The sequence below is a fragment of the Vombatus ursinus genome, unplaced genomic scaffold, assembly GCF_900497805.2.
Source record: "Vombatus ursinus unplaced genomic scaffold, bare-nosed wombat genome assembly UNPS02014775.1, whole genome shotgun sequence".
Taxonomy (NCBI): Eukaryota; Metazoa; Chordata; class Mammalia; order Diprotodontia; family Vombatidae; genus Vombatus; species Vombatus ursinus.
Genome location: NW_020954553.1, coordinates 11,617,238 through 11,761,416, shown reverse-complemented (window position 1 = coordinate 11,761,416; position 144,179 = coordinate 11,617,238). Strand labels below are relative to the sequence as shown.

Sequence of the window (144,179 nt, the reverse complement as noted above, 5' to 3'; positions counted from 1 at the left end):
GCCCATATAACTTCTGGGGATCCTTATTTCAACTCCTACTCTCACAGATGATACAGGTCCCCAGAACTTGACTACATTTGTTTCCTGGGTTTCCATGGCCAATAATTTCAACACCAAATGACCAACCTATTAGTGACAAGGCAGCAATCTCCGAATTTTCACAGGACTAGATTTCCGAACTTAGTAGAATAGAAAAGAGATTGAACTCCACTGGCATTAACTTGAAGGAGCTGAGATTGGAGAAGGGGGGTGGTTTGGGATGCTACTAGATACACAGAGGCACCCCAAGATTGCGGGGGGAAAAGCCCAAATCATGGCGCGGATCTGCCTGAATGAATTCAACTCAGATCTTCTTCCAGCCAGAGAAAAGTTTATTAATAAGCATATAGGCTAGACTCCAAAGGAACCCAAACATCAGTGATCTAAATAGGGTTCAAGGTGGTCAGGTGACACTCACAAGGACAAGCAGCGTGAGGCAGTCTAGAAAGCTCAGCGGCTGAGTGGGGCCTAGGGCTAGGGTGGTCAGGCCAGGTGATGCCCGTTATGGGTGGGCATGGGGTCTCATCCTCTAGGGGCATGAGAAATTCCCAGCGTCTGAGTGAGGGAAAGATGAGTCTTTAGTACAGCCTGATTGGGGAGGGGCCAAGCAGCTTGGAGTGACGGGAGGAGGGGTCCAAGGAGTGGCCAAGCAGTTTGGGGTGAGGAGAGGAGGGGTCTAGGGAGATCTAGATGGGGGTGGCCAGCGAGCTGGGGCGAACGGAACACTGACGCCTAGCTAGGATTAAGGGTGGGAATGGCCAGGAAGGCAAAAGTCAGTAGATGGGGGAAGTGGATCCTTTGGAAAAGTGTCCAGGTGAGAACTTCCGTTTGGAATGTCTGAGTGATTTGAACAGACAATGAGAATAGATAATGAAGGGAGCTGAAAGGGGAAGTTTGCTTTCAAAGGGCTTTTAAAGGGAAATAAGGCAGTTTCTAAAACTTTAAGGGTTTCCTGGGACCGGTAAAAAAAACTGAAGCCAGGTTCTTTTTGGGGGCCAGGGAGGCAAGATGTCAAAGAGAGAGAAGTGAGTAAAAGTTTTAAGGTTTTTCTGGAAATTGTAGGTAAACCTCCTCAAGATCACTTCCATACCATGATGAGGTGTCAGAGGGATGCTTTTGGGAAGAAGAAGAATTGGTGCTACTATCAAGTAAAGTTCATGAAACTGATCCTGGCATTCAAAGTCCACCACAAACTGACTTTTTTCCTACTTGTCCATCTTTCTCTCATATTAATGCCCTTCACACCAAGCAGCTCACCCACTTATGCAACAGAATGTCCCCAGGGGCAGTTTGAGGGAAAATGTAAGTAAATGTAAAATATAAACTCCTTGAGAATCAGGCCTGATTTTGTCTTTTGCCTGTGCCTAGCATGGTAGAGGCTCTCAGTAAATGATTGTTGATAGATGATGAGAGGTTTTCGGTTCTCACACTTCTAAAATTGGGAAAGGGGTGTCTTAACTCCAATAGGAAGAATTCTTGATCAAATGGGGTTTTCTTTTTCTCCCAATGTGGCCGTCCTCCCTTTTAATCTCCCTGGCTGCCCCAGGGGTCTAGGCCAGAGCCAAAGAAGAATGTGTTTGTCCTTATCTACTCTGTTGGCTTCTGCTTTATATTAGACGTTCTTCGCTTCTGAAATCTCCCTTGTTGGGCTTCATTTTCACACTCTGTCTCCATGTCCCACCAGCAGTTCTTTGGATTTCTCCATCATGCCCCAGAACCCAGTACCTTCCCCCTCCCCCTTTGCCTCCCCAGCTTTTCAGCTTCCTTTTGTGTGTGATTGTAAGTAGATTGCAAGCTCTGTAAGAGCCAGGACTGCCTTTCTTTTTATTTGTGTTTGCTTAACACAATGTCAGGGACAGCTAGGTGGCTCAGTGGAGACAGCACTGGGCCTGGAATCAGGAAGATTCATTTTCCTGAGTTCAAATCCAGCCTCAGACACTTGTTACTGGGTGACCCTGGACAAGGAACTTAACCTTATATGCCTCAGTTTCTACATCTGTAAAATGAACTGGAGTAGGAAATGGCAAACCATTCCAGTATCTTTGCCAAGAAAACCTTGGGTGATGAAGAGTTAGATACAGCTAAACAACAACAACAGTACAATATCTGGCATATAATAGGCACTTTATAAATGTTTATTGGTGGACTGACTGACAGTGCCCTGAGAGGAATGTTTGCTACTGACAACCCAAACAATTCTCAGGACTATAGAGAAAATCACTTCATAACAATCTTTTCCCATTGATGCTATATGATTGAAAATCATAGAACTCAAGAGTGTCCATAGAATAAAAATCAAGGGTAAGCCAAAGGTCACTGAGGAAATATTTGACAAGTGTACATTGGTGGCAGCATATTTTCAATTGTTACACCAACAGGAAGTAATGTAAAAGACTTTAGTCATAGGACTTAAAGCTGGGAGAAATTGTGCGTGTGTGTGTATCATATATATGTATGTATGTAGATAATCACTCTCTCATTTTACAGGTGAGAGAAACTGAGGTTCAGGAAAGGGAAGTTGCTAGAACTTATGGATTTCACCTAAACGGCATCTGTTGCCTTCATGTCCTTCCCTTATCAAATAAGATAATACTTGTAAAACACTTTGTACTTATACTTGTTATATTACTTAATATAAGCACTCAATTACACTCATATTTGCTATGTTACTTAATTAGAACACAGTGTCTGGCACATAGTAGGTACTTAAAAATGCGTATTCTCTCTCCCAATCCCCTCCCTCCATACACCTGGATCAAGATCACCTTTCCTTTGAACAACTATCTCCTGAATGAGTTCCTGGCTGCTATCTTCCCCCTGTCCAATCCATCCCCCACATAGATGCACTTACTAGAATACAAACCTGCCTTTGTTACACACATTTCTGCTCCATAACCTCTGATGCCTTCCTATTGCTTCTAGGATGAAAATATGAATTTATCTTAGCATTTCAAGCCCATCACCATTTCTGTGGGCAGGGTGTTTGCAGTGTTAAGGGAAGATTCGTACTTCTAGTGTGAGGGCTTGCCAAGCCCTTTTCAGTGCTGCTTTCCACCTTTGACGTCTATCTGCCCTCCAATTCTCACCTGTGGCTCCAAGAAGCTGTAGGAGGCACAGCAGCCACACCTTAGTAAACTGTTTCAGCAGACTGGCTAAATCAGGTTGAAGGTAACCAATAGGTTACACATGGGTGAATTAGGGGGTGTCTGTAAGCATGTAAAGCATGTAAAGACTTCCCAAGAAAAATAGTCAGATGTAAACAAATTATTACAATAATCATGAAGGTAGCTGAAGCAGGCGCGGTGGAGAGCTTCAGACTTGGTTAGACATTGAAGGCACCAAGGTCATTCACTGCATCTCAAGCCATTGATGGTTGTCTTGACTTTTGTCTTACCATTTGAACTCTGATGACTTTGGAAGAAAGTGTGAGGCTGATGACTTCTGGCAACTCTGCCTCACTTAAATCCAATTTATATTCAAATCAAAAGACATTATCCTTACCATTCTACCATCCTTACCTACCTCAACATTCTGTGGCGACAGGCAAGTGACAAAGCAGAAGGTGTAGGTGCACCGGGAGCTATAGTCACAACCCTGCACATAGGCAATATAGGGCATAAGGTCATCTTCTCACTGGACCGAAGCAGCAGCGGGATTCAGCAGACCTCTGGGTGTCTGAGCAGACTTTTTTAAGAATCACAATGCCCACCACCTGGCTTGAAGAAGGGGTTAAAAAAAATGCTCTAAAAATTGTCTGCTTCCCCTAATCTAATATTAGTCTGCTTATCGTGCTGACCCTGAGGACAAAACAAACAAAAACTGTTTAGAGGGGCAGCTAGATGGCACAGTGGATAGGGCACTGGCCCTGAAGTCAGGAGGACCTGAGTTCAAATACAGCCTCAGACCAAACACTTGACACTTACTAGCTGTGTGACCCTGGGCAAGTCACTTAACCCCAATTGCCTAAAAAAAAAACCAAACTGTTTAGAGACATCTCCATTCCAAATATTCATATGCACTATTTGTGCCCAACCTGTGGTAGAGCCTTCTGAGGTCTCCTTGGTCATATCAGCCACATTGAGACACACTGTACATTGACCCTGACATAGTGATGCCATTTTGGTCATCTTCCAGCTCCAAGGACAACAACCAATCTCTATGACTTTATTTCATATAATTCCACTTCAGGTACACCATGTTACAATCAAAACAATCTATTTGCTGTTTCTCAAATGCAACTACTGCTTTCCACTTTGTTCCTTTGCACAGACTGCCCCCTCCCATGAATTGAATGAGGTCCTTCCCCAACCAACCTTTTATAATCTTCAGATTCTTTCAAGGTGCAATTTATGGGCCACCACTCAAAGCTTTTAATAATCTCCCTTATTGTTTGTATTTTCTCTCTCCACATATTACCCTGAATTTATCTGCTTACAGGTTTTATCTCCTCATTTATCTCCTTGAAGGCAGACACTAGGTGGGTATCCATTAAATATTAAAAGATCACGTTAGGAAGGCCTCCAGAAAGTGGGGTCGATATCCTATAGATTTACAGAAACACCCAGGCAAGAATTACACCGGATGAAGAAGTGTAAACAAGCTGCAATCTGCACTAGGGGAGAAAGTGTCCATGTAGATATTCTTTCCAGGTCACTGTCACTGTTGTCCTCCTTTCTCCCTGTGAGGTAAGCAGGAAATGAATCATAGAATCAGCCCTCTGTCTAGTTAGCGTTATCTACCTGAAAATCTTAATGGTCAGCTAGGAAGCCTGGAGAGAAAAGTATGTATGCATCTCTATGATTAGCAGGTAGGAGGACTGATCCAGGGGTCATAGGACCCAAAAACACAAGCAGGGTCCTAGGCTTCCTTTGTTGTGTGTATTGTGTGTGTTGATGTCCTGAACAGATGTGTCTTGTTGCTGTTCAGTCATTTTCAGTCTTGTCCAACTCTTTGTGACTCTTTGGGGTTTTCTTGGCAGAGATACTGGAGTGGTTTGCCATTTCCTTCTCCAACTCATTTTACAGATAAGGAAGCTGAAGCAAACAGGGTTAAGTGACTTGCCCAGGGTCACACAGCTAGTAAGTGTCTGAGGTTGGATTTGAATTCAGGTCTTGCTGACTACAGGCCCACCACTCTATCCACTGGTACACCTAGCTGCCCTGAACAGACATACCAGATAATCAAATTATATTTATGATGTGTATGTCATGGCAAATTGTATATCAGTTAACTCTGTCTTGCTCTCCTACTTAGCCATGAGTTTCCTGAGGACAGGAAACTCTCTTAGGTAAATTTTGCATCTTCCCCAGCACTGAACAATCCCTTTGCATTACACACAGTAGGTATTTAATGAATGGTTGCTGGATTTATTTAAAACAAAACCCAATAAAAATCTACTCCTGATTAGGGGCAGGAGGCAAGAGAGAAAAGAAGGAAAAAATTCTCAGCTTGGATAGTGCTCTATCTCCTGCCAAAATCTGAAGGACATTTAAAAGAAATAAAGAGGGGGAAATTTTGAAAAACACAAAATGAGTATCTCTAAAGAAAAGCACTGGGATTTGTCCCTTTCACTCAAGGGAGTAGGTTGGGAGAAAGAAAGAAAGAAGCCACTTCTGCCTGGTGTACTCTAATTAACCCCTTCCTCTAGGGGCCCACGAGATCTGTTGCTCTATCTCCAAATTCTCTCATCTTTCCTCATTGCCCTCCACCCACTTCATGCCCTTCCTCCCAGGGCTCCCCCCAACCAAAGCCTCTCCCCACTAAGGTTTTCCCTATTCTACTGACATCTTGTCCCCAGACTTCCCTTTACTCTACATGCCCTCTTCCTCCAGTGCTCTCCAAGCCCTTGCCCCCTTCACCTGATGTTTCCTTACTCTATCCCCCTGCCCCTACTCCCTCTGCCACCAATCCTGTACCTCCTCACCTTACCTTTAATGACCTCTGCCCAGGTTCCTTCTCATGCTACCTTATCTACTAAAGGTTCTCTCTGCCCCACCTTTACTTTCAGTTCCTGCCTATCTCATCTAGTGCTTCCTTAGCTGTCTTCTCCCTATATTCCCTAGGTCTTTGCCCTCTCATGCTTTGCCCACAGGTTAGACTGTCCCAAGCTTTTGGTTGGACCACATGGCTTCCGTTCAGTTGCACTGTAGACCAAGGAATTCAATGAGCAAATGTAATGTCCTGGTACCATCTCCCAGGGGCAAAGGTTTCTCAACTGCTGTAAATTGTGGCCCTATGCCCAAATAAATAGAGAGAAGTCAGTGCAAGTCTATGGGGATAGAGAAATGCAAAGCAGCCCTGAGGTAAATAACCAAGAGCCCCCCAGCCAATCAAAACCATTAGGTTTCATAAGCTATTAGTAGTCATTATTGCTCATGATGCAGAATAAAATTACATTGTAATTTTTTAAATAATGGAACATTTCTTTTGTTCCATTAAAGATACAAAATGGAAGCCTTGGATTATAGACTTCTGCCTTCTTACACCCACCATGCTTTTCCATTAACGTGAGTCACTAGTGATTTGAATTCTCCTGAGATCACCGTGTACAGGATTGAATTGTTTTGAACTTCCAATAATCCATCATCACTTGGAGAATATTAGTGTTAAAAGAAAAAAAAGGGAGGGGAGGATGGGTTTCAATGTTGAGGAAAGGTTAGTGATTACTGAAAGGGCTATGTAATTTCACAAATGTTTTACAGGTATTCTCCTCAATTCAATTCAACAACCACGTTTAAAGTAGCTGCAATGCCCCAGGCACTGTGCTAATTCCAGGGATACAAAAACAAAATTGCAACATTACCTCTCCCTAAGGAGCTCATATTTTACTGAGGGATTCAGCATGCACATCAAGAAGTGGGGGCAGCTAGGTGGTTCAGTAGATAGAGTGTAGAGCTTGAGGTCAGGAAGACCTGAGTTCAAATCCAGCCTCAGATACTTTCTAGATCACTGTGCAACCCTGGGCTTTCTGGACGACTCCACTCTGCAGCTACTGCTCTGCCTTTTTTCAGCTCCACAGAAGGAGATGCCCCTCCCAGGTCAAGCTCCTCACCTCTAATCTCACCATCATGCAGACAACTCAAGCCTTGATTGACACCACCTTCCTAGCCTGAAAGATGGAGTACCAAACTCCTCCCAATGCCATCCTTAATAGAAGACAGAAACTGGACTTTCCCCACTCATTAAACTTTGCATCTGCCGCTCTGCCTGGTTTCAACTACACTGAACAAGATGCCCCCATATAGGTACCGCATGGTCTTCCTCCCTCTTCTTGCCTCCTTTTGTGAGTTATCTCCTCCCATTAGGGTTTTTTTTTTTGGTTTTTTTTGGTGATGCAATCAGGGTTAAGTGACTTGCCCATGGTCACGCAGCTAATTAAGTTTCAAGTGTCAGAGTCTGAATTTGAATTCAGGTCCTTCTGAATCCAGGGCCATTGTGCCACCTAGCTGCCCCCTCCCATTAACTTTTGAGCTCCCTGAAAGCAGGGATTTTCTTTTTATCAGTTGTATTCCCAGTGCTTAGCAAAGTGCCTGACACATAGTAGGCACTTAATAAATGTTTATAAAATTGTACTTAACATCTCTTTGCCTCAATTTCTTGATCTGTAAAATGGGGATAATAATAGCATTTAACTCTCAAGTTTGTTGTGAGAATAAAATGAGATAATATTTGTAAAGCTATGTGCTTGGCACATAGTAGATGTTACATGGATGTTATGATAATTATTTCAAGGTAATTTGATGAGGAAGAGAGGATAAAAACCTAGGAGAAGGGAAAGAATCAGAAAAGTCTTTACAAAGTGAGACCAGACTGGCAATCCACATAGGAAAAACAAGATTATGAAGAATATATCTTGTCTAGATCATAACATGCAGTTGGACAAGTGTTCATTGAGTTAGTCTATCAGTACATTGGGATAGGTATTTTAATTGAGCATTGAGTTGGTCTCTGGGCCATTCTACAGTTCACCAAAGCCAACTCTTCTCAAATTTGATATTCCATCTTCTGTTTTCACACATTTCCACAGACTGTGCACCATTCCTGGAATGCATTCATTTTTAATCTTCACTTTCAAAGTCTTTTACTTTCTTTCAAGTTATGGATGTGAATTTCCCAGCCTGAGAGGCCTGGAAAAGTTTTGATCCCCACATGGGGAAGAAACAGCTACATCACCAGTCCACTGAATTGTCAAAAGGAGTTTGGAAGTTCTTCAAATCTAGGGATTCTAGGGCAACAGCCCCACTTACCCACACATTCATCATGTTGCAGTGAAAAGAGTGTCAGGGATCCTCAGACTCTGACTTGTATTTTATGTCATCAGAAGCTTTGTTCTCCCCAAAGCTGGGATTTCAGCACCACCATTTCTCCAAAGCTCCATGGCTACAGTATCTTCTATAGCTTGTTAGAGTTAGAAGGGAGCTAGGTGGCTCAGTGGACAGAGTGGTGGGTCTGGAGCTCTGAGTTCAAGTCTGGCCTCAGACACTTAGTAGCTCTATGACCCTGGGCAAGTCACTTAATCCTGTTTGCCTCAGTTTCCTTATCAGTAAAAGAAGCTGGAGGAGGAAATGGCAAACCACTCCAGTATCTTTGTCAAGAAAAGCCCAAATGGGGTCACAAAGAGCTGGACACCACTAAACAACAAGATCTAAACCTAATTTTACAGTTGAGAAAGCTGAGGCCCAGGGAAATTAAACCGCTTGCCTAAGGTCCCACAGGTCCAAAAACATAATAATACATAAAAAATAAAAACATAAACATAAAAAAAATAAGTATCAGAACCAGAATTTGAATCCAGGGTATCCAACTCCAAACCAAGAGTGTGGATGTGTGAAACTTGGCTCTGACACTTATTACCTGTTCTTGGTCAAGTAATTTCCCTAATCTGTAAGATGCAGATGCTTAGACACTCAATAACCTACCTGACAGGAGTAATGTAGTGAATAAAGAGGAGCATGGTGGAATGGACTGGGAGTTGAGCTCCAGGGGAAGCCCTGAGTTCTGCTTAGTGCATACCTGCATTAGAATAGGAAGTTCCCTACATTAAAGAAATCATAGGTCCGTTCCTCTCCCTCCACCGAAAAAAAAATGTGCTAATAATGAGATTAATAGGTCCCTGGGTTTCGGGTTGTTGAAGGGTACTTTTGGACAGAGTTGTGTGCGTGTGCCTCTGTGTAGAAGTCAGTAGATGGATAAAGAGTAAAACAGACACGTGTCCTGTGTGTAACGGGTTACTCCGCACAGGCAGCAAAGCGGTTTGGGGAGGCAAAGAGGGGCCAAGGAGCCCACCTGTGGGATGGGGTTGTGTGAAGAAGCCATAGTGGAGAAGGTAGTTGCTGGAGGCATAGGGGACTGGCTCGGCGAGGCAGGTAAGTGTTAGATGCGGTCAGATCGGGGGTTGGGTATGGTACCATCAGGGATGGGAAGAGCCTATCCTAGAAATAAATGGAGAGGACAACATCCCAGAGCTCTGAGCAACACACGGTTTGGAGTTGGACCTCAAATACCTGATTTGTAGAAGCTGTTTAGGGGATGCTAAAACGATGCTAGTACCAGCCCGGTAGTGCTCCCTGAGGGCGGAGTTATGAGGTACCTGGGTCTCCAGCACTCGAGCGATGGCACGGAGCATAGGGCCATAGTAGAAACCCAGAAGATTGCATCCCTAAAGTCGCAGCTCGGGCCTTTCCATGCAGCACCGGGGCGCGGAGGGGGGCGGGGGGGGAACTTTCGTAGATTTCCAGCTGGTCTTTCCCTCTATCGTGTTGAACCTAAAGAAACAATCTCACAGAATAAATAAAATACGACTTAAATCTAGGAGTCTCGATCCGTGGAGTCCCATAGGGATGGCGGTTGTATTCTGCTTTGACCTCTTTCGGTATTGGGTCTCTCCACCTCCCCCAATCCCACCCCCAAAGCATTGGGCAACATGGTTCAAGCCAGCTGCATTCTCTGTGTTCAGGGCCCGCCTGCACTGCAGGGAGGGTTCGGGAGGAGTCGATTGTGCTATTTTATTTATTTATTTATTTTTAGGTTGGGATCAAAGAGAAGTCGTCTCTGTGGGACGCAGGCCGCAAGTGAGTCGAAGTTGGGTGCGGGCGGCTGATGTCGCTGCCGGGGCCAGGAGGCCCGTTGGGCCATGGCTAAGCAGGGAAGGCCCCCGAGCGCGGCCGGGGGGTAGGCTGGTAGCGGGGCTGAGCCCGAGGGAGGCCTGCAGCCGGCCATGGCCCGGCGGCGGCGCCGCGCTTGCATCGCGCTCTTCCTCGTTCTGCTGTTCGCTTTTGGCACCCTCATGGGGCTGCGCACATTGAAGGCGCCTGATGGGCTCCCAGAGCTCGCCCCGGGACTGGAGCTGGGGCCATTTGAGCGCCGTGCCCCCGTGCCCGCTGGGCCCCCAGCAGCAGAGGCGGAGGCCGCCCGGGCTCCGCAGCCGCCACCCCCAGCGCCGCCTCGCACAGCTGCGGGCCCCAGCCCGGCCCCGGCCCCTGTTCCTGCCCCGGGATCTGGTCCGCCTGTCTACTCAGACCTGCACGTCTTCTACTATTCGTGGTATGGCAGTCCACGGGGTCGGGAGGGCCGCTATGTGCACTGGGACCACGTTATGGTGCCGCATTGGGACCCCAAAGTGTCCGCCAGCTACCCCAAGGGCCGCCATAGCCCCCCGGATGACCTGGGCTCCAGCTTCTACCCTGAGCTGGGACCCTACAGCTCCAGGGATCCCGAAGTCTTGCGGGAGCATATGAACCAGCTCAAAGCTGCTGCCATCGGTAAGGATCTCCTTCCCCAAGGCTTCCTGGGCCCCTGCCCTGCCCCCACCCCATGCAAATACACAAAGGACCTTTCCATGGACCCCAGCTAAGGTAAGGTAAGGGCCCCTCCCCCAGGTAATCTATCACTACCCAAGCCACTACTCCCTCAAAACTCCCTAAACCTTCATTTTACAGATGAAGAAACTGAGGTCTAGAAGAGTCAAATGATTTGCCCAAGGTCATGCAAGTAGTAAGTAGCAGAGCTATGATTCAGCAAATTGTCCTCTGACTTTCAAATCCAGTGCTTTCCACTACATTACGCTACCAAGTAAGCCACTACCCCCCACCCCCTCCACGTACACCTAAACAGGCAGCCATGCTCTCCCTCCCTGATCCCAGATATTGATCTCTGAGCCAGGGACATAGGAGAGGCAGTTAAAGATGTATGCAGGGTCCCAGTCAGGAATTGTCCATTTTGGGAGACCAACAAATTTTTCTTTATTTATTAAGAATAAAAATACAAGGGGGGGGGGCCTCCAAAGCCTTTGGATGGAACGCTGATTGGCAGATCAAATTGGGTTGGGGAAGAGAGTAAATCCATGCTCAATTGAGACTATGCTAATGCAGTCTTCATTTTCTGCCTGAAATCTCAGGCAAGTGGAGGTGACAGGGCCTGCAGGCTCATTTAAGCAGTTGCAGAAGACTTAATAACGAGATGGAGACTTCTTTAAGCTCCCTGAAAGGGTGTTGGTGTTCACAAAGGCAGGGGAGTGGAGGGCCCCAGCAGTCCTGCAGCACTGAATGACCCCCTTTGCTGCTCTCTAATATAGGCACACAATGTGTCTATTTGAGAAAGAACATTACTCTCTGTCTGGAAGGCAAGTCTGGGTCCTGGCCTGCTCTCAGTGGCATTGGCAGACGTGTATTTTGGGGGTCCTTAAAGAAATGAACTTTGGGGAGAAGAAAAATTCTCATGTCTCAAACACTGGAGGTAGTCCTCTAATTACCTCTGATCCCTCTAGTTCCTGCTTTCCCAAGGACCCTTGGCCTTGGGGAGACTATTATTTCAGGATTTATCAGTAGAATATTTCTTGCTTTTCTCACTAAAAAACCAAACAAAAACAAACAAAAAAACCCAGAAAAGTAAAGCTTTCTCTCAAAGAAGAAAAAAAGTCTGTGTTGCTAAACATGAGATTTGCCTCATTTTCTTGTTTACTCATAGATGGTCTTCTGTGTGGTAGGACTGACTGCTCACCTGAGGGACAGCTCTTATTTCCCCCCAAAGCTGGGGTTTCAGCACCACAGCCTCTGGACAGCTCCAAAGCTACAGAATCTTTTAGAACATTATTTTTATGAAGTTCTCCTACATGAAGAGAAGTAGAACATCCTTGGCCTTATTCAGGTTTCTCAGAAACATTCTTCTGAAGTTATGGACTGACTTGTTTGACATTATAATTAAAAATTATATCTCTGTAAGCAGGGCAAGGAAGTTGGGCCTGGAACTGCTCCCCCGAAGTAAGCAATAGATCACTTGTAAATTTTGGATCTTATGCTTATTAGCTGTATAACCCTAGGCAAGTCACTCCCCCTCTCTGAAGTTCATGTTTCTCATTCATTAAATGGGGCTAAAAAAAAAAAAAAACATTTGCACTCATAGGATTGCTGTAAAGAAAATATTTTCTAAAAGTGGGCTGTTTTTACTATTTTGTATCATAGGGGTCCTGGTCCTGTCCTGGTACCCACCAGGCATGGCTGATGACAATGGGGAACCCTCAGATGATCTAGTACCTGCTATTCTTGATACTGCACATCAGTACAGCATCAAGGTAAGTAAACCCAAATGGGGGGACAAGATGGAGAAGCTCTTTTCCTTGCTCCAAGTCCTCTTCTGCGCATTCCAGGCAAGCACTTTCTAGCTTTGTGGTGTGGGTGGGATATGAGGCTCCTTTGTTTGTTGGGATATGATTATTTTCTTGGGCTCCTCCTTTCCCACGTGTTCAGTCACTTTTTCAGGAAGTGGCTCATTCTCAGTAAGAGCCACCCAGGGAGAATTTAAAGATGCTCTGGTGTATTGGGGTCCCAGAAGCTCTTTGTTCATCAGTAAAATGGAACGAATTGAACTAGGTGCTCTCAAAGACAAGATCCCTTCCAGCTTGAAGACTCTATAATAAAGTTTGTAATTAGATTGGCCTCCTTTTCCCAAGACTGAGCTAAGGTGCCATCTCCTGAACCTGAAATTGTAACTTTTCTTTCTCAAATTACCTTGTATTTTTCTTACCAGTTTACATTTTGTAAGTTGCCAGTAGGATGGATGCACCATGCTGGCAAGTACTACTTTTCTTTGCTTTTGTATCCCCTGTGCCTATGACAATGCTTACATACAACAGGTACTTAGTAAATGCTGGTTAGATTGAATTAACATTTAAATAATACTTTTTGGTTTGCAAAGCACTTTACATTTATAACATCATTTGATCCTCACAACAGCCCCTTGTGGCAATTATTACAGAGATTATCATCTGTATTGCACAGATGAGGAAACCTCCAATTGAAGATATTTGAATGACGACTGTGTGTCAGTCGGCAGAAATTTCTTATGGGTTTATCATGTGCCAGGCACTATGCTAAGTACTGCGGATACAAGGAAAAGCAAAACTGGGCTCCTTCCCCAAAGGAGCTCACATTCTTATTGAGGGTGACAGCATGCAAATTACTTACATACAAGATATAGATGGGGTAAATGGAAGGTAATTTCAGAGGGAAGGCACTAGCAGTGGGATTAACAGCCCTGTACAAATATTATTACCTCCATTTAACAGATGAGGAAATTGTTCTGTTCAGGGTGTTTATTAACAGCTAGTGTCTATATAGCACTTGAAGCACATGCTTTGCAAATATTATTTTATCCTCATCTTTCCCAGAGGTAGGTGCTATTATTATCTCCATTTTACAGATGAGGAAACTGAGGCACAGGTTAGGTGATGTATTTGCCCAGGGTCATACAGCTAGTGTCTGAGGCTGGACTTGAATTCTGTTCTTTCTATGTCCAAGTCCAGAACTCTGTCTACTGCAGCACCTAGCTATCTCGATTAAATGTCTATGTGCAAGCTCAGAGAGATGGACTTTCCTAGAATCACGTAGCTATTAAGTGATGAGTCATAAAACCATAGGTTGTAGGGCTGGAATGACCTCAGTCATCAACCTGCCCCTGCACCTAATTTCAGAGCTAGCCAGACAGCCTAAGGACTCGCCCACAGTTACACAAGGTAGGCTAATTGGATTTTTGAAGCCAGGTCTGACTCCAAAGCAAGTGCTTTTTTTTTCCCCCATTACTCCATAGCTTTGTCATCCTTGCCTCTTCTGCTCCAACAAGTGGTCACTATAGCTGCCTGAAGGTTGTGGGTGCCGTGTCAGGACCAACTACTTTAGTAAAGGATAGCTTCCTTCCTGAAAGGGTGTTAATACAGCCTCACTTCCTGTGCTGCTCACCCAAGTGGGGCAGAAGGTAGGACCAGGACATACATTCACAACCCATGACTCATTTCTATTTATGGCAGGTGGCCTTTCACATACAGCCCTACAAGGGTCGGGATGACCAGACGCTACATGACAACGTCAAGTACATCATTGATACGTAAGGCTTTGGTTGTGCTGAGCCCAACATGGGGACTTTCTTGGGCCTGAGCAAAACAATCCCATCCACAGTAATTACCTATGCTGGGCTGGGGGCAGGGGTTTAGGATGTGAGAAGCACAAATGTTCCAATATCAAAGGGAGAAGGCCAGAGCACTGGGCTGTGGCACATTCTTAGATGACTACTCAGAAGGTTCACATGCAAGACCAGACACACATACAACCAACCAGACTTGGTTATAGAACTGGGCTTCTTCACCTTGCTTTGTGTCCTAAACCCCTTAGGCAGTCTTGTAAAGCCTATGGAGCTGTTTTCAGAGTCATGTTTTTAAATACAAAGGAAACCAATTATATGAAAAGTTATAAAAAAAATTTTAAGGCTACAGATGCCAGGTGAAGAAATTCTGCTCTAGAACTCTCCCAAGTCATGATACCACATGCAGGTGGCGGGGTGGGAGGGTCCTGACAGCTCTACCCCATCTCGGGCTCACAAATTGGGCACATGTGCTCCTAACAGGGTTTTCTGTGTTGCCTCCCACCCTTCAGGTATGGATCCCATGGAGCATTTTATCGCTATAAAAACAGCATGGGCAGGAGCCTGCCGCTGTTCTACATCTATGACTCATACCTTACCCCACCTGATGCTTGGGCCCACCTCCTCACCCCCTCTGGATCCCACTCAATCAGAAACACTCCCTACGATGGGGTGTTCATCGCCCTGCTGGTGGAGGAGGCGCACAAGCGTGACATCTTGTCTGCTGGCTTTGATGGCATGTACACATATTTTGCCTCCAATGGATTCTCCTTTGGCTCTTCCCACCAGAACTGGAAAGCAGTCAAGAATTTCTGTGATGCCAACAATCTAATGTTCATCCCAAGTGTGGGGCCAGGCTATATTGACACTAGCATTAGGCCCTGGAACAACCACAATACCCGGAACCGGGTCAATGGCAAGTACTATGAGACAGCCCTGCAGGCGGCCCTCACCGTAAGGCCAGAAATCGTCTCCATCACTTCCTTTAATGAGTGGCACGAAGGGACCCAGATCGAGAAGGCCATCCCCAAGAAGACCCTCACCCGCCTCTACCTGGACTACCTGCCCCACCAGCCTAACTTGTACCTGCAGCTGACTCGGCGCTGGGCTGAGCATTTCATTAAAGAGAAGGAACAATGGTTGATGTGACTGGATCCACAGACTCAAGTACAGGCAGTTGAGGAACGACCCGAGTTCCAGATACAGGGAAAGAAGTCGCACTGTGGCACAACTGGATGAGATCACAGAAACCTGCATCTCTAAGCCAGGAGCGCTGGTGCTCCTGGGTGTTGCCTTGTGTGACTAGGCCAGATGTGGAGAATGAATCAAGCTCCTTAGGTTGGGATAGCGTGGTGGGTTGTCTGCAGCAAAGTCCAATGCACTCAGTAGCAGTTAAGAGCAGGGGAAGGACATAGTCTTACAGGTATCTGGGCCAGTGACCCAGCATCAGGACATTCAGTAAAGCTCCAAAATCTTTTCTAGACTTGAACTTTGCTACAGTAGGTCAGCGTAAAGTGTGGGAGTATTTGTGGTATTTCATAAACAGCTGCTCTGCTCCCAAAACAGTGAGGGCAGGGTTGGGGCTCAGCATGCATCCAATCCCTTTCCCAAGCCCCACCTGATGCCTTGCTCCACTCTCCCCGAGGATAGAAGTGGAAATCATGGTTTGCCTCCTCAAGAAGCTTTCCCTTGAGTATTTTAAAAAGGAAAACCCCATGGAGTATGACTGATGGCCAGAAATCAGTGTGAGAAGAAATCTGAGCAATCAATGGGCCAAGAAGCAAAGCCTTCCTTACAGGTAGGCCAAAGCTGGGGGCTTTCCTTTCCTAAAGGTGGACTATACCGAGTCCTGTGTTTTCTTCCTGTGCCCTGAATCATGAGTCTAAATGGCTCAAAACTCCTCCTCTTCAGCAACAAAACAAAACTCCTTATTCAGGGGATTCATCTGGCTTGCAGAGTCCTACAAGCTGATGGGACAGTAGTGAAGATAGATGGTATGAATGGTTCTTTTGGATGCCTCCACCTCACACATCCCTGTTCACAAAAATTTAAGTAACAAATCCCACCCAGTAGAGTCACTTTTCAGTGCTACTGCGATTTGTATTAATTAAATAAACGTCAAGTGCTCTCTTTTCTAGTCGTAAGTGTTCCTTAAACCACTAGTGTAAAGGACCCTTGTCGATCTATCCAGTTCAACTTCACTTTGCAGGTGGGAAAATATGTCCTGGAAGGAGAATCCACAAGTCCAAGGTAGTAAGTTTAGTGCTGGCAAAGCCGTAACTGAGACCCAGATCTTCCTATTTCCACCAGCTTGGTAGCTGACGGGCATAGGACAGAGAGCACTGGGTCTGGAATCAGGAAAGCTTGAGTTCGAATCCAGCCTCACTCACAGTGTGACTCCAGGCAAGTAACTCCTGTGTGCGTATTTCTTCAACTGTAAAATAGGGATAATAATGGCACCTACCTAAAAGGGGGGGTATGAGGAACAAATGAGATGTTTGTAAAAACCACTTAGCACAGTGCCTGGCACACAGTAGACACTCTATAAATGCTTATTCCTTTCCCCGTTCTTTCCCCCCTCCAAGCCTTTTTACCACTGTAATATCTCATTCTGAATTTGTGATAAGTCTGGGGGCAGGTTGAGTTGAAGCACTTAAACTAGTGATGTTTCAAAAACATTTGCTTTGTAGTCCTCTCCATTCTGCCCTTTGGTAAGGGCACACAGGGAGGAGGATGCAGGAGTCAGGGAAGTGGAAAATCAAAGCCATCTGTCAGGAGCTCCCTCTCTTATTTCACACCTGGAAAATAATCAACAGGATTTCTCTTTCCATCCTTCCCTCCAGACTCTAGGAACTGGCCCTTTTTTTCCTCTCAATTCCACCCCTCCCCAATCTTTCTCTAAGAGCTTGCCCATTAGAGCACTCGCTCCCTCTTGCTCTCATCATCAATCCCTCCTTATCTATAGCTCCTTCTCTTAACACCTAAAACATTCCAACAGCGCTCTTCCACTCTTACAAAAAAAAAATCTTCCCATGACCTCTCATCCCCAGCAAATAAAATTCCCAAATCTTACTACTCAGTCCCAATCTCTCCTGAACTATCAATGACCAAATTCCTGTTGGATACCTTTACCTTTAGTCCCACTGGCATGTTAAATGCAACATGATCAATATCAACCTCATTCCCCCCCAAACCCATCCTTCCTGCAATCATCACAACCAAATTCATCAGGACAGCATCAAGTTAATCAACAAGCATTTATTAAGCACTTACGTGCCAAATACTGTGCTAACCACTAAGGATACAAAAGGGAAAACAAACGAACAAAAAAAAATAGTCCCTGTTCTTAGGGAACTCACGGTCTAACGGTGGAGACATGCACAAATGAGACATACAGGACACCTTGAAGGTAATCTCAGGAGGAAGGCACTAGGATTAAGGGGAACTAGGAAAGGCCTCTTGTAGAAGAAGGTGGGCTTTCAGCTGAGACTTGAAGGAAGTCAAGAGGTAGGGGTGAAGAGGGAGTGAATTCCAGGCATGGGAGAACAGCCAGTGAAAATTCACAAGGCCCGAGATGGAGTGTTGTTGAGGAACAGAAAGGAGGCCAGCTGTCACTGGACTGCAGAGTATGTGGAAAGATTAATGTGTAAGACGACTGAAAAAATTGAGAAGAAACCAGGTTATGATGGGCTTTAAGTGCCAGAAAGAGTCTTCCCAACCTGCCATTCTCACCTCAATTCTCACATCCAATCAGTTGGTCAGCCTTGTCAAACCTAACTCCCCATCCTGTGCCTCTACTTGCCCTGGCTCACACCCTCCTGCTAGCTGGAATATTACAATAGCCTTATAATTGATGTCCCTGCTACTAGTCTCCCAACCTTATCTCCATCCATCCTCCACACATCTCCCAAATGGATATTCCTAAAACAGATCTGACCATCACTCTCCTACCTAAAAAATCTTTCTGTGGCTCCCTACTGTCTCTATGATCAAATCTAGATTATTCAGGTTGGCCTTTAAAGTCCAGTATGACCTAGTTCCAACATAAGTTTTCAGTCTCATTTTGTATCATCCTCCTTTACTTCTTTTCCACGCACACTGGCATCTATCCAGTCCACAACAGTCTGTGCTCTGCCTATGTCTTTCCACGGGCCTTTCCCCACACTTGTAATCAACTCCATTCTCAATTCCAACCTCTTAAAAGTGTTCCCTCCTTCCATGAACACTAGTTCAGTGCTAATGGCACTTCCTGCCCTAGGCCCTTCACAATCCCCACCCCCATATTAGTGTTCCTTCTCTCTTGAAATTGCTTTCAAGATTTTACTTTTTGTTTATCTCCATACACATTGCAAACCTCCCAACAGAAGTTCCTCGAGGAAACAGATTGTTTCTTTTTTTGTTTACCTGAAATCTCCAGTACCTACCAGTGCCTGGCACACAGTAAGTACTTCATAAAAGGCAGTTGAATGTAATGGTTAGGCTACACCGCAAAAACCACAGCCCCAATCATTCACTGAGCCCATAATCAAAGCCTTTCCAGACTGACATTCCCAGATTCCTTTCCCTAATAAAAATTACTTCAAGAGCCCAAGAGAACAATTGCACCATGACTTCAGCAGAGGCTGACAACTACCCTGATTTTTTAAAAATCTAAACCTTATTACTGATTACATCTCAGACTTCATTTCTGATTATTAGCCAAAAAAAGTAAGATTTTGCTCCACCATCTCATCTCACTACAGGATTCCTTGGCATTTACAGTATCACTGATCTCTGCAGATAAGAGGAAGAGGGGGCAGGGAAAAGAACAAGCATTTATATAGCACCTACTACGAGCCAGGCACTTCACTGAGCACTTTATAAATATTATCTCATGGAAACAGGCACTGCCTCGAGAAGTAATACAGAGCATAACTTGTGTCCTTAGAGATTTTATTTCCTCCTAGTTCCAACCTCAGTAGCAAAAAACAAAAAAAAAAAGACTTTGGTCACCTGGTAATAACATTAACAGTCACAAGCTTCTGGCCCATGCTACCAGTCAGGGACCCAAGATGTGAAATCTCTCCAGATCTCAAACTTTTGGAGGAAAGAGAAGCAAGTGCTTAGACCACTTTCCCAAAAGTAAACCACTTATTCCAATGTCAGAAAGAAGCCATCCTCAGGAACTTATAAAACAAACATTGAATGTAATCACGTCTCTTTTTCCATCAAACTATTGGAAAGAGTCAGTTTATATAAGTTCAGATGAGCAGAGTCTAAGGTTCCCTCGGGATCTCCAAGACTTGAAGAGGTTAAGTCTGTAGAAGTGGCCCCAATGACCTCATTAAACAAGGCCACACCAATTAACAGACACACAGTGCCTAGCTCCAGTTCTTGTAATCTCCTCCCTTTTCAAGAGCAGGGCTCTTCTGAGGGGACCAAGCCGTACTTCTTCTGGAGGATGGCTGCAGTCTGTGTCAGTGCACTAGAGGAAGCAACAAAAGACAAAGTCTGTTTTACACCTGCAAACTCTTTCACAACCAGAATTTCCTAAGTCATAAGTTTCACCCTTCTCTTTTACCAGGGGGTAGAAAAAACCAAAAAGTCCACCCCTTTTCTACCCACCCTGAGAAAACATACATACCAGCCCGGTCGGATAATTCTGTACTTTCCAGGCACTGACAAGTCTACCACAGTGGAGCCAAGTCGACATTCAGGACTTTTTATATCTCCAATTGGTCCCCCATCAATGACTAAGGACAAGTGAGGCCAGAGATCCTGGAACTCCTAAAGATAGCACAGATGAGGTTAGGCTGAACACTCACCAGTTTTCTACCACGATACTGCATTGTACACACCTTCTAATAACACAGAGCAAAACCAAAGTTGTCTAACTCCAAAGTGCCAAACCCTTAAAGGGTTTGGTTACTACAACTCTATGATACTCAGGGAGACGTCCAGCTGTTTAGGCCATATCCTGAAGCTGCTGTGCAAAGACGCATACTACCATACGATAATATCTTGCTAAAATGGTTCAGCCCTCAATAGCAGCAACCCAAATCAGTATAAAACCAGAATCATTCCAGTGAGCTCTCCTCTTTCCCCATCTTTGAAGTGCGGGGGAGGGGGGTGTGAGTGAAAGGGAGAAGGCTTAGCCCCTTGTGGGGTCCTGACTGGGGAAAAGCCATAAAAACTTAAGCTCTGTGAAAGGTGGAAACCTGAACATGGTGATCTATTAACAAATCATAATTTAGATACTGAATCATAGTCTAGTACTGAGTCAAAACTTAGAGATACTATGAAAGGCACAAGAATATCGTGACCCATACATGACCAGTACATGATCAGTACACAAACTTATGTTTGGGCATAACACTGGCTTAACACCCAAGTTCATTACTAAGCAGAAAACCAAAAATATCCACCACTCAGTAGTGATGTACTCTCCAGCTCATCTTCTCTTTGTCTAGTTTCTATAATTACCCCAGGGATTTTTGGGGTTCTTTAGCAGGGATCCACTAAACTGTCTGGCTGCTATCTCAGACTGAAGATTGCCCCTGTTTGTAAGTATTCATAATGACTGATTAAACTACTACCTATAGTTAATCTGGAAATACCTGGCCTCTTCCTTTAGTATCAAAAGAATACCCCCGCACCCCCCCACACCTGTATGGGGGAGGCACAGGGTTCCCCAGTCAGGAGAATTCTGGACCTTACACCCCTAATGAGTACAAACGCCATAAAGGTATCAGACTGATGAGATTACAAGATATTACAACATAATGCAAATGACTATTCAGCCTAAATTTTATATTAAATTGCTAAGGAGGGACATAAAAATCTCAGCCTCATAAAGTCTGTGCACCTTTCAGACTGTGGGTGCCAAAAGAGATGTCATAACCTGATGACTTAATGACCAGATAAAAAATGAGAGAGAGTTCCTTCTAGAAACGAAGTGCTACTGTATACTTGCTGCTTATTCTTGCTGTGTTAGAAAAAAGTAAACCTCCTTTGTCAAATGTTTAAAAAAAATTGCTAAGGAGTTACTTTCTAGAACTGGACAAAATTCATCAGGAGGAAGAAAGGGTCTAGAACCTCAAGAGACATAGCAGGGGGAAAAGTAGGAATGAAGGGGACATGGGATGGACCAGATCTCAAACCTGGAAAGAGGAGCAAGTGCTTAGACCACTCACCCAAAAATGAGCCACCTGTTCCAATGCCAGAACAAGACCCCCTTCAGGAACTTCTAAAACAAACACTGAATGTAATTGTGTCTCTTTTTTCATCAAACTAGTGGGAAAATCAGTCTCATAGCACAGGTAAGCACAGCTAGAGATACCCTTGCAATAATACCAGTATTATAAAGGAATAATCTTTGAAACTATCTGGTACTGTATCCTGCTTTTGGTGACTAGCTAAACAAATTTCGAATGTGAATGTAACGTAACAGAAAAAATATAAGAATACTTGCAGAAGTGAAGCAGAGGGAAGACAGCCAAGCCAGGAGAACACACAATGACCACAATAATGTAGATGAAAATTAACATTAAAAAACTTCAGAAAAAGATCAAATTGGATGACCAATCTTCCTTCAGAGGACAGATGATTAAGCCTATTTCCCTCTTCCTCATAGAGGAGGAGTGAGCTTTGGGTACAGAAGGCTGTATAAGCCATTAGAGGTATCACTGTATTTGGTTTTCAAGCTAGGAACTTTTTAATGTTTTTCATTTAAATTTATGGGGGGGCAATGGAAGGGGGAGGAGTAATCCACAGGTGTGTTATTATGGCTCTGTCTCTTAGGAAAGATGAGACAAGGCATGACTTCTTTCCCACTCAACAAGGAATATTCACAGAAGCTTCAAGGTAAAGTAGAAAGAAAGCTGAACTTGGAGTCACAGGACCTGAATTCAAATCCCAGCCTTGTCCTTCACTACCTATATGACCTTGGATGCTTGTTCTTTTTCCATCTATAAAACTGGAGGATTGGACTAGATATCCTCTAAAGTTCTAGATCTATGATTCTAATCAAAGAGGAAAAGCAGTGACATTTCCTGTGGTCACAGAGCCGGAGAAGAGGACCTCATCATCTCAGCCCAGAGCTCTCCCAAGGCTGATACATCTGTAGACTGTGGTGAAATCACGGATAGTGCAGGGAGAGGACGGAGCACATAATGACAAAACTTACCTTAACATTCAATGAACTTGGCTGTGAGCTTATGTTGGCACTGGTGAGGGCAAGGGGTCCTGAGAATGTCTGAGCCAAATCTCTCATGAAGGCATGATCGGGTATTCGAATACCTACAAGCTATATGACAAAGAGAAATGCTTTGGTCAAGAAGCTTAAAGCTGGGAAAAGCCCAAGAACCTATTGAAAGCAACTGTCAGATCCCAAGCCATTAAGGAAATTAAGCAGAAGGAAAATGAGGCAGCAGAGAGCAGTGGGAAGAGCACAAGCCTGAGCGTCTGTGTTCTACTCCCAGCTCTGCTACAAATTCACTGTAAGCTACAACCTGTGGTCCTCAGGTTCCCTATCTATAAAATGGGGTGAGTATAGAGCTGGTCTGAATGAGATGACCTGAGTCCCTTCCACAGATTACACTTCTCAGTCTTGCACTCACTGGGGTGAAAGGATTTAGGTCCTTGTTGAGCTCTCCTGAACGTTCCATCACCAGAGTCACAGGACCAGGCAGCAGGTCCTCCAGGAGCTCTCGGGGGACCCTCACCTGGCAATACCTGGGTACGAAAAAAAGCCAAGTTCAGTGTCTGAGGAGCAGTCATTGCAGGTCAGACCATGATTACCACTACACATCCCTATATCACATGAGGGCTAACTGTGGCCACCCTGCCTCTTCCTAATGATATCCTTCGCTGGCCCCCAACCTTTAGGGTCTAAGCTGCCTCATACTCCAGCCCTTGGCCGGTCACCTCAGGCCCTTTATAACCTGGTGCCACACATTGCCTACCCTCTTCCCCAGTTCTGTACCTTCTATTCATGCCACTGCTTATGTTTGGAGTATCCTCTCTGCTGCTGAAAACCTATCTATCCTTCAAAGTAGAGTTAAAATCTTCATTTTCTTTATAAAGAATTTTTTCTGGGGACCAAATGTGAGTCAATGTTAAACACACTAAGGTGGACTTAGTTTATCTTTCAAATGTTTTAAAAATGCTCTTTATTTTAGCCTTTCACTTGTCTAATATCACAAAATGTTCCAAATAGATACTCAACCTTAATATGAAGTTTCTGTCATAAAAAAAAGAATGGAAGGAAACACAATGTACAATTATGCTAGGTTCACTTAACTAAACCATAATTATCATTATATTCGGCCCCCATAGCCATCGCTGGGGAAGCAACTTCCGAGAAGGGGTCATCCATCACCTTAACTGCCAGCCAACTCCCACTCACAGGGCAAGCAAGCCAACCTAGCCGAAGCAACAAGACATCCTACGGGAGAGACGAGGTAGAATGTGCCAGGCAGATTAGGCCACCACCACCACTTTGATCACAGTCTCCCTTCAGACACCAACACACCCAGCCCAGGACCTAGAACTCCAAGAGCCATGGGAATAGCGTCCCCCAATCACCAGCCCTGCCTCCGGCCCAGATCCTGCAGCCATCATTAAGGGGAGAAATTTTGTGTAGGAGAGGCCTACCTTCCTCATCACCACAGCAACAATGGTTGACCAACTGCCACTAAGAGGCAGACAATAAACACAAGAGGCCTGGCAGTGGCAGCAACAGCCTCGGACCACCAGTTCTACTTAGAGCCCAGGAGAAGGAACTCCTGTGGAGCTGCGGCCAACTATCCCTACCGACTGCCAACCAACTACTATTCATAGGGCAAGCAAGGCAAACTAGCTAAGGCAGCATGACAGAGGTGGAGACAGAAAGCAGCACATTGCAGCCAAGTCAAACCACCACCACCTTGATTACCATTTCCTCCAGATGGAGACAGTTCAGGACCCTGAACCCAACCAAGAGCCTGGGGAATAACTATGTTCTCAGTCCACTGCCCATATCCATCAGCCTAAGAAGCAACGCCTATGGTGAAGCAGCCTTGTAACTGCTCCTGTAGCTGCTCCAGCCATATCTACTCAAGACCTGGAAAGTCCTTGCTACCAAAATCCTTGGCACTGTCAAATAGTTCAGTGTCAAAAACTGATGATTTTAACAGTGAAAACTGAGAAGAGGCATTACCATCTCCTTGCTGCTACACCCTAAGAATCATGGGACCTTTCCATGTGACTTGAAGCTGAATCTTCCAGATATGTGGGCTTCCCCATTAGATTGTGAACTCATTGAGAGCAGGAGCTATCTAACTTTTCTATTTGTATGTCCAGCATTTAGCACTATGCTTTGCACAAAGTAAGCACTTAATTAATGCTTTAATCATTTACCCACAAAACTATCCATTTCAAATACCTAAAAAGTTTTGGTAGAAATTAAATGTGTCTGGGATGTACGATGTTCAATCATGTGAAGGCAGGGGTGTAGTAGCTATAGAGCCAGCCTCATAAGGCAGGACAACTTGGATTCAAACCCAGGCTCTGATACAAAATGGCTGTGACCCTGAGCAAGTTACTTGGCTTCTTAGGGCTCAAGGGCACTCTCAGATGATAAGTTCAGAAAAGGTGCCAACCTGTATCAGTAAAAGTTTCCTCATCTGAAGTGCCCTCTATGAGTGAAATCACAGGTCGAATCCCTATCCCTAAAACAGTAAAGCTGGAGGCTGGAAAAAATAAATCTTTGCAGTATCAAGTCTTCCACAATACCCTTCTCTAAAACTGATCATTCCTTTCTCTGAATCTCTAGCACACTTTGTCTGTAACACTCTCCTAAGCCGATCATACTCTGTCCTGAATTAAGATATTTTTGAGGTGTCAGGACTATAAGCCTTTTGAGTACAGAAACATTATCTTACTGTTTAACGTACAACACAGCAGGGATATAGCACAATAAAGGTTTGATGAAATGAACTTAATTCTCTCACTCCCAAAGCACTTTTGCATACCTAGTTCCCTAGCTGTAAAAGGTCTGACTAGTCCTTGTGCACCTGGCAGTTTATGTTCACAGAATAACAATGATAACGATAAGCTACCATTTATACAGTTTTAAGGTTTGCAAAGTGCTTTACAAATATCATCCCATTTCCTCTAAACAACCACCCTCGGGGGTAGGTGCTATTTTCAGCCCCACTTTACAGCTGAAGAAACTGAGGCAAACAGGTTAAAGGACTCGCCTGAGGGTCACATAGAGGCTGGATTTGAACTCCCTGCAGGCTCCTGAACAGTAACCATTTCAACAGCACCCTTTCAGGTGGGCCTCCACGTTGCTCTGGAGGACTCCTGGGACAGCTCCGATTTTTAAGCAGTTTCCAAGACCCGGCCCCGCCCCTTCCACCCGTGGGCTCCCCGCCCAGGCCCTGGTCCCGGGTGCTCGGGGTCCCAGCCTCACCTGTAGATGTCCGACACGCGGCCCAGGCACACGGCCAGCGGCTTGGTCTGGCAGCGACCCTTGAGGCTGTACACCGCCCCGAGGGCCGCGGAGCAGGAGGCCGAGCAGGCCACGCCGTACAGCGTGTCCGTGGGAACGGCGACCAGCCCGCCTGCGCGGAGCGAGCTCACAGCGGCCGACAGAGCCCCGGACCAGCCTGGGAAAGCAAGCGCAGAGTGCTTGGGAGAGGTGTCGGCCGAGCTGCCCCGCCCACCACGGGCGGCGCATGCGTCCCAGGCCCCCCCACCCCCCCCAAGGTGGTTCATATCACCCATCCGCCTCGGCTCAAGCAACGCATGCGCCGCCCAGGCGCCCCGCACTCCAAGGCAGCTCGGACACCGCTCCCCTAACCCCTCCTCCTCGCAGTTCGGGCAGCGCAAGCGCCCTGCAGCGGTCCGACTCTCACCGGCAGCGTACTGCCCGCCACAGCTCCGCCCCTCACCGTCTTCCTCACCTTCCAGGTCCGCGGCCCGACCGGCACGAGAGTCGGCGACACCCCGAGGCAGCTGCAGGAGCCGGGCCGCAGGTCGAGAGGGCAGGAGACAACCGACGCTGGGGGCCAGGGACCCCTCTCCCAGCCCCATAGCTGCGGCTTCCACGGCCGCCAGCACGGCAGGTGGAGGCGTCCGAACCGGACCCATCGGCGAATATGCACTTCCGGCAGGAAGTGACGTGAGCCCCCGCGGACCCCTGCCTGCGCCGCCTTAAAGGGGCAGCGACGCCTCTAGGAATCAGCGAGCCGCAGGGGCGGGGCAAGGAGGGGGCTGGCAAAAAAGGGGCTGGGCCTTGGGCCTGGGGCGGGGTTAGAAGGCCTTGAAGCTTGGGCGGGTCACTTGGCTCGGAGCGAGGGACAAGAATCTATTAAGCATGTCAGGCACTGTGCTAAGCACTTTACTAATATTATCTCATTTCGTCCTCACAACGACCCTGGGGGACAGATGCTATTAACTATCCCCATTTTGCAGTTGAGGAAACTGAGGCAAACAGAAGTTGGTTGACTTGCCCAGTGACATCTACTGTGCTTACTCTGGATTCTGTCTACACCTCTGTGAAAGGCCTGTGCCAGGGTGTAACCAGGGTAAGGCCAATGAGACACCTGCCAAGGGCGAAAGGTGCCGAACAATTGACAAAATTCACATTCACCACCCTGATTGTGATTGAACAACAGCAACTTCATGTTCTTTTGGCCACACTCCTCTGCTGCTGCCAGGATAGTCCTGGAACCTTGGTGTCTAGGGGCTATATCCATGGTACAGACCCGTCCCTCGGCTGCACGGGCCCCCAGCCTTGCTACAGAAGGCAGAAAAGGTTCTCCAGGTTGTACCAGCTCCTCCCCCAACACTCTGTACCATGCCATAGAAACCTCTTCACCCCTGGACTTCTCACACTGGAAATACCCACCAACCTTGCTGCTTCTCAAACTGGGTGGTTCCTCCCAGAAGCTCCCATTGAAGGAGGCCCTGCAAACAAACCATTCCCTTCTTTCTTCCTCTAGCTGTGTGGTGAGCTCATCTCCATAGGACCTCCAACCAACCCCCCTCCCCCAATTCATCTCCCTTTTATGTGTATTCCTTCATTCAACTGTTAAGTTCTTTGAGGGTCCCATCACTTCTGAACTGTGCTGGGCACTTAATAAATGCATGTTGAATTGATCTGTGTTGCCATGTTTCTTGGGCGATTCTCCTAAACCAGTGTGGTCTCCCAACTTTTTTGAATGAGTGAGCCTATCATTACAAATTTTTTTTCAAGCAAGAACCCAGACAAGGACATTAATTAGGCAGATGGGTGGTGCCCGCCCCACAGATTGCAGGGCCTAGAGTCAGAAAGACCTGAATTTAAATCCAGCCTCAATCTCTTAGCTCTCTAACCTGGGCAAGTCACTTAACCTCCATCTGCCTGTTTTCTCAAACTAGAATGGGGATAACAGCACCAATCTCACAGGACTGTAGTGAAGATCAAGGGATTTGTAGAGTGCCTGGCACATAGTAGACACTACAGAAATGCTAAGTCCCTTCCCAGTATCTGTATATTCACTTATTCACAAACTGCATATATGTGTTTTTCTGGACATGGCCAATATAGGCATTTGTTTTGCTTGAATATATGGGAGAAGGAAAAAATACTTGATAAATGGAAATTTTTTAATTTTAAAAAGCCACCTGGATAAGACTGAAAAAGTATATTGCTGTGCCCCTCTACTAATAGTTATGTACTTTTAAAAACTTACACAAAAATAAATTTTAAAAGGATGGGATGAAAATGAAACACTTGCTCAGTGTTGGTAAGGAGCCACTACAGCACACAGTCTATTTGGTAGCAGCAGCAGCATGGAGGACTGCTTCTGGAAGAGGTGAATCGACGGGAGAAATGAAGGGGGCATGAACTCAGGTAGCAGCTGTGAGAGAAGGGGATGGATATGAGAAGTGGCAGAGTGGGATAAAAGGGAGCAGTCAGAAATGGAGTGACCACAGAGATGGTGATGTCCTCAACAGAAGATGGGTGAATTTTGGGGAAGATGATGTAATGGTTACAGTATAGATGGGGGGGAGGGGATTCTGGCTAAAATAATCTCACTTAAGAGCTGCCATGCTTCCCAGAACAAAGGCTATAACCTAGGTTTTAACTGTTTCATCTCTAGTGCTCCCTCCTCAGAGCTATGTTCTCACCTGCCTCTTTGCCCTTGACCATCCCCCAACCTCCACTCTCCATCTGGAATTCAGGAAGAGTATGACAATCTACAAAAAGGCAGAGGCAGAGGCTGCCCTCCTAGGGGCCTTAACAAAGGAGGGGAGGGTGGGGAGGCCAGTGAAAATTTTCTCAGGGGCACTTCTGCAACTTCTGCCTTAGGTGCCCAGGGATGTAACTGATCTGAAGGTCCAAAGTGTGGCTCTGGACCACGGAGGGAGCTGTTATGGTGAAGGGATGGAGGGCATACGGCCTCACAAAAACAATCTGAGCGACTGGTTTCAACCCACCCTCTCCTGAATGGCTGATCACACATGACTTGGAATCAGGTGGAGTTTCTTCCTCTCTTCCCATCCTCCAGTGAGTTAATCACTTGGGATCAAGCTGCTGCCCTCAACGATCTGAGTCCCTGTATTCACCACCACCCCCAACTGTCCCAGTTCCCCTCATGGTCAGCAGCTGGAGCTGTTCCCATTCCCTTGGGCCCCCGAACTCTCAGTTTTGTGTTGATCGTATGAGCCCCCAGTCTAAGAGATGGGGAGCACTTCAGACCCAAGCTGTTACCCAGCTTCCAACCTCAAACAGCTCTGTGATGATTTAAGTGGTAGAGTGGATGCTACTGATGTCTCCCAGAAAAAGGCAAGGTTTATTTGGCAGAGGCCCGTAAACTTTCATCCAACAGTGTGACTGAGGTTGCAGGATTTGGAAGACAGCATCACTTAAGTGAAAAAATGCCACTGACACTACCAAATTTAAATAAGCATTTAATTAGGATTTCATTAGTATTTAATATTGCTTTTTTCAATTCCAAAAAGTTAAATTTCCACTTCTTAGCAGATTTGTAAAGTACAATATTAACTTTATACAAAATGAGCAATTAAGCAAACACCATTATTTCACATTCTTCAAAAATACAAATTCATATTTACTTGTTTTTTTGGGTTTGGAGGGTTCTTCCTTTGGAAGTACTGAACCTGTAACTAACATCTTCACATTGCTCAGTGGAAGTCAGTTGTTCCCATATTTCATATGTTAATAAGTTCCTTTGATATAGACCTTTACATAATCGGGATTTTAAAAACCATTACCAAAAGCTTGGGCCTATGGTAAGTGTGGCAGAAGTGAAAACAACGGAGAGTCTCAGTGCCTGATTGGATGATCTAGGCTGGAGTCACAGCAGAAGGCCTCCTCTTGGCCTCCTCCCAAACAAGAGCTAGGAGTCTTCCCACAGCCCACCCCACCCCCAAGGAGCCTGCTACTCCCCAGTAATAACACTCTTTCTCCAGAATACTACAACATTGGTTGTGTAGTGAACTCTGAACTCAGGCAGAAAGAGCTGCAGGCACAAGGACAGGAAAGGAAAGAGGCCAAGAGAAGGCTGTGACTTTGTACCACAGTTGGGGTAACAAGGATATTGAGAAAAACTAAAACAAAAAATCATCCACACCTCCTGCCCCCAGCCCTGCCCGATTCTGCTGAAAAGTGTCGTATGAAAAAGTTTCTTGTAACAGAACAGCAGAAGTTGCACTGAGTGTAAAGGGCCCTTTGTGGAAGAAACCCAGCAGACTGCTGGGAACACAACAGGTCAGGCTTAGACATCCGGAGACAAGAACAAGAGCTTAGACTTCATACATTCTGACATCAATATCCAGTTTAATTTGTATTTTCAGTGCAGACAGAATCCAACTGTAGAAGAGGAGATACAGTGAGACAAAATACCAAAAATTAGGATTAGCCCAGCCCACAATCATCACCTTAAAAACTCTGGATCACACTGGGAAAAATTTCCCTCCAAATATGTCAAAGGGAACATTCCAAATGAAGACTTAACCAATCAGAAATATAGGTATCATTTCCTTTTGCTCTCTCCCTCCCTTCCTCAAAAGGAGGAAAGGTCAGCTTCCTAGCTTGCCCATAGTAGAAGTCACTTGGATATTTGCTCTACAGCAAACAGTCCCCGTTTTGGCTGGAATTTTACTTTGAAACCTCTCGTCTGAACTAACTTTCCAATGAGAAGATGAAATCAAGGGATTAAGGGCCGTCCTCCACCTCAGATAAATCAGCTTACAGGGCCGAGGTGAATAGTACAGCCCAGTTTACTGTAGCCAACAAGCACCAAGGGAGTTTCCTTCTGTGAACAAAGAGGAGAAGGGAAGAGGAGAGCTACATACCACAGAGCTGGGAATGGTTCCTTCTTCCTCAATACAAATATTTGTGATTGGAAGTCCAGTAAGACATTTAACGTGCTGCTGCAGTTAAAAAATCCAATGAATTCCCTGACTCTGTAGGAGTCTTTATAACAAGACAATGGCCCTGATTACCAATATAAAAGTCTAGAAGGTGCAAAGTTTCTGCCCCAAGACCAACTTGTCCCTTCCCTTTAGGCTTTTCTCACTGCCCTCCCAGGGCAGGAGAAAGACAATGAACTGCAGCTGAAAAGAGGCTGTCTGCGTAGGGGGCTGATCTCCAAACAGGCCAAGGGAAAAGTGATGAGCAGCTCTTCGGAGGACAGCCCCACTCCTCCTTTCAGCCCAGGGAACAGGGAGAGGGTTTGCATAGATTTCATAGTTAGTTGCTAGGAATGCATAATAGTGTTTCCTTACAGACAGGGCACCATGTTGTGGAACTGAGCAACACCAAGCCTGGGCCAAGGCAGGGTCTGCATGGGGTAACATCCACCAAACTACAAGTATTGCACCAAGGTAAGTGCTTTTCTCTTCACACCTCCATTTTCTCAGAGAAAAAAAATAAAACTTTGTGGAAAATACATATACAAAAGAAATTGCAGCAATCGGGTTAAGGATAACATAACCTAAAGTGCTTTTTAATTTTTATTATTTCTTTAATATACCAGTACAAGGTTCTGCAAACTCATCTCTCTAGAAACATTCAGCATTGTACCAAGTCTCTCCAATGAAACCTTAGCCTCCATTATTCCAAACCAGTCTGTAGGTCCTCATCCTGACCCTCCAAGCCATAGGTACACCCAGAGGTTCCCTCCCTGGGGTCCTCTGACACCTTGAGGATTCTACACTTCATGTCTCCCTCCTTATGTACCATGAACTCCTTCTGGAAAAGGCAGAACTCAATAAATAACCCCAACCCTAGCGACCAAACCAGCGGTTCCCCAAGAGATGAGCAGCTGTGAAGCCACACACAGCCAGCCCCACAGTGAGGGGCTCTCCCCATCATATTCCCTCCCCCTCTTTTTTTGCTTATTCCAGAAGGAGACTCTTCATGGATGGGCACAAGCACACAAGCTTGCATGCATGCACACAATGACACACACACACACACACACACACACACACAAACATACACACAACCTCTGAGGACCGGCAGTGCTGGTTGTCACTGAATCTGGAGCACAGTCCAGTTTGAGAACACAGTTTAAGGCAGCTTGGTGGTGCCCGCCAAGGCTGACTTTCCTTGCCAACCACCTCAGCCTATAAACTCCAATCCACGATATTAAGCAACCATCAAAGAAGCAGTGAGATAAGGCATGTCTCAATTACCCTTCTAGGCCATGAAGCCCACGAGCAATTCCAATCTATAGGTGCAGCCTTTTCTTCTAAAGTCTATAACGCCTCTGAAGTCTCTATGGGGACCCCAGTCTCACAAGTTTAAGAAACCAAACTCCCACCTAAGGGTCTTTCTGGTCCCAGTTCAACTCTGAGCTTGCTCCTCTCTGGGTCCAAGGCACCCTACCCTTGTTAGGGGCCTAGCTTAGAGAGGATGCCCAGCCCAGAGTTCATGTAGACAAGAAGGGAGTTTCTTTTATATCCATAGGAACCTTGAAGAGACTGGAAGAGAAGACTGCCCTCTCAGGTGAAGGACCCTGCCTTACAAGTTTGCTTATCATCACTACCATTTTAAGGGAATTCCTGATTTATCAAAAGCTGAATGGATTTAAGAACTCTGATCACTGTAATCTGGACAACTTCTTGTTGTTTAGTGATTGTGGGGTTTCTGTGATCTGCCTGACCAAATCCTAATGTCATAACCACGTGACAAAACCTGAACTTGTTCAACTGGAAAAGTCTGTTCATCTGAGCCACAGAGCATGGCTTTTCTACAATTCTCCTCCTCCTGTGCTCAGGTGGTCCCCTGCTCAGCATAGGCAGATCTCTGAAAATGACAAGAGTTGGCACCTAGAAAACCATCTATAAAATAATGATGTGACTATCAAAAGGGCCAGTTTTCAATGTTTCTGGGTCCAGGCCTGAATCCAGATTCAGAATGGGGTGGGAGGGTGCAGCCCAGAACTCTGTGGCTCCTCCCCCACCCCTCTAGACCTGAGCAGGATGGTCCCAGTTGTAAAAGGTGTGTGTGTGGAGACAGGGCGAGGGGGAGGAGGGAGGGCGTCTTTGAGCTGTCAATAAAACAGCATGGACAGTTGCAGAGAGAGCGTAGGCTCAGCTGCTCCAAGGAAGCCTCTCCATTGCAATCAAATTATTGAGACTCCTATACACAAAATGATATTACTGAACGTACCGCATTGCAGTAACGGGAAGCCCCCCCACCCTTTTCTGAGAGAAAGACTTCATCTACTCCCCTTTTCAACTACTTTCCAGCCTTTGCTTCATTGCTCCTGGAAAGGCAAATAACTCCCCTGATTAAACCTATCTTTCTCCTCACCACAGTAACAACTTTTCTGGGGTGAGGTAGGGAGAGGGGGAGGGGCATGGAATTTCTGAACATCCTGATGAGGATGTCTGAAGTCAAACTGAGATCAAACTGACTGCCCTGGGCACCTACATGGCTGTCCCTGAATGCTGGCTTGGGAAACGAAAGAGGCAAATATATCTTTGTGGTCATTGGTGGCTAGGGGTCAATGAGGAATTCAAGCCCTTGGAAGAAGAAAGAAGGTAAACTCTTAGTTGTCCTCGGCCTAAATATATGGGGTCTGCAGTATACTCTGGCTCATAGGACATCCTATTCCCTCCACATAGGAAGCAGGAAGGAAAAAGACTACAGAGGACGCAGAAAGCCCAGCCTATTTACTGGGTGGAACTAAATTTCTGAATTCTATGGGTAAAGATGTCACCACTCTTATGACTAAGTCAATAGAGCCCTTTGACATAAAACAACAAAAACTATGAGATATTGTTCTTAAATGAAATGACTTGGAGCCATAGCCAGAGAGAAGTGGATAAAATTCTATAAAGATCAACATTTTTTTGCTTTTTTTTCTTTTTTTATATAATGCAACATAACAAAACATTCCAAATGAAAAAAAAAAAAACCTTATTGCAACACTTCAGGCTTTTTGGTGGAAGGGGGATTTTTTTTTAAAATTTTGCTTTACTTTACCCTGAGTAGGTTAGAAGATCATAGTTTTCATATCAAATTACTAAGCTATGTTGCACATGTCAACAGAGAAATTATACTCGTTTGCATTAGTAAGGATACAGGGCAAAACCAGACAGGAAGCAGCTGATTCGCTGGACCAGGACCCCAAGCAGGGCAGCCTCCCCAGGCTCCATCTGAAGACTTCCTTCAGCTCTCACCTCATCTTGACAAAGTCGGCCCACCTTTGCTCTGCAAAGGTCAAGTGGCCCAAGAGAGGGTAAAAGTCAACAAAGAGACTCTACACCAAACATGGCAGTCGGCTCAAAGGTACAAACAGGGATCCTTTCCCTTCCTGAAAGTCACTACAACCTATAGCTCCCAATAGCCAAGAGAGATCCTGGAAAAGCCAAGGAGATAAAGAAACCATGACCACCTTGCTCATGTCCACCCTGAACACACATGACATCCTAGTGCTGGTCTTCCAGCCAACACAAGTCAGTGCCCTGCCTGGGCCCCACACCAAACATCAGGCTCTCCAGGTCCCTGTATCCTCTGTAGCCACTGGCCTCAGCCTTCCCTGAGGCTCCTTGCCACACACCAAGCACACTTGAGTCCTGCCCAACACACACAGCTTCTTCCTCTACTACCACTCTTTCCCCTCTTTGGGGTCACTGGCCCGCATTTCAGTTTGTGGCTTAGTCTCAAATCTACCCAGGAAAAATAGACACCTGGGAGCTGTAATGAGACTACACTGCCCAAACTGCAAATGCCCCAATACAAGTAATAAACAATCTAAGATTGATGGTAACCACACCCCTTTCAATTTAGAATTTTTATGCATACGAGTAACCTTAATTTCCATGTTCACATGACAATATGCAAAAGTGACATACAGTGCAGCCAAAATAGTTCATTTATAACTTAGCTTTTTCTGTGTTTTTTTTTTTGTTTTTGTTGTTGTTGTTTTTTTTTCCAAAGATCGGTTCCTTAAAATGGACATTCCTGGTATGGGAATAAAGAAATGATGTCTGAGAAGTATGACTTCCCAACAGCAAACCTCTTCATCCTTCAAACTCCTGACCTCCAGAAGGAGGCCATCTGTTCTGTGTAGCTCTGCTCGGCTTTCTTCTCAGAAGCAAGCGAGCGAGCCAAGGGCGCTTCATTTAGCAAAGCTGCTGGTTAAGCCGATATCTTCCTCCCCCTGCAGCAGTGCTTCGATGGGAATCAAGTTGGATGGGGTGTCTGGGCTCTGGAGGGACAGGAACTCGGATACGTCCATGGCACTTAATGACTCAGTCTGAGAGTCTGAAGGGTTCTCTGCCTGTCTGCTCCGGCTGCCAGAAGGGGAGATGGAGGAGGATGACAATGGAGTAGAAGAGGGAAAAGTCTGGGGGGCTAGATGGAGAGATGGGCCATCAGGAACCCGAGGGCTGGGCTCTGGAGGAGGCGGTGAGGAACAGCCCTTCCTCTGGCTGTTGCTGCTGCCGCCACTGCCAGCAGCTCGGTCCTTGGCAGAGTCCCGGCACGCACACTGGCACTGACAGGCCTCCTCCTGTTTGATGATGATCACAGGAACACTGAGGCCAATCTGCTGCACAGAGCTCCCTGGGAAAGAGCAAAGACGAAGAATGGTGGCTGCTCTACTGGGAAAGCATGGAGCAGGGGTTCTTAACCTGGGCTCCAGAAACTTCAATAGACTGTAAACTAAAATGTAACATTCCTCATTCTGAAAAGGGGCCATCACAGACTTCAGCAGGTTAAGAACTTTCTCGGGTGCTGGATTTGGAAATCTGGTTTTAGTTGTAGCTCTGCTGCTACTGCTTGTTTAGGGCGATTTTTTTTTGACCTGCAGTTTCATAGGTATCAGGTGTGGTAAGGAAAGGTAAGGTAAAGTAAGGAAACTGCCTCTACACTGTAAGATAAGCCTTGTCTGTAACTAAAAGGTTAACCACTCCCTCGAATGCCTCTCACATACAAGGACAGGCTGAGTGTCAGGGAAGCAGGTACGGTCACTGTCTTCTACCTGGGAGGCAGCGGGGAAGTGGGAAGAGCCAGTAGGACTAGAAGGCCAGAGACTGAGGTTACAGTTACAAGCTCTATCCCTAACTCTAATGTGACCCTCCACAAAGTACTTCCCTTCTCTAAGCCCCAAGGAATGACATGTGTACTATTCACTTTACACAGCTACTGTAAGGATCAAATGAGATAACAGATAACAGAACATCTCATAACATACACAGCAAAAAAGGCCATCACTTAAGAAAGAATGGTGGTAATTATAGCCAAAGTCTGATGTGTGTACAATCTTTGGCTAGGCTTCATGGGAAAGGGAGGTTTGAGGACCAAAGGGTTAATTCCCAGGGAAACCAGAAGAGAAGCAAAGGAGTTCACACTCATCCTTTCCTCAACAATAAACAGATTCACAACCTTTCTGGCTCTGCCAAAGAAAGAACCTGCTTCCATCATAAAACTCAAAATTACCAGGTTGAAGGCACAAGCACAGAACTTTTCAAGTTTTACCAATGGAAAAAGAAGAGCATTTAGGTTCTAATAAGCAAGCAGGATAGAATGCTGAGTTGAGTGATGCTAGTGAAATATAATAAAGCTGCAAAGCTAGCTAAGTCAACAAGTCAACCACTTACGATAAGGGGTTTACTTTCTCTGGGAAGAAAAAGGCAGTACACTTACCTGCACTGCTAGCGACAGGTACTGCAGTGGTAAAAAACACTTTCTCTACCTTAGAAGCTTGTTGCTGGAAAAAAAAACAAACAAAATAAAATCACATTTATGGTGACCAAAACAGGCTAGATGTACAAAGAAGCCAGTCCTTCCCCCACCAATTCCTGCTGCCCAGAAACCAAGCTATCAGAATCCCCCCAAGTGGAGGCCATGCCCATCTGTGTTTCTGAATGTTCACTGTGTGGGCAACCAGCCTGCCAATAACACTGTGAGGGTCACGGAGGATGGGAAGACCACTTATCAAGGACATGGATTCAGGGAAGGATGGCATTAGATGGTTTCAACAAGCCTCTACAGCAGGAAGATTTTATAAAAACACTTTCAGGAAAGTTCTGAAAGGCCGGGGCAGATGCTGTCCTCTGGGTCCTTGGAGTAGATATAAGAGTCAGTCTTTTCCAGCAGCCTGACTTTGTCTCAGAGAGGAAACATGTTCCATGAGAGTCATTTTCAGGTTGTATGTGAAGGGAATAAACCAAAAGCAGGGGATTCCTTCAAATAACTAGAGCTAAACTTAAAGATGTTGTCTTTGCAACCTTCTAATCCAATGTTCCCTGAGATTTACATCCCCCTATCATAGAAAAACTGAGTAAGAATATGTTCTTGAATAACGCTCTAATGAAAGATTTTGGAGCCCAGTACAAAGATCACTAAATTCAGAGTTGAAAGACCTGGGTTCAAATCTCAGCTCTGATATTTACTACCTGCAATCTAATTTACCCCCTGTGACCTTGTGTAAGTTATTGAAACCTCTCCAAGAGGTCTCATCTATAAAATTTGATTGGACTAGCTGATCAAATAATCAATCAATGAACACTGATTGAAGCACCTTCTATGTGCCAGGCACCATGCTAGACATCAAGAATACAACAAAAAAGGGAACCAGCCCTGATTTCAAGGAGCTTCTTACATAGCTGCTCTGGAAGGTCTCCTTCCCATGAGGATTCAAGGATTCTACTGTTTCAAGTACAAATCCTTCCATTTTCACATAAGTCAGTGTTTGCTACTCACAATTTGCTCTTGGTTTTGGGGAGGGCCAGTTGCACCATTGAGGATCCACTGTAGATTCTGGTCTCCCATCACTATGCTGGACTGCAGAATAGCCGTGCTGGGAGTTGGTGTGATGGTTATGGTGGGATTGCTCGTCAGAACAGGAGTGGCCCCTAGAGGCAGAGTCTGAACCAGAGCTGGCACGGCCTCAGTGGTAGTTGGTGGTGCCGCTGTTACCGGGGGAGCCCCGGCAACGACAGAAAGTCCTGGCACAAGGGTCGGCGGTGGCTGAGGGTGCGGAAGAAACTCTTGGCGATTAGCAGCAAACTGTGTGCTGTGGCCAACTGGCCCTTCTGGAGGCTGCAAAATAGCAGGGTGGGTTCCAAATGCAGGTGGCTGGGAACCAGTTCCTATGGAGGGAGCAGTCAGAAGAGGAGGAGCAGGCGGTGTGGAGGCAGGTAGTGCAGACTGAGAAGGCTCGGAGATGCCAGGCTGCAGTACAAGTGGAAGAGATAAAGATGCTGAATCTCCCGTGGAGGGTGGAACAGCGGTGACTGACTCTGTATCACCATTAAAACTTTCAATCAAGGCAGCTGGCAAGAAAAAGAAATAAGAATGTATGCACTGAGTCTCCCAAGCCTGGCCCTCCCCACCCCAACACACACCGAGCAATCACTGGGGCACCCAAGGCAGTCACAGCCCCTTGAAGCATCCCCGACTACAGACGGCTTCCGCTTTTCACCTCAGGAAAAGGTGCCAAGGCCACAAGCTCCTCTGGCAACCTCCTGAAATCTGAGGCTCTGCCTGAGCAGAAAAATCTCAAGTCCTGAAGCTTTGCTTAGGAACATCCTGGGCTTCCACCCCTTGGCCTGCCCCTCTAGAGCAGGAGCAATAAGCAGACCTGCTGACCCTGGAGAGAAGGCTCTTCAGAGAACTGAGTCCAGGTCAGTAACACTGACGTGTCTGGGGCCCTAATCTGCCTCTGCCTCTTCCTCAAAGATGGATGTGATGGGCCCTGGGCAAGTCCCATTCTTCCTAAAAAAAAAAAAAAAGCCAGCTGGACCTTTCAAGTATAACAGCTCTAAGGAGGAGGATTTCAAAAATCCCTGGCTTTCTGAAAAGGGTTGATGAGGTCAGTGAGCTGACAGACCCCACCTGAGAGAACCAACACCAAGCATGCAATCCACCCCCCTAAACAAACTCATGATCAGTTAAGGAACAAACCTGTCTGCTTGTTTTCCTGGATGATAGTATCATCTGAGTTCTGGAACATTGATTCAAAGATGATTGCTGGTGAAATTGTGCTAAGGTCTTGGCCATGTGTCTAGGAAAGGAAACGTGCTAAAATGTGAAAGGGAATAAAAGGGAATAAAAGGGAATGCTCTCTACTAACACTTGTCAGAGCCCCAAGAAAAGCATGGCCTTTGCAACAAGATGGGACCTTTGAAGAAGGTACGGTGGAAAGAAGGCTGCATTTGGAAATCTGCCTTTCAATTCTAGCTTGGGGCTTCTTCCTTCTCTCTTCTCCCCCCTCCACTCCATATTGCCCCTCCTCTGCCTCTCACCATACCTCTCTCTGTAGCCCTGAGGAGTCACTCCTACTCTGTTGGTCAGTTTCTTCAACTGTAAAATTATCAAGTTGGACTAAATGATCTCTAACATCCTTTCCAATGCTAAACTTACAATCCTAGGACTGTAATCATTACTGGGTAACTTGCCTACAGGTATAAAGGAGGTTAGCAGCAGAGCGGAGACTAAAACCCAGGTCTCCAAATGTCCAGTCCACTGTTCTTTCTATATCCCATGCAGCAAGAGTCACGTCAGCCTGTTCTAGAGCATGAAGCAGGGACCTGGCTTTTCCACCACGTAGCCTATCCAAGGTGTATTTCTGTAACACTCTCGATGTCTTCCAGATACATAGTGGAAATCAATCTCTCTCTTGCCTCTTTGCTAGGGACCTCCAAGCACCAGATTGGCTTCATTGTTCCTATGATCTTCATCAATCAGGAAGGAGCTTATTAGGGTCAAGCAATCTCGCAGGGAGGGGTAGACCTTTTCTATCACTTCATGGGAGTTGTTTTAGAAGAGGGTGTTCACCAGTCCAGTGCCTACTATCTACCCTGCCTGATGGCCTCAGGGCTCCAGAAAACATTCTTCTGTAAGGCAAAGCCATAGTTAGGGCCACTTAAGATGATCTGAGAGATAATAAGAGGATCCTGGAATCCAAGATATTTAGGCACCTCAGCATCGTCTAATCTCCTACCAGTGTTGAATCCCTTTCATCATATCCCTGACCCATGGTCATCTAGACCATCAGTCTACTTGAATATCTTCAGCCATGTTGTTAATGACTATATATTTTGTACCATACCACATATGGCCAAGCCTTCCTCTGACGACTCTTGTGGGGTAGCGGGAATCCTGGGCTCTCCAAGGCTGTGCCGAAAGAACACATGTGCTGGCAGGCCTGCCTGAGCCAAAGATTTGGCAGAGGCTCTTGAGGCCAAGGATAAGCCCAGCAACAGGCAGAGGGCTCATCAAGGGGGAGGTGATTTTTTTTGGCCCATTGCCACTCCACATGACGTCTTCAAATGGGAAAAAAAAAACACCCAAAAAATCAAGTGTTCAAAAGGAAGAGGGACTTTAGTATAATTCTAAGAACTGTATCAAATAAGCACTAACTGAAGATTTGTGAAAACATGTCAAGAATTCATTGGGATGGTGGGAACATTCCTAATCCTAACAGAGCAAATTAGAGCCATCAGACCTGAGGCTAAAAATGCCTCTTTTCTAGAGGAAACGGTGGGTCAAAGCTTTCTTTCAACATAATGTCACAAAAATCAATCACTGAAAAGCACACAATCATGTAAAATACCTACTTAATACATAATAGGCCCTTACAAATGTTTGCTGAATAAAAGTTGTAAATTACTGGGGGGGGAGGGGGGGGGGATGGACACCAAGTCAGAGAAGCCTCTGGTTGGACAGGCAATGCCCTGGGAATCCAAGAGCACAACTGCACAGAAAGGCAAATAGCCAGGATGAAAGAATGGAGGTCAACCACGTCCAGAGGAAGGCCAATACTAGCCTGTTTTTGGTTTTGGTTTTTTTGACACTGCTCTCGGTCCCATACATCTCAATGGATGACAATTCTACTTACTGTATTGGAATTTTCTCGTAGCTCAGAATCCTTGGATTTGAGGCTCAAGTCGCTCAGACAAAGTGAGTGGTTTGTGTCCTGCAGTGTTGGGAAAAAACCCAAATCAGCACTTATAGATGCATTTCTCAGGAGCAAGCATCACTCCAAAGCCACAGGGGCTTCCTTCAGTTAGCAAAAAGAAAGTCACTTAATTATAAACCTGACTAACCCTTTATAAAAATAGGCTTGAGATAGGTTTCCATAGCACAATATGAACAGCTGTGCTTCTGGTCAGCAGTTCTCAGATGTTTGGAGCTGTGAATGACTTCAATACAGCTAATGACCCAGCAGACTCTACCTATGACCACAAAAAGCAATCTCCTGCTTTGGAGGAGAGAGACTTCTAAAAAGTCATGATTTCATCTGGGCGAGGGCTCTCTCCACTGTTGCAGGTCCTAACACTTCCAGCCCTCATAAGGCACTTCCACCCCTCGTAAGACGATGCACTTCATAAATTGCTGTGGTCAGAATGAGTCATTACACGGAGCCAACATTCTGGGACTGAGCTTGATGAAACGCTGATAATGAGTCACAGAATATTAGAATTAGGAGGGACCTCAACATAGGTCCTTCCTACAATAAATGCTCTCCCTGCTCTCCTCCATCTCTGAGACAACTCAGATCAAACACAACCTTTTGCAGAACTTTCTTGGTGCCCCCAGATGCTAGAACCTTCCCCTCTAAGCTTACCTCCCTTCTACTCTATGAATCTAGTTTGTATCTATGCAAATATTGTCTCCTCCATTACATTAGTCAATCAACAAACATTTATTAAGCACCTACTATGTGCTAGGCACTAGGCTAAGCACTGTAGATACAAAGAAAGGCAAAAAAAGTCCCTTCCCTCAGGAAGCTCATAAGCTCTTTGTATGCCCAACACTTAGCCCAATGCCAAGCACATAGTAAATGCTTTAAAAAATGTCTGTTGATTGACAGTCCCCATCCAAACCTGTTTGAAAACCTCCAAAGATGTGGTATTTACTTAACATCTCCTGAAGCAGAACACTTATGAGTGGCTCTCATTTTAAACAGATCTGCCCCTTCAGTTTCCAGCTCCTGGTTCTGCCCTCTTGAGAATGAGCACAACAAATCAGAGTCTTCTGAAGCACTTTATAAACCCTCCCATACTAGAAACATGAACAGAACAAGGGAGAGTCTACAGACAAACTGAAGGACTAACAAGGACCAACAGACACCCCAGGAAGTCAGTGACCTGCTGCCTTCTGTGACACTGAAGGCTGTGTAGTTATAACGGCCAAGCTTGGACCTAAAGAACATACACCTCGCTCCCTTCTTTTCAGAGATAGGGAAACTACGGACATGGCCTCAACATGTACTAGTGGAGGCAGCAAGAGTCCTAGTTAGTGCTGCTGAACTGTTCCCCACCCCCACCCCCTTTCATTCTTACAACCTCCTCTCTGGGGAGGAGAAAAACAGATTTGAAAATATATGTGACACATAAAAATAATAAAAAATATTTTTAAAAGTTAGTGCATTAAAAATCACAGAGTAGCCCCATGAAAGCAGCAAAGAGTCAAGAGCTTCATTTTACAAAGGCCCAGAATGAGCCCCAGTCAACCAGGGAAGGGAAGGAGTAGAGAGAGCAGCAGACATCACACACTGGGATGGGGGGGTCAAGATCTTCCCATTATTATCAAGGCGGAATCAAGGTGAGTCACTTGACATTTATAACATGCTCCTGAACCTATAAAAGAAGATCTTAATCTACTACCTGCCTCACATGGCTATGTGAGGGAGGTACTTTGTAAATCATGAAGTATAATATAAATAGGAGTCCTTGGAAACAGAATCTAGATGAATTTCTGGATTCCTTCCCTCATCAAAAGGCACATCCATCTTGACAGTTTGCTACCCTCTCATCAACAGAAATTTGGTGAAAGAACAAGCTTTAAAACAGGTTTACCCCTTTGACCCAGCAATAGCATTTCTAGGGCTATATCCCACAGAGATCATACAAATGGGAAAAGGACCCACATGCATAGAAATATTTATAGCAGTTCTTTTTGTGGCAGCAAAGAATTGGAAGTTGAGGGGATGCCCATCAATTGGGGTGAACAAGTTGTGGTATATGATTGTAATGGAATACTATTGTGCTATAAGAAATGATGAGCAGGCTGACTTCAGAAAAACCTGGAAAGACTTGTATGGACTGATGCTGAGTAAAGTGAGCAGAACCAAGAGAACGTTGTACACAATAACAGCCACGTTGTGCGATCACTAATATTGATAGACTTAGCCCTTTTCAGCAATACAAGGATCTGAGACATCTCCAAAGGCCTCATGATGGAAAATGCTATCCACAAAGAAGAAAGAACTATGGAGTTTGAATGCAGATTGAAGCATGCTATCTGCTATTTTTTTTTCTTCTGTTGTGTTTTGTTTCCTCTTTCTGGTGGTTCCTCCTGTTGGTTCTAATTCTACTTACAACATCACTAATGTGAAAACATGTTTAATAGGAATGTATACGTATAGCCTATATCAGATTGCGCACCATCTTGGGGAGGTATGGGGAGAAAAATTTAAAACTCAAAAGCTTATGGAAGTGATTGTTGATAATTCAAAATAAACTAATTAAAAAACAAACAAAAAAAATGTTTACCTTGATATTACATAAAGCAGCTAAGCAAGCAGCCTGTATTACAGAGATCAAAGTATTGGAAAGGGAACAAAGAATGTCATACCTCAGACATGCTATTTGGAAGTGCATTATATGAATGTCCTTTGTTATCATGACCTTTCATATGACTTTTGAGACTGTACTGAGTGCTGAATGTCTTCTCACAGCCGTTGCTGGGGCAGAAGAAGGGTCTTTCACCTGAAGGGAGGACAAAGTTATTTGGACCCTAAGTTAGCTTTAGTCCAAGTGGATTTTGCTTGCTCCCCACCCCCACTTCAACTAACTAAAAGAAACCCGATTCTCGTGTGGGCGCTCGGTGTCCGGGCAGGGAGCAACATGGAAAACTTTCTGCCTCAAGTTCTAACTACTTCCCATTGTAAACTCTGAATGGACAAAGTGCTGACCATAGCCTGGCATTCCAATGTTCAAACAGATGAGCAATTCTTCCTGGGTTCTACTTTGTAGGAACTCTTGCATTTCCTCCCCTCTCTTGGGGATATTTATTACTGATGAAAGAACAGGACAGAATACAAACAGTAGGTCCCCAAGGAAGTCAGGACAAGCATAATTCCACTATCGTCAGGCTATGTGTGACCTTGGGTAAGTCCCTTCTCTCCAAACCTCTGTTTCATTCTCTATAAAATGAGGGTATCAAACAAAATGTTCTTCAAGGTCTCTTTCAGTTATAAGTTCTATGATCTTACCTTTGAAAATTACGTCTTCATGGGGGAAGACTAGGCTAGGCCTCTCCCTCTACTGCACAATTACGTAGTCAACCATTAACAACAGAAAGCTTGGCATCAAAAGACCTGGGTTCCAGTTTGAATTCTGCTTCCTTACTAGTTTTGTTACCCTGGGCAAGTCTTTGACCCCAATTTCCTTATCCATCAAATGGAAGAAACAATCTGACACCTAACACACTGGGCTAGCATGAAGAACAAACGAGATAATGTTTCTAAACAACTAAAATCTTACTGTCATTACATTTATAGTTAAAAAAAACAAAAACAAAAACAAAAACAAAAAACTCACCAGTGTGTGTTCGGACGTGTGTTTTAAGGTGGTGGCTTGCTGCAAATGCCTTCCCACAGCCATCATGATCACACCTGAACAAGTCATTTAAACACAAAGAAACAGCAACCATTAGCTAAGGGTGAATTCTACCACCAATGACTTAAGTATGCACCAACACTAATGCTGAGAACACTTCGGAGAAGGTGGTGGAATGAAGCCTCGGTGACCTATCAGGGATAAGAAGGAATTGGGTACAGAGGAGAGAAAAGCTCTATTAGCAGTGGGTGTTGTGAATGCTGTGGACTTTATGACAGGGTGAGACTTTTCGTTTACTACTTTACAGAATGGCATTTTCATCCACACAGCTGCCCAAGTGATTTGCCTCATACTTGGATCTGACCGTATCCCTCCCCTACTCAATAAACTCCAGTGGCTCCCTAGTACCTCTAGGATAAAATATAAACTCTTCTATTTGGCTTTTACAGCCCTGCACAGCTGGGCCTCAACCTTTTTCCAACCTCATTCCATGTTACTCCCCACCTCCACACTACACTCCAGCCAAACTGGCCTTGTTGCTGTTCTTCACACACAGCACACCACATTCTTTCCACAAATCTTTACAACCCTGGCCTAAAATATGCTCCCTCCTCACCTCTGCCTGACAGAACCACATGATTACAGATCATAAGATCACGGATTTAGATCTGGAAACCATCTCAGGTCATCAAGTCCAACCCCCTTCATTTTACAGATGAGGAAACTGAGACACTGAGAGGTTAAATGACTTGCCCAAGATCACACAGGTAGTCACTATCTGAGGCAGGATTTGAACCCAGGTCTCCTTGACTCCAAGTATCTTCTCTAGCACACCACTTCCTTCAAGATCAGGTCAAGCACCACCTTCTATATGAAATCATTACACACACACACACACACACACACACACACACACACACACAGTCCAATCCAAGTCCTGGTCCTCCCCTCCCTGAATTACCTTCATTTTATTTTGTATTATTCATACACACCCCCCAAAAGAATGGAAGCACCTTGATAGCAAGGACTAGTTTCAGTTTTCTCTAATCCCAGTGCCTGGCACATAATAGGCATCTAATGAATATCTGGTGATTGAATGAATTAGAGATGACTACTATAAAATTCACACAAATGAGTGCCCTAAACATGAAATAAAAATAAAACCAGTCAGAATTGGTTAGTTATAACACATTCTTACAAACTGAGTCATCTGACAAAAGAAAAGAGATTAGCACTTTTACCAACACAACAATCCTGGAGTCCAGTCTCTGACCATGAGCATGATGTCCCTTCCCCCCTCTGAGCCTTCAGATTCCCTATGGAATGATGGGGTTGGGGCTCAGGGACCTCTATGGTCTCTTCGAGCTCTGATAATCCTGAAAATCTACCATATAAAAGTTTAATCATGCCAAGCACAAACACCAAGGACATGTTTGTCTGCATGGGCCCTGGAAGATCCAAACCTGATCAAGTCAAGCTGGTTCACCATCTTGACCAAAATAAGCTGAGGGGAATTGTGTGACCCCAGGCTGTAATAACACCTACTTCACAAAGTTCTTGGGAGGATCCACTAGAGGCAATATGTATAAAGTACTTTGTAAAACCTTAAATTATCAAAATATTAACTATTATTAAATCATTTCAGTTTCCTCACGTATCAAATGAACACTATATGACCTACTTCACAGGATTACTGTGATGGTCAAATAAGATAATACAAAGCAATAAATACAAAACTTGAGCTGTTTTCACTACTAGTCTGTTTTTAGGAGCCATCCCCATCCCCCTGACTTCAACAAGTACAAGTGTACCCTCGAGACATTTGTGGCCAGTACTGGAGATGATGTTCCTACTGTGGTGTAGATGGAATACAAGAAGTTTCCCCAATTGAAAAAAGGAGGAAGGTAGCAGAAACCTGGTTTGTGATCAGGAGCTCTGTGGCCTTGAGGTGACAGACTCAGTAACCTACCGAAATGGCTTTTCTCCTGTGTGGGTTCGAATGTGCTTCCTCAGATCACTAAGCGTGGTGAAGTACTTGCTACAGCCTTCTGATTCACAGTTAAAGGTTTTCCCTGTATGCAGCCGCTGGTGTGCTTTCAGCCTGCAAAACAGCCAGGAAAATTCTCTTTACCATAATTTAGTCCCTACCCTTCTGGGCCAGGCCACGATATTTCCAGATTGTTCTCAGAGATGTCAACATATCTCTATGTCTTTAAGATACAGAGCTGGGAAGGGCAACACATGCATAAAGGAGACTGGTTGTTGGCATTAACAGTGAACAAGTAACTAACAGCACCTGCATTATTCCCTGGATTCCCTTTCTTGCAGTTTTTTCAATATTGAACTTGGCCACCTGACATTCCTTCTCTGCATTTGCATTTTTGCTATTACTATGCTCCCTCCCCCTTCCCCTACCCTACTTCTAACAGTAGCTGGTCCCCAACAATCCTAAGCAGGATCAGATTTGGAGAATAGACAAATGTGCAAACTGCTCAAGGGGAGGGATGAGAAGGGGAAACAGCTTTATATTAGTAAGCAGAAGATTCAAAATAAGGGTCAGGATGTCTCACCTCCAGCCCCATCACCATCCCATTCAGAACCAAAGCAGACAGCTCTCAGTGTGGTTGAAAGAAGCTCCCCACGGTAAGGCAAGAAAGAGTTACAAAGCCTCGGTCCCACAGAGCAAGGTCTTGAGCCAAGGGACAAAATGACAGTGCAAGAAGCAAAAACTTCACTCCGTGACACACAAAACTAAATACAGGTATGTCCTTACCTGAAGCAACAGATATATGAAAGTCTGGATTTACAAAAAAGATACTTGAGAAACTGCTAACAGAGTGCATTTAAAATGATGAGTTTATGGCTAACGTTACTACCAAACTGGCAAAATTAAGGGGGTAATCCTCCCTTCCAGCACCAATGGATAACCAGTTTTTCAGGGAAAGTATTCTATGGACTCTGTAAGGTCTATCTGGCTGTTTGTTAAGACGTGTCAACTGTGTCACAGCAAAATGGATCGATTTGTCAAATGATTTCAGTGTATAAAGATTTCATTAGCACACCGTTTTAAAGTTTCATAGATGCCACTTGATTACACTAGTCATTTCCCAGCATCATCTCCCAGGGCCCCCAACCCTCCCTTGAAGCAAAGAAAATCTGTTATCTCACAGAACACACAACCAAGGTGACCACTGTATCCGACATTGTGCACCTGGCTGCCTGCCTCTCCAAGGAGATAGGAAGACACACAATCATTCAGAAACACATCTATCACGCAAAGCTGGGAGGGGGGGACTGACCTGTACAATGTGTTGAACGCCTTCTCACAGCCCTGCACATCACACTCAAATGGCTTCTCCTTCGTGTGTACTCGCACATGGATCTTGAGGCTATAGGAGGTGAGGAAAGCTTTGCCACAGCCCTCTTGGTTGCAGACAAAAGTGTACTCTCCTCGGTGGGTCTTCTGGTGGGTGCGCAGGTTGCCAGCCGTGCTATAGGTGCGAGGGCAGCCCTCAAAGGTGCACTGGTACCGCTTCACCTATCACACAGAGCTTGCCTGGTCAGTGGCATTGAAGGGCTAGTTGTAAACTAACTCCCTCTGAGGTCCCTGTGTCCCATTCCCAGGAGATGCCTTAAAGAAACATATCCTTGCTATAACTTACTTCATCACTTCAAAGACCTGCAATCTCTGTGGTGTGGGTATCCCATCCACTGACATAGTCCCTCTGTGGTTTTCAAGAGACACTAGCCTTCAGCCAATCTGGCAATAAGCCCCCCCAATCACTTAGGGTGGTACTCACCGAACATACATACATCCCACCTAAACTTTAGAGTTTGGTTGGAGGTGCTGCAGCTTAGGATCCATTACCACAGTTTCCAAGAAATCCAAGTTATTCCCTTGCTACTAAATCTGAAAATTTAGTATTATTTCTGGGACATTCCTCCATCAAAGTCCTACTCACTGAGGTGAACCTAAGTTCTAGAAGGCTTCGCCCTTGTAAGGCGCCAGCCCTGGAACAGTTCAGCCCAACTCAGAGAGACCCATTACACCAGACTGGCCACAGTCACTCATTAAGGCCACCGAAGTTACAATGGGATTGCAAATTGCATAGACAAGGGTAAACTCCCACACTGATGAAATCATGGATCCTTGAAATATATCAACAAGCAGGATTTCCTCTTTTATTAAATACATATGTTTTAAAGATAAACATACAGCAATACATCAAGGATCTGTGATATGGGTATAAGAACTACCCACACCAATGCAGTTCATAATCTGTCTATAACTTAGGGTTGGAGTGTTGCCTAGGGCTTAGATAAGCTCAATGATTTGCACATGGTCCTATGGCTAAGTATCAGAGGCAGGATCAGATCTGACGTTTTCCTGAATCTATTCTAATCTAATCTATCTACATCATGATGCATTAAAAAATTATTTTTGTATATCTATTGTTAATCTTGAAAATGAGCAAAGTGGTAAAACTAAACTAAATATTCTCAAGTAAATAAACCAAAACACATACACATTGACTTTAAGGATATGAATCTAGTATATACTGCTTTTACAATATTCTCTTCTACCAAAATTTTGCTTTATATTTTAACATTACCACATAAGACTCTCTTAACACAACTTGTCTTCATCATTACAATGAAGTGAACCCAAAAAGTCACAAGAACGCTGGTTGAGTAATCCAAAAAAATCAGAAGAGCTGGGTTCTAATTCCAGCTTTGATATTCTTTATGTGATTTTAAGCAAGCCCTAACTTCTTTGAGCCTCAGTATGACCATAAATAAAATGAGGGGTCCCTTCCCCAACATTAATATTCTGTGATTCTGAGGGTGGATGGGGATCTAGGAAGCGAGAGAATATGGACCTCAAAGTTTTAAAAACGAATATTAAAAATTGTTTTTACATGCAACTGGGAAATAAGATATTGAGGCAATGGGGTAGAGAAATCTATCCTGCCCTACAGGAAAATAGAAGGGGAAAGGGATGGGGGGGAGTCCACAAACAACCATCGGTTCCTTAATTCTTTGCAATTTGGTTTCCACCTCATTATTAAATTAGTATTCCTTAAAGTCCCCAAAGAGGGCCTCATCGACAAATCGAATTCTATGTCTCAGCCTTTGCTTTTCTTGACAAAATGCTAATCACCACTCTCTTTGACTTACACGTGACAATCCTTACAGCTTTGCTCCTTTAGTCTCCTTAGCTAGGCTCCTCTTCCTCTTCCCACCTACACAGAGGCATACCCCAAACTCTCTTGTCTTACTCTTGAAAAAGAGGGCACTTTCATCCACAGAGATCTTATAATATTTTGTGACTTCACGTATCACTAGTTAGATGTTTTCCAAATCTTCCTCTCTAGCTTTGACTTCTCTCCTAAGCTGCAGCCCCATAGTAATAGATAATAATAACAACAACTAACATTTATATAACCCCAACCATGTTTAAGGCTTTAAGTGCTTTACAAATAGTATCTCAATTGATCCTCACAACAATCCTGGGAGGTAGGCACTATTATTATCCCCATTTCACAGAAGAGGAAACTGAGGCAAACAGAAAGTTCCACTGCTAGTAACAGTGTCTGAGACAAGATTTGAACTCAGATCTCCCTGACTCCTGGCCTGGTGTTCTATCTACTATGTCACTTAGCTCCCAGATAGTTAATTACTTACTGGCCATCTCTACTTGAATGTCCTGGTGTTATCTAAACCTCTCTAGCTTTTCCCAAATTCTCCCACCCAGATTTACCCATTTCAGTCAATGGTATCACTTCCTCAGTCACCCTAGTTGAAATCTCTGGAGTCATCCTTGACATGTCTGTCTGTCTGTCTCTCCCTTTCCCTGTCCTTTCAGTCTTTTTAATTTTTCCTTTATAATTTCTTTTTAATCCCTCTTTTCCTTTCCTACTGCAGTCACTACAGCTCAGACCCTTAACCCCTCATTACTAGACTATTACAGATGAGTCCTCCAGACTGGTATCCCTACCTCTGATGATGTTCAGTCATTGTTTCAATCAGATTTTCAGTCATTTCTGACCCTTTGTGACTCCATTTCGGGGTTTTCTTGGCAAAGTTACTAAAGTAGTTTGCCATTTCCTTCTCCAGTTCATTTTACAGATGAGGAAACTGAGGCAAACAGGATGAAGTGACTTGCCCAGGGTCACACAGCTAGTTAATATCTGAGGCAGGATTTGAACTCTGAAAGATCAGTCTTCCTGATTTCAAGCCCAGTGCTCTACCCACTGTACCACCTAGCTAATTCATCCTAAATACTATTATCAGATTAATCTTTCTAAAATATGTTTTCACATGTGTCACCTTCCAGTGCAAAAACTTTCAATGGCTCCTCACTGTCTTCAATCCAGTCTATACTCTCTAGTTTGGAATTCAAAGCTCTCCACAATCTATGTATCTTCCACTGATTCCCTCCAGCCAAACTAATATGTGCCGCACATTCTTATCTCTTCTTTTCTCAGGCTGTTATTCCAGGTTAAAACATCCTTCTTCTCCTCTACTTGTTTATATACTACCTAACCTCAAAACCCACCTCCTCCATGAAGTCTCAGCCCAGTATTACAGATTTGAGTGACCATTCCTTTCTCTGAACTTGTGTTCTAGCATATGTATTACGACTCATTTGATGGTTAGCACATGATTTTACACACCAATTCCACTTTCTCCCTTCCTTCACCTCTCCTTTCCCTCTCCCCCACATAAATCCTTATGGGACAAGGACTATGACTTATACACTAGGACTTTATGCTTCCAATAGGCAAGGGCACACTAGATAATCTCTGAGATTCCTTCCAACTCAAAGGGTATCTATGTCTCAGTCTGTATCCACAGACCTAGCCTGGGGCTCCCCCCCACACACACACACAGTAGGCACAATAAATATTTCTTGACTCTGATAATATCTGTGTTATCACATAATTTCAGTCCATTATATATCTTTGCTCTGGAGAACCCATGTAGGACTTAGCATGTAGCATCACAGGACCAAGGTGGTCATGAGTTACAGATACATACTAAAGAGACCTAAAGAACAGCTGAATTTTTAAAAGCAAAAGAACTAGGACTTTGTAGAGAACCAAAGCTTCCATGACCCAATGAGAAAGAAGTTTATGACAACAAAGATGAGCATTGTCATACTTCAGACAGTCTCCTCAAAGGTCTCATGATGAATGGGACTATGGATCAATAAAGTATAAGCTCCTCTTATTCTTTCTTTTGCTTGGATCAGTTAAGCACTGAAGTTCAACTGAGGAAGGGAGGGAGTGGCAGGCAAGGTAAGTTGTGGATTTTCCCTGAACTGAAATACTATTTCAAAATGGAAGCTTTCACTCCACCTCACCCAAAAGAAAACAGCTCTTTGCTATGTTTTGTTAGATCCTCAAGTCCTGAAGCAGGAATTTAATACTGACAGCTCACTCAGAACATACAGAATCATATCAGAAATTTTACAACTGAGAGGGATCCTTAGAGAGGATCTATTCAACCCCTTCATTTTATAGAGGAAATTGAGGCTGAGAGAATAGTAATTTTCCAGAGGCCATACAGCCAGTTAGTTGCAAAGATGTCCAATTGTCCGATTCTCAAAGCAACTATGTCACCTTCTGAGCCTACATAACAGGTAATCTTCCTACCTCACTGCTGGTGAGAGAAAAAGATACCACACTCCTGAATTTTCAATGGTACCAAATCTCGAAAGAAGAGAAATCCAAGCAATGTCCAAATGTATCAGAAAAGGAAGAGTGCTAAGAGCCAGGCTGTGTGAAGATAGAATTGTTTTCTATGGTCCATTTTAGTAAAATCAGTCTTATAGTATCGGCTGCTTCGATTATACCAATGAAGATAAACTCTGGGATCTTGGATATTAATGTAATTAAACTAAAGTTAACCTAGGCCAAGAAGGAGAACTTGTCATTATGAGAGAGCTGAAGAGATGGCTTCACTTTCTATCTCGTGGAGTGAGCAGAGCTGGGTCACGTTAAGGATTTAGTATTTAGTGTTGGGTCTGAATTAACATGTAAAAATTCTAGCCAAGAGGCAGGAAACAGATAAACATTCAAGGAACTGATTTTACATTTGATCCTGAGGGTAGTAGGGAGCCACTGGAGTTTACTGAGCAGAGGAGATGATATGATCTGGCTTATGCTTTAGGAAAACCATGCAGACAACTAAGTGGAAAATAGACTAGAGAGAGAAGAGCCTTTAAGCAGGTGAATCAAAAAGAAAATCAGTGTAATAGTCTAGACCAGAAATGATGAGGGGCTGAAATAAGTGGCAAAGTGAATGGAAAGTAGTGGATGAGTAAGAAAGTAGTATGCGACAGGCTGTGAAAGTTTAAAGGTCAAGATTTCGCAATGGACTGGATCTGTGGGATGAGCAAGAGTGGAGATTCCAAGGATAACACTGAGGTTTTGGGCCTGGGTGACTGGAAGGATAATAGTGTCACAGATAGTAATAGGGACATATAGAAGAGGGGAAGTTTTAGAGAAAGATAATGAGTTCTGATTTAGACATGTTGAGATCTGGCCACTGGAGACCCAGCTGAAGAAAGTGGGAATGTTTACTAACTTAGTGGGGGATGGGATATTGGTCCTTAAGGATCAGAAGGGATGTCCACATGGAAACGGGATCCACCTTGCTCTGCCAGGCCCCAGGGAGCAGAACTAGGATCAATGGGGGGACAGAAGGAGAGGTGGAGGGAGAATTAAATGGAAAAAGAAGAAAAAGATTCCCAATAATTAGAACAGTTCAGAAATGGAATGCACTACCCTGGGGGAGACTGGAGATGTTTTAAAGGAAGCTGGATGAACCCTGCTTGGTGGGGATGTTATAGACAGCATGGATGGAAGTCGTACTAGATGCCTTCTAAGGTTCTCTCCAGTTCTAGAATTCCAGGAATTCTCAAACTCTCTTTGCTTAAGAGCACAGTATTCTTTGCCATGAGGAACTGTAGAAACCAAATGTTTAAGTTGGCAACTCTATGGGAGAGTCAAGAGATTAATGCATGCACAGCTTCCCTTCAATAAGGGTGACCATTCTGCTGAGCTCTTTGCAAGTTCGAGATCTGATGTTCTGAGGTAGTACATAGTGTAAGAGTAAATAATTTTGTGAATATTATACTTACCATGTTTATCAAGATGCAGCTACCAACAGCCACAATGCATACCATACTATGCATGCTGAGTCAGCAACATTTTCATTAATCAAAATTATTTGAACTTTCTTTTACCGGCAATAACACTAACAAAATCTGTGGCACTCTAGTATGTCACAGCACACCCTTTGAGAACCACCTTTCTACATGGACAAAATTGAGAGAGCCCTTGACAGAATATAATGCCACCATCTCTAACAGTTCTTTGTGAGTAAGAGCACTATAACCCAGCCAATGCACTGGGACATATTGCTGCATTACAATGGCATCTTTGGGTTCCCTCAACTTTCAAAGTCCCTTTTCTTTGCCAATTTTTTGGGTGTCTGGCAATTAACCATGACATGAGGAGAAAATGGTATGCATTTAACTACAACATACCGTACGTACACCAGCAATGGTCCTGTGAGGTAGGTAGCTATACCATTAATCTTATTTCACAGATGGAGGAACTGAAGCAAGTAGAAGTAAAGTCCGTTGCCAAAGATCACAAAGCTAGTAAGTTGCACAGCTGGAAACTGAACAGTCTCCCGAGTCTGCGCAGTGATCTTACAGGCAAATGAACAGATGGCTCCTTGGGTTGGTAGATAGAGCCCCCTTATCCTTCAGTGTGCTCTGACAAGGTCACAAGTAGGACATGAACTTAAAGGGTGGAAAACACTGAACTAGAACTTCAAACAAATTTACAAAGCATTCAAGGAAGTAACCATCAACTGTACTGGTAGTGGAAAAAAAAGGGAATAACAAAGTTACGATATTAAGATTCTTAGTTAAAGCTACAAGACCAACAAAGAAACAGCAGTAAAAGAAACAGTAAACATCAAAGACAAAGACTCAGCTACCAACAACCACAACACCTCAGCTGAAGACAACGGAGTCGGTCTATTGTGCACTTTCTGCCCCAAAGATAATGCTTACCAGAGAAGACAGCTAGCAGGAACAAACCATGAAGCAGTTCTACAGAGTTCAAGTACCAAGGGATGTGATAGAAGAATGGGGCAACAAGGAAAAATCAGACTGAAATCTCATCACAGATAAGGAATACCCTAGAAAAAGGAGCAAACCAAGCAGTCTTCACTCCAAAATGGAAAAGCACTGAGATAAAAGCCAGCCACAAGCCAAACTTTGCCCAGGCCATCTATCCCCCATGCCTAGAATGCTCTCCCTCCTCAGCTGGTCCTATTGGAACCCTTGGCTCCCTTCAAAGCTCAGCTCAAATGCCACCTGCTATGGAAAGACTCTCCAGATCCCTTCAGCTGTCAGGGCTCTCTCTCTCTCTCTCCTCCTTCTCCTTATAACGCATTTATTTGCTAGGTCGACCAGGTAGAAATGAAACTCCTTCCAGGCAGAAACTACCATTTTCACCTTTGCATCCACAGCACTCGGCACAGCACTGCACAGAGTACAGAGCTACTTAATGAACTGAGAAGTGGACAACAGCATACCCTAAGACCCTGAAACACCCTGAAGCTCAGTCTAGCTACCTGACTGATTGACCAGTGAGCCTGGTCAGAGTCAAAAGATAAGAAGGCTGCTTACGATGAGACCAAGCTATTAGTAAAGGTTACCAGAGTTCTAACCAGAGTTTGACTTTTCTTCTCTCCTAGAAAAGTACAAGTTACTTCAAAAACTCTCAGGCAAAACCCTGCCTGACCTTGTGGTGGTTTCCAGAATAGTGACAGAAATCTCCTCAATAGCCATTATGGAGGATGAACACCATGGGCTGGTTGACTGTAGTTAGAGACACTGAACAACCATACCCCAAACAAAGGCTGATTGATGGATCAATGTCAACCTGGATTTGAAGTCAGAAAACCTTGATTCAAATCCTAGTTCTGCTACTTACTACCTGAGTGGCCTAAGGCAAGTCATTTTCTCTCTTTCTCTCCTCCACCTCGCAGGCCTAACTTCCTTCAGTGGCAAAATACAGAACAGGACTAGGTGACCTCTCAGGGCCTTTCCAGATTTAATCCTGTATGCCCAGGAAAAGAGTTGTTTCCACAGTACTGTCCTTCCCCAGTTTTCTTCAACACTTTTGGGTGAAGATGTGATAGGTTTATCAAAGTCATGGCTGACACAAAGCTAAAGAAGATAGCTAATATGTTGGTAGAATCAAAACTTACAGAATCATACACTTAGAGCTAGAAGGGCCCTTAGAAGTCATCTAGTCCAGGAGTGAAGAACCTGCGGCCTCGAGGCCACATGTGGCCCTCTAGGTCCTCAAGTGCAGCCATTCGATGGAGTCCAAGTTTTACAGACCAAATCTTTATTAAGGGGATTTATTCTGTGAAGTCTGGATTCCATCAAAGGGCTGCACTTGAGGACTTAGAGAGCCACATGTGGCCTTGAGGCCGCAGCTTCCCCACCCTTGATCTAGTCCAATCCAGATGGAATCTTGAACCAAAATTATGATGAAATTTAAAAGAAGTCAAGCCTTGCATTCTGATTTTTTAAACTCAAATGTACAAATATAGGCTGGCAGAAACCTAAGAGGCTTGGTTGGCCCCAACTCTAAGTCTATGACTGATCCTCTTCCTTAGTGAGTTTTTTCAAGGATAATAAATTCTCTAATTCCAACCCCAAATAGCAGGGAAGAAAAAAAAGATTTTGGCATTCTCTACGACTGGTATCTATCTAGTAAGACTTTCCATTTAATCACAGATACTGCTGCTACTACTGACCCATTTTTACTTGACCTACAATCAGTTTCTAGAAAATATACATGACTACCTCTAGTGCATACCCTTTTTGCTTCTAATTAAACTGGAGACTAAAAGTGTTAGCTTTTTTTCTCTTAGAGAGAATTTACATTATCTACTATTTTCTTGAAATTACTGTGAAGAACATCTAGCTTTCAATTGTGAGGCATTAAAATTTTACAAAGATAATAAAGCTTCACTCAGGCTCCCAGAGTCATCCATCTTGAAAACAAGCCACTAACATATATCCCAGGGGAAAACCCTAATGCAGCAACTGTCCCTTTTCTTAGGCTTCTACATATGAAAGACCAATTATTTCAACGTCAAGTCTCTGGAGTTACCAAACAGTCAAGTTTACATTTTAATCCTGACTGGGGAAGACGGGGTGTAATCATTTATTTATGCTTAGAAATTTCAAAGAACTGACACACAAGTCCAAAGAGAGTTTGAGTGTGTGAGTGTGTGTGTATCAGCCAATAACCAAAACAATATACACAAAACAATTTAGAGTGAATATCTGACAAATAAAAACTTAAGTGTAGAAAACCAACCCAGGCCCTTTGCCCTGGGGCCTCTTTTATTTTATTTTTTTAAACCATTCCCCTTGATAACCTCAGAACATCAGATGTCCAAACAAGAGCTGGGTACAGACTTTCCTCTGATACGAAGCCAGGCTCCTAGGACAGGAACTTACTTACTTCTTTGCGCTTCGTTTCTGGGCACTCAGACTGGAGGGTGAGAGTCGCACCTTCAATGTTTCTCGGCATAGGAGTTGAACCAGGATTTATGGTTAAATGGATCTGATCTGGAGAGATGATGTGCTGCACATAACCCTGTGACATTCCTTCATGATCTATTAAGTGATATCCCTCATCAGGACCCCCCACTAAAAAAGGCAGGTGTTCTCCACATTGTCCTTCATCATCATCATCTTCCAGAGTGCCAGGGTCCTGCTCAATAAGAACAGTTGTCCTGTCATAAACTGTTCCAGATGAAGAAGGCATCAGTCCGTTCTTATCCACAAACCTGAGTATTTTATCATGATGTGACAGTTCATCTTCCTCTGCCTCATAACAAATGATATTGTCTTCTGGACTGTTTTCCCCCATGGTTCAATAGAGCTCAGTGAAATTGTGAGATATGGGATGAGGACCAGTCTGTAAAAGAATAAGTTGAAAATTAGAGGTCTACCACATGGAGTGAGGTGCCTTCAGAACCTAGGATTCCTAGTAATATTTCTAGGGCCCTCTTTACCCCTTGCTATTTCCTCTGTAAAGTATTTTTTAAAACCCCAAGAAGACCTAGACTAGACAAATCATAGATACTATGGTCTCTGTGGCATCAGTCAGCCTATTTTGTAAGGCTCAAGTCACTTCTAAAAATATGAAGTACCGCACAAGAATTTCCAAGTGTATTTCTGTTTACCATTTGATGATCCAAAGATTGCCAGAGAAGAAAATGAAAGTAGAGGTGTTAAATATAATTAGGTAACTTAAAGAACGAGACACTCCAGATACTGATATAAGGAAAAACCCTTCATATATCCCCCAAATGAGAATAGGACTCTCCTACTACACACGGGTTCTAGGACTACACCCTCAGGCAGCTCCCAAGGAGGTTGCTTCATCCCATTTCTCCTGGTACACCCAACCACAAGCCACTCTCTATGCAGATTTGCTGATGGGGGAGGGTGGAGCAGGAATCAAACAGGAAGCTTTTCTTCTTTGAAACAGTGAACTGCAATTCCCCCCAAATCTGACACATCAAGTTTTACAAGTGTGGGTGAAGCTAAGCAGAACATATAAGCACAGGGTAATTTAGAAAGTTTCAACATGGTAATTCTTATTTTCTGCCTCAACTTCACACTTTAACTTTCTCTTCCACATTGGTGCTGGACATCCTATCTCAGAATAGGGTAGGAAAGCCAGCTTATCTCTATACGGGGTCTACACAAATTATGGGGCCAAAGAGGCTGGAGGAACCAGATTAGGAAAGAACCTTTCTGACCCCTGACTCGAGCTTCTGCAACTCTCCAGATGGATGCACTTCACTACAGTTGGGAGGAGGAACAGAAAGGTAAGTGTATACTGGGCTCTAGCCAGCTGATATAGACAACCTAGACAGTGAAGTGTGTTGGGGTAGGGGGCAGAGAAGTGGAGCTAGGGGTTGCTTAAAGAAAGGCTGAAACATGGCCCCCGGGGAAAGGGGGAAGAAAGGGGAAAGAGGGGGAGAGAGGGAGTGGGAGGGAGAGAGAGAGAGAATTAGTTTGAGCCCTCATTCTGTTTAGTGGTGGTGTGGTAAATGAACATATTAGTTCAACTGAAGAAGCAGGAGAATGAAGGAGTGGAGGTACATAGAATGTAAATGCCCCTGGTAGAGCTAGAAGGCCAAGAGATAAGATGAGATAGATAGAGGAGGATCCTCCAACTAGGGGGTAGGAGAGAAGGGAAGGACATCTGAAGTGAAGTACACCTGAAGCCGGGGCACGAGGGAATTTGAGAATCTCTAAGAGAGAAGAAAGGGCGCTGGGGTCCCGGTAGGGGGTAGGCTCAAGGTGCCCTTGAAGGGGCTAGGGCTGGAACGCTTCACATTTCCAGGAAGTTTGGGAGCCAGGGTCCCTTATGAGAGGTGGGTGAGAGGGGCTCTGGATCCCACTCACCCCTACACAGGCTGAGCTCCCCCAGTAAGGAGGGGGGAGAGGGACCCGAGCCTCTCGGGGAGGGAAGGGGGTAGGGGAGCGAACTAGGGTCCCTGCCTGGAAGTTGCCCTCGAAGGGCTTGAGTATTCGTCCCCTATCCCTGGGAGGAAAAAGGGAGGAGTGGGGGTCAAGTGAGGGTACCCACTACCTCAGTGGGTGAGAAGGAGCGGGCGGGCGGGCTGGGCCAGGGGTGGGGGTAGCAGGGAGGCCTCAGCCCCAGGCGGAATCCCGGAGGAAGCCGGGTCTCCCCGGGGGAGCAGCGAGGGGCCGGGGCCAGGTCTCCATGGAGATGGGGGGAGGGGGATGGATCCCCGTCCCCATGGAGACAGAGGAGGGGGGTCCCCATGGAGACGGGACCGGGAATCTCTCCCCCAGCTGCCGGAAAACGTTCCTTCGGCCCCCAAGGGCCGCGCTCCCCGACCCTTTCTCCCAGGTAGTCTCCACCCCCAAGTGGACGCCCGGCTCCAGCTCTTACCTTGGCGGCACCCGGCAACGACAGCGGCGGCAGCAGCTCTTCCCCTCCCCAGCGGCACCATGATTGCCCCCCCCACCTTCCCCCCCTTTCCTTCAACGTCACTTCCGCTTCCACTTTCCGGAGGAAGACGAGATAGAGGGAGCAGCCACTGGGTATCTTGCCCGCGGCGCGGGCAGACTCAACCAACCACTCTCTCGAGAGCTCGAGCTCGGGGCGGGGGAGGGAGGAGGGGTGTGAGTGAGGAGCGTCCAATCAACGCGGAGAGGTGTGGGGTTAAGCGGCCCGACTCGCCCGGCTCGGCTGCTGGCTGAGGCTCGGTCACGGTTTCAGTCTCGATCTCTGGCTCACGCTCACGCTCACGGTCTGGGTCTGGGTCTGGGTCTGGGTCTCGGTCTCGGTCTCGGTCTCGGTCTCGGTCTCGGTCTCTCTCCTGCACCTTCTCCTGATCTGTCCCTTGCCAGGAGAGAGCCCTTACTAAGGCCGGGACGCCACCGTCCCCCCTCGGCGGGCGGGCGCGCGCTCTTCTCCCAGCGTTGCAGCTGAAAGGACCGCGGTTATGCACCCGAAAGAACGGCCGGGGCTCTCCACGAGGAGGGCACTGGGAGGGGCCTCGAGGAAGAGCCAGCTGGGGCAGGGGATCCTGGAGCTCCTGCCCTTGGCCCCAGCTGCCCCCCCCCGGGGGGGACTGACCTGACACCCCTGGAGGAGCTGGACACTTCTTAACGTCTGCTAACCGCCGTTCCCCGGCCTCCCCCGCCCCCACTCCAGTGCCGTGGGGGTCGTGGTAGCCCCAGACTGCTGAGCTGGGCATCCATCCCTGGCGGAAAGCCGGGCCAGATTATTAAACAAATGGTTTGTGAGCGCTTAGGAAAGTGGCAATCACTGAGAGCCAGCGTGTGTTCACTACAAACAAGCCCTGCCAGGGTTTTGCCAACTTATTATTTGTTTTTGGACCAGACTTGTGATTTTATTATTAGCAGGGGGAGCTGTAGATGAGGAAATTCCCCCTACCAGTTTGCAAACCTTAAAGAGCTATAGATTTGTGAGCTAATCGGGAGGCATCATGATGGTAGTGTGGTGGATTTCGGGGGGGGGGGGGGGGATGAACCTGGCTTCCATCCTGCCTCAGCCTTCATTGACTAGGCAAACCTTTTACTTGTTTCAAACCTCAGTGTTCTTAAGAATGGGGATGATAGAGCCCACCTCCCCGGGTTGTGGGGATTGCATGGGGTAGGTGGAGCATTTGGCAGACCTTAAAGTTATATAAATGTGAGCTGTTAATTTGACAAGATTACTAGGCTGGTCAATAAGGCAAATTCTTGAGATATTTTCAGATGCCTCACTGAAATTTCGATGTTCACAGTCTCTTAAGTCATCTTTGTGCACAAGATGGAGAAATGGAGGCTGGAGGATAGCACAGATTCAACCAGCTACACATCCATGTAGACTTAAAAAATATCCATAAATGGCTAAAAGCTAATCTGTGTGGAGATTTCTGGGGAGCGGTGCAGTGCGCTATCTTCGCACCCTATCTGTTCCACATCTTTTTTTTTAAACCAGCAATGTTAGATTCATTAGTAGGAGCTTTGCAATTTCCCAGAATTCTCACCAAAACAAGAGCCTATATTTTTAATAGCTGTGTTCTGATGTTTTATGGCTTTGAGTCATGAACCACTAATCTCCAAAAAATTGAAATAATGTATCATTCAGAGGGAAGTGAAGAGACCCATAGTGGGTATAAGTAGGCTGTAACACATAAGGTCTTATGAAAAACTAGAATAAAAGATGTAATCAAAGAAATATATGAAAGAAAAAGATGGGCTGACCACATGCTGCCAAGAATGAAGGATAATCAACATAACCTTTGTACTCCATTGGTATTCTTGACATCTCAAGACACCCAGGAAGGTTACCTTTGACTCATTGGAGTATATGGGCAAGAATTGTACCAGATAAGCTGGCAAGGTTGAATTGCAGGGGACTTTTACATTGATAAGATTACAGACCATTTGAGTGATATACATTAAGACAGATAACGTTCAGTGCTTATCAAACTACCTGTGGTAGAGCCTTCCAAGCCCACGTTGGACTGATGAACCACAAACACACCGTACCTTTGCCCCAACATCGTGATGTCATTGGTCCTCTTCAAGTATGAAGAATAAACAGCAACAACGTGCCAGGTAGTGTGCTAAGCACTGGGGAGACAGAGAAACGTCTCTGGTCTCAGGAAGCTCACAGGAATGTGGAAGACAACATGCAAATAGATATGTACCAACTATCCAAATCAGGAGGCATAGATCAGGAGAGCATTCCAGGCACGAGGGATAGGCAGTGAAAACACCTGCAGTTAGGAGATGTCTTGTTTAAGGAACAGCAAGGAGGTTTGAATCACTGGATCAAAGATTAAATTGGGGGAAGGGGTGTAAGGTATGAGAAGAATGGAAAAGATTAGGTTACGAAAGTCTTTGAGTAACAGAGGATTTTACAGTTGATCCTGGAGGTGATAGGAAGCCATTGGAGTTTAGTGGGTGAGGGGTTGGGGGTAGGGGTAACCTGCACTTCAGGAAGATCAATTTGATAGATGAGTAGTGGTTGGACTAGAGGGAGGAGAAATTTGAGGCAGAAGGAGAATAATCAGAAGTCAACTGATGGTGGACAAGTAGTCCATATGTAATGTGATGAGCCTTTTACCAGGGTGGTGGCAGTGTCAGAGGAGGGAATAGGAGAGATATGCAAGACATATTACAAATGTGAAATTGACAGGACTTTGCAGCAGATGGGAGTGAGGAATTAAGATTGTGGCCATTCATGTCCTTTGTCTTTAAACCATAACTAAAAGCACTCTCCTTTATTTCGTGTGGTTTATTTTTAACTCTAACCCTTGAAAGCATCACATTACCTTTTTGGGGGGGGGGTGAGGCAATTGGGGTTAAGTGACTTGCCCAGGGTCACACAGCTAGTGTCAAGTGTCCAAGGCTGGATTTGAACTCGGGTCCTCCTGTCTCCAAAACCCGAGTTCTATCCACTGTGCCACCTAGCTGCCCCTCACATTATCAAAATACACAAAACTATTCCTTGATTCTTTGGCGTAGCCAATCAGGTCTAAAGACAGTACTCTGGCCACTAAGACAGGCTTTCAGAAAAACTCCCTGGAGTACTCTGGTTAATCTTTTCACTAAAGGACTTCTTCTGGGAAGACTGCCCTGCAGGCCAGACTTCCTAGGCCCCTACATTGTTTGCAGGGGAAAGCAACACCCCCCCCCCCCCACACACACACACACATTGTTTGCTGGGGAAGAATTGGGAAAGGTTAGCCCCAACACTGCCGGGGAAGGTAAGCCCTCCCACTGTTGGGGAAGTAGATGGCCCCAGGAAGTTCCTTTAAGAGAATAGGTTGTAAGAGTGGGAAACCTTTGGCCTTGAGGCTGCATGTGGCCCTTCAGGTTCTCAAGTGCAGCCCTTTGACTGAATCCAAACTTCACATAGCAAATCCCATTAATAAAAGGATTTGTTCTGTAAAACTTGGACTCAGTCAAAAGGCACACCCAAGGACTTAGAAGGCCACACGTGGCCTCAAAGCTGAAGGTTCCCCACACCTGGAACTGTTAGGGTAAGCCTCCTCAATGTAGAAGCCCCTTTAAGAAAATAACCTAGGATAACCTCCGTAGTGTTGGAGATGTTCCCTTGGGGAAATTATGGGATTTGAGAATAGCATCTTGATGGGAAACCCCCAGCATAAATTTCTTGTAGCATGAGACCTGGGAAGAGAGTGGTGCTAAGTTGACACTCCCTTAGGAAATTCTTATGAGCCTGGAAACAGGTGTAGATTCCCATACAGGAGTGGAGGGGGGTGACTAAAAGATAGAACTCTCCAATTATGCTAAAATATATTAAAATCCAAATGGGTCCCAAAATTGACCTGAAGAAGGGACTTTTAATTACTTCAAATTTTGGAAAATTGTGTATAATAATTTTTTCAGTCTTATTATGTCTGTTTTTATGCCTTTGTAAAATGCTCAGAAAAATCTTTTGTGTTGTGTTTAATGTTTGTAGATTCTGCTACCTTGAAAGAGGTCTAAGGGGAAAATGCAACCAGCCACAAATACTATTGTAAAAAGCTGCAGCCAAAGAGTTTAGAACGCTGGGGAAGATTAATGAAGGTTCATAGCTTCATACTCGAAACAGTTCTCCCAACTTTCTGCAATCTGATGCCAAACTCTCTGCTCCTGTAAGCAGGGACTCACTCCCACTTTAGGCTTTCATCAACACATTAAGTTAAAAAAAAAAAAACTTTGCAAGATACTTGCTGTCATTTTAGCCCTGGTCAGAATGAGGTTACAGAGATAAAGTCAGATAATCAAAAAAAGGAAAACTTTTTCCTGCTTTGTAGAAATTTGTGGCATCATAAATGAATTAGAGATTGAATTTGAAATTGATAGGTAATATCTTTACCGTAAATTTCCATATTGTGGTAACCGCTAAAAATCTCAGTAGGTTTTGGAGATTTGAAGATTAAGCATAAGCACCTCTCTCCCCTTTCTGAAGAGAAGGATTTGGAGTTGGGAAAGAGGTGTGAGATGACCAAGAAGAAAGATTAAAGTAGGAACTTTCAAATGTCTTTTGGAAAGATTAAAGTAGGAACTTTCAAAGCTTTATATAACAGAATCAATTGTTTAGGTAAACTAGAGATAAGATCACTGAAGAAAATTAGAAGGAAACCAAGTATTTTTGTAAGTTCTTGGGAACCCAAAAGGGTAATAGTATTACAGTTAATCAGGGTTGTGTAAAATTTTGTGCTAAATTGCAAAGGAGACATTCTATGGAATAAAAATTAGTTATCTTTACGTAATCTGGAATTTGGTTAGGAAATACAGTATTCTGCCCCTGAAGGACTATTTAATCTGGATGCTGTTAAATTATGAATTGAGCTGTTTAAAAGGATGTGATTTTAAAAACTGATATTTGAAAACTATTCAATATTTAATGGGGTATATTTTGTTTAAATATAATAATAATTTACTGTCAGAGGGGTGTTGTACAGACTCTTTAAGATGTCCTTATCTGTGAAGCCCCTTCAGACTTGTATTTAGGCAGGGTCAGAAGTTCTTATCAGCCCTACTGAGCACACTGCAAAATCTAAAGTACTGAAGTTTAAGAACCTAAACAGAGAAAATTGGATCCCCTCTCCCAATACTTGTCAAAGGGGAGTAGGGGAGAATCTACAAGTTTACTATAATGAAGAGTGAGTTTCCTTTCATTTGAAAGTCTTTGGCTATCACTTACCATAGTTATATATAAAATGTATAAAGTGGTTTAAAGATGTAACTTCAGTACATTAATGGGACTTGACTTTCAGGTATTCATTGTATATCCGAACCCTCAGAATGTGGTCGGTATTAATTTATAAAGATAAATGACATGTAACTGTTAGGGAAACATGAGAAAACTAATAATATCCAAGCCCCAAGTTATGGTTAGTGAAACTTTGCCATTGGAGGTAAACTCTCATGGGACCATAGTCTGATATTGTTTTGAGTTTGATTCCAGGAATAGTTCTTTGAAGTATTATAAAGCCAACAGTCCACCAGTCAAGGAGAAAATGGCATGTGCTGCAGTCTGAGAACTGCTGCAGTTCTGTCCTGGGAAAAGTTGAAGGGACAACCTTGGTGTGGCCTAAGATAGGATCCTCTTCGCTCAGTTTCCTCATTGTGCTGTTTCCTTTCTGAAGAGGAAATTTACCCACCTGCTTAATTCTGAGATACTCTGAATAATGTGGAGCTCTGAGACGTGATTAGTTGTCAGATATGACTCATGCCTAGAATCTTATAGAACTAAAGGAGTTTTTCCCTTATTATGGTATGCATCAGGTCAGTCTGTGCCCTTGAGGGGATGGTTCTTGACATTGTTATAACTATGTCTCTCCTTTTCCTTTTATAGCAAATTTCTATAATCAGGGCAGGTGAGCAGTAAAAATTTTCTAAGTACAACACTAAATATTAATAAATTGATACTGGAACTTCTGTGAGTTAATATAATAGGATGCAAGTATGAAAAATCTCACAATTTTAATCTATATTTGTGATCCAGTTATAAATTTAGGGATGATATCCTCCAGGGGGAGAATAGTTGAAGGAACTGAGTTATATATATAGTCGGAAAAATAACTTGAGAAAGGATGTGAACATGATCTTCAAATACCTGAAGGTCTGTCATGGAGAAAGGAACATAACTGGTACAGGTCTCAGGGGCAGGCCTAGGACCAACGGATAGAAGTTTGAGAGAAGCAGATTTTAGCGCAGTATGAAGAAGAACTTTATGACAACTAGAGCTACTCAACAGTGTAATGGGCCATCCTGAGAGGTACTAAGTTCCTCATCATTTAAGAGTGTTACAAGCAGAGATGGGGTCATATGAGGCAGTGCTGGCTGATGGAAAGAGTGCTAAACCTGGAGTCAGCAGAGACAGGGACTTTACCCTTACCAGGAAATCTACCTCTGAAAGTTACCAGCTGTGTGACCCTGGACAAATCACTTTACAACTATAAGCCTCAATTTCTTCACATGTAAAATGGAGATATGCAACTTCCCAGGATTCCTTTATGGATCAGCTCAGAATGTAAAGCAGTTTGTAAACTTTAAATTGCTATCTAAATGTTGGCTGCTATTATTAGAGACTCCTGTGTGAGACAGAAGGTTGGACTGGATTGTCAACTGTAAGAACCTGATTCTAAAGGAGCCTTCTTGGACAGGCAGAGACGCTGAAGCAACAGAACTAGTCTGACCTGTTATTCCCATCTAGCGTCAAGCAGCCGCGAAGTAAAGCAGGGCAGAGCACTTAGGCGTTTAGACCATGACTCCTCCCTCTCCTACCACGAAAGGGGACTAATCACCAAACTGCTGGACAAAATGCTTTTAAAACTAATTTTTAAATCAGAATGCTCAAGGACCCATCTAAAGACTCCCAGAACTGACACGTCTAGGAGTAACAACAAAACATAGCCACACTGACCACTGTTAAAAATACATTTATCATCAAAATATATTACACTCATCAGAGAGGCACAGTATCTACAGTGTGGGAGATGAGCAAGCTGAGAAAAATCCTGTTTGCTTCTGCCTTGCCACTTCATCTGAATCTTCAAGTTCTCATGTTGCTCGCAAAGGTTCTTTGGCCAGGCCCAGGTTGTCCATCCTCTTCCGGGGATGCCCGAGCACAGGTGCTCAAACCAAGCTCTGAAGAAAGCCCTTGTGACTTGGCTAGCACCTGCAGACCTGCTGACTCACACATATGCTCGCTCTCTCAGGACTCTGGGTTGTTTAATGAAATGACATCTGATCACGGTGGCCCCGTCCAAGCTACACAGGTGGTCTTATGAGGAGCTAGGTGAACATAAGAAACTAGCTCATAGTATTTATTGGGTTTTTCAAAACGCTTTTTCCTCTTTTTTTTTTAAAAGGAAATGGTAAGAACTATGCATGTCTATTAAATAAATGATTGAACACTGAATGTCAGTTCTATTGGCTAGTTGTCCTCAGACTGTGATTACTCAACACTCTTTTTAACTCAAAGCTGTGTGTGCTGACAGTGGGGGGGTGGGGCTAGAAATTGAAGCTGTGCTCAGAAATCAGTCAGCTGGCATCCTGGCTCCCAAGTGGACTCACAGGAAGGCAGCCCAAAGGGGTCACTGAGTTGAAACAGCTGGGGATGACTGGTTGCCAGCAGTGAGCAGGGAGGATGGCTGTAAGAAGGCCTCAGGGCGTGCTGAATCCTCACACAAGGAACTGTTGGATGAAGTCCTGAGCCTTCTTCTTCTCTGCCACATCTGGCTTTTGGTGACCGGCTGGAGAACGGAGCAGCAAGCTGCCAAATGTGCTAGCTGTGTAAAAAATACAAAACACAATTGATTCAGCACAAGGAGGCTTTGCCTAATGTTGCATTGTCCTAGGCCCTGGGAAGGACACAAAGGCAACATTTTTCATTGATCGGAGTGCAAACTTATGAATAATGCTTCAGGAATAGTATGTTTTGCCCCAGTTGGACACTGAGTAAATCTTAGAACCTGGACCCCTCCCCTGACCACAAATGAGCCCTTCAGGATGCACAGATACATTGACACTCACCTAAAATCTTCTCATCCAAATGGTTCTTCCCTGAATTGTTCAGTAATTCTTTCAGAAATGCCATCAAATAATTGAAGACATTTTTGTGGCAAGTGGGGAGAGTGGAGATGATCTAGAAGAGGGAGAACTTTGTTAGCTTATTTTTTTTAAGGCAGCAGCACAAAATCCCCACGCTCAACTCTTCCTCCTGCCAATAGTATCAGCACCTGGGTCAAATTCATAGTCTAGAATTTTGGTTTCTGAGATGAACATGGCTTTAACCTCAAAGATGATAACCCAAAAGGTTGGAGATGAACCTAATTAGGAGATAGGTCCTAATTAATTAGTGCAAATAATGAATTCCACAAAGTCGTTGGCAGTATTCAAGTTCACACTGCATGTTTCCATTGGGCTGGAACTAATTACCATATTTTACAAAATTACAACTTCAAAAAGTGCAACTTTGAATACATGTGACCACTTCACTGGATTCACTAATGGCACTAATTAGGAACTGGCTGTTCTAGCTAGACCTGTTTATGTATTTCTTAATCAGAACCTTTGAATCTCAACAAGGGAATCTCTCTATCTAGTCCAGCCCTAAATAGGCACCCCCTCTACAACACCCCTGACAAGTGGGCCGATACTCTTTTTGAAGATCTTAAAGAAAGGGCCCCCTTCAGGGCAGACCATTCCACCTTTGGATAGTTCTTCCCCATGTGGAACCAAAATCTGGTTTCTCATTCTGCCTGCTGGGATTTTAGGTATGATAGTTCTTCCCATGCCTGAAGGTGCTTATGTTAATCTTAAACCTTATTGTCTCTAGATTTAACATCCATTGTTTCTTCAGTGGGTCTGCTTAGGGAATATTTTCAAGTTTCCTCAACCATTCTGGTCACCATTCTCTGTATTCAGCTCTAGTTTGCAAAAGTGCTTCCTAAAATATGTTTATCTCTTTTAGAATTCATTATTTTCATAAATGGAGAGCTAGAATGGCCCCCAGAAGTCATTAATCCAACCCCTACATTTTCCAGAGGAAGATACTAAGACCCAAGAGTGACTTCCCCAAAGTCTCACAGGTGACTTTCCAATGTACCATTTCTTGAGATGTCAACTTCCAAAAGCTTGCCCTGATGTGTAAATAATTTATTTTTATTCGACATAAACTTGAGCGTTTAAAACATCTAGAAGTGCTTCCAGAGATCTAATCTAGTAGGAGTGTTTCTATCAGCCCTTTTCCCACAGACTATGAATCCTCTTCGGGGTCTTACACTTTATTCCATTCTACCTCCTTCACAGCCTTTGGTTCTGCAGACCAAAGTGTATACTCTTAGTTTGTTCCTTACACAACAAGTCTTCATGTCCCATTAATTTAGCTGCTCTTCTCTGGACTTACTTAGTCTAGGTAGCCCCATGTATTTCTGGAAAGGAGCTAGGCAGATTTGCCCACAGTATCATAGGTCAGATGCACCATGCTTTCCTATGACAAAAAGAGAATGTTTTCTCCTTTATTTCTAATCCCCCTCCTGATAAGGGCTCTAATATTATTGGCCTTTTAAATGCCTTTTCCTGTATAGAGGAGAAGGGAAAGGTGGGAGTCCATGATTAGGCAGGCAAATGTCCCTGTTAAAATCACTACCCATCCTTACTAAATTCATCAGTAACCAGTGTCCTTTTTAAACACACAAATGTCTTCCACAGAGTAAAAGCTCAATAAAATTGTTGAATGGAGGAATAATTTGTATTGGGTTTTCTAGGGAAACAGCTGATAGGCTCCAGTGGGATTCAAAGGGATCAGCTTTTATACAACCTTATGTTCTTGAGGGCACTGGAGAGGCAAAGGAGAAAGTAACAGACAGAGAGAGGCTTGCCCTATTCATGTACATGAAGAGGCTGGATTCCATAGAAGGGATACTTATTCAGGTAAGAGTTGGATTACCTGACCTCAGACAGCATTTTCAGCCTGAATGCCTGTAATTCCATGAGGTGAGAGTATCTTTTTTTTTTTTTAATTTTTATTGCTAGCTTTTGTTTTTACATCACCTACATTTCCTGCCATACCCTTCTTGGCACTTCTACCCAAAATAATTGCTCATGATGAAGAAAAAAAATTCTGCAAAACTAACCAATGTCATCCCAGAAGTCTGAAATTATATACACTAATCCACACCCATGGTCCCCCACCTCCACAACGAAGTAGGGAGAAAGAAGTATCTCTTCATATTTCCTTTTTCAGAGCTGAGCTTGGGACCTGTTTCACCTACTGACTTTAGTTTGCCAAAGCCTTGGTAGCTCCAGTCATCTTTCCTGACAATAACTCTGGGCTTCAATTGTATCTGTAAAATGAAGGTGTTGGGTCACCTGAGCTCTAAGGTCCCTTCCAGCTCTGCATCAATGTAGATCCAAGCCTAAAGCTACCATCCTGTGACCATCTCCTTGTGCTTTTAATTGCCAGTGCCCCATCTAAAATTACCCTGCCCCTATCCTCTTAGCCCAATTATCCCTTAAGCATGACGTGATTTTTTCTCTCCTGTACCCCGTTTGTGTAATTGCTATTACTGGTACATTTGGACAAGGCCTATGGACACGGGGGTTGATTCCTACCTGTTTACTCAATGGGTAGTTGCTTGAACACTCCAGACAGGTGTCATACAAGCTATAACAGATGACAGGCTCAGGTAGACTCTCCAGGAAAAGCAGCAGGGCCTCCGCCACAGAGTGATTGCTCCCCGCTACCATGGCGTGGTTAAGGAAGAGGCAAACCCTACTGTCAGTGGTGAGAAAAAGGACAAGCTGTGCCGATGAAACCTTTGCAACATCTCTCCTCCCAACTTTGCCACCCCTCTGGTGCTCACCCCTGGACTATTGCACTAGCCTGCTCGTGGGTCTGCTTGTCTCATCTCTCCCTACTCCAATCCATCCTCCATTCAGCTAATAAAGTGACTCTGCTAAAGCTCATGTCACTCCCCTACTCAATAAACTCCCTTGGCTCCCTATTGCCTGCAGAATCAAATACAGAATGTTCTGTTTGGCATTCAAAGCCTGTCTTCTTGCATCCTATTCTCTAACATAGACCCTTCAATCCAGCAATACTAGCCTCCTGGCTGTTCCACGAATAAGACAATCCATCTCTCAATTCTGAGCACTTCCTCCAGATGTCCCCCATGCCTGGAATGCTCTCCCTCCTCCATTCTGGCTACTGACCTCTCTGGCTTCCTTCAAATTCGGACTAAAATCCCACCTCCTACAAGAAGCCTTCCCCAAACCCTCTTAATTCTAGTGCCTTTTCTCTCAATTACTTCCTATTTATCCTGTACATAGCTTACTTTGTATATAGTTGTTTGCATGTTGTCTGCCCCATTAGATTGCAAGCTCCTTCAGGGCAGGGACTTTTTGCCTCTTTTTGTACCCCCAGCATTTAGCACAGTGCCTGACACATAGTAGGCATGCACTTAGTAAATGTTTATTGATTGATTGATTTTCCCTGCTCCTGGTAAGGGATGGTAGTCAGAAGGACTCCTCCCTGGAGCCTGACCCAGGATCCAGCTGATCCTGGTTCTCAATTATCTGCCAGAGTGGAAGCTGAGAACACATGTAAAGAGCCTCCCTCATGAAGAACGCTGATGATGGCTCTCAATCCCTAGAGAAACCTCTCTTCTGAGCAGCAATCGACTTCATGTGAGAAGGATACGGAGGGTGTCGAGCACCCCAGTGTCCAAACAGTCACGAATCAGCTCAAACTCTGACCGAAGGCCTGGCTGCTGAAACAGATCTTCCTTCAAGGGGAAAGAAAATCACAGTAAGCAGTCTGTTTCAGAGCATTTTTTAAATGTTTATCTTTCTGAAACTAGAAATAATCATAGGCACAGGGCAAAAAGGAGAACTTTGGTGAGTCCTCTGGGTCAGAGTGGTGAGAGGCCTGGCCTTGTCTAATGAAACCAATTTAACTCGGAAGCATTTCTAGGTCCTTCCTCACTAGGGGCACCTTTATGATGACAAGGCATTTATTACTAATTCCTGCCCATTATCACAGAATAAGGATCTAACAGTAGTACAAAAAAAAAAGGGAGGGGGGAAGCAGTAAATGCCTAGCTTCCTGCAGCTGCTGTTAGCAGGATTTTTTTTAATATTAAAAAAAATTCTATTAACAAATAGAAAGAAAAAACCAACTTAGCCAAATGCAAGCAAGACTAAAACAATAAGTGTATTGCCACCTGACCTAATATACTTTATTATTTTATTTTAGAAAACTTTATATTTATTGTTTTATAAAAACTTCTGTATGTTTGTTAGTGATAAAATATGGTTATGCACTACCCTAAAGAGGTAATTGAAAGGAGTCCTTCCACAAATGAGAGGAAGGGGAGTATGGCAAGAGCTTGTCTTGCTCTCTGCCACGTAACAGAATGGTAAGATCATTTCTATAAGTCTACCTGTGATAATAACAAATGGTAATAGCTAGCATTTATATAGGACCATTAAGGTTTGCAAAGTGCTTCACAAATATCTCATTTGATCCTCACAACAATCTGGTGCTATCGTAATCCCCATTTTACAGATGAGGAAACTGACGCAGGCAGAGGCTGACTATCCCATGGTCATATAGCTAGGAAGTATCTGAGGCTGGACCTGAACTCAGGTCTTTCTGACTCTGGACCTGGCGCTCTACCCATTTCATCTCCTGGATGCCGGGCCTAAGGTCTCCTGACTCGAGGTTCTTTTTCATACCCTCCCTTCCTAGGTTTCTGAATCAGCTCCTTCCATGTCCAGAAAGTATGAACATAAGATCACAGAACATGGAGTCCTAGAATGTTAGAGCTGGAAGAAGGGCCCTTGGAGAACTTTCAGTTTAACAGACAGGAATACTGAAGCCCACAGAGTAAGTGACTGGCCCAAGGTCATACATTGAGTTGGTGACACAGCCAAAACTAAAGCCTGGTGTCTCACTGACCAGTCTACTACAACATGGATATACTTGAAATGTCCAGCACCAGGAGGATGAGCAAGCAGCTGCCTCATCCAATGAAAAACATTCAACACAAGTCAGCACTTTGGAGCTGGCTTGGAGTCTGTAGAGCACATCTACTCTGCCTCCTTAAGGGGAAGGGAGTTGTTGATCACAACAAAATAGCCCCTTGGGGCCTGGGCCACACAGCCCTTCCTCAGGGAGGGAGGGCTGCCCTCCCAGGGCCACCTTCAAATCAAGGCTGCAAGAGCTGGAAGCACCTTTTGCTGATACTCTTTCTTTCTTTCTTTCTTTTCTCCACTTAATAGTATTTTTTTTTCCAATTACATGTACAGTTTCAACATTACTTTTACAAAATTTTGAGTCCCAAATTTTTTTCTGCTTCCCTCCCCTCCCCCCTCCCCAAGACGGCATGAAATCTGATACAGGCTACACATGTACAATCATATTAAACATATTCCCACATTAGTCATGTTGTGGAAGAAGAATCAGAACAAAAGGGAAAAACCACGAGAAAGAAAAAGCAAAAGAGAGAAAACAATATGCTTTAAGCTGATACTCTTTCTAAAGAGGGCTTGGGGGCACATGGAACCTAGCACCTTGGGCTTCACCTACCTGCTGGGAAGCATTTCGATACAAGTGATCAACCATCATCCAAAGCTCTTTGGGGATTTCTAAAGGTTTCTCTTCCTGGGTCCCATCATCTTCTGTCTGCAGCGGCATTAAGGTCTGAAAAGGAAAGATAATCATGAAAAGATTCTGCTAACTAGGATAACTTCCCTCTTCTGCTGGGGGGGGGGGGGCTTCAAGGAAGAGATCTGCTAGACAAGGGAACCTGTGAGAGAGAGAGAGGAGGTACTTCCATACAACCAACCAAGCTTCCCATTCCCCAAGGGCAGAAAGTATAAATTAGATCAGGTGCATTATTGGAGATTCTGAGAGGTACAGAGAGCAATTCCAATGACTTAGCTGAAATACAGGTTAAAACTCTATCATGATCCATCCAAGATAACTAAAGAAGAGGGATAATGTAGTCTATTTCCTCATCTATAAAATGGAAGGGTTGGAACATGTCATCTGCAGTTTCCTCCCAGTTTTAGGATTCTATGAAACAGTCTCAAGTTGGAGATCTGGAGACCTGGGTTCTAGTTCTAATTTTACCACTTGCAAGTTACAACCTCTCCTAAACCCTGTTTTTTCATCTATATAATGGGGAAACAAATCCTTGACTCTCTTGCCTTGTAGGAATGCCTTCTAAATAGAGTAAGATCCTGTGTTGAAAGTGCTTGGACAAAATCCACACACAAACCGCCCCCACAGTTTGCTTCAAGCTATTTGAATCTTCTTAGAAATACCCTTGGCCTTTTAGGTCTTAGATATCCCTCACTATTTTTTCAAAAGATACTATTTCATTAGTGTGTTTACTAACTACTTCCACTGAAGGAGATTACAAGCCTCCTCACCTTAGTTACCAGATTTCTAGGGAGGACATTCACAATCTATCATTGGGTACATTGCTAAAGCCTTTCCAACACAGAAGCACCTGCCACCGTTTGCATTCAACTCCTTTGAAAAACCCAGGGTCACCTTCCTGCCATGATGAGACATCAGAAGAAAACGTCAGTGAGGGCCAGTGGATTGAATAAAAGACAGAATAACAATAAGACTATGAGAAATAAAATGCTGCCATAGATTTAATGAGTCCCCTAGGGAGGCAGGGACAAGAAAATCTGGTTCCTAGGTCACAAAGAGAAAATTTTGATTCAAAATAAAAATTTAGTGGTTAGAGCTGTCAAACAGTGGAATGACATGCCTGAGATGGTAGTAAAGACTTCTGTCACTGGAGGTCTTCAGGAAGAAGCTGGATGACCACTGGGGAGTAATGGGTGGCCCTACTTTTAACATGCACTCAATGCCCCATCTGAGGTCCCTTCCAACTTTGGGGATCTGGTGGTTTTTGCCACTCCTCAATTCTGATTACTTCATTTGTGAGCAGGGGCCCTTCCGTCTCAAGTGTTCACTCACCAGTTCTTGAATGGTTTCAGGTGTCAAGTCCTGGATGGGCTCCCGCATGTAACACAGAGTGTGGAGGGGAGAACCAAAACAGCTGGGCAGGTAGCTCCCAGACACAGATAAAAAGTAATCCTTCCCCCTGTCCAGGTGCAAAACCAGAATGTCTTCAATTTGGTCCTCCCCTGAATTGAGCTTTGTAGCAGTGGTTTTATTAACAAACAGCTCCAATTCAATCTCAACAGTAGAATCTACAAAGAGAGGGTGATATAAGGCAATGGGGGATCAAAAGACAGCATGTGAAATAAAATCAATCTAGAGAAAGTAGTGACTGAACTTCACTGTATCCACAGCACACTGCTAAGCACTAAGGAGAATGACTTTTGCCCAGGAAGTTCTTACAATCTAGTTGAAAAGACAGCAGTATTATGACACATCAAATAATCCAACACTTTAGGTAACAAGTACTCATTGATATAGTATAGATATAATGTAAATGTGTGGATCAGACTCTTCTCCAAGTAAGATGGGAATCAATACCAAGCTAGTAGTGAGTATAGTCACCTCTTAATAATCAGAGTGTGAATTACTCATGGAAAATGTTCAATCCCTGGGCCACATTCCTCTGCCACACAGCACTATAAATATGGTATAAAAACAACATTTAGGGAAGAAAAATAATATTGTGTATCCTATAGCCAGATATAAAGATTTCTAGATGATTCACCTCATTTGACAGCTCTATACTACTGTAGATAACTAAGATTTGATTATAGCAAACCACTGAAGACATTTCTCAGCAGTGGCAGTTTCACCAACTATCCTCTGCTTGCCTCCTTCCTGTGGCTGCTGTAGCACATGTATGTGGCACTCCCATGGAATGTACAAAGCAGCCACAACAGTGAGCCACCATGTCTCGGGGCAGAAGGCCTAGGAAGGAGCCCCAGCTCTGTCACTTACCAGCTGTATGACCTTGGACCTGTCACTGACCTCTCTCAGCAAGTTTCCTCATCTGTAAAATGGAGTCTTGCCCTACCTGATTTGAGGTTGTTTTGAGGATCAAATCAGGTAATGCCCAGGAAAAGCTTCCTAAACCAAAGCAATATCTAAATGTGAGCTTCTATAGGACTGTGATGACATGGCTTTAAAACTACCTTCCTGTCTCTACTACCCTTGGAAACAGAACTGTTTCTCTTCATTTGCACAGCCAGGTAAGAAAGAAGACTTACCAGGCAGAAGGAATCCCTTGCTGGGGTTGGCATTCAGCCACTGCTTGCAGTAGGAATTTTCATTAGGTTTGTTGATGAATTCAAACTGGCAGGGCACTTGCCCATTATAAATCATGAAAGACTCTACCTGCAGCTGCATGTACTTCACATCCTGGAAGTAGAACTAGGAGAAGACTAGGGGTCAGTGAGCACCAGCACCTTCTCCTCAGCTACCCTGTCAAGTCATCCCCAAAGCCATAATTCTCAAGTTCTTGGAAAAAAACAAGGGACCATCTTCGGTGGGCCAATACCTTGGCTTTATTAATCATTTACTAGTGGCAACAGCCCTTTGATTTCTGAGTTTAACCCAGAGTAGAAGAATAGCTGTGTGAAAATTTAACCTTTCTGTACCCAGCTAATATCAGACTCCATTCTAACAAGAAGCAAAGACCTCATGCTAAATTGGCCTTCACCAGATAAAGTGACTGCAGGAGAGAGAGACAAGAGAGAGAGTCAGCCCAGCTCACCCAACACGCCTCCTCTACAACAGCTTTAAAAGAAGCTATTCTGAATTCTGATGGGGAAGGCTAGAGTATCACATGAGTTTCTTCTGCTGCTCTTTGACCAATTTAGATGATCCATTTTGAGGATTATGTGTAGCAAATTGTTTATCTCAACAAGGCTTTCCCCTACCTGCTCCCACAGTGTCACACTATTTTCTTTTGCTTCCCTTCTCAATACCATCAGTTTCATTATTGAAAAAACAAAAACAAAAAAAGTCAGTGCATTTTCCTATTAGCCAAAGCCAAGCATTATTAGATAGGCAAATCTGCTACAAAATGAGCTATCACATACTGCATTCCTGGCAACTGAGAATAACTTGGAATTATGCAGGCTGGTGCCTATGGAAGATGAAATGCTGACCATAGTCTAAAATCTGTGAACTTGTACTTAGCTTTGCCAAACCATCAGCAATAGTCCTACTTCACAAGGTAAACAATGGGGCCAACTGCTTCTCAAGGCTATGCCAGAGCCTGGTAGACTGAGGCCATAGCTCTGAACTGTCCTAGAATTCTCTGCCCTAACAAGCTAAGAGAGTCAAAATTGCATTGTCAGAAGAATTGGCTGCCGGAAATATGACCACATCCCTCCTACCTCTCTTTTGGACAGGGTCACCGATGGGATGTTGGCATTTTCCATTTTATCCAGTGACCGGACGATTTCTTCCAGGGTCTTCCGGTATAGCTCTTCATTTACTACTCTTACCTGGAAGAAAAATGCCAGAGGCTCCGTATTCTGCTGGGAAGCAGCTTCTCCTATTTCAGTACAGAGAGGTTCACAGCATGGGAATCAGGCAAATTTACATACAACAGAGGATGAGAACAGTGATTTTCTCTTAAAAAAAAAAAGAAGAAGAAGAAGAAGACGACTCAGGCATTGAAAATTCACTAGCAAAGATTCCAAGGAGAAGAATAATTAATAGGTTCCTCGAGAGGCAATGCTTGTGATTGTCAACCATTCCCCTCTTGTCAAAGGCCTTGATAACAGCAAAGACTTGGCTGGCAGCTCTGCCAACATGCAGGTCCAGCATAAAAGGTTGATTGGTGTCTGGCACCACGGGGCTTCTGCTGCTGACAGGCTGTGACCAGATACTTCCCGGAGGCTTTCATTGAAAGAGACAGAAGCAACATGACTAGAAATGAATTAAACCTGAAAGACGGAAAATGCCTCCGCTAAAAATGATTTGTCGCTTACCCCAATGTCAAACACTGCGCTAACTGGCTTGTGGTCACTTGTCTTTAGAGCCATGTGGTTTTGGTAACTCAGCTGAGTAATGTTCTTCCCCTTCCACAGAACCCTGTCACACCAGGCAGGGGCTCGGCACTTTTCACTGCGACAAAAAGAAATACACTGAGATGTCTGTTTCAGAGACAGCCCTGAGTGCTTACCCCCTTGTCTTGTCTACTGCCTGACTGGAGTAGAGCCCAGCTTAGTGATGTATGTGGTCATGTGGATCATCTCTATAGTGGTGCCTTAATAACAATTCAGTAGTAATAATACAGATTACTTCTCCTGACAGTGGTTCAGTTTACATTGATTCTAACTGCAGGGATTTGCCCAGGGAGGAGAAAGAACAGTTTATGTTCTTGGTTTAAGCACATAGCCTGCAAAACTCCCAAACTATGAAACACCTTTTGGTCTTGTATAAATATCTTTCTAATTCTCTCCTTCATGGTTCACTGATTATTAGAAAAAGAGTCTAAATTAAACATCGAGTTCTGAGGGAATAAAGGACAGTTCCCATGATTCTTATGGGGAGTATCCAAGTCCCAACTGATGGCTAGGATTTATCCTATCACCCTGGAGCAGCAATTCTCAAATTTTTTTGGTCTCAAGATACCTTTCCACTCCTAAAAATTATTGAGGATCTTCCCCAACCAAGAACTTTTGTCTATGTAGGTAATATCAATTGATAAAACATCTTCGTGTTATGAAAATAGCTTTGACCTCATGGACTTCTTCAAAGGGCCTCAGGGACCCTCCAAGAATCCTCACTCCACTACTTGAGAACCACTGCCCTAGAGAAATGCCAAAACAAATGGACGGCAAACTCACTATTGGGAGCTACTGGAGATCAAAAGACAAAATACTAAAATCAAGCTAAGAACTGTGGAGGAAAATTCCATACTCTGCAATTTAGGTACACACCTGCTGGAAATAATTTTTATTAGGTTAAATTAATTCTAAACATTTCTGCTTAGAGAGAGGACCAAAGGTGAGCTGAGCTTCCCTCTGGCTTTGAAAATCTCTTTCTCCCAAGCCATTTTGGAGTTACTATTTATAGAATTCCTACACAATAGCAAAGTTCCACAATAAGACAGAAGGTGTTTAAAGAGCTCAAGTTAAAGGTCAGTTAACATTTTCTTTCATCAAACAGAGCAATGATCCCTTAACTTTCTGTATATCATTGGAGAATCATTTTCCTAAAGCCATGCAATCCTTCTTTCACCATTCCTTTCGAGAATTCCCCTTTCCAGGTGGTCAAAGATGAACTTAAGAAATACTCCCATTAACTGAAGTAATCAAAGACTTTCTTTTCCTAGGTTGATCACTACATTCATCTGGTCAAGGCATGGGGAAAGAGGGTCTAACTCTTCAGTGGAACGATCAAAGACCCCTAGACCTTGTCAGTTACTGCCTTAATTCTATCAAAAGGGAAAATAAGAGTTTCTCCTTAAACTGTTAACTCAATTTTGTCAAAGAAAGTGGTTAGGTCATTGGTAAAGGGTGAAAAAGACTCAGTGCAAGGTATTGCTTCAAAATTGTTTAAGACAAATAAAAATTTCTTATCCAGGTGAGACCAAGGACTTTGAAATATTATCCTAATAGTATTTTGTAATCTGTAGTATTTATGTATGTAGCCTAATGGGGGTCTCAGTATGCTTCCACGAGACAGAGAACCAAGGAAAAGAAAACAAATGCCAAGACCAGTGGCATCACAGGAGCTCAGTGAGAGGATAAAGAAGGCTAGGGTCCGTATGCCTCCCACTTGTTCAATCACCTGCAACCTACCTGGTATCCCACTCATCGGAGCCAGTGTCATACTTGTAGGTAGGCTGGAAAGACAGCTCCCCCTCTGTGAAGCCTTGGAAGACGGCTTTTGCAGCCACTTGAATTTTCAGCTGTTGGAAGGGAGGAAAGCAAACCCTAGTATTAACTTATGAAATTTCCTATTAAAGGAGAATGGATAGCCATAATTTGTGGTCAACTCCAACCACTGAGAACAGGAGCTTGTTGGCTATTCTTCTATCAACATAGTTAAGAAAATCTAACAGATTCCCAGCCTTAACACTTGCAGAGTATGGAGCCATCAGAAAGCTTATTTGCCAGTCTACCTTTTTAAGTTCCATTCCACAAAAGAAGTGAATAGCTAGGTCCAAGGAATCCTGTGTGAATAGCTCATGAACAACTAAACTGCTCACCCCCTCCTCATGGCATCTACTCAGCATAGTTTGCCCATCAGCAGCCATGAGTGCCGGGTCTCTGTCAACTACTTTCAGAACCCATTCCTAGCAAAAGGTGAAACCTGGAGGCATTTTTGGATTAGTCCCTGGAATCCCACACCTGACACTATTGGGAATGCCACAGAAAAGCCTTAATAACTCTTGCAGCTGGGACTGGGTCCTAGATAGCATAACCTGCCAGGTCACCTGAATTTTCATTTCCCAAAATGGACTGAGGAGGGAACAAGACAAAGAAATAACAAGGCAGGATGCTTCTTGAATCACAGTAGCCAAGATCTTACAAGCCATCTAAAAAGAGTAGCACAAGGCACAAGATGTGTGCTATTGCTTCTGGAAAGACCACTAAAATAGGCCAATGAATAAAGATGAGACAAGACATGAAAATGAGACTTTGATGCATGAAACGAAGCTATTAAGAAACTAAAAGATGGGCAGCAAGTGAAAAGAATGGCTTCGTGTTAGAAACGAGGATTGGAGAAAAACAAGAGAATTTACCAGTGAAGAAAGTTAGAAGCAAAATGGGCCTATTGAAGGTGACTCTTTAATGATTACAACACCAGAGTTGGTTGTTTTGTTCTAAGTCGCTTTCTTCATGTTGCAAAATAGGAATAGAAAGATTTGAACAGATATTGGAATAATAAAGTTCTGAGGAAAAAGGGGAACATTAAAGATTCTGAGACTAATAGAGAAAAAAGGGATCTTTTTTTTTCCAAAACAGAATTTGGTGATCATGTAACCAATTCATGAAAACATTCAAATGTATGAACCTCAGAAAGGCAGAAAAATGCACAAAGGACTGATGCTCCTGCAAAGGATTTTTAAGTTAAAAGGGGATGGAAATTGACAAATGACATGAGAGGATCATGGAGGAAGTAGAGAAAGCTTTCTCAGCAATGGCAGTTCTCAGAAAAGAATGACACCACCTAGTATGGGGAAGAGGAAGCGAGGAAGCAGCTTGCTCAAGAAATCAATGTGAATCACCGAGTGAGCCTCTTCCCTCCTAAGAAAGTCTCAGCTCCCAATGAAGTAATGAGAGAAGAGGCAAAGAAAACCCAAGAATCTGGGGAAGAGCTGAGAAATACTTGACAAGAGAGAGATAGAGTAGATGGGGAAAAGTCTCCCCATGTGCCAGACTGGTGAGTCCCAACGTCGGAGGCCCAGCGTTTCTCCTCGGAGGTTCTCGAGAGTCCGAGGGCATCACCGCTCGTGTTACGGCCGGAGGTGAGTGGGCCGCCTGCCCAGCCTACTGGTGGCTCTCTGTACCTGATCGTATGTGTACAGGGTTTGAAATGCCTTCTCCTCGATGAGTTTTTTCACTGTTTCGACATCCAGCTCTTCTATCCTGTAGTTGAGGTCCCCCAGCCATAGGATCACACTGTGAGGACAGAGGACAAGGGCAACAGGATTTTTAGGCAGGACTGTAACCTGTCCCAATTGGGGCTCTCCTCAGAAGGCCCTAGATGAGCAAGATGTGGGGAAGCTGGTTGGGAAAGTGATTCAGCTAGCCATAAAATGTCTTTGCCGTGTGTCTACACCTCTTGCTCAGCCATTCCAGTTCTGAGTTCAGAATGAAAAAGCCTCCCTCCTCTTTTCCCCCTACCCCCACAGGGGGAGTTATTTACCCAAGTCTAAGGAATAAGATCATGCACCTCATCCCCAGGAAAGAGGCCAAAAAGATCCTTTCAATAAGGGCTTGTGCAAATCTCCAGGGGATACCAAATAGCAGCAGCCCCTTGCCCCCACATATTCTGGTTCACTGAAGGTGCTGAAAGACTTGGTTTCCAGGGCTCGGCTCCCAGAAAACATTGCCCATTTGGCACTCCTCCGTGGAGAGTGTTAATGTTTAATGACAAATATCATTTGGGTATGAAGGAGACAGAAAACTCCAGATGATGCCACACACCCTGTAAACACCCTGACTGCTCTGGGAGAAGCCAACTACCACTTCGCTAGGCAGTTTAGCACAGCAGCACGCGCACATACATACACACACACACACACACACACACAGAGCACAAATTAGATCAAAGCATCCACAAGGTACAAAGCAGCCAAACTGACATTAGCTGCATCTTCAAATCTGGGACTCTGACTTTCCAACAGGAAGGAAGAGCATGGCTGGTAAGACACACTCCTGGCCAGGTTCCCTAGAGAATGAAAGCCAGCCTGTCAGTTTCCAGAAGCCCTACCCCCCCACCACACACACACCCACACCCACACACACACCCACACCCACACACACACACACACACACACACCCACACACACACACACACACACACGAAGGTTCGGGGCTCTGTGCACCCCCTGGTGGACACCCCCATGGTCGCACCAGCCTGCCTCTTTCCAAGAACAAATCATATAAGTTTCACACATCCGCCAAAAGTCTACATGGCTAGTGGGATTTTGTCATTTAATAAAAAGCATCTAAAAAAGAAAACAGATCAAAAAAAAAAAAGGAAAGTGAACTGGAGGGAAAGGATAAGAAGCATAGGGAAGTTCTTAACACAGAATAATCTAAGCAGCTGAAGCTGAGCTACAAGATAAATAGAACCAAAGCAAACGCTCTCAATGATCAATACTGATGGGGAGGAAGAGGGACACAGGTAATTCAAAACAACAAATGCTTTTAAAACTGGGTTTGGGATCTACCATATGATTTGCTTTGGGGTAGCCAATTGATATAAGTCTGTATTTCCTAAGGACACATCAAATAATGAAGAGTTAGAGATGCCCCAAGTTGACTAGACAGTGAGGAGAGATAAGTCCAGGATTGACAGTTTGCAACAGAAGCTTTGTACGTGAATATGTGTGAGCTGGCTATGCCACTGCAGGAGTCAGCACCCCACCCCCTTTTCCAGAAGACCAGAACTGAATATGGACATCAGTGGTTCAGTAGATGGGGCAAAATTAGCCACTCACTCATGTTTGCCGATGGTGAGAGGCGGAAGATTTGGATCAACCTGACTGAATTGCATTCGGGAACAGATGTCTTTGTAATCCTGGTTCCTCCTCTCATACTCCTCAGTGTGGGCTGCCAGATGGGAATTCACAATACAGATGCTTGTATTATGAAATCGGAACCGGATTGCCACTCCTCCTTTATTACCCTATAAAAGAGACCAAAAAATATTATATAAATCACAGCTGATTGTATCAGTATTAGAAATATTGCACCTTTGAATATTGTTTTATGCTTTTCAAAAAGTTTTCATAGGTATTATCTGATTTGATCATCAAAATAATTCCATTACAAGTTGCTGTTCAGTCGTTTTAATCATGTCTGACTCTTTGTGAGACTATTTGGGGTTTTCTTGGCAAAGATACTGAGTGGTTTGCCATTTTTTCTCCAGCTCATTTTACAGATGAGGAAACTGAGGCAAACAGGGTTAAATGACTTTCCCAGGATCACACAGCTAGTAAGTGTCTGAGGCCGCATTTGAACTCAGGAAGATGAGTCTTCCTGACTCCAGGTCCAGCTCTCTATCTACTGTGCCAACTTGCTGCTCCTAATACAGGTAGGGCAGGTATTATTATCCATATTTTACAGAAGAAGATCTTTAGATACCTGGAAGGAGGCTGACTTGATCAAGTGCACACAGCCACCAACCAGAAAGAACTAGAACTGAAACTCTAATCTCTAACGCTGCCTTTCTTCACTGGCGTTTTTCACCTGGGGACTGTGAAATTAACATCCGATAACTATATTTTGATACATCTGGTTTCCTTTGTAATTCCATGTGTTTTATTTTATGATTTAAAAACACAATTCTGAGAAAGAGGTCAAAATCTTCGCCAGACAGCCAACAGGGCCATGACACAAAAAAAGTTTAAAATTCCCTGCGTCCCAGAACGCTGGCATGGAATGTTCTCCCTCCTCACCTCTGGGTTTTAGAATCCCTGATTTCCCTTAAGTCTTTGCTCAAGTGCTATCTTCTGTAGGAGGCTTTTTCTAGTCCTCTAAACCTCTAACTCCTTGACAGTCAAGTTAACTTGTTTCTACTTTGTACATAGATAACACTTCCACATTGTATCCCCTGTGAGAATGGAAGTTCCTTGAGGACAAAAGCTTTTCTGCTTTTGCATTTGCATCCCTATCACATAGCACAGCACCTGGAAATATTAGATGCTTAATAAATGCTTGCTGATTGATTGATTACAAATAAGTTTCAGTGGGGATAAATAAAAAGCCCCACTTTTAATTCAAAAAGCCTGAGGGTTTTAAGTGGACTATAAACCCAACATGAATAAGCAGAATGATGTGTCAGGCAAGAATGTATAGGAAGTATAGGGTTTAACTTAATGCTGCTTTGGCTAGACCACATCAGGAGTACTCTGGACATGACTCTGTATAATGAATATTTAGAAGTAAGTAGGTCCAGAAGAGGGTGATGAGCAGATTCAGAAATGTGCTTCAATTGGTGGGAAAACCTAGGGAGGTTAGTTTGAAGGACAGCAGCTAAGTGGTGAAGTGAGTGAATAGAGTGCAGGGTCTGGAGTTAGAATGACCTGAGTTCAAATCCAACCTCAGATACTTACTAGCTGTGTGACCCTGGGCAAGTCATTTAACCCTGTCTGCCTCAGTTTCTTCATCTATAAAATGAGTTGGAGAAGGAAATGGCAAACCATTTCAGTATCTTTGTCAAGAAAACCCTAAATGGGATCATAAAGAGTCAGACACAACTGAAAAGACTGAACATGTCTGAAGAAGAAAAGATATGACCAGTCTTGTTTGCTTGGCGCCACATGGCAGAACAAATAAAAATAAGAAGAAATTACAGGAGGGTAAATTTCAATTCACAGTAAAGGAAAAAATTCCCAACAATTCTAGCTGTTAAAAAATAGAATTGCGGGGCAGCTAGGTGGCGCAGTGGATAAAGCACCGGCCCTGGATTCAGGAGGACCTGAGTTCAAATCCGACCTCAGACACATAACACTTACTAGCTGTGTGACCCTGGGCAAGTCACTTAACCCCATTGCCTAGCCAAAAACAAAACAAAACAAAAAAAAAATAGAATTGACTGCCTCAGATAGGAATGAGAGTTCCTATGACACCACTGGTCAAATGCTCCTCCTGAATACTCTAGGCTTTTGGGACACTGCTCTCCTGTAGCTCTCTTTCCACCTGTCTGACCCATCTGCTTCTTCTCAGGCTGGTGGTGGTACAGTGGAAAGAAGGCTGGACCTGAAGTCAGGTCAGTCAATCAACAAGCACTGAAGGCAGAGGCTTAATTAATGACTAATTATCAGGCACCTTTTAGGCAGAATTCACGTTTCAATTTAGACTGAACTGTAAGGTCCCTTATAATTCTGCAACTTTGTTTCTAAACCGCAGGTTCTCTATTTGAGGCAATGTGGGATAACTGATGGAGGGCTAGCCTTGGAGTTAAAAAGACCTGGTTCCAGTCTGGCCTCTGAAATACACTGGCTGAAACAGTGTACAAGGCATTCCCCCTCACAGTACTTCAGACAGTCCTTCTACATACACTGTAAGACTGCTGATCTACAACTGGGAAGGAAGTTTCAAACATTAAGATCACAAGTTCAATCTGAAAAGGGGAGGAAAAATGTTCTCCTTAAAGGTCAGTGGAAATCCCCTTCAATAAACAAGCCTCCTTTCCCCACTTTTTGTTCTCATGTCTTCAGTGCAATGTTCACAACACTCTTGATGAGCTAAAAGACAACAATCAGCTGAGGTGGGGGAAAAAGATAAAGGTAGATCGAAGCTTATATTATCATGAAAGGGACTGAATATTCGAGGGGCAGCTAGGTGGCACAGTGGATAGAGCACTGACCCCGAAGTCAAGAGGACCTGAATTCAAATCCGGCCTCAGACCAAACACTTGACATGTACCAGCTGTGTGACCTTGGGCAAGTCACTTAACCCCAACTGCATCACAAATTTAAAAAAAAAGAATATTCAGCAGGTTTAGGGAGCTGAGGGGCACACAGAGTCTGAGGTGCATCAAAACACTGCAGTGAATCATGGTGACCTTTAACCTTACTGGCGGGCACAATTCACTCTGTGTTTTAAGACATACACGGCACCATAAGCCACATTAGGAAAACACCTTGGCTTGGATTAAGACCTCTGTGAATCACTGCCCAGGGAAAGGGTCAGACCCTTGCCCTTCTGTACCATGGACTCACCATCCTGCCCATGATTCCTGTCCCCACTGTCTCAGCTTCAACTTCTGAGATGTGCACCGCGTGCTCTTGCTTGACATAAAGGAGCAGCATGATCCCAACCAGTCGGATAAGCTTCACCTGAAAGACAAGGTCACAGCTGTGAAGTTTTTCTTTGTTAGGATGGTGGTGCTCCTAGGCCTCATGACAGCATGGTAGTGACACTGATCTTGATACTACTCCAATGAGCCAAAGTTCTGGCACTCCCACCCAGCTGAAACTGTTTCACTCCCGTATGGGACCAGTGCCTGATTGGTCTAAGTCCAAGGACCATTGGCACTGGAGAGCCTTGGCACAGCAAGGTGAGTTACCAGGTGACGAATTTTGGTCACAGCAGCCCCTTTACATGCATTATTAAATACTCCACCCCTCGCTATTATGAATATTCCAAACCTTTTCATCTCTCCTCAGATCTCCTGGAGCAACCCTGATTCCCCACCCTTAGCTGAAGAAGGTTCATATTTCGCTGAAAAATTAAGGCCATTTGTTAACAGCTCCCTCTCCTCTTCATCTCACAGATCTCAGAAGTCTTCCTCACTCTCTCTTCATCAGCCCTTTCTGTCATGAAGTGGCCCCTTCTCCTTAGCAAGGCTCATCCCTCTACATACATCCCACCCACCCCACCACTTGTCCAAAAGACTGCCCTTTCTATCATCTCCACTCTCACTCCAGGCAGCTGGTGGTACAATGAAAAAAGCATTGTACCTAGAGTCAGGAAGATCTGAGTTCAAATTCAACCTCAGAAACTGAGCAATTGAGTCCTGAGGAAGTCAATTAACCTCTGCCTGCCTCAGTTTCTTCATATGTAAAATAGAGATTACAATAGCTCCTACCTCCCACGGTTATTATAAGGATAAAATGAGATATTTGTAAAGCTCTTTGCAAACCTTAAAGAGCTACATAAATGTTAGCCATCATCATCATCATTATTTTTCCCTACCTCCTGATGCTTTCCCTGCTGCCTACAAACACCAGCCTCAAAAAAACTTTCACTTGATCCTACCATAGCTGATAACTGTCATCCTCTATCTTTAATCTCTTTCTCAGCTAAATACTTGGGAAAAGCTGTCTACAACTGCTGCCTCCCCTTCCATTCCTCTGACTCAATTCTTTGTTGTTGTTCAGTCATTTTTCAGTTGTGTCCAATTCTTCATGACCCCATTTGGGGTTTTCTTGGAAAAGATATTGGAATAGTTTGCCACTTCCTTCTCCAGCTCATTTTACAGATGAGGAAACTGAGGCAAACAGGGTTAAGTGACTTGCCCAGGGTCACACAGCTAGTAATTATCTGAGGTTGGATTTGAACTCAAGGAAGATGAATCTAACTCTAGGCTGAACTCTCTGTGTACTATGGCGCCACCTAGCAGCCCATTCTAAAGCCTCCCTAATCTGGCTTCTGACCCTATCCTTCAAACGAAAATTGCTCTCTCTGTGGTCACCAATGATGTCTAAATTGGTAAATATGATGGTGTTTTCTTAGTCCTCATCCTTCCTGACCTCCCTCTATAGCTTATGATACCACTAGTCATATGCTCTTCCTGGCTACTCTAGGCTTTTGGGACACTGCTCTCTCATAGCTCTCTTCCCACCTGTCTGACCCATCTGCTTCTTCTCAGGCTGGTGGTGGTACAGTAGAAAGAAGGCTGGACCTGGAGTCAGGTCAGTCAGTCAATCAACAAGCATTGATTAAGTGCCTCCTATGTGCCAGGCACTGTGCTGAGCACTAAGGACACAGAGATGCAAAGCAGTCCCTGCTCTCAAGGAGTCCCAGTCTAATAGGGGAAGGTAGAACAACATGCAAACAACTATATATAAACAAAATATATACAAAGTAAATTGGGGATAATCAAGAGAAGAAAGGGACTAGAATCGAGAGGATTCAGGAAGCGCTTCTTACAGAAGGTGGGATTTTATTTTTATTTTTATTTATTTATTTATTTAGGTAGTTGGGGTTAAGTGACTTGCCCAGGTTCACACAGCTAGTAAGTGTCAAGGGTTTGGTCTGAGGCCGGATTTGAACTCAGGTTCTCCTGACCCCAAGGCTGGTGCTCTATCTACTGCGCCACCTAGCTGCCCCAGAAGGTGGGATTTTAGCTGAAGTTTAAAAGGAAGCCAAGAGCAGCAGGGTGGTACAATGGACAGAGCAACAGGCTTGGAGTCAGGAGGACCTGAGTTCAAATCTGACCTCAGACATTTACTAGCTGGTGATCCTGGGCAGGTGACCTAAGCCTGATTGCCTGAAAAAGAAAATAAAAAGAAAGAAAGAAAGCCAGGAGATATGAATGAATGGGAAGGAATTCCAGGATTTTGAGACAGCCACTGAAAATGTCCAGAGTCAGGAGATCCGAATGTGTTGTGCAAGAAACAGCAAGGAAGCCAATGTCACTGACATTGGGGTAAAGTACAAGACTAGAAATGTAGGAAGGAACCAGGTTATGAAGGGCTTTGAGGTGTTTGCATATGATCCTGGAGGTGACAAAGAACCACTAAAGTTTACTGAGTTGGAGTTGATGGGGAAGAGTGTTTGACACGGTCAGACCTTTGCTTTAGGAAGATCAACTTGACAGGTGAGTGGAGAATAAACTGGGGCAGAGGGAGATCAATCAGAAGGCAACTGCAGTCATCCCAGTGTGAGGTGATCAGGGCCTGCACTGGGGTGGTGGCAGTGTCAGAGGAGAGAAGGAGGCACATTGGAGAGATGTTACAGAGGGAGAATTGACAGGAATTGGCAACTGACTAGGTAGGGAAGGTAAGAGATAGTGAGCCATTGAGGATAAAGCTCAGGTACTAGGAAGATGGCAGTCTCCTCCACAGCAATAGGGAAGTCAGGAAGAGGGGAGGGTTTGGGGAGGAAAGAGAATGAGTTCAGTTTTGAATATGTTGAATTTAAGACATCTATAGGCATCCATCTGGAGATGTCCAGTGGACAACTGGAGTTGCAAATCTGGAGGTCAGGAGAGAGGTTAAGGCTAGATAAGTGGATTTGAGAATCATCAGCATAGATAGAATAATTGAAGCCACGGGAGATGATGAGATTGCCAAGTGAAATATTATAGGGGAGAAGAAAAAAGGGCCCAGGGCAAAGCCTAGGGGGACACCCATGGTTATGAAGACTGACCAGGATGAAGATCCAGCAAAGAAGACTGAGGAGGAGCAGTCCAACAGGTTGGAGGAGAACCAGGAGAGAGTAGTATCATAAAAGCCAAGAGAGAAAAGAGAGTGTCAAGGAGAAGAAGGTGATACTACAAAGAGGTCACGAAGGTTTGGAATTAAGAAAAGGTCATTAGATTTGGCAATTAAGAGATCACTGGTAACTCTGGAGAGAGCAATTTCAGTGGAATGATGAAGTCGGAAGCCATATTATAGAGTTAAGAAGAGAACAAGAGGAAAGAAACCCTCAAGGCTCCATCCTGGGCCTCATTTTCTTCTTTCTCTATACCATCACACTTGGTGATCTCATCAGTTTCCATGGGTTCAAATATCATCTCTATGCAGATGATTCCAAATCTATAAATCCAGCCCAAGTCTTCTCCTGGGCTCCAGTCTAGCGTCACCAACTGACTTTTGGACATTTTGAATTGGATATCTCATCGGCATCTCAAGCTCAACATGTCCAAATGAGAGTTCGTTATCTTTTCCCCTAAGCCTCCCTGCTTCCTAAACATTCTGTAACTGTTGAAAAGCACTGTGGTCCTCCCAATCACCCAGGAACACAAAGGTATCATGGTGGACTTCTCTCTTACACTCACTCCACATAGCCAGCAGGTTGGCAAAACTCATCATTTCTACCTTCACAGCATCTCTTGTATATGAGACTTCTCTCCACTCAGCAACCTGGAGGAGGCTCTCATCACCCCATGCTTGGACTATTGCGACTGGTCTCCCCACTCCAAGTGTCTCCCCACTGCAATCCATCCTGCACTCAGTTCCAAAGTGAATTTTCTAAAAGTGCAGGCCTAACCATAATCCTTCCCTCCTCCATAAATTTCAGTGGCTCCCTGATATCTCCAGGATCAAATATAGACGCCTCTCTATGGCTTTCAAAGCCCTTTTCAATCTGACCCTTCCTATCTTTCCAGTCTTTCTACACTTGACTTACCCTCCACATTCTTAACAATCTGACATCCTCCTTCTTAACATCCCTTCTCTTGACTCTGTGCCTTTTCAGTGGCTGACCCCCATGCCAGGAATGTTCTCCCTTCTTATCTTACCCTCATAAATTTCCCTGGCTGCCTTTAAGAATCAGCTTAAATCCTATCTTCTTCAAGAGGTCCTTTCTGGGCCCTCCTCCTGCTTTCTCCTCTTCCACTGCTAGTTCTTTGCTTATAAGATTATTGTTGTTGTTCAGTCATTTCAGTCACGTCCAACTCTCTGTGACCCCACTTGGGGTTTTCTTGGTGGAGTGGTTTGCCATTTCCTTCTCCAGCTTATTATACAGATGAGCAAACTGAGGCAAACAAGGTTAAGTGACTTGTCCAGCATCACACAGCTAGTAAGCATCTGAGGCCAGATTTGAACTCAGGTCCTCCTGACTCCAGGGCTGATATTCAATCCACTGTACCACCTAGCTGCCCTGCCATGAGATTTCCTTCTCTTTATTCTGTGTACATCTTGTCTGTCCATAGTTGTTCACACATTCTCTCAACCCTTAGGATGAGAGCTCTTTGAAGGCAAGGATTGTTTTGTTGTTTCTGGTTTTTTTTTCCGGTGAGGCAATCGGGGTTAAGTGACTTGCCCAGGGTCACACAGCTAGTACGTGTCAAGGGTCTGAGGCCAGATTTGAACTCAGGTCCTCTTGACTCCAGAGCCAGTCCTCTATCCACTGCACCACCTAGCTGCCCCATGTTTTGCCTTTCTTTGTGCTTACACTGTGCCTAGCACTTAGTAAATGCTAAGCAAATACTTGTAGATTCGGGAGCGGCTAGGTGGTGCAATAGATAGAGCACCGGCCCTAGAGTCAGGAGGACCCGAGTTCTAATCTGGCCTCATACACTTGACACTTATTAGCTATGTTACCCGAGGCAAGTCACTTAACCCCATTGCCTAGCCAAAAAAAAAAAAAAATGCTCGTAGACTGACTATGGAGGGTTTGCAGTCTGCATTTGTAAAAGAGGCATGCAAACTTATGAAATCACCTGCATATTAGATAAAAGCTAAGGGCAGGAAGAATTGACTTCCCCCAGGGTAAAGCCATCTAGTCAAAGATTTGTCCAAAATAATGTATCTGTCCTAGCTCTTGGGAGAAAGAATCATTTCTAAACAATGTAGATGACAATACATCACTTTTCTAAAAATGACAGAGGACAACCTCTACTTTGACTTGCTAATATTTCCTCTTTCCTCCCATAGTATTGAGTATGCTGAGAACCGAAACAGCTCGTGGTTCCTAGTGCTACTGGCCTACCTTGGAACCAGAACCCTGAATCTTTTCCCTCTAACAGCGTTACATATCCCTTCTGTACCAGGAACAAAAAGGAATAGGACCATTGGTCACTCAGTCAAGTTAAAGATCATGTAAAATGTAGGAAAGATGACTTATCATTTCCTGGATGCCGACACAAAACTTTAGGAGCCAAAACTCTATGGGCCCAGACCCCCATCTTACTTTTGCATATTTGGCATCTGGATGCAGACCCTCAGTTACAGCTTTAAACCACTCTTCCTCTTTTGGGGTATCATTGAAGAAAAAGGCTTCTTTACTCAGATCTAGTTCTTGGAACCTGCCAGAAATGAGATGAAACAAGTTAGACCCTAGAAAAGGATAAAACACAAGGCACGTTCCATACTTGTTTCAGATCTGTCAGCTCCATCTCCAGCTTCAGAACACATCGCCTCATTCTGCTAGTCCCTTCCACAGCACCTAGCCTGGTGCCTAATAAAGATTTGGCGGATTGCTATGGCTTTCTCTAACTCTACCTTCTCCACGATAGAATTAGTTTGTGGCATGCAAACTGTCTGACAACTAAGGAACAAAACTCTCCAAGAATAATGACTTTTGCAGTTGGTTAAAGGAAATAATAAATATTAGCATTAAAATAACAAGCGTAGTTCAATCTTAATGATACCGGAAATGTGTTACATGACAGAGAACAGCAAATAAACAGAAAAGAAACCTTTAAGGACCTAGTCACTTTAAAATTCCCTCTGTATTAGTTCCAAAGTCTTAGCTCACAGACATGCACCATAGAGTCCAAAGTAAAGATTCAGAGGGGCTTCTGCGATAAAAATACTTACCCTATGCAATATATATCTGGAGGCTGAACATCCTGGCTTAGCCAAGGCCGAAGGCATTCTTTGGGGGACTGGCCATTCACATTGTATGTTCCCACAAAGAACCTAGCATGAAAATGAATCAATTTGAAAAAATTGAGATTTGAAAGAACATATAGAGCTAACAAAGAAGATATTGTTTTACTACCTGTTCTATTTAGCTCCACTCTCTTTGGGGGGAAAATGTTTTAAAATATAAGAAATGTCATAGAGAGGTCAAATTGTGGTGCACAATGCTTAGTATTCTGTTGCTTATTATGACCCCCAAGGGAGGGTTCAAGGTTGATCACAGTAGTTACCTCTCATTCCTTTTAACATCAAGAAATTAGATTCCTAACTAAACATTTCTGACTTTCCACTAATAATCACCTTTGGATCCATTATCCCTGATTTGATCCTTGACCCAACATATCTTACAGCATCATCAAAGGAAAACAGAAGCCGTTCCACACAAAGGTCACTGAAGACAGTGAAGATGTTTCGCTTGAAGAAGACACTCTTAGGCGAGACAGAACTGTCTCGAATGCCTCAAGTATGTCCATGTTGAAGAGAGATGGGAGAGGAAAAGGCCACCCCATGAAAGACTCCAAAAGACAAATGGAAGATTTCCTATTTGATCCTCAAAAACAATTATGATTTGTATTTCCAGAACTAATAATACACTTGCGGCCCAAAAAATTTCAGTTTCTCCTTGTTCTCTACAGAATAAAGTCTAAGCAGCTTCTTAGGCTGAAATGCACAGTCCCCTCTACGACCCAGCCACCTTCTAGACTTTTTCATGTGACCGTCTCCTCACTAAGGCAGTACTCTCCATTCGCTGTAATACATTCCATGCCTTTCTATTTCTGATCCGGGATTACCGCTGTCCTTCATACTTAAGAGCATCTTCCTTCCCCCTCTTAATCAAGCCTTCAAAGGCCAGCTCTCATGACACCTTCAGTAAGAATGAAACAATAGGGAATTCAGAAATACCAGCAAATGTCTATGAGATTAATTTTAGCATACAAAGTCAAAATTATAAAATATTGAGTTAAGGAATTCAATGAATTCAATCATTTTTGTTAAAAATTGCTAGGAAACTGCTTACCAGTATGGGGAAAGATCAATTTAGGTCAATACCTCATATGATATATAATAAATCCTAACTAGATCAAAGAAGTAAGCATTAAAAGTCATTTAAAATTGTAATTAAATAAAGATTCACTCAACTGTAGAGAAAAGACAAAAATTTATCAAATGGAAGAAATTATATGAAAAACATTAATTGCATAGGTCAAGCCAGTACATTAAAAATGACATCATTACCTAAATTTATTTATTCAGGGCCATCCTAATCAAACTACTAAAGGACAGCTTTTATCAAACTAGAAAAGATAATAACAAAATTCATCCAGAGGAATAGCCAAGAATCTCATGGGAAATAACGAAAAAAAGTGAGAAGGAAAGGGGCCTACCAGATCTCAAACTATACTACAAACAATAATAATCAAAAACAATTTGATACTGGTTTAAAAGGCACCCAATCAGTGGAATAGGTTAGGTATACAACATATAGAAGTACATGAAACTACTAGTCTAGTGTCTGATAAACCCGAAGACTCCAACTACTGGAGGAAGGACTCACTATTTAACAAAAACTGGTGGGAAAACTAGGTAATGATCTAGCAAAAAATAGGTTTAGATCAACACCTCCTACCGGATAGCACAGGAAGCTCCACATGGATATAAAACATCACATCATAAAACAAATCAGAGGAACAAGGAAGAAATTACCTTTCAGATCTACGGATAAAGGAAAAATTCATGACTAAACGAGATAAAGAAGATCAAAAAAGACAAAATAAATGAACTTGATTACATGAATTTTAAAAGGTTTTATGCAAACAAATCCAATTTAGCTAAGAATGGAAAGGAAACAGTTACCTGGAAAAATAAAAATCTTTGCAGAAAGGTTCTCTGATAAGGGTCTCATTTCTAAGATGTATATAAAATTGATTCAAATTTATAAGAATAAGAGCCATTCCCCAATTAACCAAGGCTCATAGTGAAAGAATTAGAAATAAGGGGGTGCTCATGAATTAGGTAATGGATAAGTAAATACAATATGTGGATGAAATGGAATATTACTTTGCTTTAAGAAATGAAGAGAATGGTTTTCAGAGAAGACTTGTATAAACCTAGAATGAAATCAACAGAACCAGGAGAACAAATTACACCATAACATCACTAGTTTTAACAAAAAAACAAAATTTAAAAACTTAAGAACTCTAATCAACACAATGATCAACAATGATTCCAGAGGACTGGTGATGAAAAATGCTTCCTACCTCATGAAAGAGAGGTAATGGTCTAATATGAAATACATTTTTTGGATGCGAGAATTTGTTTTGCTTGACTTGTGTGTTACAATGGTTTTCTGTTACTTTATTTTGTAAATGTTTTCACTAGTGGGGAGGTAGGAGGGAGTAAACAATGCTTTGATAATTTTTTTTAAATTAAATGTTTTTTAAAAAGATATACAAAAATACATTGATTTGATTACATAAAAAAGGAATATTTTTATATGTAAAAAAACTTCCAACTAAAGAAGAAAAAGGAAACATTGGGAAAATGTGTTTTTGCTGCAAATAATGCTATTTTAAGTCTGACATATGAAATACATAATAAGGGACTGATGTAAATTTATAAGAGTAATGGCTATTCCCAGTGAATAAGCAAGTTGTCAAAGGATGTGGACAATTTTCAAAAGGCAATAAAAATTATAACCACACGAAAAACTGCTCAAACTTACAGTCAAAAAAAAGTGAACTAAAACAACTTTGAGAAAAACATAAGACTCATCAAATTGGCAAAAATAGTTAAGTCTATTAAAATTCAATGTTGATGAGGCTATTGGGAAAAAAGAATTCTATAATACTGTTGGCCAGATTAAATAAATGATACCTTTTGAAGGCCAATTTGGAAATATGTATCAAGATTTGTAAAAAACCAACTATATACTCTGTTGTTCAATTTTATTTTGAGTTTTGAATTATCTTCCTTTCTCTTCCCTTCCCCTATTTATTGAGAAGACTAGAAAACAAAACCTATTATAAATATGAATAGTCATGCAAAATATATACCCACATTAGCCATGTCCAAAAAAGAAGGAAAAAGAGAGAGAGAGAAGAGAAAATGTAAGGCCATCAGCTCTATCGGCAGATGGCTAGTATGTGTCTCACGAGTCCTTTGGAACTATAGTTCAACCATATACACTTTGTTCCAGTGATTCTTCTACTAAGACTGTCTCCTAAAGATATCACTAAGTGGGAAAAGGGATCTATCAGTACCAAAAAACATTCATGGCTCTTTAATTTGTGAGAAAAAACTCAAAACAATACATCCAGTGATTAGATGAGACAGCATGGTATAATGGGTAGTGTGTTAGAGTGAGAGTCTGCAAGCCTGACATCAAATCCTGCTTTGATTTGGAGGTTGCTTTGGGGCTTGCGTTGGCCAGTTTGGAAAATCGGCACTCAACTTATTCTTTGAGTCTCATTTCATAAGATTTTTTGTCAATCTCAACTGAAATAATACACATAAAGTACATGACAAACATTACTAGTCTATATGAATGCGATTGTGACGGTCATGGAGAATAGTGGTTGAAGTTATACCGATAAAGAAGAATGTTACTGAGCCGATAAAAATTAGGAATATAAAGAAATACAGAAAAATACACCATGTTATAAAAGCAAAGGAAGCAGAATTAGAATAACACCATAGACACTATGACTAAATAAAGGAATTGAACACCATCACCTGGGGAAGAGCTGAATAAATTGTGGAACATGAATATAATGGAATATTACTGGGCTGTAAGAAATGTATGTGGAGAAGCAAGAGGAACTGCTGCAAAGTGAGTGAACAAAACCAGGAAGGCAATATTCATAATAATTACAACAATGTAAACCGATCAATCAGTAAACATTTATTGAGCACCTACTATGTGCTTAATGGGCAGCTGGGTGGTATAGTGGATAGAGTGCCCAGCCTGAAGTCAGGAAGACTCATCTTCCAGAGTTCAAATCTCACCTCAGACACTTACTTGCTGTGTGACCTGAGCAAGTCACTTCACCCTGTTTGCCTCAGTTTCCTCATCTGCAAAATGAGACGGAGAAGGAAATAGCAAACCATTCTAGTACCTCTGCCAAGAAAACCCCAAACAGGATCATGAAGAGTCAGACACAACTGAAAATGACTGAACAGCAATAAGATGATGTGCCAGGCACAGTACTAAGCACTAGAGATACCAATAATAATAATACTAAATAAAAATTAAACTTAGCATCTGAATGGAAGGGAGATGGCTCAGCTCCCACAAACCTTCTCCAACAAAACTCTAAAATTAGCACCAGAACAAATAATGACCAAGAAATACAGTGAGAAACTACAGTGACTTTTTCTATCTCATAATTGCATGAAGGGTCAACCAGAAGCCATAGGGCAATAAGAAAGGGGGCTGCCAACATAGCCAACACCAGTGGGACCAGGAACAGGTCAGAGACACCGTAGCCTCCAACAGTCCATTCTAGAGGTAACAGGAATGAAGGATGTCCCCTCTCCCAAGAAAGACTCAGTGTGGTCAGAGATCCCCGGGACAGAGACCTCGGAATCTCCAGGGAATGCAGTAGCAGCACTCATACCAGGACACCCTAGGCTCAGGGGTTCTGAGTTCCCTAACATTCTGTCCTGAGACAACAGAAGGGGCCCTCAAGATCCTCTGCTCTAAATCTCAAAGATCAGGGAGATGAGGGGGTGATGGTGGACTGGAAGAGCTAACTCCAGAATGTTGGAACCCAGGTGACCCAGACCCGGACCAAACAGAGCCAACCATCCCACCCAAAAGAGCTCACAAGCATGTGCTGTCCTGGCACAAAGTTCCAATTCAAGAACCAAAGCTGGAGAGTTGAGTAGATCAAAGATAACATCAATCAGCATCAAAAATTATTGTAGATCTGGAGATCCCCCCAAAAGAAGGAGCAAGTAATTTCACAACAACCACAAGCGGACACTTAAAGGGGGAAAAAAATGGACTTTCCACATGAGTACCTAGAAGAATCAAAACAAGTGATTAAAAAAAACCAAATAGCTAGTATGTGTATAGTGAAGCAGTTAAGTGGTGCCATCGTGCACAGAGTGTGGGAGTGGAGTCAGGAAGACCTGAGTTCAAATTTGACCTCAGACACTTAACCGGTTGTGTGACCATGGGCAAGTCACTCCACCTGTCTGCCTCAGTTTCCTTATCTGTAAAATAGGGATAATAATAGCATCTACTTCTTAGGTTGTGAGGATCAAATGAGGAAAAAATCTGTAAAGCACTTAGCACAGTGCCTGACATCCAACAGGCACTAAAGACATGATTATTCCCTTCTCCTTCCCCCTCCCTTTAAAGTTTACAAAGAATTTTAATATGTTATTTCATTTATCCCTCACAACAGCCTTCTAAAGTAAGTGTCTCCTTTTGCCTAGGAGGGAGGTCCATATCCACAGATATGGTATATTGCATATATTTTCAGACTTTTTTTATGTACTGATTAGTTTTGCTGATTTTTTTCCTCTTCTTTTTCTTTCTTTAAAAAAAAAACCATTTTGTTATTTTAGGAAGAGGAGAGGAGAGGGAGGGAGAAAAATTTGGAACTGAAAATCTTGTAAAAATGAATGTTGAAAATTATCTTGACATATAATTGGGGAAAAAATAAAACACTATTAAAAAAGAAATATTTTGGTATACAGGATGGCTCTCTGAGAGAAGGAAGGATACTAAAGGAAAGAGGAAGCGAAATTTTGGTGATTTAAAAAAAATAAAAGGTATCAAATAAAAATTTATTAGAAAAAAAAGTAGACACAAAGAAGAGAATGTTATTCAGTCGTTTTTCAGTCGTGTCCGATTTCCTAAAATGCAAGTGTGACGCTCCCAATTACCTCCAGGATCAAACAGAAATGCTCCTGTTTGGCTTTTAGAGCCCTGCACCATCTGGTCCCTTCCCAGTCTTTCAGTCTTTTTACACCTTACTCTCCTTCACACACTTATAATCCAGCAGCCCTGGAATTTTTTTTGTGTCTGAGGCTAGATTCGAACTCAGACCCTCCTGACTCCAAGGCTAGAGCTCTATCCACTGCACCACCCAGCTGCCCCTTAAAAGAAGCAGTGTCTAATTTTTTTCTTTTTTTTTGGTGAGGCAATTGGGGTTAAGTGACTTGCCCAGTATCACGCAGCTAGTAAGTGTCAAGTGTCTGGTCTAAGGCTGGATTTGAACTCAGGTCCTCCTGATTCCAGGGCCGGTACTCTATCCACTGCACCACCTAGCTGCTCCTTAGCCCCAGTCTTCTTGCTGTTCCTTGAACACGAACCAACACTCTATCTTTGACTCTGTGCTTTTTTTAAATATTTTTTTTTATTTTTTAATTTTTTTTAGGCAATTGGGGTTAAGTGATTTGCCCAGGGTCACACGGCTAGTAAGTGTCTAAGGCCAGATTTGAATTTACGTCCCCCTAACTCCAGGGCTGGTGCTCTATCCACTGCGCCATCTAGCTGCCCCGAGATCTGTGCTTTTTAAAAAGCCGCCCCTCTATCCCTAGAAAGTTCTGCCCTTTCCCTCCCATCTCAAAGTTTTCCTGGCTTCGTTCAAGACTCACCTCCAATCCCACCTTCTACGGGAGGCACTTTCCCAATACCCTCCCATGCTACTGCCTTCCTCCCTCAGATGGCCAACCATCTACTCTCCCTAGACCTTCTATGTATCTAGTCATTGACGTGTCATCTTCCTCATTGGACCGCAGCCTCCTTCAAGAGCCATTTTTGCCTTTCTTTGTATGCCCAGTGCTGACCACAAGACCTGGCACAGGATAGTCCCTGAATAAATACTTATTGATTGATATGTGAAGGTATCTCCTTCTCTTTCTTGCAGCGGTGGACGACTACAGGTATGGAATATTGCATACAATGTCAGGCTTTTTTAATGTGTTGCTTAGCTTTGCTGAGCTGCTTTTCTTTTCTTTTCTATTTTCGTTTTTTGTTATAAGGTTTTGGTGAGAGATACACTGGAAAATGTAGGAGATAGATCAAAAGATACAAATTATATATATTTTTAAAAATTGTATCTTTCCAAAATTGCATAACTATGCAAATAAGAACTCAGAAGGAAATAGTAAACTACTTATTATTTTGTTCAAATCCATCTTTTTAAATATGCAAATAGCTCAGGGTACATGGTTTTATTACTTTTTGTTTACTTATATCCCTTGAGATTTTAAATTTAAAATTTTTAAAAATATTTTAAAAAATCAAATAATGACTGCTTTGTGAAATCTTCTCTAAATTCCCTTAATTAAAAAATTTCATTCTTTTGTGTGATCTCTTAGCACTCTGTATTCCACTTATATATTAATCACTTTCCTATTTATTCCATATTTATTGATGTAGATGTCTAATCACCTGAACTAGATTATAAGCTCTGAGGGCAAAGGCCTGAATTTCCTTGTATTAGTTGGTATGCTACAGTAGGCAATGGAGTTCAAGGTCAGACGATGCTCCTTATTACTGAAATGACCTGGAATAAGTCACTCAGCTACTCTGACCTTCATTTTCTTCATATGTAAATGAAGAGGTTGGACTGGACAATTTTTAGGGTCCCCTAAATTTCTGATGGGCAGCTAGGTGGCACAGTGGATAGAGCACTCGGTCTGGAGTCAGAAAGACTCATCTTCCTGAGTTCAAATCCTGCCTCGGACACTTACTAACTGCTGTGTGACCCTGGGCAAGTCATTTAACCCTGGTTGCCTCAGTTTCTCATCTGTAAAATGAGCTGGAGAGGGAAATGGCAAACCACTCCAGTATCTTTGCCAAGAAAACCCTAAATGGGGTCATGAAGCCAAACATGATTTAAACAACTTAACAACAACAAAAATTTATGATTCTATGACACTCAGCACAGTGCACTGAATACAAATGACACTTAGTAAAACATGTGTTGAATGAATATCAACTCAATATCAGTTAAAATAGCAATCAATAAACATTTATTAAATATCAACTATGTGTCAGGTACTGTGCTAAACATTGGGGTTACAAAAAAAGGCAAAAGGCAGTCCCTGTCTTCAAGGAGCTCACACTCTAATGGGCGAGACAACATGCAAACACATATATACAAAACAAGCTATATACAGAATAAATAGGGAATAATTAAAAGAGGAAAAGCTGTGAAATTAAAATTCTGTACTTTATCCTAGCTTGGGTTCATAGATGCATGGAAATTTAAGCTGGAAGGGACCTAAGGACTCATTTTTGTCCAATACTCTCATTTTACAGATAAAGAAAATAAGGACTGAATAAGTTATGTCCAAAATTACACACTTCCATACTGCCTTCTATCTTCCACTGGCCCGATACATTATCTGTGGACCATCTCTAGTCCTCCTGATCTTTATCTGGCCATTGGACCCAGATGGCTCCAAGGACAAAGTGAGACCGTTGCCTTTGCACAGCCCTCCTTCACTGTAATCCAATTCATTTGCAAGTCATAGCATCACCTCCCTGACGTCATGGTCCTCTTCAAGAACGAAGGACAAACAACAAAATGAATTATTGAAAAAGACATCCCAAATCTCGAGGGGGGATTAATACAACTTTCATTTTGAATTCTTTTTTCAAGGGTCCAAAGTGACCGAGATGGTTTGTAAATCAAAGGACTAAGAGAAGGAGATAAAAAGGAAAGGCTGGTTTGGTAGAAGGAACTGGTGCAAAGGAAAGTGATTCTGCAGCCTGACTGACACCTGGGACCAGGGCACAAAGGGAAGGGCTTCCATTTCAGAGCTAAGTCAGTATTTTGCTTCTGAGTGTGTTACCTGAAGTTCTGGAGATATGTGTAAGTCTCTTCCTTCTGTACCAGCTGAGATTTCACAATCGTGTCTCGGAGCCCAAACTTCTGCATCGATAAGATATGAGCTTTGTCTGAAACGGTCACAGTGGAAGACCGCACCATGTCACTGGTAATTTCAGGCTTGGATTTATTCGACCTGGAGCAACAACAAGCCAGATATTTGCATTTTGAGTCCTGCCCCAGGGGAAACATATCAACATAAAGCCTATATTTGGGGATCAGAACTATAGAGATGAAAAGGAGAGAACGCTCTTTGCAGAGCATAGCTAGCTACTTGGCCATGGCAAGTAATTCTCCTTGTGGTCAGAAGGTGGCAGAGGGGAACCTTGTTCCTTACCACAAACCCCACAAAGTCACAGGAAGGAGCCACTTCTAGAGAATGTTGTTCTATTCAATACAGAAAACAGGACGAGGGAAAATGTCTCCTTTTCCCAGGATGATAAGCTCTGGGCACCTTTCCAAATACTCGTCATTAACTCTCTAGGGCTGCAAGGGCCATGGCTACCATCACCCGGACTATGCTTTTTTCCTACTAGCTTGGAAAGCACAAGAGTAATGTAAAATTTGGGAGGGAGAGAGGGAGGGAGGGATGGAGGGAAGGAGGGAGGAGGGGAAGAATCTGAGACTGAGGCTAGACTATGGACACAGCACAGCTTCCTTGGGGTCTTTTAGTGTCCTTTATCTGTCTTGCTGAATTTCCTCCAGCTTATATCATACGCTAAAGCTCCCCACTTGAGACCTACAAAGTCCAAGTGAAAGAAATTCTACCTGGTAGTTGCAGCTTCAGGTTTCTCAAAAATCCAAGAGCTTTGCTCTCCCAGCACTCCTTTCCCATTTGCCTTCAGTTCTTCAGCGTCTGGAATACCTAAAAGGGCAAGAGGGTGAGCAAAATATCACGATGCAGATATCTACCCATACAGAGATTGTTTGTTTTTGTTCAGACCTTTCTGATTCTTTGTTGACCCCATTTGGGGTTTTCTTGGCAAAGGTACGGAGAGGTTTTCCATTTGCTTCTCCAGCTCATTTTACAGATGAGAAAACTGAGGCAAACAGGGTTAAGTGACTTGCCCAGGGTCACACAGCTAGTTAAGTGTCTGAGGCTGGATTTGAACTCAGGTAGATGAGGCTTCCTGACTCTAAACCTGGTGCTCTGTGCACTATGGAGCCACCTAGCTTCTCTATGATATATAAATCACTGATTCTCTAACTACAATTATCTACTTGTATAGATCACTGGTTCACAAATTATAATGGTATATACATTGATCCAAAATTGCATAGAAGGGTTTGGCCACTATGTGGGTGATGTTCATAGCTTATAGAAGTAGTTCAGCTCAACAAATATGAACAAAGTCTGTTATGTACCAAAGCATGAAGCTAGACACTTAAGAAGATATAAAGACAAGGCATAATTCCTAGGCCTTGTTCTCAAGTTTATTGCGGGAGGGGGAGGAGAGACAGCAGGAAGAGGGGAAAAGAGGAAACTGCAGAAAGCGGCATGCAAATTACAAAGCAAAAATAGATAAGAATGGTTTTTTTTTTAATTACTATAAGGATTCAGAAGAGAACAGATCAATGGCTGTTCGCACATTGTCTCCCCTGTTAGACTAGGAGCCCCTTGAAGGCAGGGACTGTCTTTTGCCTCTTTTTGTATCTCTAAAGCTTAGCACAGTGCCTGGCACATGGTAGATGCTTAATAAATGTTTACTGATTGATTGAGTCAGGGGGAAATATCATAGAAAAGGTAATATTAGAGATGGCTCTTGAAGGATGAATAAGATTCTGCTAAGTCTGAGTTATTGTGGGGAGATAAAGGACACGCTGTAGATAGAATGAGAACAGCAAAAGCAAAGGGAAGGAAGTATTTATTTTAACAATTCTATTCTCAGCTGCTAGTTTTACTCCCTTGCTCTCTATCAGTAGAGGCAGTATCATGGAGTGGAAAGGATTTATAGTCAAAAGACATGGATTCTAATTCTGCCTCTGTCATTTACCGTCTGACCTTGGACTGAGGCCACAACTTCCCTGAAATTTTCTCACCTGTAAAACGGAGACAATATCTGCCCCAATAAATTGGCAAGGTTGCTAACAGGGTCAAATGAAGCAGCTTATTTTTAGAAAACTGTAAAATGTCATGCAAATATAAGGGATGGTTATTTTCTCACCTCCAAGGAAAGCCCAGGGCTCCAGATCCTGCCTTCTCCCCTCAAGGAAAATCCCTGAACATTAGAGTCAGAAAAGGGACCTTGGGCATTTTCTTCTTTCCCTCTTTCTCCCACCCAAATCTTAAAATTCTGTTCTTAACACCAAATAAAATGAGTATTTCTAGCAGAAGGACAGGATTGTCCATGAAATGGAGAGTATCTTTTCTTTATGAGTACAGTATATAATAAACTCTACGTGTCATTTTCAAAACTGTCTTACTTGTCTGTGATTCCTTCTGGCCTTCTTTCTGTTTCCTTCTCATTGGGGAGAAACCCTATCCCTTGCCACCCTTACCCTCTCATCTCTCCCCAATAGAAAAAGCAAAAACAAAAGCCTCCTAACAAACATGCACAGTCAAACAAATAAACTCTCACATTGGTCATGTCTTGAACACTATTTTCTGATCCAACGTCCTTATTTCACAAAAGTCGGAGAAATGAAACTGGAATAACCTGTGACAGGGCACACTCACTCTTGTTGGCGCCTTTTGCTCTTCCAAAAATCTCTGAACACCAAAAAGTCAAATAATTCCCAATATCTATATTACACCAAGAAATATTTAGGGAAAGTTTACACTACACAAAAACGAGGAAAAAAACTTTTTTTCTATGAATAGCATCCTTGCTTCCAGAAAGGTTAATCCCTTGTCAATAGAGAACATGAAGAAGTCACAGACTCTCTTTATTCTGTTTCTTAAATTATGGTAGTATCACGGGAGGAATGAAACACCACAGAAGAATTCTAAACTGAAGAGAATGACTCAAAATACATTTTCAGTCATGTTTGCCCCATAAAATCCCTTCATCTGAAACAGATCATTAAATTCCAATGAAAATGTCTTATATGACCTATGAGTCAACAAGAAACCTTGCTATCGCCTTAGAGGGCAGAAAAAAGACAGGGAAGGGAAAACATGGCAATGAGTATTTGCAAAATTCTTCCTGCCTGATCCTCTTCTTCCATCTTCAAATGGAATTTTGTCTCCCCAAACTCACTGCCCCCCTTGAATCACAGAATGTTTATCTCGAAGTTGTCTTTTAGGACCATCAAGAGATAGAGAATATTATGAAATGCAAAATGGATAATTTTGATTACACTGAATTGAAAATTTTTTGTACAAACAAAACCAATGCAACCAAGATTAGAAGGGAAGCAGAAAGCTGGGAAACAATTTTTACAACCAATGTTTCTGATAAAGGCCTCATTTCTAAAATATATAGACAACTGGGTCAAATTTATAAGAATACAAGTCATTCCCCAATTGAAAAATGGTCAAAAAATGTGAACAGGAAGTTTTCAGATGAAGAAATTAAAGCTATCTATAGTCCTACAAAAAAATGCTCTAAATCACTATTGATTAGAGAAATGCAAATCAAAACAATTCTGAGATACCACATCACACCTATCTCATTGGCTACCATGACAAAACAGGAAAATGATAAATATTGGAGAAGATGTGGAAAAACTGGAACACTAACGTGTTGTTGGTAGAGTTGTGAACTGACCCAACCATTCTAGAGAGCAATTTGGAACTATGCCCAAAGGGCTATATAAATGTACATACCCTTTGACCCAGCAATAACACTTCTAGGTCTGTATCCCAAAGAGATCATAAAAATGAGAAAAGGACCTACATGTACAAAAATATTTATAACAGCTCTTTCTGTGGTGGCCAAGAATTGGAAATTGAGGTGATGCCCATCAGTTGGAGAATGACTGAACAAGTTGTGGTATATGAATGTAATGGAATACTATAGTGCTATAAGAAATGATGAGCAGGTAGTCTTCAGAAAAATCTGGAAAGACTTATATGAACTGATGCTGAGTGAAATGAGCAGAACCAGGAGAACATTGTACACAGTAACAGCCACATTGTACAGTGACTAACTTTCATAGACTTAGCTCTTCCTAGCAATGCAAGCATTTAAGACAATTCCAAAACACTCATGATAGAAAATGCTATCCCACATCCAGAGAAAGAACTTTGGAGTCTGAATGCAGATGGAAGCATGCAATTTGTTCTCTTTTTTTGTTGTTTTGTTTTGTTTCTTCTTTCTTGTGGTTCTTCCCATTGGTTCTAATACTTCTTTACAACATGACTAATGTGAAAATGTGTTGAATATGAATGTATATATCAGATTGCATGCCATCTTGGGGAGCAGGGAGGGGAGGAGAGGGGGGAAAAGTGAAAACTCAAAAGCTTATATAGGGGCAGCTAGGTGGTGCAGTGGATAGAGCACTGACCCTGAAGTCAGGAGGACCCGAGTTCAAATCCACCCTCAGACCAAACATTTGTCACTTACTAGCTGTGTGACCCTGGGCAAGTGACTTAACCCCAACTGCCTTAAAAAAAAAAAAACTCATGGAAATGAATGTTGAAAATTAAAAATAAATTAATTAATTAAAAATAAATTAAATTAAATAAAAATAAAAGCTAGGCCTTAGCACCTAATTTGTGTCTTGTCAGTTGCCCAAAAGTCCTGGTTTCTTCCTTCACTGCCAATCAAATAAGATTTATTTGCTCTGTACTTTAGAACGAACTCCACCAAATCTTCATAAATTCCCCTTATAATCTTTTTAGGATATTACTCCCCAGAACTCACTATGATGGCTGGCTAATTGGTGTCCTTTTGTCAAATACAAAGCCAGCCAAAGTCCCATGGGTCTTATCTTGAGAGATTAACCAGAATGCAATTTCCGGGACCTTTCACCAGCTACCTTTTTTGTTCAATTCCATATTGGAATTATATCCCATGTGAGATGGTTTCCTCATAGTGTAGACATACCAGGTCAGAAGGGCAGATCCTACTGCTCTGACCAGATGTTGTGAAAGGCACAGAAATACTCATCCTTGCAAATACTATGCATTGCATATATCTTATGAGAAAGCCAGCTGAACCAGTTTCACATGCATAACTGACACACATCCTCTCCCCAACGGCAGCCTTTCGTATGTTCTCGGCCTTGTGGCTGGGCAAGTCACCTCTCTTTGGACAGCTCAGAACTGAGGTCTGGCTATGACTCCTCTGCAGGCTTGCCCGTAATAGGGTGGGCAGCAGGTACAGGTTTGGCCCCCTCAACTTACCCTGGCTCCTTCTTTCTCTATGATCACTCCTATTCTGGCCCTTCCTTCTGCTCTGGCCCCCTAACTATGGATGTTCTTGCTTTTCCTTCTGCTTTCAGGAAGGGATCTGCAAGAAGCAGGCCAGTTCCTTAGCCACTTTAAATCATAGTCTAAACATGCACTGCTAGGTGGTGTAGTAAATAGAGTACTGTGCCTAGTGTCAGATCAAATTTTACCTCAGACACTTATCAGCCCTGGGACCCTGGGCAAGTTACTCAACGTCAATTTCCTCAACTGTAAAATGAGGTTGATAATAGCACTTACCTCACAAGGTTGTTGTGAGGATCAAAGAAGATAATATTTGTAAAGTGCTTAGCACAGTGCCTGGCACATAGTAAGTATGTAATAAATGTTCCTTTTCCCTTCCTTTTCTTCTCAAATTATTCTTTTCTTGCCTTCAATCTTTCTCCCCCACTGTACATACTTCTGCTAGATTATTCTTCAAATATCACTTTCAGGCCATAACATTAAAAAAAAATTAAAGAAGAATGAGAGATGTATTTCACAAGTATACTTAAGGAAAAATTCATAAGCCAACAAGGGATAGAAAAGATTGTAAAAGACAAAATAGATAATTTCAATGACACAAAATCAAAGCTTTTTCATGCACAGTATCAATGCAACTAGAATAAAAGGTAAACTGGTAAATGTGTGTGTGTGGGGGGGGAATCTTTACATCAAACATCTCTCTCCCACTGGCCAAGGCCAACCCCACCCCTTTGGTAATGTCACCGTGCCTGCCTCTTCCCATGCCCCCACCAGGGTCAGTGGTCTCGGCCTCAGGAGGAAGAGGAGGACACAAATATACAAAAAACAGTACTTCCCCAAGAGATAAGTAGTTAAAGGATATAAGGTTTTCTCCAAAAAAAAAAAAGGCAAATTATCAACAAAAGTGAAAAAATGCTCCAAGTCATAAATAAAATACGAACTAAAATAACTCAGAGGTTTCAACTCACACCCATCAACTGTCAACAAAGGAAAAATATGAAAATGGTTCCTATTGGAAGGGCTGCAGAAAGATAAGCAAATTAACTCACTAATAGTGGAGCTGTGAAATGGTCTGGAAATTTGGAGAAACAATTTGGAATTACATGAGAAAAGTTACTAAACTGATCATACCTTTAGATCCAGCAATTCCCCCATTGAGTATATATATCCCCAAGGGGATAAAAGACAGAAAGTAAAGTCTCACCTACACCAAAATATTCAAAGCAGTATTTGTCATGGCAACAAAAAAGTAGAAACAAAGTGAAGGCTTATTGACCATTCTTGATAATTCTTCACTGTGCCACTGACCTGTCGCTCAGGAAGGAGAAGTCAAGAAAGAGTTCCCCCACTCGTTGCAAGAGAAGATACATACACACACACACACACACACACACATATACACTGGGGGAAAGGCTGAACAAATTATGATAGTGAATGTAGCAGAAAGTTACTATAAAAAGTTACTGTGTGTGTCTATGTGTGTGTGTATTTATATATAAAGTTACTATACTGTAAGAAACAAGAGGTATTAGGAATTCAGAGAAACATGGGAAAACGTATGAACCGATAGAGAATGAAGAAAGTAGAACCAAGAGATTATGCAAAATGACTATCATGAGTTAAATGTAAACAATGCAAGGTGGCATCTGAACTCAGATTATAAACAATGACCAATCATAGTTCCAGAGGACAGATGATAAAACGTACTCCCGTGATCTCTAGAAAAATGGGAGACTATAGGTGTGAAAGATTGTACTCACTATTAGTCATGATCACCTTGCAGATTTTTTTTCATATGATGGGTGCTATGAAAAAAGGAAGGGGAGATACTGAAAAGTGACTAGTAATCTAAAAAAAAAAAGGCATCAATAAACCTATAAATCTATAATAAAATATTCCTTTCATTCCCCTAAAATGCCCCTTTCCTCTTTTTCAAAAAAAGTTTAACAGCTTTCCACTTTATTCATAGGATAAAAAGTCTTCATGCCTCTTATATAATTGGATCTCAATTATCTCTAATGTTCCTTCTAACTCTGAGCTCATATGGTTTACTTGCATGGCATTCAGGCCCTTTGACATCCATTTCTAATCTATTTTACCAAGCTTTTCTTTTACTATACCATAACACAAACTTTCTGATCTTTCTCTTAATTTGGATTGCTCAAGAAGTATCCTATAACTGGAATTCCTAGTTCTATTCCTCTCTTTTTACACAACTTCCACCCATCCATCAAAACCTAGCTTATTCCCTACCTTCTCTCTTCTAGATCACAAGGAACCACTACTCAGAACTACTATAAAATTTGTCTGTTTCATTCATTTGGCACTTAATACTGTCTTGTAGTAATATTTAAACTTCTACCTATGAGTGTATTTTCTAAACAATAAGATTATAAACTCCTAGAGGGTAAGAACTATAAGTAAAGAGTTCATTCTATGTATTTAATTAATTTTCTTTCCTTAAGAGGTACAGACAAGGAAAAAGTCTAGAATAGTATTGTCTCTAGTGGGCCACATATTGGCTTAGAAAAAAAAATAACACTATGTTGTATTGTAGTTTTATTTATTTTGTTAAATCTTTCCCAATTACATTTTAATCTGGTTTCCCCTGCACTCAAGGAGTTTTGTAGGAGAAGGTCCCAAGCCACAAGTTTGATGCTTCTGGTTTGGACCATCATGATCTCATCAGACAGAAAGAGTGTGTGTGTGTGTGTGTGTGTGTGTGAGAGAGAGAGAGAGAGACAGACAGAAACAGAGACAGAGAGAGACAGAGAGAGAGAGAGACAGAGAGAGAGAGAGCTTGAGGAGGAAGGGAGGGAGGGAGGACAGAGAGAGACTTCTCTTGCAATGGGTGGGGGAACTCCGTAACTTCCCCTTCCTGAGTTTCTTGAAAGGCAGGTCAGTGTCACAGTGATACTTTCCACATCACTTCCACCAAGAGTTAATTCCCTAGCACTGAAGAATTTACAAAAAATATGTCAGTAGCAAACATTGCTTCAAAAACAAAGCTAGAGTTAATCTTAGTGAACAAAAGACTCAATAAAGTGTTGGTTAGTTTTGCTAAAAATGTTTTCTCCTCTTTCAATCATTGTTACAAGGGATGCCTCAATGGGTAGCAGGGGGGAAGGATGCATTTGAAAATGAAGATAACAAAAGATAGCAATAAAAATTGTGAATAAGTTTGTATAATATCTATCTGTGACAGGTACAATGAACATTTCCCAATAATATCATCAGTAACTTATCACCAAACTAAATCGTAACATCTCAAATGCCACTGAAATATCACTTAGCCAACCCTTCAAGATACAAATTGAAGGGCTAGCGGCAACCCTGATTAGTACATAAGTCCCAGCAGGGTTGATTTTACTGAATGTCAGTCTTGTAATGTTCCCATTTTCTTCTTGGCTGTGCATCTGGCTTTCAGGATTTCAACACTATACCTTAGCTGTAGAATCTCCCCCAATTCCTTGGGCTTCCTCACCCTGGAACATCCTTCTGCCATGCCCTCCCCACCCCTGGTCTCCCACTGATGAATTCCTCAAGGAATTTCCATTGCAGGGAGGTGTCCTGGCCAGCCAACTTATTCCAGGTACCTTCATCCTTACATGCATACATACACATGCGCTCGCGAGCACACACACACACACACGTACTTTTTCAACTCCCTTTTTTGTGTCTTCTTTCCCTATTAAAATGTAAACCCTTTGAGGGCAAAGGCTATCTTTCTTTTTGCTTGTTTTTGTATCTCCAATGCTTAGTACAGTGCTCGGTATGTGTGTTGTTATTAAATCATTTTTCAGTCATGTTTGACTCCCCATGACCATATTTGGGGTATTCTTGGCAAAGAAACTGGAGTGGTTTGTCATTTCCTTCTCTAGCTCATTTTACAGAAGAGGAAACTGAGACAAACAGGGTTAAGTGACTTGCCCAGGATCACACAGCTAGTAAGTGTCTGAGGTCAGATTTGAACTCACAAAGAGGAGTCTTCCTGACTCCAGGCCTAGCACTCAATCCACTGGGCCACCCAGCTGCCCTTCCTGGCCTGTAGTAAGCACTTAACCTGCTGTTGTGCCCATGTGTAACACTTCCTGTGTAATAGTGTTCTGCCAAACACTGTGTTTTTAAGTAAGCATTTATAAAAGCTATACTTAAACTGTATACATAGAGAAGAACCCTCTATGAGACAATAGTTTATGACAACGTAATACACTGGATAAAATCTGAGGTATTTTTCATATGGTAGTTAATAAATGATGGCTGCTCTGTCACTATGGAATAACTGTTACCACCAATAAGACAGAATGTTAGTTCACTCATTCAATAAGTTTATTAAGTGTCTATTATGAGCAAGGCACTATGCACATAACAAGCATGCATTTAATATTCTACTATTGCCTTCAGTGGAGAATTTGATATTGTACCAAGTCAAAATGCTTTCCCAAACCAGCTCTGCCTCTCTTTCAGACATCAAATAGCACAGTTTGTTTGTTTGTTTTTTTTTTTTAACACCTAACTTCTAAAACAGGAAGGAGTTTAAGGTCAATAGGTTTCTGAACAACCCTTGTTGTTCACTAATCACACATTGCAGGTTCTCTCTTCTGGTTTACATCTGTGAATCTATGACTCACACAAGATTCTTCTACTCTGAATAACTCGTATTGGGTCATCAAACAAGAAACCCTCCAAGATGAGGTAAATTGATGCAAAGTTAAATAAGCAGAACCAGGAAAATAATATATGCAATGACTATAAGGATGTAAAGGGAAAGAAAAATAATCTCCTCCAAAAAAATAAAAAAATTTGCAATTATAATGATCAAGCTTGTCACCGCAAGGAGAAGATGCAGCCTCCCTATATTCTCTGGGAGTCTATGGACATGATTGTTGTTGTTTGTCCTTCATTCTCAAAGAGGACCAATGACATCAGGAAGGTGATGTCTTGACTTGCAAGTGAATTGGCCTTAAGGGAGGCAGGGCTGTGCAATGTCACCAGCCTCACTTTCTCCTCCGGAGCCATCTGAACCCAGTGGCCAGATATAGATCAGGACAACTGCAGATGGAAATGAAACATTGTATTTGATGTCAGATTCAATTATGTTGGCTAGTTTTGCAGAACTGCCTTTTACTCCAGTCTTTTAAATTATTTGTTACAAGAGATGAGACCTTGGGGAATGGGAGGGAGCAAGGAAGAAGGATATATTTGGAAATGAAGATGGTATAAAAATAAAAGATATCAACAAAACCAATTTTTAAGAAAAAAGAAATCTTCCAAGGAAGAAGACACAGATTTCAGGCAATAGAGAAAAATGGCATATTGAATGTTAAGAGATCCCTTTATCCAATATTCCCCTCCCAGTGCCTTAGTGTCCCACCCCCAGGGCCAAAAGAGAAGTGGATAAAAGAAGACCAAGGAGAAGTGAGGGCTGCCTATCCTGCCTAAAGAGGAAGAAGGTAGTGACCTCACCACTGAGCAGCTCAGGGCCCTATCTTACCCTCAGCTTCTCGTAAGAATTCTACCTTAAAGGAGGAACAGAGCGGCTACATATTAACTGTCGTTCCAAATCCCTACTTTTCTAGATCTGCAATCTATAACTATATTCTTCACAGGATAGATGCATAGATGGCATACTCATTGTATTTACAGGAGACACAAAGTCAAAAGGGACAGCTAACACTTTGGATGACATAATCAGAATGCCACAGTTCCAGGAGGGATATAGTCCCATACCCATTTTATAGAAGGAAGGGAAGAGATCTGCCCAATGCTGCAACAAGAGAGAATCAAATTGGTTAAAATTTCACTTTCAACTCTGCCCCATCTGAAATATTCTATTCCTTTTTTGCAATAGACATACACCATTAACATTTGCCCTCTTAGACATTGAGCCTGTTGTCTCCTCCAAAGATAAAACTTCTAAAGCCAAAGGAAAAACCAACCTCAGGAAATTAGCTGGCTAAAGAAGCACTGAAAAAAAAAAACAACAACAAACCCCATAACTTTGTTCCAATACTGAAATCATTAGCATTTCCAGAAATAAACTCCTCATTCACATTTAGTCACTTGCTTCAGATCACGTAAGTTACATTGTACATAAAAGACTCTTGCTACAACATGTTTCAAGAAAGAAACACGTACAAGTAGGCTGTTCTTTCCGTTGACCAACATAAGAAAATCTTTGCTTCAATAAATATTTATTGCTCACTCTGGGCTGTCCCTGAGGACTCGTTTTCAAAGTTTCATTCCTAACTGAATGTTTATGGTTTATTTGCCTTGCTCTAATCTGTCCCTCAAAGAATTCAAAAGCAAACTTTTTTTTTTTAGGAGAGAGAAAGTTTGTTGCTGTACTCAACTGAGACTATGTCTAAAGCTACAAGGGACACAGAAGGAAAACAGCAAATGGGGAAAAGAGAAAGAAAGTGAATGAATACACAAGAATCCTCTGTGTAAGAATAGCAAGGTGACCTAAAATGATTAATTTGCTTAGAAGCCAGCATAACCTCCAGCCCAGGTAGAGGTAATTGGGATGTCACTGCATACAGGTTAAGTGCAAACAAATTCATTCTTTAACATTCCTTTCACATCAAATGGGCTTGTTGACAAATGAAACTTTGTTTATTAATTCCAAAAGGGTAAAATCCCAGAACTTAGTTGCAATTTTTTAAGAGGCCCAGGAGCTATTTTTCCAACAATCTCTCTGGCGTCTACCGTGGTAATCTGGGTTATACTTTGTTGAGATCTTGAGATATAAATAGCATTCATTTCCTTTCAAAGGCCAGTCAAGCCATGATGCTTTGTTTGCTGGATCACAGTGAGAGAAACAAAACAAAACATAACACAATTCAATCTACATTTCAGTTACAACCCTGCCCACTTTCCACTAAACAAAGAATTTTAGAACAGTTCTGAAAACACAAGGTTAGTTTCTTGCTCTCACCACCTTACTAAGTTACCTAAAACCTGGCTCCAGTAAAACTAATGGAATTTGGGAGCAGCTATTTCCTTCTAGCATAGTGTTCAGGATTCCAAGGGAGACCTGCCCCAGGGCTCTGCAGGACCCTGAGACAGAATGCAGGTATATGCATACATTTAACTGGGGGAAAGAGCAACTTATTAATCACTCAATCAGTGCTCAGTGAGCACACCTATGTAAGTTGTATTTCATATACCATGCAATGACACTGGATGCATGAGCCCTATGCAAGAAAGCTAAGAAAATCTCTTCCCCCTCTGTGAAAGAACACTGGGGTAAGGGCATCTCTAGTCACACAGCTAGTAATAAATGAGGTGTCTCTTCTAAATCAAGCCACATCTACTTTAAGGGAGAAAGGAGAAACCCCCACATAACAAATGGAAGCATAATAAAAGAAAACCATTTGCCAGAGAAGTAGTAGAAGATTTGGCCAGTTCAGTTGTTCATCCAAATATATGGCCTTTCAGGCTGAAGGAGGCAAAGAAATTTGGAAATGAACAAAAGGCCTTTCGATGAGTTTAGTATCTAAACAGATGCACATTTCCCATTTTGACACCAATTCAAAAGAATGAAGAATTGATGAGAATGTCTTAATATTCCTGTCTGTGCTATGAGTGAGTGATCTGCAGTTCTCCCTTCTCCCATAGCCCCTTCTGCCTAGCATGCCCAATCTGATATCTCTAAAGCAGAAGCAAAGAAAGGGGCTGGTCCCTTTGAAGAAGCATCTGGGTTAATCAGTGAACTTGTGAACTATAAGAGATTTGCTAGAAAAAGAAAACAAAACAAAACCCACTTCTGATTTTTTTTAGCAAGAGGAAACAGGAGAAATAAGGGGCAGATTCACTTTCCCTATTAGTTTAAAAAAAAAACCCTCAACCATGGCTAGAAGTGAACAAGGTCCAATGAGGGCAGAGGGTACTATCACCTCCATATTCCTAGGAACAATGTCAATCTTCATGCACTCTAAGAATGAATGAAGTTTGGTGATTTTTGCCTGCTACATCATACTACTCACTCATATTGCGCACGAAGACCAATAAAACCCACAGAGACTTTTCAGAACATCTGCTGTCTAACCATATCTCTCTCATCTTACAATGATGAAGTTGATTTTTTTTTGTACCCAAGGATAAGACTTCAAATTTATCTCTATTGAATTTCAGTTTATTAGATTCAGCCCAATGCTCTAGTCTAGCAAGATTCTTTTTGGATCCTGACTCTTATCCAGGGAAATAGCTATCCATCCCAGTCTTGAGGCATCTGCAAATTTGATGGGCATGGCATCTATCTATGCTATTATTCTTATTAACTGCCAGCCAGCCCGAATAGAGTCCTGAACTTGGAGTCAGAAGACCTGATTTCAAACAGCCTCAGACAGACACTACCTGTGTGGCCCTGGGCAAGTCACTTAATCTCTGTCTACCTCAGTTTCCTCATCTGTAAAATGAGGATAATAATAGCACCTCCCTCACAGGGCTGTTGTGAGAATCAAATGATATAATAACCGTAAAGCACTTTGCAAACCTGAAAGCATCACACAAATGCTAGCTGTTATCATTATTCAAGTCACTCATAAAAATGACAAACAGCCTCGGACCAAGCACAAATCAATTCTACTAGAAATTCTCTATAACATTGTCATTGAATATTTAACAACTGCTCTTGAGTGTAGCCATCCAACCAGCTCTCAACGTATATAATGCTATCATTGTTTAATCCAGAGGTCCTCTGATCCATGAACTTTTTTTTTTTAGTAAGGCAATTGGGGTTAAGGGGCTTGCCCAAGGTCACACAGCTAGTATGTGCCAAGTGTTTGGTCTGAGGAGGAATTTGAACTCAGGTTCTCCTGACTTCAGGGCCGGTGCTCTATCCACTGTGCCACCTAGCTGCCCCTGATCCATGAACTTTTTTAAAAAAATATTTTGATAAATGTATTTCAATATGTAATTAATTTCCTTTGTCATCCTTCATATGTTATGCATTAAAAACGTGATCTTGAGAAAGGGGCCATAAGCTTTGTCTGGCCACCAAAGGGGTCTCATGACATAAAAGAGGTTAAGAACCCTGGTGATCCATACCTCTCCACTTTCTCCACAAGAATAGCAGGAGATACTTTTATTAAAATCGAGCTAATATATGTTCACAGCATTTACTAGTCTAGTCATCCCATCAAAAAACTAAACAGGATTAGCTTGGCACAATCTATTCTTGATGAAGCCAGGCTGGCCTTTCTAGAGGTTCAACCATCTCTCTAATGAGCTTTTCTAGAACAAGCCTGCCATGTGGAGGAATAACTAGTCTTGTTCTTTTTGGTCCCAGAAGGCAGAACCAGGAAAACAGGGTGAAAGTTTCAAAGAGGCAAATTGGGCTCAATGTCAGGAGACATTTCCTAACAACTAGATGTCCAGAAGTGTAATGGCCACCTCAAGAGGTCATCCAAGATCTACCTCTTCTGCTGTGTGACCCTGGGCAAGTCACTTAACCTTGTTTGCCTCAGCTTCCTCATCTATAAAATGAGCTGGAGAAGGAAATGGCAAACCACTCTAGTATCTCTGCCAAGAAAACCCCAAATAGGGTCATGAAGAGTCGAGCACGACTGAACAAAAGCTACCTCTTCGGAGACCTGGGGGCAGAGGTTGGATGACCACTCGTGGGCATGTTCTAGGAGGGATTCCTTTGGTTTATGGGGTGGACTGAATGGCTGCAGAGGTCCTTTGCAATCTCAGATTCTGTGAACTGCAGGCCTTTAAGGTTACTTCTCTGTAAGTGGTTCAACATCTGTAAAATTACAGTTAGACTGGAAGATCCCTAACACCCCTTCCAACTTTAGCCTTCTAGGATTCTAATGTTCGTTTTTTTCCTAGCCCCTTTCCACTGGGCAGGATTTGTTTGTTCACTGTCCTGGAGACCCACTACACACGGTTTCTCTTTTCTTTCAACTCTCTTTCCATTTTCTAGAAGACTTTTGTCTTGGTTAGTACCCTGGGCTATCAGGAAGTGGTTTGTTGCTGTTTTATTTTTTTTCCCTTTTTTATAATGTGCAGATAGTAGGGCCCAAGTCCAGAAGTCCCTGCTTTCCTGAGGCTTCATTACCCTGTCCCTGAATGGCCTTAATCTTTAACTAAGTTTCTCCTACTTGGTTTTTTGTCCTCAATCTGCTCTCAGTGAAGTCAGCCAAGTTCTGGAATGCTAAATGTCTAGCCCTAAAGGCCTGGTCCTCACATAGCCATGCTTTTTTAATGGAAACATTTAATAACACTGTCCCATATCGTCCAAAGACAATCCTCAAAGAAGCAACTTTTTAAGCAACTACAATAAAAGCAAAGCCTTCTACAATCAGGTAGCTATAGTTTTTTGGAGATGGAAACAAATCATAGAGACACCAGTGTATATCTCCTAAGGGAGCAGTTAATTAAGTTTAAACCTGGCCTGAGAAGACTTTGAAGGGCTCTACTGGAAGAGGGAAGCAAGCTGGGTAGCAGTGACACATTGACATGAGAAGAGAAAGAATGTACTTCAATTATTGTTTTAGTATTATTACAAGTATTATTACTTCAATCTATCAAGCACCTACTATGTGCTGTGCACTGTGCTAAACTCTGAGGACACCAAAAAAAAAAAAAGAGAGAGAGAGAGAGAGACCAAAAGCCAGTTCCAACCCTCAAGGACCTCACAGTGTAATGGAGGAGACAACAGGCAAACTGCTATGTACAGATAAGATAAAGACAGAATAAGCTGGAGATAATAAATAGAGAGAAGACATCACAATGAAGGAGGAATGCTGGGGTTGTACCTTTCTTCCACCAGGTCCCTGACAGCTTGATCACAGGCAGCTTCCTTCACAGGGACAACAAAGAGAATGTCCCTTTCATCTTTATGACTTACTTGTTAAGGCACCACAGAAGAGAGCACAGTATTGCAGAAATGAAAAAAAGTGGTTTGAGTTTCCCTTAGTTAAGTCTAGAAACAACACAAATAAACATCCCCATCAAGCACCTGAGCTGCTATTTATGGAGGCTGCAGTGAAAGAGAAGCACTATTCTCTCTTTAAACTCTTGTGAAACCAGGTCCCTCTCAGTTCTCATGGCCTTGACAAAGCTCTCTAACATGGTCTTCAATTCCTGCCAATGACAGAGAAAAAGAGGCAACTCACTATCTTGTTATTGTACCCAAATTCTACTTGATATACTGGGCATTCATTACCACATCAAGGGAAAGGTCCTAACCCACTCAATCCCTCCAGAAAAGTCTTGGAACTGGGCCCACAGAGATCTGCATTGTTCCTTACCAAAGCATCGGGCTGACCTACATTATAAGCCTACACTTAGCCAAGTCCAGCCAAACAACTGGCCCTTGGGACTACACACAAATGCCCACCAGGGACTAGGTGGAGATTGCCCGATTATTTTTACCCTGCAAGCTCATCTTGGAGTCCAATGCTAACACTCAGCTCCTCAAACATTCAATTCACACATGGGAGCCACAATGACCTGGCTACTGTGACCTCCAGCAAGTAATTTCATTTCTCTGAGTTCAGTCACCCATCCATAAAAGGGGAGCTTTGGACTAGATTAACTCTAAGATCTCCTCCAATTCTGAGGAGCTGTATAGGGAAGGATGACATAATAAAATTGTAGGTCAGTCTTGGAACAGATTGTAGAGATTATAGACTAGAAAGAAGGAAGAAAGTGAGGCCCAGAGACAGAACAGACTTACTAAAAGTCTGACAGCTTGTAAGAAGCTGGTCATATCACCTGACTATCACTTATTCAAGTTTCTAGTTCCTACCCAGAGTCCAAGAGAAGGGATTCTGATTCCCAGAAGTCTACAGATCTGTCAAAAGCCCAAGTTTAGTGTTAATTATTGATTCATACAGACTCACAGGATGTTAGCTCCCTTCCAGCTCTTAGAAATCACCTAGCTCAGGGTTCTTTTTTTTTTTTTTTCTACTTTGATTCCCTTTAGAATTCCAGTAAAAGCTATGGACCCCTTCTCAAAATAATGTGCATGAAAGAATAAAATAAGACACATAAGATTATAAAGGAAACAAGTTATATTGAAATGATTATCAGAACATTTTTAAGTTTCAGAGACACCAAGTTAAGAACCCTTAACCTAATTGAACCCTCTCATTTTATAGATGAGTAAAGTAAGATGTAAGAAATTGAAACAACTTGCTAAAAAAAAAAATCACACAGGGACTTCGTGGCAGAATGGGAACTAGAACTCAAATCTCAATTCCAGCCCAGGTGCTCTTGCCTCACTTTTATACACAGTATTTCATTCATTCAACACAAGTATGCATGGTCTCTTCACACAATGAGGACTCTCCCTCTACTGAAACAAAGTGGCTAAAATGATTAATCTTCCTACCCCCACCTTGCTCACAGATTGAGTCCATGAATCTTTCTCTATGACCTGATTATCCACCGTCCTACCACGCAATCCTGGCCTCCCTCCCTTCACAGGGACCCTCCAATTCAACAAACATTAATTAAACGCCTACTATTCGCCACGCACACTGTGACAGGCACTGGGGTCTAGAGACAAAAATGAAAGTCTCTGCCTTCAGGGGTTGATACTCTACAGAATTTTTAGACCCTCCTGAATAATCCCCATCTTCCACAGAGACACCCCCTTCCAATAATCTACCCTTCTTCCACAGTGACCCTCCGGGATAATCCGCCCTTCTTGTACACTGACCTTCCGAATAACCCTTTCTTGCACACCGACCCTCCGGCAAAATCCGTTCTTGTTGCACACTGACCCTCCCAAATAACCCTCTCGTCTTGTACACCGATCCTCCAGAATAATCCGTCTTTATTGCACACTGACATCCCCCCAAAATAATCTGTCTTTTTTGCACACTGACCACCCCCTCTCCCCCGCCCCTGCCCTGAATAATCGAGCCTTCCTCCAATCCTGAGACAGAAAAGGGAAGGGGAGGCAGCAGCGCGGGAACCTCTTTCTCAGCCCGCTAATTTGCCGGCCCACTAAAGCGCCTCTGGTCTTTCGGGTCCGGGTCCCCAAACTGACCTGCAGCATTCCGCTCCCGAAAGCCAGACATGTCATCTCCCGGCCCGCCGCCGCCGCTTCCTCCCTCAGCTTCCTCACCCTCCAGGAGCCCCAGACAGGCCCCTCCCCATTTCCTGGACGTCACGCAGCCTTCGCCAATCGCAGAACGCTCCTCCCGTAGAGCCCACCCTCTTGCTAGGGTCGTCCTCCAATCACCAGAGGCCTCTCGGCGGGGGGGGGGTGGATTTCCCCAGCCTCCACCAATCCCCGCTCGTCCTGCGGACCTACCTGCGACTGCAAGTACAAGTTTCTGAGACTGCTGGTGCTGCTTCGGCTGCTGTTCCTCCCCCTGACCTGCGCACCGGTATCGGCCAAGCCACCGGAACTGGGGATCTGAGACTCCAGGGCATGGGGCTGTGGGAGGGAAGGCATAACTTCAGTCCCAGGCCCAGAGTAGAGTAGAAGCGCTAGATCCGAGGCGCTGCACATCTTAGGCGTCTAATAAAAGCTAGTTGATTGAGTGAATAACTGGGCGTTGTTGCTGGGAAAATCCCTTCTGTTGCTAGATGGGCATAAGAGGCATCATGGTGTCACGAATACAGTGCCAGAGCCGAGTTAGGTTCAAATCCCGATTCTAATACTTGATTAGCTGTGGGATCATAGGCAAATTACTCAATCTTTCTGAGCCTCAGTGTGCTCACCTGTAAAATGGGAAGAATAATAAATACCCATAGAACCTACTTCACAGGATTGTGGTGAGGATTAAAATAGAATATATTGTATTCCTAAAGCCAGTTACTATAAATGCCAGTTACTATAGAATGTGGTTTCAACATCTAAGTCGACCCACTTCATTTTGCAAATAGGGAAACCAAGACCCACAGAGGCTAAGTGTTTTGCACAAGATCACCCAGTTGCCAAAACTGGAATTTTAACAAGGTCTTCTGACTCCAAATTCAATGCTTTTTCTGCTGAACCATGCTGAGTTTACTTATTTCTTTCTGACACTCACAGAATTTCAGAGCTGCAATGGATCTCAAAAAGTACCTTGTCCAATTCCACCCTAACAAGTAGCTATCCAGCCTCCATTTAAATACTTCCAGACACTCTAGTTCCCTACCTTACTAAGCAATCCATTCCATTGCTGGATAAGTTTTTCAGAAAGTTTTTCCTTTTACCAAGCTAAAATCTACCTCCCAGCAGCACTCTTCCACTCCCCCCCACCCAGTTTAATGCTCTGAGGTCAAGCAGGACAATTCTAATTCAATTCTAATTTCTCTTCCTATTGACAACTTTCAAATAAGATAAGACAACCAGGTTGTCTCTCCTCTACCCCAATTCAGTCGTGCATATTATCTTCAAAGCAGGGGGCAGGGAACTGTTCATTTTTGTCTTTGTATTTTTGCTGTTCTTTACTCAAGACACTCCATCTTCTGACTCTGACCATTTTCTTTCTTCTTTTTTTTTTTGTTTGTTTTTGTTAGTCAATGGGGTTAAGTGATTTGCCCAGGGTCACACAGCTAGTAAGTGTTATGTGTCTGAGGTCGGATTTGAACTCAGATCCTCCTGACTCCAAGGCCAGAGTTCTTTTCACTGCACCACCTAGCTGCCCCTCAACTCTGACCATTTCCACTGGCTGTCCCCTCATGCCTAAAATTTTCTCCCTGGCTTCCTTCAAATATCGCCTAACACCCCACTTTCTACAAAAAAACAAGAAGCCTTTCCCAGTTTCCCTTAATACTAGTGCCCTCCCTCTCTGTGATTACCTATATATATATATATATATATATTGTTTGGACTGAGTTCTTTCATGTTGTCTCTCCTTTAGATTGTGAGCTCCTTGAGGGCAGAAGCTATTTTTTGCCTTTTTTTCTATCTCTAGTGCTTAGCACAGTATGAGGCATATAGTAAGTACTCAATAAATGTTTGTTGAATGGTTATCGCCATCATCTAGCCAGTGCCTACCTAACACTTAGCAAGAGTTTAATAAATACTTGATTAATTGGTTGGATTCAATCTAACAAGCATCTGTTTAAGTATCTGCACCAGCTAAGGTTGCAAAGACAACAGTTGAACTAGCCCCTCCCCTACGGATCTTCTACTAGGGAGAAATGATGTGTAGACAGATAAGTCAATATACAAATATATACAAAATAAAAACAAAGTATTTGGGGAGAGAGCAATAGCAATTAGGATCACCATGTTTCAGCCCTAACAATAAAAGACTTCCTCACTCCTACCCCAACATTCCCCAGAACCCAGATTGGGACAGACAAGGGGAGTTGATACAAGGGAAAGAGCGCTAGGATGAGTTCAGACCCTTGGATTCTGGTTCCAGCTCTGTTACTGACTCATTTTGTGACCTTGGGCCTCTCCCTGGGCCTCTTTCCTCCTGTGCAAATGATAAGATTAGATGAGGCCTCTGAGGTCCCTCCTGATATTCTCTGAGTCTCTCTTTGGTCCTAATTCAGAGAAGCCTACTTCCCTCTGCTCCCCCAGCTCCAGGTTACTCCCTGATGGCCCCCTCTCCAGGTCTTCCTGGAACAAGGGGTCCTGGAGAAATCTCCATGGCTCAACAGCCAGGCTGTGCTGTATCTGAAGAGAGAACAGGAAATGAGCAATATGGGAAAAAGAGAGACAGTAGAGATGCAGGCTGTGGGTGACCACAGCTCAGTACAAGGCCTGAGGACCTCAAAGCCCTCACACATAGGACCTTCTTCTGGGGACACTGGATAAAAAAGGACTGGCATTATTAAGCCCCCCTTGCATAGGGGACTTACTCCACAATGCAATTCATATACCAAGGACTGCCATTTCTATCTCTGCATTATCTATCACATATGGCTTTTCTTCTACCCTCTCAACCTCATTCAAACACTCATCATAGCTTGCCCGGTATAAGCCTCCTCACTGGTCTTCCTGCCTCCAGGAGATCCGTTCTTCAGTCCATCCTCCACATTTGAACTGAGAAATCTTCCTAATGTCTCATTGGCATCACACCACTCCTCTCCACCAAATTTTTTACTGCCTCCTTATTGCCTTCTGAACAAAAGTATAAATAATCTCTTGTTCCTGACATTCAAGGTCCTATCAGCAAAACTTGAACATACCTCTCAGTCTTATCTCCAACTAAGCAGTTGCCCCTCATATCCTCTCCACTCCAGTACTCTTTAGACCCCATTTACATCCTGTTCTTTCTTATTTCCATCCATTTGTTTACACAGGTGAAAATTCAACTCAACAAAATGTATTAAGCCCTTATTATGTGTAGGGCATTGTGCTAGGTATATAGATAAAGAGATTTCCCCTTCCCCTTTTAAAAAAAATAGTATCTGACCTCAAGGTGCTGACATTCTACTTGAAGTAGTGAAGGCTACTTGAGGTAAAAAAATCAGACCCAGAGGCACAAGCAGTAGAAATTCAGATGTGGAAACCAGTCTATTTAAAAAAAAAAAGGGAAGGAAGGAAGGAAGCAAGGAAGGAAGAAGGAAGAAGAGCAGAAAAAAACACCAGGGGTTCTTAACCTTTTCAGTGTTGTGGGCCCCTTTAGCAGGCTGACAAACCTATTGTCTCCTCATAATCATATTTTTAAATGCATAAAATAAAATATATAGGATTATAAAGGAAACCAATTATATGGCTGATAGTTAATCTTTATTTAGTGTTTAGTTTGTGTGAGACACTGTCCTAAGAGCTTCACAAATATTATTTCATTTGATGCTCATTATAACCCTGGAGGTAAGTGTCATTATTATCCTCATTTTACAGATGAGAAAACTGAGGCAAACAGAGGTTTAGTGATTTGCTAAATCACTAAAGCTAGTAAGAATGTCGAGGGCCTCATTTGAATTCCTGTCTTCCTGACTTCAGGCCTAGCATTCTATACACTGCACCACCTAGCTGCCCCTAATTAATAAATATTATTACATTTTCCTTGTTTAATATTCCTATAATGCTATCTCAAATTGTCTTGGAGAGGAGACATGTCTGAGGGCAGGGAAAGATTGTGCCAGATTAGATATTTCTCTCTTTAAGACAGAAAATGCTTGTATTCATAATAATTTAAATTTTAAAAATTGTTTCTGGCAGAAACGTGCTAACCAAATTATACTTTGGTTCTGTCCTGGGCCCTGTTCTCTTCTTACTCTAGTCTATTTCACTTGACGATCTCATCAGCTCACGTAGTTTTAATTACCATTTCTAATGCTGAGAATTCTTAAATCTACCCATCCTGCCCCAGTCTCTCTGCTGACATCAAATCTTGCATCTCCACCTGCCTTTCAGACATCTCAAACTGGATGTCCAATAGACATCTACAACTCAACATATCCAAAACTGAACTCATTGTCTTTCTACCTAAACCCTCCCCCCAACCCCTTTCCCTGTTACTATAGAAGGCAACACCATCCTCCCAGTTCCTCAGGCTCGGAGCCTAGGCATCATCCTGGATCCCTAACTCTCTCACACCCCCATATCCAAACTGTTGCCAAGGCTTGTCAATTTCACCTTTGCAACGCTCTCTAACACGCCCTCTTCTGTCCTCTGACACTGCCACCACCCATGTGCAGGTCCTCATCCCCTCATACCTAGACAATAGCAATAATCTGCTGGTAGGTCTGCCTGCCTCAAGTCCCTCCCCACTCCAATCCATTCTCCATTCGGCCACTAAGGAGATTTTCCTAAAGCAAATGTCCAACCATATCACCCACTCACCCCTACTCAATAAACTCCCATGGCTTTCTATTGCCTCCAGGATCAAATACAAAATGTTCTATTTGGAATTCCTAGTCCTTCATAACCTAGCCCCCTCCTACCTTTCCAGTCTTCTTCCACCTTCCTCCTGAACTTGTGCTCTTTGACCCATTGACACTGGCCTCCTGCTGTTCCACAAACAAGGCGCTCCATCTCTTGGCTCTGGCCATGCTCGCTGACTGTCCCCCGTGCCTGGGATGCTCCCCCTCCTCTGCTCCACCTATTAACCTCCCTGGCTTCCTTTAAATCCCAACTAAAATCCTTTCACTGGAAGACTTTCCCAATCCTTCCTATTTCTAGTGACTTCCTTCTGTTAATTATTTCCTATTTATCATGTTCAGAACTTGCTTTGTATATATTTGCATGTTGTCTCCCGGTTAGATTATAAACTCCTGTTATTAAAGTCAAAGTTTCTCTAATGCTGGCCTGTTCTACACTTAATTTTGTGTTCCCCTACATACCACAGGCCCTACATTAGGAGGTGTTCAACAGGTTCGTTGAATTAAATTGTTGAAGGGTGAAAACCCTAAGGGACCCTGGATGTGAAATGCACAGAGTACGGGGTCAGTCTTCTCCTCTCCTACAGAAGCTGGCAGGGGCCCCTAAAGCAAGTGGGATCAAGGGAGAAGAAAGTTAACAGGAGGTTCACCCACCTGGGCAGGATCTGATGACTTCCTGAAGGAACGTTCTCGTGTGAGAGCCAAAGGGGAGACGAACAGTGAGGCTTATCTCCTCAGACTCTATCCAGACAGTCACATCAGAGCCTGCACAGAGGAGAGAAGAGCTGAAGCTACAGCTGAAGGGCATAAGGTAAGAGTCCATACTGCTCTACCCTGCACTACTCTAGGCCACCATCACCAAGGGGAGAACCAGTAGGGGCTCCTAAGCTCACCTCTTCAAGTTGCTCCCCTAGACTTCCAAGATCATATCCAGGCTTAGGACTGATATCCTTGACAGTATGGCAAAACAAGCTTCCTTAATTCTCTCTGCATCCCTCCCGCCCAGTCCCAGCTCCATTTCATTTTCCTGTAAGAGGCAATATGATATCATGAGAAGAGTACTGAACCAGGAGATCTGGGTTCAGTTCTCAGCTCTGACACTAATTAGTTCTGAAAACTTGGACAAAATGAGGAGGTTGGACTATCTGATCTCTGGTAGACACCCTTTCACTTTCTCTTCTCATTGGTGAGTCCCTGGCCTGAGGGCCATGCTCACTCCACTCCTAACTCCACTGCTCACTCTCCTGACCCTTCTCACTCCTCCCTAGCCAACCTAGCTTCTTTGGGTACCATTCTCCCATTTATCTCTACCCTGACCCTTTCCACCTCCTTTACAATGGATAGACATGGAGCCAGGATATGGAGCCAGGAAGGTCTGAGTTCTAATCTTGCCTCAGGCACTCCTTAACCATGTGACCTGGGCAAGTCCAGTAACTTCTCTGCCTCAGTTTTCTCCTTGGTAAAAAGTAAATAATAATAGCACCTACAAATTAGTTAATATATGTAAAAGTGCTTTATTCACTTTAAAGTGCTATATAAATGCTATCCATGATGATGATGATGATGATGATGATGATAACATATTGTCTTCTCCAGTTAGAATACAAGCTCCCTAAAGGTAGGGACAAGCTTTTTTCATTTGTATATGTATGCCCAGTGCTTAGCACAGTGCCAGGCACAATTGTTGTTCTGTTGATTTATTTGTGTCTGGCTGTTCATGACCCCACTTGGGGTTTTCTTGGCAAAGATACTGAATTGATTTGCCATGTCCTTCTCCAGCACCTGACACACAGTAAGTGCTTAATAAATGCTCTATCAATGGGGCAGATAGATGGTGCCCCATTGGTGCCCCATTGATAGATGGTAGAGTGCAGAGTCTGGAGTCAAGAAGACTCATCTTCATAAATGCAAATCTGGCCTCAGAATACTTACTAGTTGTGTGACTCTAGGCACACTTCACCTTGTTTGCCTCAATCTCCTCATCTGTAAAAATGAGATGGAGAAAGAAAAGGCAAACCACTCCAGTATCTTTGCCAAGAAAACACCAAATGGGGTCATGAAGAGCTGGACATGACTGAGCAACAACTATACATTAATAGATAGAACAATTGAGCTATCTCTCCCTTCCATATTTAAATCCTATAACTCTGGACTTTTCAGAATGCTTTCCCAACAGTCATCCCATGGTATTGTAGATCTTATTCTCCTGTATCATTTTATAGAGGAGGAAATTGAGTCCTTGAGTAGTAAATTGACTTACCCAAGATCATAGAGGTCATAAGTAAAATGAAGATTTTAACCCAGCTCTTCTGACCCTACATCTAGCATTCTTTCCGCTCCCAAAGACCACAGAAATGTTAGATTACCACAGTCTTCATGCCTCACCATAGCCATACTTTTGGTGGGTATAGACTGCTCAGATCTTCAGCCCAACCACAAACAGTTCTCAAAAGGAGGTGGGGGAGAGGGAGTCTTTTTTCTTTAATCATTCCTCTGTCACACCAGTCCCTGAACCCTTTCTCAATTTGGGGCCCCGCAAAAAAAATCATTGTTGCACTTACCCAGAACATGGAGGTCACAGTCAGGGGATACTGTCAGAAGGAAAAGAAATGTCATCTCAGAATCAGAGGATCACAACATTTGAGAGGTAGAAGAGACCTCAATGGCCATCTAATCCACCCCATGTCCCCAAGAAGAATCCCCATTATGACAATACTGACAAATGGCCATCTAGTCACTGCTTAAAGACCTTCATTGTGAACTAATCCACCACCTCTCAAGATAGCCCAATCCCCTTCTGGACAACTCTAATTGGTAGAAAGTTTTATTCCTGGCATCAAGCCTAAATCAAGCCTAAACCTTTCTGACTTCTACCCAGTGCTCCTAGTCCAGCCCTCTTGGTTGAAATAGAATAAGTCCCTTTTTTTCATCACAGTCCTTGAAATACTTAGAGCCAATTATCAACACCCCCTCCCCCCACTCCCACCCCAAGTCTTCTCTTCTTCAGGTAAAATATCTCCAGTTTCTTCAAATGATCTTCATATGACGTAGACTCGACCTCCTTCACCATCTGGGTTGCTCTCCAGCTTATCAATGTGTCTCCTAAACTGTGGCATCCAAAACAGAATATTCTAGGTATGGTCTGAGCAAGACAGGCTATCACTTCCTTATTCCTGGCAGGTATATCTCACAATACAACCCAAGATTTCATTAGCTTTTTTGGCCTCCATACCATACCATTAACTCAGATTAACTTTGCAGTACAATAAAACCCTTGGATCATTTTTCAGACAAATGATGCTACCTAACCATGACGCCTCACCTCAGACTTGTGAAGTTGATTCTTTTAAAGTGTATGACTGCATTCATGACTCCATCTTCCTATATTCAGCCCAATATTCAAGCCTGTCAGGATCTTTTTTGGATTCTAACTAGCTTGACCTCTGAAAGCCCCATTCATAGGTTCAGGCTTCCACAGTCTGAACTGTCTGGGGAGGGCCAACTCAAGGACAAAATGAAAAGAGGCCCAAGAGGAAGAGATGCACCAGTTGTTCTTCCATCCTAGCCCCAAGAGAAGGGGGTAAGGGTCCTTATCAGGATCAAAATTTTGTATTATACTCCCCCACCCCATGCCTAAGATAGTACTCAATAGCAGGCATTTAAATAATGTCTGTTGTACCACCACCACCTCTCCCACCCCTACAAGGCACCTTCTTCCACTGTAAAATTCCTGGTGATGGGCACCACTTTGTCCAGGGACACGTCCTCGCCAGTGATCGCCATCCTTCGATGATTGTACAGGAAAAGGCTGTAGACAGAAGGTTTGTGGCTGCTTAGATGCCCAGGATCATTGATCTCCATAGGCCCTAAGGGTGACCACAGGCCCCCAAAGAAGTCATAAGACCTTGGAAAGCCTCCTGGGAATGAGTATGGGAAAGACACTGAGTGCATGGTTAATATACATCTATTATTCAATGGCTACATTAGCCATGACCAATAACTGGCCCAGAGGGGAACATAGAATGAGCAAATCTGATAAATGTAATGAGGCTATAAATCATGAAATAAACTTCCTCTCCACCACTCAGAATCTTCTATAACCTGGAGGCTCTCTGGTTGTAGAATCAATGGCTCTTTTGGAACACTATGGGACCACAGCTGGGGGAGGGGTGAGGTGGGGGGTAGGGCTATTCATATGCCACATCTTCTGGTAAGCCTTTACTGATTGCCAACCCCACAAGTCAATAATGCTGTCTCTTTCCCTTAACTTTGTCTGGCACTTTACTTACATTTTTCTTATGCCCTCAGGTCCTCTTATATATTGTAATGATTTGAGTTCACAAATACTGGGAGTTTCTCCATCTCATCCTGCCCTCTCCTAGCAATGTGCCATCCCCCATACCTGGAAAGCACCTGGAACAGAATCTGCCCATCATCTCCCCTCTCTGCCAGGTAAATCCTTCCTTCTCTTCAAGACTTCCTCAATTTGTTTTCCTTTTTTTTAACCTCCTCAACTTGATTTGATTCAGCAAAAATTGACCAAGCTCTTTCTAAACGCTAGGCACTGGTGACAGAAAGAGAAAAAGATAAAAACAAAAAAACTAGTCCCTTCCCTCAAAGAGCTTATAGTTTATTGGGGAGAAAGGGGGAGGGGTAGCAGAAAATACAGCATGAAGACATAAATGAATATCAGATCCCCAACAGATAAGGGGTCAAAGGACATCAGCAGTTTCTAAAGGAAGAATGGCAAACTGTCAATGACCATATAAAACCATGGTCCAAATCACGCATAATAAGGGAAATAAAAACTGAAACAACTTTTGAGTTTTCACCTCATACTCAGTAAATTGACAAAAAATGGAAATAGTGGATGTTGGAGGGCTGTGAGAAGACAGGCACACTAATAAATTATTGGCAACATGGAAACTGGGGCAAACATTCTGGAAAATAGGAATTATGGGAGAAAGGTAAAAAGATTACGCATATCCTTTGGCCCAGCCATCTCATTAATAGACATATACCATCTGCATTTTCTTTTTCAACATGGCTAATATGGAAATGTTTTACATGATAGTACACGTATAATCTACATAAACTGTCTTCAGGAGAGGGGGAGAAGGAGAGAAAGAATATGGAACTCAAATATTTTTAAATGTTAAAAATGTTTGTTTACATGTAATTGAGAAAAAAAATTAAATAAAAAAGGAAATAGAAATATATCCTAAGGAGGTCAAATATAGAAAGTAAGGCCTCATATATGCCAAAATACTAATAGCATTTTTTAATGATAGCAAAGAACTGGAAACAAAATAGATCCTAACTGATTGAGAGGTGGCTAAAAAACTGTGGTATATGAGGATTTTGAAATATTATTATGCAGTAAAAAGAGTACAGATGAGGAATTTAGAAAAACTTGGGAAATTATATATATATATATATATACACTAAGTAAAGATAGCAAGGGGAAAAAAAAGGAATACTATACACAATGACTACTTTAATGCAGAGAACACTAAAAAGCAGTTGAATTCTGAGTGCTGCAACAACTAATCTTGGTCCCACAGAATGGTTAATGGAATAATGGTTAAGAGGGACCCTCTCATGACTGAATTCTGCACATTGTCAGACAAGATCACTGTCTTATTTGTGTTTAACTATTTTCTTAATTACGAGGAAGGATTCAATTCTTGGGGTAGAAAAACTCATCCAGAATGATGGCTGTGGTGACCAAAGACATTGATAAGTACAGTTTTAGAATAAATAAATATGAGGCAGGGGGTTAGTGTAGATAGATCAATAGAGCAGTTTCTAATATATTTCCATCTTCCTTGGAAGAAAAGGAAAGGAAAATTAAACCTTATAGGTATCTTGGAAGAGTTGAAACTAGTGAAGTAAGTCAGAGTTTTAATTTCAGGAGAAGACATTGAGGAAAATTTGGAAGAAGAAAACTCTCTAGGTACAGATACTAGTCTAGATTCTACTTCTGTGTTAAAAGAGGAGCAAAATCAAGGATAATTAAGGAGGACATAAGCAGACCAAAAAGGATGAGATCCTGAAATAGACTCAAGAGAGAAAAGAAGAAAGTAGTTGGTAAAACAAGGCAGAGTAAGTAAGAAAAGGTAATTGCAGCAATTTGTTGTTGCTCGGTCATTTCAGTCGTGTGTGTGACTTTTGTGACTCCATTTAGGGGTTTTCTTGGCAAAGATACTAGAGTGGTTTGCCATTTCCTTCTCCAGCTCATTTTACAGATGAGGAAACTGAGGCAAACAGGGTTAAGCAAATTGAGAGAATGGATTGGTGAGTGAGGAAACTGGTGAAGAAAGGAGTTTGGTGTTAGGCTGAAAAAGGAGAGGATGTAGCTATACAGTTGTTGGTGAGCCTAAGGAAGGGAAGTTGAGTGGGTTTGCCAGATTATTAAGAGGTCATAAATCTTAACCAGGAACTTAAGGTTGAAGTATAAATGTTTGTAAGATGCTCCAAATAAAGGGATATAAACACAAGGACTGAATATCTCATCCAATATGGAGAATATTAACAAGAAATTGTGCAGTGGCTTTCACTGAGTGTGCAGCATTCATATTTCCACCAGAATCAGGTGACTTATCTGTGTCCCAAGTATACATAGGCTTATCTTGATTCTGGAGTAGGAGCTAAAAGAGCTGTGAAGAACACCTTTAAACACTCCGGGAAGTTAGGGAGAAGGAGGTGCTCTTAAAGGAAGAAAATCAAGGCTTTGAGGGGAAAAAACAGCAGTCTGAAGTGGAGGAGCAGGGATTTAATTTAATCAGTAGTTTGGAAAATAGTGTTACACAGAGGAAATCCAACAGTAAAAGCAAAGTTGGAAAGAGAGGAGGATTTGCTCTGTGTGACACTATTCTATTTTCCTATTTCCTGCTTAATCATTTCAAACTTGGCCTGCCAAAAATGAACTCATGATCTTCCTCCCAAACCCTCCTTTCTTCCCAGCTTTCCTGTTCCTGCCAAGGTCACCACTATCCTCAGGTTCTTGACTCCCCACTCACACTCATCTCACAAAGCCAGCCAATCTGTTTTTTGTTTTTCCCCAGAGGTAATTGAGGGTTGCCCAGGGTGACATAGCTAGTGTCAAGTGTCTGAGGCAGACTTGAACTCAGGTTCTCCAGATTCCAAGCCTGGTGCTCTATCCTCTGTGCCATCTAGCTGCCCCTTTAAAGCCAATCTGTTATCAGATCTCGTTTCTATCTTCTTGGCATCTCACCTGTGTGCCATCTATGCATATGCCTGTATGCCTTCTCTCCATTCACAAGCCCTTATCACCTACCACCTATTGTAACAGCTTCTAGAGTGGTCTTCCTGCCTCCCATTTCTTCCCACCCCAAACTATCTTCTACTCAGCTGCCAAAAAGATTTTCCCTAAAGTACAGATTTGACAATATCATACTCCCCCGCCCCACCATACACAGACTCCGAAAACTCTGATGGTTCCCTATTACCTTCAGGATCAAATGTAAAAGTCTATCTTTGGGGGCAGCTAGGTGGCGCAGTGGATAGAGCATCAGCCCTGGATTCAGGAGAACCTGAGTTCAAATCTGACCTCAGATACATAACTTAACTTACTAACTGTGTGACCCTGGGCAAGTAACTTAACCCCATTGACTACCCAAAAAGGAAAAAAAAAAAGCCTATCTTTGGCTTTTAAAGCTCATCATAACCTGTCTCTTCTGACTTTTCCCAGCCTTCTTACACTTCAATCCCCTTTACATACTCCGTGATCCAGTGACACTGGCCTATGTTCTGTGCCTCAAAGACACTCCATCTGCCTACTAGCTGTTCTTTGAAGAAGACACTCCATCTCTCAGTCCCCTATATCTGCCATGTTCCTCCTCCTCATCTCTGCTTCTTGGATTCCCTGGCTTCCTTCAAAATTTAGCTCACACCCCAACACATCTGCAACGTGTCTTCCCCAATCACCCCTTCCCCCTCAGCTAATGTCTTCCCTCTGAGATTCCCCCCAATTTACCCTGTACATCTTGTATGTACATAGTTATTTACAAATCATCTCTCCCACTAAAATAAAATTACGGAGGGCAGAGATAATGCTTTTAAATTTCTTTCTGTCCTCAATGTTTGGTATTTAAATGCTTGTTGATTGACTGAGAAAGGGGAGGGAAAAAAGAGAAGTACGATTAGAGTTCAAAACTGGAGTTGAAGCTCATCTTGGAGAGACTAGAGCTGGATGTCTTGAGGTGGGAGAAGCTGTTTGAAAGCCAAGGAATAAAAAAGTGGAGTCACAGAGATCATTCAGAAAGGTCAGAGGAAGAGGAAAAGAGGAGCAGTAACTGGCAATTCCCTGCTCAACAGCTCAGAGACAGCTATCTATTGAGAAGATAACAATGGTCCACTGTCTTTCCTGGGCATGATTCCAAGACGTAACAGAGAATGTCCTGAGGCTTATCAAAATGGATAGCGACTACCCACTTTTGACGATTCCAACGGATACAAATGAAAAAGTATTGCCCATGCTTATAAAGTCTTGGGCAAGAAACTAAATGTTTGTTGCAGGGCCCCAGGATGAAATTTTCTCACTGTTAACCATTTAAAGCAAGAGGTAACGAAGAAGAAAAAAATTATTTGGGGATGTGAACAGTTGGCTAAGAAGGTGATATCTGAGGACAGTATTTGTACTTCTGGACAGATTAAAATATAAAATATAAAGATATAATAAAATAATAAATATATAATAAAATATAAAGATGACAAATTCCTGGTCAGAGATGAAGTATACCTAACAGAGGTTGGTAAAAATATATTTGCTAAATGTCTTATAAATCTAAACAAAAGGGCTTTAAATTTAAAAAGATGAGGGGGTGGGGGGAGAGAGGGCTGCTGACACATATATATCCCTGAAGGAAGTAGCTACGGTGAATGAAGAAGAGTAGTTAAAACATATAATTCACAGGAAACAAAATCTAAGAGAAGACTCAGTAGTAAAACTTCATGACTTCCCATTTCTATACACAAATGCCCAGATGTTATGCAACACACAAGAGGAAACAGAAGTCCTCATGAAAGGAGGCAAACTTAACTTCAAAGATGTCACTGAGACTTGCTTGGATAAGACACATGGCCAGATCATGGCTCAAAATGGGTATATCATATACAAAAGAAACAGGAAGAAGAAAAGGTGGTGGAGTGGGACAGCATTTTATTTTAAAGAGATGTACACATGTAAGGAACTACAGGAATCAAATGGGGAAGTATGATGGAGAATATTTGTATGAATGTTAATGGAGGGAGAAACAGAAGTGATTTGTCAGTGGAGCATACTACAGACCGACTAGACAAGAAGAGGAAACAGATGGAGAGTTTGGGAAAGAAATCACAAGCCTGGAACAGAGGTATGATAGGGTAGTGATGGAGGACTTCAATAATCCAGACATCTGCGGGATATCCCTGTGTCTAACCTTCTGCCTCTCTCTCTTTCCCTCCTTTCCTCTTTCTGTCTTTCTCTGACAAAGCAGAACAGCTAACTTCTTGACTTGCCTTAGTGATAATTTATCCTTCAATAGGCAAAGGAATGAGGCAGCTAGATGGTGCAGTGGATAGAGCACTGGCCCTTAAGTCAGGAGGATCTGAGTTCAAATCCGGCCTCAGACATGTAACACTCACTAGCTATGTGACCCTGGGCAAGTCACTTAACCCCATTGCCTAGCCAAAAAAAAAAAAATAGGTGAAGGAATAAACAAGATGAAGTTCTATTCTCAATCATAGTCTCACTAACATTGAGAAACTGGTTGCTGGGGTAGAAATGAAGGTTTGCTTGGGGAGAAGTGACAAATTCCTACCAGCATTTGTGCTAGAGGAGGGAAAATCTCTTACTTTTCCAGTCTTCTTACATTTTACTCTTCTTCCACATATTCAATAATCCAGCCACACTTCTTCTCCAATGCTACATTCCATCTCCCACCTCCTATCTCCATGACTTTGCAATGACTCTCCCCCATGCCTGGAATACTCTGCCTCTTTACCTCCACCTCTTAAAATCCTGGGTTTTCTTCAAGACCCAGCTCAAATATCACTTTCTGCAGAAAGCCTTTCTCAATCTCCCCAGTAGCAACAGACTTCTCCTCTAAGGCCACCTTTCATTTAGTCTGTATGCATCTGATATATACCTAATTATTCACTCCCTCAATAGAATGTAAGCTCCTTGAGGGAAAGAACTGTTTTTGCCTTTCTTTGCATCCCTAACATTTAGTACAGTGTTTGGCACATAGTAACCCTTAATAATTGTTTGTTGATCAGTTGATTAATTGATTGAGAATCTGACATTCACACTCCATTTTGGGAAGGCAGATTTCAAAGGATTCAAGCGAAAATACAGGTTGGAGCCCATGGACTAAAATGCTACAGGGAAAGTCAGCCCAGAAAAGATGAAAGATACTCAAGAATGAAATTCTGAAGACATAAAGGAAAACAATTCCAATGATGAAGAAAAGTGGGATTTGTTTGAAGAGACCAATGTCAATGCACAGGGAACTCACTAACCAACTTAGATTTTGAAAATAAATATGCAGAAGATAGAATCGAGTCCATGTAACAATGGACACATATAAAAGTATGGCATGGTCCTGCAAAAACAGTGTCAGAAGTGATAGAGCTTAAGATGAGTTGAAGCTAGCAAAGGAAGTTAAGGACAGAAAAGAGATGGTTGCCTTTTAAAGCTATACTGAAAGAAAAAGGAGGATCAAAGAAGGGATAGGACCTTGGCCTGGGGTGGATGGGACAATGGTAACTAACAACAGAGAGAAGGCAGGGCTGCTCAGTTTTCATTTTGCTTCTGTTTTCTCTGAATACCTCTTTTTGGGAGGTTGTGTCACTAGATATGACCCAACAAAGAATGGCTTAATAGAATTGATGCCCACGATAAATAAGGAAACAGCAAAAGAGCACCTGTCTGTCCTTGATGAACTCAGGTCACCTGGTCCTCTACCACTTAAAGAAATGACAGGTGTGATTGCTGAGCTATTTATTATTGGCAATAATACTTGAAAGGCCATAGAAAATGGGAGGGGCACCGTGAGATTGGAGAAAAATTCATTGTCCCAGTTTTCAAAAGAAGAGGAAGAGAACAGTCTGTGGTCAGTCAGGCAACCAACATTTATTAAGTGCCTACTATGTACCACAGACTATACTAAGCACTCTCGATTGCTAACAAAGGCAAAAACACTGCTCCAGAGAAGCTCACAGTCTCATAGGTGAACCAGTGAACTTAATGTCAATTCCTGGGAAAATTTTAGAATGGATCATTAAAGAGAATGTAGGTGAACAGCCAGAAAGAGAATTGGTGATTACAAAGACCACATATTACTAATTAAGCTCATTTCCCTTTTTGAAAGGCTTACTAAAGAAAGAGATTCCCCCACCCCGACCCTTGGAGATCTTGGAGCACAGAGGCTAGATGACCATTTTTGGACATGTGATTATGGGAGATTCCTTTAAACTCTGATCTGGCCACCGAAGTCCTTTCCAATACTCAAATTTTGTGAGTCTGACCCTCACCTCAAAATCTCTAGGTTACCATGGGAAAGTCATTTAATTGCTCATGGCCTCAGTTTCCTCATCTGCAAAAGGGGAATAAAGAATACTTGCACAACCTATCTCACAGGTTGCTATGAAGAAAGCACAAAGCCAACTTAAAGTGCTGTACAAATGTGAGTTATTATTACTGTGGTCTTTTGAGTAAGGAGAAAGTGTGTCCAACTGAAGGAATCAGGGAAGGCTTCATTGAAGACGCAGCACCTGAGCTGAGACATAAAGCTAAGTCTTCTGAAAGGTGGAGGTGCATATGTATGTGCTGGGGCTTAGGAACATTGTCAGGCTGCCCAAACATGGGAGATCCCTCTCAGCTCAAAGAGATCTCCCCCTCCTTGAAGCTCTCCAGTCATTCTCTTGGGACACTTATCATACTCTACTTTTTGCTGGAGTCGTCTGTGTCCTTGTCTAATCTCCCTAATAGACAGGTAAGCTCTTTGAAGGGCATGAACAGTGTTTTGTTTCATCTTTGTATCTCCAGGGTTCATTCATAATAGATGCTTACTTATTGAACTGAATTGTTCTATTCTATTCACAAATACATGTCACAGGCAGGACATGAACCCAAATCTTCCTGAATTCCATCCTGCTTTCTCCCCTGCTGATGCTCCCTTGGGACCATCAGACAGACCCCTGAGATCATGCCTCGACTGACTTAATCCACTAAACTTTAGAACCACTGCCCTAGGGCCACATTGTGCCTGAGTTAGTGACTGCAAACGTAAGGGTTCACTATATCTAGCCATCCCCAGGCCCCAGACCTTACTGACTATCCCATGTGACTATCCATCCCGGCAACTCCTTGCCCTCTGCCCTGCTGGGGCAAGTATCCCTCCCCTCCCCTTTTCATCCATTGCTTCTGGGATATGTGTGTCAGCTGATTCCCGGCTGGTTCCACTCATCATTCCTGTGACTTTCCAAATCAAAGCACCCTCCCTGGCTACCACTTCCTATACGTGTTGTCTCCTTCTACTAGAAAGTAAACTCCTAGAGAGCTTTTCAATTTGTATCACCAGCACTAGACACAGAGCAAACACTTCATAAAGGATATTTCTTCATGCATTCCTGGCACCAATTCAATTCAGTTGGCTTACTTCCCTTATACAAAGGCACCCTGCTGTAATGGGTACAGGGCCAGCGCTGAGTTCAGTCCTTCCTATGACATATATTTGTACTAGCTGTAGTACTATATGCAAATTCCTTACTCTGTCAGTGCCCCAGGCAACTCTCTAATACTATATCAGAACACAGCGGCTGAACTACAACAGCAGAGGACACTTTCACACAGGAAGTTCCCCACATTAATAAAAATCACAGAAATGGGCCAATTTTTTTTCTCTACATGACTGCAAGCTCTGTGAGGATGAGGGCTGCATCTTCCTCCTTAACTCTCTTTCCTAGGGGCAGCTAGGTGGCACAGTGGATAGAGCACCGGCCCTGAAGTCAGGAGGACCTGAGTTCAAATTCGGCCTCAGACCACACACATGACACTTACTAGCTGTATGACCTTGGGTAAGTCACTTAACCCCAATGGCCTTAAAAAAAAAATCTCCCTCCACACTAAACACAGAGCTTTATGCATGTTGTTATTGTTCAGTCCTGTCCCTCTCTTCAAGACCCCATTTGGGGTTTTCTTGGTAAAGATACTGGAGTGGTTTGCCATTTCCTTCTGCTCATTTTACAGATGAGGAACTGAGGCAGACAGGGTGAAGTGATTTGACCAGGGTCACATAGTAAGTGTCTGAGGCTGCATTTGAACTCAGGAAGATGTCTTGCTGACTTCAGGCTCTGCACCACCTAGCTTTGCCTTACACACAGCTGGTGTGTTGAATTATATTGGGTCACTGAACTTTGACCCAATCAATCTAAGCAACACAGTTCCCTGTGTTGTGTTGGGGGGATGGAAGCAAAAGGAGACATAGCCCTAGCCCTCTACTAGTTCTGAGGTCTACCTAGAGAGACCAAATCAACACCAGTGCCACAGTTAGAGCTCCAAGTTAATTAAATGGTGTGCCAGGGAAAAGCAGGAGGCAGCTGCTAAAATGCAACAACTCTGAGAACAGGAGACCCAAGACTTGGGTTTAATTTCTAGCTCTTCCACTCACTAGCTCAGGAACCTTGGATAGGTCCCTTCCCTTTACCGCACCTCAGTTTCCTCATCTGTAAAATGAAAGGACTGGAATAGATGAACTTTAAGGTCCCTTCCACTTTGCCATGGTGTCATTCTGAGCTCACTTACGCATACTCCGGGCCACATCGGACCAAGCCCAAGAGGCGGCTTTGTAGACTATCCCCAGCACACACTACACCCTGTACCGCCTGCCGCCCAAGGTCAAGGAAAATAGGAGGGAAGAAGAGAAGGAAGGAAGGGATGTCTTTCAACTAGGCTCACTCCACCCTGATCTTCCCCGCCTCTCCCTTACCTACCCAGCAGGGGTACGGGAGCAGTGAGGCAGCAATAGAAATGGGACCAGGTTCTGCAGGAATGGGACCAGGACAAGGAGAAAACTTTTTGTGTCCCTAAGAGCCCCTCACCACCCTGGGCACCAGTAGAGCTCCCTTCCTCATTTTCCCCTCCCCCGCCCTCCAAGAGCCTGACGTACAAGGGAAGGATACAATAATGCAGTGTTCACCCTGGGCCAGGGTCTCCTGAATGGCCCCAGATTGGTCCATTCTGGCAGCTGCGGCTGGACCCAGAGACGCACAGCTGGGAGCCTGGGAGAGGGCGCGCTGCAGACGTCCTTAGGTCCAGGCGGGATAACTGAATAGATGTCGGAGGGGATGGTTGGAGTCCCGGGCCCCGAAGGGCTGAGAGAGGCGAGAGGAGAACGAGGGAGGATGAGAAGAGAGGGCAAAGGACGAGAGGTTTTAGGGGATTGGAGTGGGGTGGGAGCATAGTCCAGCCCCGCTACTCTTCCCCAATCTCCACCACTCGTTCCCGGGGCGGGTGTCCAGCCGGGTTGCATCAGCCGGAGGAGGGGACAGGAGGGGACGAAGTGTCCTGTAGCGACAGACAAGTGAATAGGGAGAAGGATACCCCACCCAAGCTACAGATCCGTAGCCTCCGACCCCACCCTTGTTAGTCTGCCCACCCGGACTCCAGCCCGGTCCTGCAGCTTATTGCTTAGCCTGCTAGAGCACGCCGCTATCAACCTGCCTGCCTACCTCTGGGGATGTCACTGCCTGCTGAGTGCTGGGGACAACGGAGAGCCTGGGGACTGCGGGACAGCGCCAGCTCACTACACCTCCCGGCAGGCTCCACGCAGCTGCCCGCGGGCCAGCGGGCCAAGGGGCCAAATGGCCTACAAGTCCCAGCCTGCACTGCGCCTGTCCCTACACGACCCGGCTATTTAACCCCTTAAGCATCTCCGCAGTCTTGAAGCGTCCTTACCAGACCAGACAGCCCCTGCAAGATCATTGAAAACCACCACGGACTCCAGGCCATTTAGCACCCCTATCTCCCTACCCTTCACCCCGCACTCCATACATATGCAAATACACAAAACCCCAGCGCAAGCAGGAGGTCTGAATCTTGGCGTGCAAATGGTGTCATACTAAGTAGAACTCAATTCAACAATCCTTGGTAAACCTCTCTAAGTGGATCTTCGGATTTAGAGCTGAGCAAGACTTCAGAGCTGGAAGGGACCTTAGAGGTCATCTAATCCCCCCCCCCCCCCCATTTTACAGGTGAGGAAACTGAGGACCAGATAGCTTAAGTGACTTGTAGGTTATCTTGCAGGTAATATGTGAGGAATCCACATCCTGTTTCTCCAAATCCAGCACTCTGCCCATTATAACACACTATTAGGTCACAGAGTCTGACACTTTCACTATAACTCAATCCTAGAGAGAGCTTAGAGCAGTAAGAGGAAAAATAACCTGTCCAGGGTCACACAGCTGCTATGTGTCAAAGTCAGAACTTAAGTTTAAATCCTGGTTTCAAAACTGTAATCACCAGTCCTGACCTATATCTTGCCACTATACACAGATGGCTCCAGAGGAGAAAGTGAGGCTGGTGACTTTGCACAGCCCTCCCTTACTTAAATCCAATTCACTTGCATCCCATGGCATCACCTCCCTGATGTCATGGTCCCCTTCCAGGACAACAACTAAGCCATGAAGGCTCTCAGAACTACAAAGACAAAATGATGACACTACTACTACTACTACTACTACTACTACTACTACTACTACTACTACCACCACTACTACTACTACATCACTAGCATTTATATTGCTCTTTAAGGTTTACAAAGTTCTTTACAAATATTATCTGATCAGATCTCACAACAAACCTGGGAGGTAGGTGCTCTTATTATTTCCTACTTTACAGAGAAGAAAACTGAGGCAGAAAGAGGTTAAAAGATTTGCCTAGGGTCATGCAGCTAGTAAATGTCTGAGGCTGAATTTGACCTCAGGTCAATTTCTGGTCCTGTTTCCCCTGCACCTTTCTTGAGGGATAGTGAAGGAAGGATATCTCTCCACCACCCAGATACATCTGATGGCACCTTACACATGGAAGAGGTGGACATACTTGCAGTGGCATAAAAGAAAGGTGCCCAAAAGTACACTTTCCCAGCTCAAGAGACTATAGCAGCTGAGGCAATGAATGCTCCTGAAGGAGATCATGGCAGAACCAGAGGGGATTGCTCAAAGAGGGGAGTTCACGGACAATGTTACCGAACCTAAACCTTGCTGTGAAGAGGTGGAGAATTCCCTGGGCAGAGAGATCCCAGAATCTAGCCTTCTAGTAGAAAAGGGAGATTTCATAGGCAGTGCCAGGCTTGGGGTTTGTCTTGTGGTTAACTCTGGGTTTGAGAGTTTGAAAATTTTATCATCAGCCCTTCTAGAGAGGAAGTTTCATAAAAAGAATTGCCTCTTGGGAGGATTGCTCATATAATTCTTGTACAGTGTCCTTGGAAAACAAAACAATAAGTAGTGGAGGAGGGTAGGGGAAGCAAAGGATACTTTTCCAGCCCCTACTAGGAATTATTCAGATAATGTAAGTCTGACGGAAAGAGGATTGCTTCTTTAATCACCTCTGCAGTGTGTTGACTTTCTGGAGTGATACTATGAATTTTGGGGACACTGTAGTAGCTTGTGGGAGAGACTCATTAGAATGACAAAGGCTGCCTCAAATGGAGTTCACAGAGTCAATTAATGGTAAGGTGGATGGAGCACTGGCCCTGGAGTCAGGAAGACCTGATTTCAAATCCAGATGCAGACACTAGCTAACTGTGTGACCCTGGGCACCTGTGTTTGCCTCAGTTTCCTCAACTGTAAAATGGGGACAATAGCATACCTACCTTACAGTGTTGTTGTGAGGATCAAATGAGATATTTGTAGAACAGCACTTAGTGCAATTCCTGGCACCTAGTAGGTACTTTATAAATGCTTAATTTCCATTTCCTCTCTCTTCTCAAGCCTATTTCCCTTTCAAGGGGAGCATATGAGCTGCTTGAATATTTTTATGGGCTTCTACACATGTTCCTGGATGCCTGTGAATCTTTTTCATCTTTTACATTTTCTTATGAGGTGAAATAAAGCTTGACCCATGGCCAAGTTAGGTGGCACAGTGGATAGAGCTCTGGGCTTGAAATCAGTAAGACTCATGTTCATGAGTTCAAATCTGGCCTCAAAGACTTACTAGCTGTGTGACTCTGGGCAAGTCACTTAACTCTGTCTGCCTCAGTTTCCTCATCTGTCAAATGAGCTGGAGAAGGAAATGGCAAGCCACTCCAGTATCTCTACCAAGAAAATCTCAAATGGGGTCATAACTAAACAACGACAATAGAGTTGGACGCTACTTAGATGACTCAACAACATACCTAACACATTACCACCTTGACTGTTTACACAGGAGCTGGGGATGTTATTACCCATGTTTGGAGAAATTTAGACATGAAATATACTTGAGCTTTATCATGGAGATTTCCCTGAATTAAATGTCAGAGTTGCAGGGTGGTAGAATAATAATAATTCAAAGAGAGAAGGATACTCTGAGGGATAAGTCCTTAGGATTGGTCCTGGCCAGTGTAAGCCCAACCTCTTGAGGAGCAGTAATGAGTGTGACTCTGAGCTTACATTTAGATTTGGGAGTCATTTGCATAGAGATGATTAGACCATTGGGGGAGAGAACATAAGGATAGAAGAAAAGTGGGTGGAAGATAGAGCCTTAGGGTACACTCATGCTAAGGGACAGTTGGAAGGAATCTTAGAGACCCTCTAGTTGACCTTAAGGAGACTTACCCACACTTAATAAGACTCAGAGCTAGGACACAAACCCAAGCCTTTTGAGTGTGATAGGAAGAAGAATGAAACTGGGGGGGGGCAATAAGAGATAGATAATGGGTCTTGGAATCAAGAAGACCTGGGTTCAGTCTGGCTAATCTTTGACACATACTAGCCGTGTGACCTTGGGGAAGTCACAACCTTTTAGTGTCCCATACAACTTTCCAAAATTATGAAGGGGAATCCTGATATTGTGGAAAAAGTACTGAATTTGGAGTCAAAGGTCTAGGTTCAAATCCTATTTCACAACTTACAACCTGTGTGATGTTAAGTAAGTTATTTAACCTTTTACAGCCTCAATTCCCTTATCAATAAAATGAGAGGATTGAACTGGATGGTTTCTAAGGTTCCTCCTGGCTCTAAATATAGAATTCTAAGATCTTAAGTTAAAATGAGCTGCCAAAATATTGGTGACATGAGTTTCCACACCAAGTATTCCCCTACACTGATGATCTCTGTACCCATCACAGACAAACAAAATGTGGGACAGTAATATTGGCCTAAGAGCCAGGGGGCCTGAGCAGTAGTCCCCTGCTCAGCTTCTGACCTTAAACAAGTCTCTTCTGGGCTTCAATTTCCCCATTTGTAACAATGAGGAAGTTAAGCTAGAGGAGGCTACATGATACAATAGAGAAAAACTCCCAGGATTGGGAGTTGGAGAACCTGGGTTAAAATCTGGGCTCTGCCATTTGCTTCCCATGTGACAAATTATTTAATTGCTCAGGGCCTCAATATCTTGACTTATAAAATGAGAGAGTTGGACTAAATGATCTGTAAGGTCTGTAAATTGGTGTAAATCACTTAGAATCTTCCAGTTTCAAGGTTCTACGATTCTAAGCAAATATTTGTGATGTGAAGAACCCTGATTTCCACCCCCCAAAAAATGTAAATGGGTAGTGTGGTATAAAGACCATCAGACTCAATGTTAGAAGAGTGTCACTTACTAGCTGTGAGGCCCTGAAACAAATATCTTCCTTTCCACAGGCCTCAGTATCCCCACTTGTAAAATGAAGGCTTCCAGGTCTCTGTCCCCTTAGACAATCCATGTTCTAAGGTACCTTAGAGCTTTAAATTCTTTGTTCAAAGTTCCCTTTGCTATAATAGTCTAAGTCTCTTCCAACTTCAATTCCAAGCATTCCATTCGCAAGCATTTTTAAGTGCCAAGCACCATGCTAGGCACTGGAGATACAAGGATAAAGTGAAAGCCACAGCTGTCAAAGAGTTTAGATTCTATCAGGAGAAGTAATACATACACGAATAAATTCATAATATACAAATATATAAATATGAGGTAAATTTTTTAGGGGGGAGTCAATCTATCTGCCTACCTATCAATCTATCTATCTATCTTTGTAGTTGTTCTTCAATCCAGAATAACTCTTCATGACCCTATTTGGGGTTTTCTAGGCAAAGATACTGGAATGGTTTGCTATTTCCTTCTCCAGCTCATTTTACAGATGAGGAAACTGAGACAGACAGGATTAAGTGACTTGCTTAGGGTCACACAGCTAGCAAGTGTCTGAAACCAGACTTGAACTCAGGAAGATGAGTCTTTCTGACTCCAGAGCCAGTGCTTTATCCACTTTTATCCACTGTGCCACCTAGCTGCCTATCTATGTATCTAGGTATCTATGTATGTATCTATACATCTGTCTATCTATATCTATCTGTCTGTCTGTCTACTATTAATATTCACCTTTATCTCTATATCTATCTATCTTTCTATCTATCATCTCTCTATATCTATCATCTATCTATCAGCATGTCATAGTAGACAGAATTAGCCTAGAAACCTTGAAGACCTGGGTTCAAATCCCGTTGGTGACACATTCTGGTTTTGGGTTCTCTTTGAGTCCCTTAATCTCTGGATCAGAGGTGTCAAACAATGGCCCTCCCTGAAACCCTTCCAAGTACAGTCTAAATCAGATTAAAAATGTAACTGGGAAATGTTTAGCAAATTAAATAAAAATACAATAAAACATAGATTCTGTTAATATGATGTGGTGTTCTAAGTA

The 144,179-nt window shown here is 43.1% G+C and overlaps 4 protein-coding genes and 1 long non-coding RNA gene across 5 annotated transcripts; 2 read left to right on the top strand and 3 right to left on the bottom strand.

Moving 5' to 3' along the window:
- Nucleotides 1–10,255: 10,255 nt before the first annotated feature.
- Nucleotides 10,256–16,581, top strand: MANEAL (mannosidase endo-alpha like). The gene is made up of 4 exons (XM_027864619.1): nucleotides 10,256–10,799; nucleotides 12,498–12,607; nucleotides 14,339–14,415; nucleotides 14,961–16,581. Exons 1-4 carry the CDS (start codon nucleotides 10,256–10,258, stop codon nucleotides 15,595–15,597), a joined length of 1,368 nt encoding a protein of 455 aa, XP_027720420.1. The 3' UTR covers nucleotides 15,598–16,581.
- A 2,782-nt stretch (nucleotides 16,582–19,363) lies between these two features.
- YRDC (yrdC N6-threonylcarbamoyltransferase domain containing) lies at nucleotides 19,364–26,591 on the bottom strand. Its single transcript, XM_027864743.1, has 6 exons — nucleotides 26,376–26,591; nucleotides 25,883–26,078; nucleotides 23,046–23,160; nucleotides 22,613–22,732; nucleotides 20,072–20,214; nucleotides 19,364–19,912 (listed from the first exon to the last, which is right to left on the bottom strand). Exons 1-6 carry the CDS (start codon nucleotides 26,560–26,562, stop codon nucleotides 19,840–19,842), a joined length of 834 nt encoding a protein of 277 aa, XP_027720544.1. The 5' UTR covers nucleotides 26,563–26,591; the 3' UTR covers nucleotides 19,364–19,839.
- A 7,249-nt stretch (nucleotides 26,592–33,840) lies between these two features.
- MTF1 (metal regulatory transcription factor 1) lies at nucleotides 33,841–59,642 on the bottom strand. The gene is made up of 11 exons (XM_027864547.1): nucleotides 59,559–59,642; nucleotides 57,084–57,542; nucleotides 47,811–48,049; nucleotides 46,481–46,612; nucleotides 44,494–44,567; nucleotides 43,526–43,659; nucleotides 40,785–40,862; nucleotides 38,849–38,948; nucleotides 37,646–38,217; nucleotides 36,587–36,650; nucleotides 33,841–35,503 (listed from the first exon to the last, which is right to left on the bottom strand). Exons 2-11 carry the CDS (start codon nucleotides 57,492–57,494, stop codon nucleotides 35,058–35,060), a joined length of 2,250 nt encoding a protein of 749 aa, XP_027720348.1. The 5' UTR covers nucleotides 57,495–57,542; nucleotides 59,559–59,642; the 3' UTR covers nucleotides 33,841–35,057.
- Nucleotides 59,643–66,569: 6,927 nt separating this feature from the next.
- On the bottom strand, nucleotides 66,570–138,784 carry INPP5B (inositol polyphosphate-5-phosphatase B). The gene is given in 25 exon segments (XM_027864498.1): nucleotides 66,570–67,437; nucleotides 67,682–67,793; nucleotides 70,265–70,392; nucleotides 71,352–71,436; nucleotides 73,242–73,355; nucleotides 74,652–74,887; nucleotides 75,866–76,028; nucleotides 77,000–77,110; nucleotides 77,600–77,735; nucleotides 79,418–79,527; nucleotides 81,133–81,244; nucleotides 82,792–82,979; nucleotides 86,020–86,136; nucleotides 91,661–91,775; nucleotides 92,290–92,391; nucleotides 101,212–101,382; nucleotides 102,015–102,111; nucleotides 119,840–119,965; nucleotides 124,957–125,067; nucleotides 126,864–126,893; nucleotides 128,013–128,110; nucleotides 138,113–138,192; nucleotides 138,490–138,606; nucleotides 138,609–138,661; nucleotides 138,664–138,784. Coding segments are annotated over 25 exon segments (2,925 nt in total). The 5' UTR covers nucleotides 138,770–138,784; the 3' UTR covers nucleotides 66,570–67,330.
- On the top strand, nucleotides 79,543–93,319 carry LOC114044812. The gene is made up of 3 exons (XR_003569301.1): nucleotides 79,543–81,090; nucleotides 85,205–85,451; nucleotides 92,745–93,319. It is a non-coding gene; the product is annotated as an uncharacterized LOC114044812 (long non-coding RNA).
- Nucleotides 138,785–144,179: the final 5,395 nt, after the last annotated feature.

Excerpts from the sequence above, each read along its gene's own strand:
- MANEAL (XM_027864619.1), top strand. The coding sequence starts at position 10,256 with ATGGCCCGGCGGCGGCGCCGCGCTTGCATCGCGCTCTTCCTCGTTCTG. Across the intron at positions 10,800-12,497 it reads GCTCAAAGCTGCTGCCATCG|GGGTCCTGGTCCTGTCCTGG; the intron begins GTAAGGATCTCC and ends TTTGTATCATAG. Across the intron at positions 12,608-14,338 it reads CACATCAGTACAGCATCAAG|GTGGCCTTTCACATACAGCC; the intron begins GTAAGTAAACCC and ends TATTTATGGCAG.
- YRDC (XM_027864743.1), bottom strand. The coding sequence starts at position 26,562 with ATGGGTCCGGTTCGGACGCCTCCACCTGCCGTGCTGGCGGCCGTGGAA. Across the intron at positions 26,079-26,375 it reads TCGGGCCGCGGACCTGGAAG|GCTGGTCCGGGGCTCTGTCG; the intron begins GTGAGGAAGACG and ends TTGCTTTCCCAG. Across the intron at positions 22,733-23,045 it reads ACCTAAATCCTTTCACCCCA|CTTGTAGGTATTCGAATACC; the intron begins GTGAGTGCAAGA and ends TTTGTCATATAG.
- MTF1 (XM_027864547.1), bottom strand. The coding sequence starts at position 57,494 with ATGGGGGAAAACAGTCCAGAAGACAATATCATTTGTTATGAGGCAGAG. Across the intron at positions 40,863-43,525 it reads TTCCAAATAGCATGTCTGAG|GACACAAACCACTCACTTTG; the intron begins GTATGACATTCT and ends CCAACACTGCAG. Across the intron at positions 36,651-37,645 it reads CCCAAAACCAAGAGCAAATT|CAACAAGCTTCTAAGGTAGA; the intron begins GTGAGTAGCAAA and ends TTTTTTTTCCAG.